The 141,374-nt window shown below is 43.4% G+C and overlaps 12 protein-coding genes and 1 non-coding gene across 13 annotated transcripts in view; all 13 read left to right on the top strand.

Annotated features, from left to right (window-relative positions):
- Window positions 1-83, top strand: part of LOC130490299 (vomeronasal type-2 receptor 26-like) — a 6,297-nt gene extending 6,214 nt beyond the window's left edge. The window contains exon 6 of the mRNA XM_056864126.1: window positions 1-83. This exon is cut by the window's left edge and continues 819 nt beyond it. Coding sequence (XP_056720104.1) covers window positions 1-83 — 83 coding nt within the window.
- Window positions 84-2,765: 2,682 nt separating this feature from the next.
- Window positions 2,766-2,874, top strand: LOC130491006 (U6 spliceosomal RNA). The gene has a single exon (XR_008933845.1). It is a non-coding gene; the product is annotated as a U6 spliceosomal RNA (small nuclear RNA).
- Window positions 2,875-10,246: 7,372 nt separating this feature from the next.
- On the top strand, window positions 10,247-17,241 carry LOC130490298 (vomeronasal type-2 receptor 26-like). The gene is made up of 5 exons (XM_056864125.1): window positions 10,247-10,591; window positions 12,037-12,921; window positions 13,740-13,949; window positions 14,777-14,903; window positions 16,340-17,241. Exons 1-5 carry the CDS (start codon window positions 10,247-10,249, stop codon window positions 17,239-17,241), a joined length of 2,469 nt encoding a protein of 822 aa, XP_056720103.1.
- A 3,661-nt stretch (window positions 17,242-20,902) lies between these two features.
- Window positions 20,903-36,790, top strand: LOC130490297 (vomeronasal type-2 receptor 26-like). The gene is made up of 7 exons (XM_056864124.1): window positions 20,903-21,049; window positions 21,728-21,891; window positions 29,539-29,830; window positions 31,440-31,862; window positions 33,779-33,988; window positions 34,770-34,896; window positions 35,889-36,790. Exons 1-7 carry the CDS (start codon window positions 20,903-20,905, stop codon window positions 36,788-36,790), a joined length of 2,265 nt encoding a protein of 754 aa, XP_056720102.1.
- Window positions 36,791-39,609: 2,819 nt separating this feature from the next.
- On the top strand, window positions 39,610-48,532 carry LOC130490296 (vomeronasal type-2 receptor 26-like). Its single transcript, XM_056864123.1, has 6 exons — window positions 39,610-39,818; window positions 41,163-41,454; window positions 43,168-43,413; window positions 45,514-45,723; window positions 46,505-46,631; window positions 47,631-48,532. The coding sequence occupies exons 1-6, from the start codon at window positions 39,610-39,612 to the stop codon at window positions 48,530-48,532; spliced, it is 1,986 nt and encodes a 661-aa protein (XP_056720101.1).
- A 3,148-nt stretch (window positions 48,533-51,680) lies between these two features.
- LOC130490295 (vomeronasal type-2 receptor 26-like) lies at window positions 51,681-64,862 on the top strand. Its single transcript, XM_056864122.1, has 6 exons — window positions 51,681-51,742; window positions 52,852-53,143; window positions 54,754-54,999; window positions 57,093-57,302; window positions 58,084-58,225; window positions 63,961-64,862. Exons 1-6 carry the CDS (start codon window positions 51,681-51,683, stop codon window positions 64,860-64,862), a joined length of 1,854 nt encoding a protein of 617 aa, XP_056720100.1.
- A 4,905-nt stretch (window positions 64,863-69,767) lies between these two features.
- On the top strand, window positions 69,768-77,067 carry LOC130490294 (vomeronasal type-2 receptor 26-like). The gene is made up of 5 exons (XM_056864120.1): window positions 69,768-70,112; window positions 71,803-72,048; window positions 74,149-74,358; window positions 75,141-75,276; window positions 76,178-77,067. Exons 1-5 carry the CDS (start codon window positions 69,768-69,770, stop codon window positions 77,065-77,067), a joined length of 1,827 nt encoding a protein of 608 aa, XP_056720098.1.
- A 2,837-nt stretch (window positions 77,068-79,904) lies between these two features.
- Window positions 79,905-85,140, top strand: LOC130490293 (vomeronasal type-2 receptor 26-like). The gene is made up of 4 exons (XM_056864119.1): window positions 79,905-80,045; window positions 81,479-81,706; window positions 82,465-82,591; window positions 84,239-85,140. The coding sequence occupies exons 1-4, from the start codon at window positions 79,905-79,907 to the stop codon at window positions 85,138-85,140; spliced, it is 1,398 nt and encodes a 465-aa protein (XP_056720097.1).
- A 3,112-nt stretch (window positions 85,141-88,252) lies between these two features.
- LOC130490292 (vomeronasal type-2 receptor 26-like) lies at window positions 88,253-97,474 on the top strand. Its single transcript, XM_056864118.1, has 6 exons — window positions 88,253-88,320; window positions 89,438-89,729; window positions 92,653-92,811; window positions 94,238-94,447; window positions 95,211-95,337; window positions 96,573-97,474. The coding sequence occupies exons 1-6, from the start codon at window positions 88,253-88,255 to the stop codon at window positions 97,472-97,474; spliced, it is 1,758 nt and encodes a 585-aa protein (XP_056720096.1).
- Window positions 97,475-103,545: 6,071 nt separating this feature from the next.
- Window positions 103,546-110,827, top strand: LOC130490291 (vomeronasal type-2 receptor 26-like). Its single transcript, XM_056864117.1, has 4 exons — window positions 103,546-103,890; window positions 107,910-108,137; window positions 108,900-109,026; window positions 109,926-110,827. The coding sequence occupies exons 1-4, from the start codon at window positions 103,546-103,548 to the stop codon at window positions 110,825-110,827; spliced, it is 1,602 nt and encodes a 533-aa protein (XP_056720095.1).
- A 3,475-nt stretch (window positions 110,828-114,302) lies between these two features.
- On the top strand, window positions 114,303-123,265 carry LOC130490290 (vomeronasal type-2 receptor 26-like). Its single transcript, XM_056864116.1, has 6 exons — window positions 114,303-114,511; window positions 115,692-115,983; window positions 117,937-118,359; window positions 120,235-120,462; window positions 121,247-121,373; window positions 122,364-123,265. Exons 1-6 carry the CDS (start codon window positions 114,303-114,305, stop codon window positions 123,263-123,265), a joined length of 2,181 nt encoding a protein of 726 aa, XP_056720094.1.
- Window positions 123,266-123,419: 154 nt separating this feature from the next.
- On the top strand, window positions 123,420-135,599 carry LOC130490289 (vomeronasal type-2 receptor 26-like). Its single transcript, XM_056864115.1, has 7 exons — window positions 123,420-123,450; window positions 124,184-124,304; window positions 127,485-127,776; window positions 129,469-129,891; window positions 131,791-132,018; window positions 132,769-132,904; window positions 134,698-135,599. The coding sequence occupies exons 1-7, from the start codon at window positions 123,420-123,422 to the stop codon at window positions 135,597-135,599; spliced, it is 2,133 nt and encodes a 710-aa protein (XP_056720093.1).
- A 4,293-nt stretch (window positions 135,600-139,892) lies between these two features.
- Window positions 139,893-141,374, top strand: part of LOC130490288 (vomeronasal type-2 receptor 26-like) — a 12,351-nt gene continuing 10,869 nt past the window's right edge. The window contains exon 1 of the mRNA XM_056864114.1: window positions 139,893-140,237. Within this exon, the coding sequence (XP_056720092.1) occupies window positions 139,893-140,237 (345 nt within the window). The remainder of the gene's footprint in view (window positions 140,238-141,374) is intronic.

Here is a 141,374-nt window from a genome sequence, read left to right as displayed (position 1 = left end):
GTATCTTTTCCCCCAAATGTTATATTATTTTGTTGAGGCCAGAAATGAATAGTAGAGACCAGCTGATATGGAGAAAGCGCTGAAAACAACCTTAACAATTGAAGAGGCTTTTTTTGACTGAAGAGAAGGGGAAGAGAGCTCTACTCTGACTACCCTGAAAGGCTGTGCTGGGGATCATTGGGCTACCACTGAGAAAACTCAAGTGGAATAACGGTTGTAATGTAAACTGGTTGGGAAACCCAATTTAGGGTTCAGCCGATGGGGTCCAAATGACTAACCAGAATAAATAGTAGAAACCAGCTCTTTCCTATCTATTATTGATCATGAACAAGGGAAGTACATGTTCTCTAGAGAGTCCAAGATACTTACACCATTCTGTGCTTGAACCAAACATGTATAGACACTTTTACAGCAACAAGTACGTTTCCATTTAACCAATATGATTTATACAGTTAGTAGTCAGTAATTATCTCCATTTTCCTGGCTAACAGCCCATTCCTGAGCTGACGGTGTATGGAGACGGCGGGGAAGAGGCACAGCAGCGCCTCTTCCTAAACCATTTTCCATATACTGGAAAACAGCTTTTTTGTTTTGTTTTGTTTTAACAGGGCCTTTAGCCCCATTGAAAACAAAAGCAGGTGCAGCAACAATGTTCTCGCCACCACCGGCCAGGGCCAAAGAGGGATAGGAAGCTGCCTAACCAGCGGCTCCTTCCCCCAGCCAGCCCCTGGAATGCAACACGACTGCAAAACAACACAACCTTGTAAGCAACACCTTTGCAACTGTGCAAAGCAACACCTGACACCTGGGAGTTTGCAAACCATGGAAAGGGACAGAGGCAGCTAGCTATGCATAATGAGCAGGAGGGGTGGAAGTTCCCCTTTTGCATGGGACTCCAAATGCATTCTTTAAGTCACCATTTGAAAACCAGTTTTGAGCAAGCATCCAAATAGACCTAACCGCTCTTATAAATGAGGGAAAACCTGAAGACACACAACTGAACCCCCCCCTCAAACCAGGGAGAGAGAGACTCGAGGGGGAACACACCCCCAGGCAGAACCGGCAAAAGCCCCCTTTGGCTTCCCCCCCACCCACAGAAACTGCTCCCTTCCCACACACACACAGACTCTGCTTCCCCCCCACACACACACACAGGAGAAAAATTATAGATTAAAGCCCCCAAAGGGGTCTTACTGTGGCTGTCTTCTGTTCCATCAGGAGGGGCTGGGGAGGACTTGTAATCCAAGACGATTCCAATTAGGCACGGAACGTTTTGCTCTGGAGATGCATACAGGATCAGCTGATCCATTCATCTCAATAGGGGAAAGGGGAAAGCCCATATCTCGGGACCCCCTGACCCAATGTTTACAAAACTTGGGTGGTCTCTTAAGAAGGCTTGTCTGAAGCTCCGCTCAAAATTTGGGATCTGCACCCCCAATAATGCGCCCCCTGCAGCCATGGAAAGGGAAAAGGGGGGAGCCAATATTTCTGACCCACTGAACCTATCTTTGCAAAACTTGGGTGGTATCTTAAGAAGGATTGTCTGAAGCTATGCTGAAAGTTTGGGGGCTCTTTCTCCAACAAAGCGCCCCCTGCAGCCACGTAAATGGAAAAGGGGGGAAGGGAAAAGGGGTGGAGCCCATATCTCGAGACCCCCTGACCCAATGTTTACAAAACTTGGGGGGTATCTTAAGAAGGCTCATCTGAAGCTCCACTGAAAGTTTGGGGTTTGTACCCCCAAAAATGTGCCCCCTTCAGCCATGGAAAGAAAAAAGGGGGGAGCCCATATCTCGGGACCCCCTGACCCAATGTTTACAAAACTTGGGTGGTTTCTTAAGAAGGCTTGTCTGAATCTCTGCTGAAAGTTTGGGGTCTGTAATCCAAAAAATACGCCCCCTGCAGCCACAGAAAGGAGCGAATGTGCACAAGCACCCACACACACACACACACAAGGATTTCCCTCTCTCTCTCTCTCCCCGGCTGGGCCGCACATCAGCTGATTCCTCCAGTACTCAATCCTGACTGATTGGCCAGAAGAAGACCCAGCTTGGCCACCGATTGGCCGGGGAAGGAGAATGCTGCTTACTGATGGTTATGCTGCTTACTGACGCCCTGAATTGGCCGGATTTATTCGTGAACTCCCGAACTTGCTGAATTCGGCTCCCCGGTTGCCCTCCATTTTTGAGTTCGGTTCGTCCCGAACTAAAAACCACCGAATCAGGGGAAATTCGGCTGTTTTTCAGTTCGGGCCAAACCGAATCAACAGCCCTAAAGGGGAGCCATTTTGCTGCTACATTTGTGATTCATGACCGGAAGGGAAGATTTCAGACAAAGACGGTAGAAAATGCTCTGTTTCATGTTATTCCAGTTGAATATCCCCATATGTTTTTTAGACTGATCGCCTGAAGGGAGGGCATTTAAACCTCTCCACTTTTGGAAACATGAAAAAATGTCTCGGTACTGAACATTCCTTGCACTACTCCATTTATTTCCAATGATTTGCGTAATACTTTTTAGAAATAATGAGAACTTTCCTTTCCTTTTATCCCTTAGAAGCTCCTTGATCAATTGATCTTGAGCAGCATATATCTAGTGTTGGAGGGATATAAGGACTGAAACAAATCTTGCCACTGACAATGTAGCCTTGGGGTCCCTACCGCTTAGTAAAAAAGGCATTATGTCAGTCACAGAGGCATTGGATTTGTATATTAAAAGGGGGAAAATATAGTGCGATCGAAGTTCCTCGTAAAAGCGGCATTCCAAAAGGGCATGGCTTCGGCAGCACATATACTAAAATTGGAACGATACAGAGAAGATTAGCATGGCCCCTGCGCAAGGATGACACGCAAATAATGAGAACTCAGTTCCAAAGAAAACAAAACTCCCGGGCAGCAGAAGGGCATAGTTCTGTTTTAAAGAAAGAGACAACCTGGTATGAAATTGAGAAGTATCACCATGAAAGCCCAAACTCCCAGCAAGGTCCTTTCACCACAACAGGATTAACACTCTCATATCAATATATGTCTAGAGGCTGAAAGTCAATGCTGAGACAGGTTAACAAAACTGTTTTAATGAAGGGTTGCAAATGACAGCAAGTAGGCCGATAAACATACAAAGTATCACATAACTGTCATTATACTTCTTATATGTGTGTTTTATTATCTACTTAAACACTATGGACCATGATGGTTTCCCAGGTTGTAAGCCATTTCAAGGGTTTCTTCATCAGCCCATTAAACAGTTGCTACACTGATTCACAAATAATTAACAACTAACAAATATTTACACAGTGTTAAATATCATAGTGTGACTAATAAAGAAACCTACCAGTTTCTACAAGACACTGGTGGTTACAGCACTTTGTATTCCTAGCGATTTATTGAGAGTCTGAAAATGTTATAAAAAACATCGCTTTAAAGGGGTTTTTTGATATCCCTGCTAATACATGGTTAGAAGACGTCTTCACAGCTAAAGGTGCCAAACAAAGTGTGAACACTATTTTTTATAACGTTTTCAAACTCTTAATACATCGCTGGGAATACAAAGTGCGGTAACCCCCACTATCTAGTAGTCTTTCCTAATATAAAATTCTTTTACAGTCTCTTCAGTGTTAGTGAAAGGAAACACATCTTAACTCTATATAATTACATACAGGTGAATCCGCTACAGAAGAATGTCAGATCTTAAAGACACCTAGTATAGAACAGATCTTAAAGGGAACCTACTATACAAAACATTCGCATACAGATTGATTGTACACAGCATAAGGATTTTTTGTTATTTCATCAAGGGTTGACAATACAAGGTTAGGTACTATCTCATAAAATTGTTCTCATATGATGGAAGTGAATAAATAGGTTCTCTTCTCTTTTCAGACATGGATTCTTGCATGACTTGCTCTGAAGGTTATTATCCAAACCTGGCACAAGATCAATGCATTTCCAAGATTCCAAATTTTCTTTCCTTTTCCAGACCCTTGAGCATGATTTTAGCCTTTTTGGCTCTCTCCTTTTCTCTGATCACAACCCTGGTGCTCGCAATCTTTGTCAAGTACAAAGACACTCCCATTGTTAAAGCCAACAACCGGAGCCTCACCTACTGTCAACTCATCTTTCTCCTTCTCTGCTTCCTCTGCTCCTTGCTCTTCATTGGAAGGACTAACAAGGTGACCTGCCTCTTCTGACAAACGACTTTTGGTATCATCTTCTCAGTTGCTGTTTCTTCTGTCTTAGCCAAAACTGTCACAGTCGTGGTGGCATTTATGGCCTCTAAGCCAGGAAACATTTTTCGAAAGTGGGTGGGGAAACAATTGGCATGGTATATTGTTATCTTTTGCTTCTTTGTTCAAATTGGCATTTGTGCTCTTTGGTTGGCATCTTCTCCTCCCTTCCCACATGTGGACATGAACTCACTCAATAGAGAAATGATCGTGCAATGCAATGAAGGGTCAGCCACCATGTTTTACTGTGTCTTGGGCTACATGGGCTTACTGGCCTCAGTCTGCTTCATTGTGGCTTTCCTGGCCAGAAGGTTGCCCGACAGATTCAATGAAGCCAAGTTCATCACATTCAGCATGTTGGTCTTCTGCATGGGCTGTCCTTCGTCCCTACTTACCTGAGCACTCAAGGAAAAGACACGGTGGCCGTGGAGATCTTCTCCATCTTGGCCTCCAGTGCTGGGTTGCTGGGCTGCATCTTTTTCCCCAAATGCTGTATCATTATCCTGAGGCCTGAACTGAACAGAAGAGAGCAGCTGATAAGGAAAATGCATTGATCTTTTCAATCTTCTATTTACTTCTTTTGCAGCTGTATCTTTATCTCAATCGCATGTGGCTATTTTGTTTTCTGTACTGAATGAAACCCATAAACCTTTCCCTGATATTCCTCTGTAACAGGCATATCACGCACATTTACACAGTCTCTATGGGGCTGTATTCCTAAGTGGGGAGGTAGGAAGAATTCTACATTTGAATGTTTCATTCTTGTAAATCTCTAATGTAAAATGCTGTCTCAGGAGTTTCTATGTGAGATCGAGACTGAAAGCCTTATTGAGGACTAGGGTGCAAGGTACCCCTCTGCAACCAGATCGGAGTGGGGAGAATGTAACTGCAGCAAACTGTGGCCCAAGCTTCTGTTGTGGGTGATACCATTTTCACCATAGAGTTTTGCCCAAATACCAGCACCTATAAGTGTGTCCTTTAACAAATGTTGTACTCTGATTTTTCTCCCAATGAGGAACTAAAGCACTCTGCATTAGGCATCTCTCTACCATTTTATACCCATAACAACCCTGTGAAGAAATGTGGCTGAAAGGATGTGACTGGCCCAAGGTCAGCCAGTATACTGCCATTGGAATGTGGGGATTCAACCATAACTCTCCCTGATCCTTACTGGACATGTCAGCCTCTACCCACACAGGCTTTGAAAGGTCACGAAAGTGATTTGACTCCTTGTGCTTTGTCACAGAGGAGATATTTCCCACCCTCCTTGTCAGTTCTGACTGCCCTTCTCATGAGTAAAACTTTGCTTTCTTTGGGAAACACCATAGGTGTCTTTGGGAGATAAGCTTGTCTGAAAATGGAAGATTGGTACTGCAAGTCCCACAATCCTGAAGTGGATCACCTTTTTTGAAACCCACAGGTTTTTTTTCTTCTGATGCATCAATCCTGCCACCGGTAAACATGGCCGATTGCTTTCAACGGTGGGAAAGTTTGCCCGGCTTCTCCATAGAGAAGCATAGCAAAGTTCGCAATAGAGAATCACTATTTCTTCTCTATGGAGGAGGATGGTGGTGACCCCTTCCAAACCCCATAAAACTGGACCCCTGGACCCAATCTTCACCAAACATAGTGGCTCTACCTCAAAAAATGCCCCCCCAGGAGCTTCAAAAGCCCCAATGCCCTTTTTTTTTTTTTTTTTTAGGAAACCCGAAAATAAGCCTAATTCCCATATTTACCGGTATGGGAATTTGGCTTTTTTCAGGTTTCCTGAAAAAAAAATTGGGCCCAATAAACCCGAACCCAAAATTTACCAAAAAAAAATTGTGTGCTCAAGCCTATCTAAATGGCTTGCCGTTGAAAGAGCTGAAGGACCATTGATCCTATTCTGTACATCTCATGTATTAATTTTTTCCTCACCATTCAGATCCTTCTGTTCTCCACACCCCTGCATAGATAAGTGAGGCAGGTTGTGCCCAGAAACAGGGCTTTCCAATTTGACTTCTTGCCTGCAGAATGACTTTCCCATTAAGGTTCATCTGACACCTAAGCAACTATAATTTAGGTGCAAGGCCAAAACTGTTCTCTTTGCCAAGTGGTTAATTGCCTGGTGGATCTTCCAACATTTTGATCATTTGCCCCTAAACTGAGAGAACACACAGTTTAACTTGGGGTTTTAATGCTGGATTTTTAAGTTGGGTTTCCTGGAACTTTTAAAGATTCTATGCTGTTTGTGGCTTTATCATGCTTCACTTTGTAAAACACGTTGATCAGGGTCTCTGGACAAGTGGTGCAGAAATGTTCCAGATACATAAATAAATAAATTCATCTAAGGAGAAGTTGTTTGCAGTTCTTGCTTTGTGACTTCCATTCAGAGATTCCCAATATTTTTTATGGCATCATGGGTGGGCGGGGTGGTTATTCTGAGCTCACCATTCCAGCTGCTGGCTCACTACAAAGAAGCCGAGATCATAAAAAATATTTTTGCTTCACTAGTTCTGAAAGTAATTACCCTAGAAAAATATCAACAGTCTGCCAAAGGCGATAATTCCCACTTTAATTATCAGAATCACTGTCATTTCTTTGCCTAGTCTCAGTTCCAATAGCTTTCTAGAAGGAAACAGAAAACAAACCAGAAATAATATCTTAAATTTCTGCTTATAAAATCCGCCGCTGAGCCATTCACAGCTAAAATGAGGGACTAGACAAAGGCAATTTTCATATCAGTACTCAATATCTCTCGAATTTCATGCAAAGAAGTAGGTTGAGACATGAAAGAAAAGGTCCCTACGTCTTCCACTGTGGAAAAGAGTGTTGGAACGCTCAGGTGCCTTCTGAGCCACCTTCTTGAAACCAGGCAGAAACGAAGGATGATGCTGTAGAGGAGACCCAGGACAGTACGTGTGGAGAGAGAGGTGTTCTTGGATTTCACTTGGCAGAGTCTGAGATGTTGCTGCTGATACAGATGCTGCTTCTGCTCGTGGTGTATGAAGTACATAGTATGAAGTGCACCGGGAACATTTCTCCTCAGATTCCACATCAGTGGTATCAGCCAGGTGAACTCCTAATCGGTGGAATTGTATCACATATCGGTTGTAACTCCCAAGAAGTTCTGTTTGAGTGGCACCCTTCCCAGGATGATACATGTTTTCCAGTGTAAGGAATTCATAGCTCCACTAATGTAGAGTTGATGATGATGTCTGATTTTATTTTAGCAACTAAGTATATGTCCAAAACTGAATAGGCATTTTTAATAATGGATAGACAGTAAGTATAGTGACTACCAAAATGAAATACTCATGTTCCAAGACACAAAGTTTTTGCATATACCAGTGACATGACCTGTTGCTTCATGAAATATTTAGGAGCAGAATGTACTGCTTCAGTTATCATAACTATATATAAAGCTTTTTGAGCAAGGTGAGATCTACAAAGGGGATGCCAAGACTTCAAAATAAAGTAACCAAGAGAGAACTCATATCTGAAAAATATAGAAACCTTTGAGAAAATGTCAGTCTGATGAAGATGGGAAAAAATTGGTATTTCATAAGAGGCTTGTAATGTTTATTAGCGCAGAATGAACTAAGCGTAGCACCAGTGGGCACATATTTCTTCCCTCCCTTTCAAAAACTCTTCTACCTTAGAAAATGGGCGTAATTGTCAGGGCAGTAGCCATTCCAGCGCCCTGGAGTGTCGGGGTCCAAGGCAGGAGCCAGAGCAGGGCACCGCTCCACAGAGGTGAACCAATGTTTTCAGGAGACCCCTGGAATCCATCTTTGTGTATGTGCTGAGCCTTGGAGTTAGTAGCCGTGTTGGGTCAATGTACATTTTCCCAGGCTCAAGATATGCATAACTGTAAATAGGGGACTACCTCAGTGTCCCCTGCATCAGTGCCCCTAGCAGACACCTGGAAATCATTGAGGACTTTTAATCTCATCACTAGGGATAATCAGGCACACTAGCCCATCAATATAGCCATCAGGCATTTAGAAAAATTAGAGCAAATATCTCTTGTCTGATTCACACCCATCTTGGGAAACTCTCCTAGATATTTCCCCTCTTGAATATCTTCACAGCAATAATCTTGAATATCTTTGTCAGCTATCATCAGTCAAACAAACAAAGATCCTCTTGTTTTCTAACAATCATTAAACTTATCCTCTTCTTTTGTGTCACTTCAGAGGAGCAATCAAAGGGCGAAAACGCACGGTCGCTTTTGCCTCCTTTATTCCCTGTTTCAGCCAGGATTCAGCGTTTCTCCGATCATGCGTTCGATCCTGGCTGAGTCCTGGCTGAAACAGGGAATAAAGGAGGCTAAAGGGATCATGCGTTTCCGCCCAAAGTCACTTTGTAATCAAAGTCTCCCTGGTAAAGCATTCTTTTGCCAGTTACCTCATGCCACCCCAGGGCTCATTTTTACTAGAAATATTGGCCCTTTCACCATTCACTGGATCCAACCACATACCCCTTACTTGTGTGTAAGGTCTCTTCGCTTTACTTCGAAGAAATGCTGGTCCGTTTCTCTCCCCTCTTTGCCCTGCTTCCACCAGACATCACCCCTCAGGATAGGAAAATATTTCCAAAAGTACCCTCACTCTATTCGCACCCTTCCACCCCCTATTTCCTCCAGTTCTTGTGTGAATTGTGCATGAATAAGTCATTTAGCGTGTGTGTAAGATTCTTCTTCTTATTTTTAAAATTATAAAAACACTATATTTTGAACACTTGTCTCTTTATTAGGTGTTTTTCTTAAGGGACGTATCCACATTAATGCTGGTTAAAAGATCCCTAAAGTTGCCCCAGCCTCTAGCAAAGTGTAGTCTTTATGCTAACTAACCCAACTAAAATGGAGCCAGTGTGGTGTAGCCGTTACTAATGGTAGACTCTAATCTAGAGAACTGAGTTTGATTCCGCACTCCTCCACATGAGCAGCAGTCTCTAATATGGTGAACAGGGTTGTTTTCCCCACTCCTTCATATGAAGCCTGCTGGGTGACCTTTGGCTTGTCACAGTTCTCTCTGAACTCTCTCAGCCCCACCTGCCTCACATGGTGGTTGTGGGGAGAGGAAGGGAAGGTGATATGAAGCTGGTTTGAGTCCCCTTAATAAAATAGAGAAAATTGGGGTATAAAAACCAACTCTTCTTCTCTAATTAGGGTAACATATGAGGGGATATGTTAGATTAGAAATAGATTAGAAGGACAATTCAAATCGTTTGGACGAAACAGAATTAGAATATGTATGCAACAGTAAAACTCAGAATCACTGAATGAAATTGCTTGGCAGTACATGTAAAACAGAGGGAAGGTAGCATGATAAAGCCTTATCTCACCAGATCTTGGAAGCTAACATGAGTCTGTACTTAGAAGGGAGACCACCAAAGGAGATTTTGTGGAGGAGGACAATGGAAAACCTCATCTGTGTCTCACTTGCCTTGAAAGCCTCTTGCTGGGGTCACCATAAGTTGGCTGCAACCAGACGACACTTTACAAAAATATGTGTAGAATGGAATAGCCATTCTCCTCAGTTCTAAGAAACTATGCAGGGTCATTACTTAGAAGGAATACCACCAAGGAAGACTCTGCAGAGAAAGGCAATGGACAACCACCTCTGCTTCTCACTTGCCTTTCAAGACCCTTGCTGGGCAGACAAAAATTGGCGGCGACTTGACAGCAGTTTACACACGTATACTGGACAAACATAAGTAATTCCTCACAGAACACATGGGACTTGCTGACACACACTCTGTTGAAGGATGTTGAAGGATGCTGGATTATGTGTCTTCAAGGGGGTCAAAAGAAATGTGTAAATCTATTCAGGGGCAGTTCTATTGCTAACTAAGAGGAACCTCCAGTATCCACTTGAATGGTAGTCATTGGTGGACAGTGGGAATGGCTGATGGCTCAATGTCCAGCTTGTGGGTTTCCCAGTAGCACTGTGCTCTAGGAAATAAAAAGTGTCCCAGATGAGCCATTTCTCAGATTTAGTTGGGCCCTTATTGTGATCTTAGATTTATCTTTGACCAGTACAGATGCCGTACATTGAAGAGTTCTCTTCTCATACAGTAACTGATTTTGGTTCCAGCCTGATAACAAAGTTCTACCAGCACATCCTCGCCTTGGTGTTTGCCATCCATGAGATCAACAGGAACCCCAATATCTTGCCCAATGTCACTCTTGGGTTCCACATCCATGACTCCTACATATATCTGAAATGGACTTACAGGACCACCATGGACCTCCTCTTCACATCACTTGAACTTGTCCCAAACTTCAAGTGTGGCACCCAGAAAAAAATGATGGGTGTCATTGGGGGATATAGTTCTGAAACCTCAACAGACATGGCAACTCTCTTAAGTCGTTACAAGATCCCACAGGTAGGATCAGAGAACTGCAATTATTTGGAGTTTTACAAATCTCACATGCAGTTTAATCCCCCATCCTGATCTAGGGCCAAGGGTTCCAAAGAGTAAGAACTATGAGCAAAAAATACAGGGAGAGGTGAAATATGTAACATTGAATTTGGGTGTGATATGCATCTTGAAATGAGAGTTGTCAGGAAGGATTTCAAAGGATTTGTGTTGAATATTCCTTTTGAATATGTGGAGATGATTTGGGGGGCAGGAACGTGGTATAATACTTGATTCTGTTCAATGCATGGGTGTTGATTTGATTGTTGGCCAATTCCATCCATCTACTGGATAATCCATTCTAAGTACTATAAACAGTTCTTCTATTACAGTAGCTACTCAAAATGGAAGCAAAGAAGGGTTGCAGGGGAAAGTAAAAGAAGCAGATTCAGACAAGTCTTTTGAGATCTTCCCCTGTACTTAGCATATGCTCCAATTCTTAAAGTATAAATTTTAAGCATGCTTCTCTTGAATCCAAACTGTTTAATTCCAGAATCGTGCCCATAAGAAAGAGCACTGCTGGATTTTACATAGAATATAACACTGATTAAATGGTGTGTTGAAAGCAAGGTTCTGTTTTACTCATAGGAATTAGTCAAAAATAATTGTCAGATTAGCATAGAAGGTTACTGGTGAACAAGCAGTAAGACATGGCTCAGTAGGACAGCAACTGCTTGTTATAGAGAAGGTCCCAGGTTCAATCCCCAACATCTCCAGTTAAACTGATCAGGCAGTACTTAATGGGAGAGACCTCTGTGGAAACACTGGAGAGCCATTGCCAGTCAGGGTAGACAATACTGACCTTCCAATGAAGGGAATGCAAATTCTTGCTGAACAGCTTTACCTGATACACACTTAGGCAATCTGATTGTATTTTCTAAAACAATTAACAAAAAATAATCAATATCTACCCAAACTCCAGTACCATAAGGTATCATTTGGTTCACTTTTCCAAAAAAGGCTGCCAGATAATACATTCCTTTTGCTGTGTGAAAAATGTGTGTGTGTGTGTGTGTGTGTGTATAATCTTTTGAGAAATAAATTGAAATTGGGCATGATTGAGATTTAAAATTGTTATCTTTTATGTATTTTTTATACTTGTTTTATTCACACTATAAGCCGCCTTGAGTTCTGCAAGGTGAAAAAATGGCTAATATTTTAAATAAATAAAACAAAAATGTAAAACACTGCCACAGATCCAGACAAGTTAACTAGCTGCAACAGGAAATATGCAGGAAAAAAAAGATGTGCAACAGTCGGGAAAACTGAGTCGTCTTTTATGCAATTTATGTAACTGATATAATAGGATCGAGCTCTGAGGTAACATTTAACGACCTTCTGAAACAAGAAGGTGATAAATGAAGGATTCCTATTCTCCCTCTGTAACATGATTTTTTTTTTTTTGTTATTAGTTTTCATTTGGCTCATTTGAATCAGCAGTGGATAACCAAACCAGTCTCCCTCTCTTTTACCGCACGGTCCCCCAGGAAGCCCTTCAGTATGAGGGAATTGTCCAGCTACTTTTGCATTTCAGCTGGAAATGGGTTGGGCTCTACACTATGGATAATGAAGTAGGAGACCGTTTTTTGCAAGCATTTGAGCCGATGCTTTCCAGGAAAGGAATCTGTGTGGCCTTCAGAGAAAAAGCCGTAATACAAATCATGTCTGATGACATAAATTTTATATTAAAATATTTATTCAGTAGTAATACAGATTTCTTGGACAGCAAAGCCAATGCAATTGTTCTCCATGGAGAAAGTGTAACCCTTGTCTGGCTGGCAACCATTTTCGCTGTTCCCACAATTTTAATGAATGTAACAGGTTCTGATTACGTGGTGAGAACCTCTACAGGAAAGGTGTGGATTACAACAGCCCAGATTGACTTTGCATTCAGTATTACACAAAAGATATCTAATATACAAATATTTCATGGTGCTCTTTCCTTCACAATTCATTCAAAGGACATCCCAGGATTCCATAGATTTCTCCAACTTATAAAACCTTCCTGGGCAAAGGGGGATAGTTTTATCAAGGAATTCTGGGAACAAGTCTTTCAATGTGCATTACCAGATGACATTAATCCAATGAATTCGGAAGAGACATGCACTGGAGGGGAGAGACTGGAGACTGTCCCTGCACCTTTTTTTGAAATGAGCATGACTGGCCATAGCTACAGTATCTATAATGCTGTTTATGCCATTGCACATGCTCTACACAACTTGGCATCTGCCAGAACCAACCACAGAGCCATGGAGGATGTGGGCAGCCTGGCTTCTCTGAATGTGCCACCTTGGAAGGTATTTGCTCTTCACTGACAAAAAAAAATCCCCTGCCATGCTGAGGGTTGCAAAGAGGTAGGGCCGTTGAAAAAGTGTCACTGACGATTCGAGATCACCTCTGTGTTAAAACTCGGAAGTGACATCAACCCTCTGTCCCCAGCATGATGCTCTCAGAATTCCCCAAATTTCCATGGTAAAAGCCATAGAAATTATGGGAACTCCTATAGAATCATGGAGTGTTTCCCTCTGACTAATCAGAGCACAGATCTAGAGATGGAGTTGAAAAGTGAGAAATTACATCTCACCGCCTGGTAAGCTCTGACCCTCTGTCCCTTTCTGACCAGCCCCTGCAGACTTTGCTTCTTTTCATGCTTCCTTTGGCTTCCTGCAGCTCTGTAGGAAAGGTGGGAGCATGCATATTGTCCTTCTAATGGATACGTTCATTTGTGTATATATGACGATGAATGCTGCTGGCCAACAAAATGCACTCAGGATGCAACAAAACCAAAATGGATTTTTTTTGGGAAGCTCCCTCGGCAGCATTCATTCCAGAAACACCATGAATCAAACTTGATTCCTTTGTCTTGTTACTGGCCATGGAAGCTTATTCTTTCTTTTTTCTTTCTTTCTTTTTTTAAGCCATGGAAGATATTCTCATGAGCAACCAAAATAGTAGCATTCATTAAAAAAAAAAAACCTTCTGTTCTCGACGAAATTAATCTAAAAATCAGTTTGAAACTGAAAAGAATTGGTGTGAGTACATTCAAATCCATGGAATTGACTCCCGGGTCTTTAATACACTTTCTCTTTTGACTAAGCTCCACATACTTCTTCAGAGAATTGTTTTCAACAACAGTGCCGGAGATGAAGTGACCTTTAATGAACATGGAGAATTGAAAGGTGGATTTGATATTACCAATTTGGTCACTTTTCCAAATAAGTCCTATGTAAGAGTCCAGATCGGGAGTCTGGATCCTCAGGTTCCACTTAGTAAAAGATTTACCTTCAACGAGGACAGAATTAAGTGGAACAGGAACTTTGCACAGGTGAGAAAACCTCTCCATTGTCTCTCAAAAATATACAAAACTCTGTCATTTAATGAAATGAGTAGACAGAAGATTTAAGGAAGACAGAAAACAGACTCAACAATTTTTCAGTCCCTAAATGTTGCTGATTGAGACATGGGCTGCCCATTCCTGACCTTTTGGTGGCTGGGAACTAAGGCATGGCTGAGGCGTAGCTGAGGCACCTCCAAAGCCGGTTCCCAGCTGCCGATAGGCTTTAAAAAATCCTTTTGGAGGCTTTTTCTTTTGAAAATGGGGCATTTTGCCCCATTGAGAACAGCAAGGTTATGCCTGCAAAAAAGCCGAAAGAAAACAGGAAGCTGCCTATCGGCAGCTCCGCCCCCCAGCATGCCATAGGAACACCCCCCACACCAGGATGCCAGCATGGGGCTTTGTGCTGGAGGAACACCGGTGGAAGGCCCAGTCGCCGTCCACGGGTGGCAATGCCGCGGCAGCCCTGGGAGACCAGCGTACAGGTCTCCCCACCACCGTTGGGGCCACTCTGCGAGGAGTAAGTGGCCCAACCGCCGATGCAGGGCCCCCCAATGTTGGTGCAGCCCCTTCTTGGCCTCTAAAGGACTTTCATCCCAGAGATTCAGGAATGGTCTGTGAATTACACCATCATTGGGCTCAACATGCGTGAAACATTTCAACCTCCGTTGGTTCCATAGTGGTCTGGATGACGCAAATTTTCCCTTGATATCCAAGATGTTACTCTTCCCTTTACCTTGACAACTTTTACAGCTATTGTGAAGCAAAATACTCCCAAAATCTTCTCTGTTCTACATTCTCGTTTTCTTCAATGACAGCTTCCTCCCTTATCTTTGTGTAATGACAACTGCAAGCCTGGTTACAGCAAGAAAAAGAAGGAAGGGGAGCCATTCTGCTGCTATGATTGTGATGCATGTCCGGAAGGAAAGATTTCAGACAAAGAGGGTAGGAAATGCTCTGATTCATATTCCTCCTTGCGTTGCTCCATTTATTTCCAGAGACTTTTGTAATACATTTTAGAAATAATGGGAACTCGGTTCTTAAGAAAACACAACTCCCTGGCCGCAGATAGGCATAGTTCTGTTTCAAGGAAAGAGACAACCTGGTACGAAATTGTGAAGTATCACCATGAACTCCCAAACTCCCAGAAAGGTCCTTCCACCACAATAGGATTCACACTCTCATATCAATATATGTTTATAGGCTGATAGTCAATGCTAGGGCCGGTTAACAAAACTGTTTTCATCAATGGTAGCAAATGACAGCAAGTAGGCCAAACATACAAGGTGTCTAATAACTGTCACTATACTTCATATATGTGTGTTTTATTATCTCCTTAAATACTATGGACCATGATAGTTACCCAGTTTGTAAGCCATTTCGAGGGTGTCTTTATCAGCTCACTAAACAGTTGCTAGAAAGATTCATAAATAATTAAAAACTAACAGATATTTACACACTGTTAAAAATAATGTATGTGTTAAGTGCCGTCAAGTTGCATGTGACTAATAAAGAAACGTACCAGTTTCTAGGAGACACCATCTAGTAGTTTTCCCAAGTATAAAATTAATACAGTCCCTTCAGTGTTAGTGAAAGGAAACACATCATAACTTGATATAATTACATACAGGTGAACCAGCTATAGAAGTCTGTAAGACCTTAAAGACACCTACTTACAGTAGACACCTCTAACAGAACAGATCTTAAAGAGAACCCACTATACAAGTCATTTGAATTTCAGGTTGGTTGTACCCAGCATGGTGATTATTTATTATTTAATCAAGGGTTGATGATACAAGGTTAGGTACTATCTCATAGGGCTGTTGAAAAAAAAATTCGGTAAAGTTCAGCTTCAGCAAAATTTTGCCTTTTTAAATTCAGGCCGTGCCGAAGTCCAAACTCCCCCGCTTCGGATACCCAAAATTCGGTGGAAGATCTGGAGTTTGGGGAAAAATTCATCCGGGTCTTTGAAGTGCTGGGCGCCGCCTGTGCTGGGCACCTCCCCTGAAGGCACGTGGGGGGGGCTTGGAATAGATCTGCGCCTCCTGCCCGAGATCTAGTTAAAGACACCCCAAAGCTCCTTGAAGGCACGTGGAGGGGGGGAGGGGGGAAACAGATCTGCGCCTTCCAACTGTAAGGCGCAGATCTGTTTAAAGGGCCCGAATTTGCCGAATTTATTCAGGAACACCCCGAACTCGCTGAATTTGGCTCCCCGTTTTCTCCCCTTTTTGAGTTCGGTTCAATCCAAACCAAAAAAACGCTGAATCAGGGGAAATTCGGCTGTTTTACAGTTTGGGCCGAACCAAATCGACAACCCTACTATCTCATCAAACTGTTTTTATATGATGAATCTGTCTAAATAGGTTCTCTTCTCCTTTCAGACGTGGATTCTTGCATGACTTGCTCTGAAGGTCATTATCCAAATGTGAGACAAGTTCAATGCATTCCCAAGATTCCAAACTTCCTTTCCTTTGCAGAACCCTTGAGCATGATTTTAGCCTTTTTGGCTCTCTCCTTCTCTCTGATCACAGCCCTGGTGCTTGCAAACTTTGTCAAGTACAAGGACACTCCCATCGTTAAAGCCAACAACCGGAGCCTTACCTACTGTCTACTCATCTCTCTCCTTCTCTGCTTCCTCTGCTCCTTGCTCTTCATTGGAAAGCCGAATAAGGTGACCTGCCTCCTCCGACAAACGACGTTTGGCATCATCTTCTCAGTTGCCGTTTCTTCTGTCTTGGCCAAAACTGTCACGGTTGTGATGGCATTTATGGCCTCTAAGCCAGGAAACATTTTTCAAAAGTGGGTGGGGAAACAATTGGCATGGTATATTGTTATCTTTTGCTTCTTTGTTCAAATTGGCATTTGTGCTCTTTGGTTGGCATCTTCTCCTCCCTTCCCAGATGTGGACATGCATTCACTGCGTAGAGAAATCATAGTGCAATGCAATGAAGGGTCAGCCACCATGTTTTACTGTGTCTTGGGCTACATGGGCTTCCTGGCCTCAGTCAGTTTCATGGTGGCTTTCCTGGCCAGAAAGTTGCCTGACAGTTTCAACGAAGCCAAGTTCATCACCTTCAGCATGTTGGTCTTCTGCAGTGTTTGGCTGTCCTTTGTCCCCACCTACCTGAGCACTCAAGGAAGAGACATGGTGGCCGTGGAGATCTTCTCTATCTTGGCCTCAGGTGCTGGGTTGCTGGGCTGCATCTTTTTCCCCAAATGCTATATCATTATCCTGAGGCCTGAACTGAACAGAAGAGAGCAGCTGATAAGGAAAAAGCATTAAAGATTTCAATCTTCTATCCACTTCTTCTGCATCTGTACCTTTATCTCAATCGCATGTGGCTATTTTGTTTTCTGCACTGAATGAAACCCATAAACCTTTCCCTGATGTTCTTCTGTAACAGGCATATCAGGCACATTTACACAGTCTCTATGGGGCTGTATTCCTAACTGGGGAGGTAGAACGAATTCTACATTTGAATGTTTCATTGTTGTAAACCTCTAATGTAAAATGCTGGCTCAGGATTTGCTGTGTGAGATCGAGACTGAGAGCCTTATTGAAGAGTAGGGTGCCATGTACCCCCCTGCAACCAGTGTGGAATGGGGAAAATTTATCTGCAGCAGTGAGGCCTAGGCCTCTGTCGTGAGTGATACAATTTCACCATAGAGTTTTGCCCAAATACCAGATAGAATCGTAGAGTTGAAAGGGACCACCAGAGTGACCTAGTCCAACCCCCTGCAAAATCCAGGACATTCATAACTACCTACCCTCTACACCCCCAAGCACCCCTACTCCATGCCCAGAAGATGGCCAAGGTGCAGTCCCTCTCATCATCTGCTTAACGTTATAGAGTCACCATTGTTGACAGTTGGCCATCTAACCTCTTCTTAAAAACCTCCAGGGAAGGAGAGCTTACCACCTCCCAAGAAAGCCTGTTCCACTGAGGAACCACTCTAACTGTTAGAAAATTCTTTCTAACGTCTAGATTGAAATTATTTTGATTTAATTTCAACCCATTTTTTATGGTCTGACCTTCTGGGGCAACAGAAAAAAAACTCTGCACCCTCCTCTATGTTACAGGCCTTCAAGTACTTGAAGATGGTTATCATATCCCCTCTCAGTCTTCTTCTCTTCAGGCTAAACATAATCAGCTCCTTCAATCTTTCCTCCTAGGATTTGGTCTCCAGACCCCTCACCATCTTTGTTGCCCTCCTCTGGACATTTTCCAGCTTGTCTACATCTTTCTTAATTTGGGGTGACCAAAACTGAACACAGTACTCTAGGTGAGGTTTCATCGTCCCTGTGGTTGCTGGTGACATGATGATGGCACTTCTGCTGCTCTCTGGAAGTGGCACTGCTGCATTTCCTGCAACAGAGGCTTAGGACATGGTTTGCTTCTGGTAATTCCCTTAGGATCCCAGATGCCTGCAAATGGCGGCAATCTCCCGCCGATTCCTGCATCTCCCCACCGACCTTCAGCTGGTAGCCAGGAGGAAGCAAACTCATACACTGTTCTACTCTCTGCCATTTTATACTCCTAACAAGCCTCTGAAGAAGTGTGGCTGAGAGAGTGCACCAGCCCAAGGTGAGCGAGCACCCTGCCATTGGAGAGTGGGGATTGAACCCTGGCTCTCCCTGATCCCAATCGGACATTCCAGTCACTACACCACACAGTCTCTGAAAGGTCAGGAAAGTGGTTCGACTCCATCTGCTTTGTAGCAGAGGAGGTATTTCCCACCCTCCCTGTCAGCTCTGACTGCCCTTCTCAGGAGTAAAAGTTTGCTTTCTTTGGGGAAAAAAACAGATGTCTTTGGGGGAGAATCTTGTCTCAAAATGGAAGAATGGCACTGAAAGTCCCACAATCATCCTGTAACGGATCAGCTATTTTGAAACCCATAGCTTTGTTTTCTGATGTGTCAGTCCTGCCACAGGTAACCATGACTTCCAACACTAAAACAGAAGGGGATGGGAGCATTACTTGGGCCACCATGTTCCCATCCCTTTCTTGTTGGGTGTTCCCTTTGAGGCTCACCTTCCCTTGGAGACTCGCCTGACACCTACGCAACTGTCATTTAGGTGCAAGGCCAAAACTATTCACTTTCTCCGAGTGGGTAATACCCAGGTTGATCTTCCAACATTTTGATCATTGGCCCCTAACCTGAGGGAACACATGGTTTAACCTGGGGTTTTATTGCTGGATTTTAAGGCTCATTTTCTTGGAACTTGTAATGATTCTATGCTGTTTATGGCTTTATCCTGCTTCACTTTGTAAACCACTTTGAACGGGTTCTCTGGACAAGTGGGTAGAAATGTTCCAGATAGATAAATAAATTCCTCCACGGAGAATTTGTTTGCAGTTCTTGCATTGTCAATTCCATTCAGAGATTCCCAATTTTTTTATTGCATCATGGGTGGGCGGGGAAGTCCTAGTCATGCTCAGCTGCCCATTCCAGCTGCTGCCTCACTATACAGAAGCTGGGATGAGATCAGAAACAAAGATTTTTGCTTCACTAGTTCTGCAAATTATTATCCCAGAGCAATATTAGCCGTCTTCCAGAGGAGGGAAACCGTTTCTTGCAAGCATTGGGGCTGAAGCTTCCCAGCAATAGAATCTGTGTGGCCTTCACAGAAAAAGCTACAGGACAGACCAATTGGGATGATGTGCATTTTATGTTTAAATATCTTGACAGTAATATTACTGATTTCCTGGACAGCGCAGCCAATGCAATTATTGTACATGGAGAAACAGCAATACTTCTCTGGCTGGTGATCATTATCTGTATTCCCACAATGTTTATGAATGTAACAGGTTCTGATTATGTGGTGAGAATTAGGGCTGTCAATTCGGTTCGTCCGAACCAAAAAAACAGCTGAATTTTCCGCAATTCGGGGGTTTTCAGTTCGGATGGAACCGAACTGGGAAAAAAAAACGGGAAAACGACGCCCCAAATTCAGCAAATTCGGGGGGATCGCTGAATAAATTCAGCAGGTTCGGTGTTTCCGAACCTGCCTTTTCCTGCCTTTAAAGACCCCCCCCCCGCGCGAGCCTTCATGGGGCTTCCCTGAAGGCCTGAGGGGGCTCTTTAAACAGATCTGCGCCTCCCAGCTGGAAGGCGCAGATCTGTTTAAAGCGCCCCCTGCGCACCTTCAGGGAAGCCCCGTGAAGGCATGCAGGGGGGGAAACAGATCTGTGCCTCCCAGCTGGGGCTTCCCTGAAGGCGCGTGGGGGGCTCTTTAAACAGATCTGCGCCTCCCAGCTGGGAGGCGCAGATCTGTTTAAAGAGCCCCCTCGCACCTTCACGGGGCTTCCCAGCTGGGAGGTGCAGATCTGTTCCCCCCCCCCCCGCATGCCTTCACGGGGCTTCCCTGAAGGTGCGCAGGGGGCGCTTTAAACAGATCTGCGCCTTCCAGCTGGGAGGCGCAGATCTGTTTAAAGAGCCCCCCGCACACCTTCATGGAAGCCCCGTGAAGGCCCGTGAGGGGGGCGAATTTTTCCCCAAACTCAGGATCTTGTGCTGAATTTCGTGGATCCGAAGCTGGGGAGTTCAGACTTCGGCACGTCCTGAATTTAAAAGGGCCAAATTTTGCTGAAGCCGAACTTTACCGAATTTTTTTTTCAACAGCCCTAGTGAACATTTCTACAGGAAAGGTGTGGATTACAACAGCCCAGATTGACTTTGCATTCAGTCTTGTACAAAGGCTATTCGATATACAAATATTCCATGGTGCTCTTTCCTTCTCAATTCATTCAAAGAACATCCTCGGATTCCATACTTTTCTCCAACATATAAAACCATCCTGGGCAAAGGGGGATGGTTTTATCAAGACATTCTGGGAACAAATCTTTACATGTTCATTACCAGATTTCAGTAATCCAACAAATTCGAATGAGACATGCACTGGAGAGGAGAAACTGGAGACTGTCCCGGCACCTGTTTTCGAAATGAGCATGACTGGCCATAGCTACAGTACCTATAATGCTGTCTATGCCATTGCACGTGCTCTACACATCTTGGCATCTGCCAGAACCAACCACAGAGCCATGGAGGATGGGGGCAGCCTGGCTTCTCTGAATGTGCCACCTTGGAAGGTATTTACTCTTCACTAACAAAAAAAAATCCCTTGTCATGCTGAGGGTTGCAAAGAGGTGGAGCCGTTGAAAAAGTGTCACTGACGATTCGAGATCACCTCTGTGTGAAAACAAGGAAATGACATCAACTCCCTATCCCCATCATGATGCTGCAAGAATCCCCCAAAATTCCATGGTAAAAGCCATGGAAATTATGGGAACTCCTATAGAATCATGGAATATTTGCCTCTGATTAACCAGAGCACAAATCTAGAGATGGAGTTGAAAAGTGAGAAATTACATCTCACCTCCTGGTAAGTGCTGACCTTCTGTCCCTTTCTGACCAGCCCCTGCAGACTTCTAATGGATTGGCTCTTTTGCTTTTATATGGCGATGAATGCTGCTGGCCAACAAAATGCACTCTGGATGCAGCAAAATGAAAATGGTTTTTTTTTTAAACTCCCTCAGCAGCATTCATTCCAGAAATTCCCTGAATCATACTTCATTCCTTTGTCTTGTAACTGGCCATGCAAGCTTATTCTCATGAGCAACCAAAATGCTCGCATTCATTAAAAAAAATCTTCCGTCCTTAATGAAAGTAATCTAAAAATCAGTTTGAAACTGAAAAGTATTGCTGAGTGCTCTCCAGTCCATGCAACTGACCCCAGGCTCCTTTATGCTCTTTCTCTTTCTACTAAGCTCCACACACTTCTTCGGAGAATTGCTTTCAACAACAGTGCCGGAGATGAAGTGACCTTTAATGAACATGGAGAATTGGAAGGTGGATTTGATATTACCAATTTGGTCGTTTTTTTAAATAAGTCCTATGTCAGAGACAAGATCGGGAGTCTGGATCCTCAGGCGTAAGTGGCCCAGCCGCTGTTGCAGGGGGCCCCAATGCTAGTGCAGCCCCTTCTTGGCTTCCAAACACTTTCCCCCTCTAGAGGTTCAGGAATGGGCTGTGAATCACACCATCACTGGGCTCAACAAGCGTGCCACGTTTCAACCTCCGTTGGTTCCACAGTGTTTTGGATAATGCACATGCTCCCTTGATATCCAAGATGTTACTCTTCCCATTACCTTAACTTTTACAGCTATTGTGAAGCAAAATACTCCTAAAATCTTCTCAGTTCTACATTCTCATTTTCTCCAACGACAGTTGCCTCCCTTATCTGTGTGTAATGACAACTGCAAGCCTGGTTACATCAAGAGAAAGAAGGAAGGGCAGCCATTCTGCTGCTATGATTGTGAAGCTTGTCCAGAGGGGAAATTTTCAGACAAAGCCAGTAGGAAATGCTCTGATTCTATTACTCTTGTTGAAGATCCCCATATGTTTTTCAGACATGTGAAGGGAGGGCTATGACGCACCCCTCTTTCAACATCTTCAATATCCCACTCACTCAGCCCGGCCGTATTTGCTGAGGGGAAAAGTGTTGGCCTGAGTATATTTGTGAGGAGATTATTTTCCTTCTCCTCCAGTCCCACACCCGTATTTACCTCAGTGAGAAATAGGAGACAAGAGGCTTTTCAACTTAAACAGACAAAGCAGGGAAGTTTATTGAACAGAACTCACAGAGATTGGTTTTGAAGAAAAAGGCAGAATTTGGAGGGAAAACTCAAAGTCAGGTTTATATATGTAAGATTACTTCAGAGATAGCTTAGATGTTTTCTTCACTCAAGTTCCTTTTGTTCCTAGTTTCAAGCTTAGTTCTATCCCTCAGAATTATTATTCAGACTTTCAGACTCTCAGTCTCTGTCATTCAGCTTCAGACTCTCATCTCTGTCCCCAGCCTAGCTCTCTCTGACTACCCCACCTCAGTGGCTGTAATCCTCCACACCTTCCTGCTACCGGAATAGCTCTACCTCAGAGACTAATTCCCCTTGTGACTTGAGAATAGGGCTGTTGATTCGGTTCGTCCAAACCGAAAAACAGCTGAATTTTCCCTGATTCTGGGGTTTTCAGTTTGGATGGAACCGAATTTTAAAAAGACGGGAAAATGACAAGCCGAATTCGGCGAGTTCGGGGCAATCATTGAATAAATTCAGCAAATTCAGGGGCTCCGAATCAGCAGCCTAACCGTCAGTTTGTAAGCAACTAGCAGCATTCTCCCGTGGCCAATCGGTGGCCAAGCTGGGATTTCTTCTGGCCAATCATTTGCACTTGAGTGCGTGAACCCAGCTGCTGCATGGCCCAGGGAGAGAAAGAGAGAGCATCTGTTTGTGTGTGAGAGAGATCACAGTGGGGGTGTGTGTGTGCGTGTGCACATTCACAGCTTTCCATGGTTCCAGGGGGGGCATTTTGGAGGTAGACGTCCCAAACTTTCAGGGTAGCTTGAGGGGACCTTCTTGCAAGAACCCCCAAGTTTTGTTAAGATTGGATCAGAGGGTCCCGAGTTATGGGGCCTGGAAGGGGTCGCCCCCCCAAAATCGCCCACAGGAATAAAGGCATTAAAAACACATTTGCACCTTTCCACGGCTCTGGGGTGAGCATGTTTGGAGTTAGAGGTCCCAAAATCTCATTGTATTTTGAGGAGACCCTTCTTGCAAGAACCCCCAAGTTTTGTGAAGATTGGGTCCCCAAAGTTATGGGGCCCAGAAGGGGTCCCCCCATCTGTCCATTGGAATAAAGCCATTAAAAGGGATGTACTAAAACGAATGACAAGTCAGCCCATTGGAAGCAATGGGAGAGGCTACCCATCCCATTGAAGATAATGGGAGAGGGGAATGTCGGTTGACTTGCATTGACTCCACTGAAATATATTACAGGGGATGTACTAAAATGAATGACAGGCTAGCCCATTCGAAACAACAGGAGTGGTTACCCAGTTTGTAAGCCATTTCAAGGGTGTCTATATCAGCCCACTAAACTGTTGCAACAAAGATTCATAAATAATTAACAACTAACAGATATTTACACACTGTTAAGTCATAGTGTGGCTAATAAAGAAATCTAGCTGTTTTTAGGATACACTATCTAGTAGTCTTCAAAGGATAACATTATTTTACAGTCTTTTCAGTGTTCCTGAAAGGAAACACGTCTAAATGCTGTATAATTATATACAGGTGAACCAGCTGTAGAAGAATGTCAGATTAAAGACACCTACTATAGAATAGATCTTAAAGGGAACCTACTATACATAACATCTGGCTTTCAGGTTGATTGTACACAGCATAGTGATTTTTTGCTATTTCATCAAGGGTTGACCATACAAGGTTAGGTACTATCTCAGCAAATTGTTTTTATATGATTAATGTGTCTAAAAACGTTATCTTCTCCTTTCAGGCATGGAATCTTGCATGACTTGCTATGAAGGTCATTATCCAAACCTGGGATAAGATCAATGCATTCCCAAGAGTCCAAATTTCCTTGCCTTTTCCGAACCCTTGAGCATGATTTTAGCCTTTTTGGCTTTCTTCTTTTCCCTCATCACAGCCCTGGTGCTCGCCATCTTTGTCAAGTACAAGGACACTCCCATCATTAAAGCCAACAACAGGAGCCTCACCTACTGCCTACTCATCTCTCTCCTTCTCTGCTTCCTCTGCTCCTTGCTCTTCCTCGGAAGGTCCACAAGGTGACCTGCCTCCTCCGACATACGACTTTTGGCATCATCTTCTCAGTTCTCTTGGCCAAAACTGTTATGGTCGTGGTGGCATTTATGGCATCTAAGCCAGGAAATGTTTTTCAAAAGTGGGTGGGAAAACAGGTGGCATATTATATTGTAATCTTTTGCTTCTTTGTTCAAATTGGCATTTGTGCTGTTTGGTTGGGATCTTCTCCTCCATTTCCAGATGTGGACATGCATTCACTGTGCAGAGAAATCATAGTGCAATGCAATGAAGGGTCAGCTACCATGTTTTACTGTGTCTTGGGTTACATGGGATTTCTGGCCACCGTCTGCTTTATTGTGGCTTTCCTGGCCAGAATGTTGCCTGACAGTTTCAGCGAAGCCAAGTTCATTACCTTCAGCATGTTGGTCTTCTGCAGTGTTTGGCTGTCCTTCGTCCCGACCTACCTGAGCACTCAAGGAAAAGCCACAGTGGTCATGGAGATCTTCTCCATCTTAGCTTCCAGTGCTGGCTTACTCGGCTGCATCTTTTTCCCCAAATGCTATGTCATCATCCCAAGGCCTGAGTTGAACAGAAGAGAGCAGCTGATCAGGAAAAACCATTAAACCCTTCATTCATCTATTCACTGGTTCTGCAGCTCTATCTTTACCCAAAACTATCTATTTTTTATCTGTGCCTGTTTTGTTTTTATCTATTTATTTATCTGTGGCTATTTTGTTTTCTGCATAGAATGAAACTCAGAAACTTTCCCCTGAGATTCTTCTGTAATAGGCATCTTACACCCTATTCCTGAAAGGAGGGCCGGAACCTCTTAGTAGGCGGCGTTACCCTGCCGCCACCATAAGTGCGTGTAAAACCGTGATTACACACACTTACGATGGCAGCGAGGCCAGTCCCGCCGGTGGCTGAGCGTTGTGGGAACACACCTCGCCCCTCTGCCTGTGCGGCCCCTCCATGGCGCAGCCCACGGCGTAGAGAGGCCGCGCAGGGGAAGGGGGCGTTCCGGAGGTGAACTAGGGGGAGGAGCCATAGGTTAGGCAGCTTCCTATCCCGGTTTGGATGGTGGTGCCGGGAATGACGGTGCTTTACTTGCTTTTCAGCAAGCGCAGACTCGTTGTTTTCAATGGGGCTTTTTCCTGAGAAACTGCTTTTTTTGTTTTACGTCATGTGCTAATCGGCTTAGGAGGAGGCACCACTGCGACAGAGGTCTAGGCCGCTTTTTGCTGCTGGTAATTCTCTAAGAATCCCAAATGCCCACTAATAGTGAGCAATCACCTGCCAATCCTTGCCGCTCCCCACCAAAATTCAGCTGGTCAACGGGCGGAGGCAGACTGATAGAAAGGGGGGGTCAATCCACATCGCTACCTGATGAGGTCACTTTTGGACTGATGCAGAAGCACCCACATCACAGCAAGGGATGATCTAGCTCTCACTGCCAAAATGTATGAAAACCATAGACCAAGACCCTTTCTGTCCCACAACCAGGCCTGCAATCAGATTGGACGGCATGCTAACAAATCACCTCCTTCAGGAATATGTAAATATAACCATTTCACACATGTTCAGAAAGGACCCACTCACCACCTTGTTCTTCAATTTGTTTCTGGAGGTTAAGCTTTTTACCAAACAAATCCTCCAAAAGAGATCCCAGCCAAGTCCTGGGCGTGATGTCCACATTTCCCCTGCTGGCCAATTCTGAAACTTCCTGCACTTGCAATATGCAATGATACTTTGAATACTGAATGAACAGTTTTGCCTCATGCCAAAAAATCTGCAGCAACAGAACAACGGGTGATCGTTTCACAAATGTTATACACTGAGTTGTCTTCCTACGGGGCCCAAAAGAACCAGACACTGTTCTACTCTCTGCCATTTCATACTCATAAAAACCCTGTGAAGTAAGTGTGGCTGAGAGGGTGGGACCAGCGTAAGGTCAAACAGCATCCTGCAGGTGGAGAATGGGGATTCAACCCTGGCTCTCCCTGATCCTAGTCAGACATTCCAGCCACTACTTCACACAGGCTCTGAAAGGTCAGGAAAGTGGAGAAAGATCCTCCCTGGCTGCCTGTCTATTTCCTCGCAAAACTCAAAGTGCAAAATCTTATTTTCGGGCCCTCAATGGCTTGCAGTTGGAGGACACAAAGGACCACTTCCTCCCATACTGTACATCCCATCTATTAATGTTTCCCTCTCGGTTCAGATCCTCCTGCTCTCCGCACCCCTGCTTAAATCAGTGAGGCAGGTGGTGCTCAGAAACAAGGCTTGTCAATTTGGCATCTTACCTGTAGAATGCCCTTCCCTTTGAGGCTCGCCTGACACCGAGGTGCAAGGCCAAACTTACTCTCTTTTCCCAAGTGGTTAAAAGCCGGGTTGCTCGTCAAACATTTTGATCGTTTGCCCCTAACCTGAGAGAACACATGGTTTAACTTGAGGGTTTATTGCTGGATTTTTAGGCTGGGTTTCTTGGAACTTTTAATGATTCTATGCTGTTTATGGCTTTATCATGCTTCACTTTGTCAAACACTTTGAATTGGTTGTCTGGACAAGTGGTACAGAAATGTTCCAGACTATGGGGAGGGGGATGTGGCCCAGTGGTAGAGCATTTGCTTGGCATGCAGAAGATCCCAGGTTCGATCCCTGGCATCTCCAGTTAAAGGGTCTAGGGAGGGAGGTGATTTGAAAGACCTCTGCCTGAGACCCTGGAGAGCTACTGCAGGTCTGAGTACACAATACTGACTTCGATGGATCAAGGGCCTGACTCGGTTGAAGGCAGCTTCATGTGTTCATGTGATAAATAAATTCATCCAAGAAGAAGTTGACCATAGTTCTTGCTTTTTCACTTCCATTCAGAGACGCCCAGTTTTTTTTATTGCATCATGGGTGGGTGGGGGCCCCTGCTAGTCATTCTGAGCTCCCCACTCCAACTGCTGCCTCACTATAGAGAAGCTGGGATGAAATTAGAAAAAAATATTTTTGCTTCACTAGTTCTGAAAATTATTATCCCAGAACAATATTAGCTGTTTTCCAGAGGAGATAACCACCACTATAATTATCAAAATCACTGCAATTTCTAGGCCCAGTCTCAGTTCCATTAGCTTTCGAGAAGGAAATAGAAAACAAATCAGAAATAAAATCTGCTTATAAAACCCTCTGCTGAACCACTCTAAGCTAAAATGAGAGACTGCAGAGAGGTAATTTTTGTACCAGTACACAATATCTCTCGAATTTGATACAAAGAAGTAGGTTGAGACAAGAAAGAAACGTTTCCTACGTCCACTGTTGAAAAGAATGTTGGCACAATCAGGCGCCATCTTCACCTTTTGAAACCCAGCGGAAACTAAGGATGATGCTGTAGAGGAGTCCCAGGACAGTATATGTGGAGAGAGAGACGTTCTTGGATTTCACTTGGCAGAGTCTGAGATGTTGCTGCTGATACAGATGCTGCTTCCTCATGTGGTGTATGAAGTACATAGCATGAAGTGGACGGGGAACATTTCCCCTCAGATTCCATATCAGTGGCATCAGCCAGGTGAACTCCTAATTGGTGGAATTGTATCTCATATTGCTTGTACTTCCCAAGAAGTTCTATTTCATTGGCACCCTTCCCAGGATGATAATTGTTTTCCACTGTAAGGAAGTCATGGCTCCTCTTATGTAGAGTTGATGATAATGTCTGATTTTATTTTAGCAACTAAGTATACTCGCAAAACTGAATAGGCATTTTTAATAATAATGAGGCAGCATGAAGTGCCAAATGAATGCTTTACTTCCAAGAAATGCTGATCCCTTTTCCTCCCTCCTTCACCCTGCTTCCACCAGACATCACCCCTCTGGATAGGTAAATATTGCCCAAAGTACCCTCATTCTATTTGCACCCCTCCTCCCTTTATTTCCTCCAGTTCTTGTGTGAATTGTACATGAATAAGTCATTTAGCACTTATGTGATTCTTCTTATCTTTAAAATGATAAAAGCACAATATTTTGAACACCTGTCTCTTTATTAGTTATTTTCCCTAAGCCACTTATCCACATAAATGCTAGTTAAAAGATCCCTAAAGTTGATCCAGCCTCTTGCAAAGCCTAGTCTTAATGCTAATTCACCCAACTAAAATGGAACCAGTGTGGCGTAGGAGTTAAAAATGGTAGACTCAAAATCTAGAGAACCGAGTTTGATTCCGCATTCCTCCACATGAGCAGTGGTCTCTAATATGGTGAACAGGGTTGTTTTCACCATTCCTACACATGAATCCTGTTGGGTGATCTCGGGCTTGTCACAGTTCTCTTGTAACACTTTCAGCCCCACCTGCCTCACAAGGTGTTTGCTGTGGGGAGAGGAAGAGAAAGCAATATGAAGCTGGTTTTAGTCTCCTTTATAACAAAGAGGTAATTGGGGTATAAAAACCAACTCTTCTTCACTTATTGGGGTAACATATGAGGACGTATGTTAAAGAGATTAGAAAAAGATTAGAAGAAGATTACAAATAGTTTGCACAAAACAGATTTAGAATATGTATGCAACAGTAAAAATCAGAATCACTGAATGAAATTGCTTGGCAGTATGCTGGAGAAACAAAGTAATTCATCACAGAAAACATTGGACTTGCTGACACACACTCTTTTGAAGGATGCTGGATTATGTGTCTTCAAGGGGTCAAAACAAATATGTGGATCTATTCAGGGGCAGTTGTGTTTCTAACTAAGAGGAACCTACAGTATCCACTTGAATGCCAGTCATTGGTGGGCAGTGGGGATGTCTGATTGTTCAATGTCCAGCTTGTGGGTTTCCCAGTAGCATTGTGTTGGGGCAAATGAAAAGTGTCCCAGATGAGCCATTTCTCAGATTTAGTTGGGCCCTTGTTGTGTTCTTAGATCCATCAGTGACCAATACAGATGCCGTATGTTGAAGAGTTCTCTTCTTAAACAATAACTGATTTTGGTTGCAGCTTGATAACAAAGTTCTACCAGCACATCCTTGCTTTGGTGTTTGCCATCCATGAGGTCAACAAGAACCCCAATATCTTGCCAAATGTCACCCTTGGGTTTCACATTCATGACTCCTATGTATATCTGAAATGGACTTACAGGACCATCCTGGACCTACTCTTCACATCACTTGAACTTGTCCCAAACTACAAGTGTGGCACCCAGAAAAAAATGATCGGTGTCATTGGGGGATATACTTCTGAAATCTCAACAGATATAGCAACTCTCTTAAGTCTTTACAAGATCCCACAGGTATGAGCAGAGAACTGCGATGATTTGGACTTCCACAAATCTCACATGCAGTTTAAGACCCCTTCCTCATCTAGGGCCAATGGTTTCAACGAGTAAGCAAAAAATAGGGGGAGAGGTGAAATATGTTACTTTGCATTTGGGTGTGATATGCATCTTGAAATGGGAATTGTCAGGAAGAATTTCAAAGGATGTGTGTGGAATATTCCATTTGAATATGTTGAGATGATTTTTTTTGGGGGGGAGGATGTTATAATACTTGATTCTGTTCAATGCATGGATGTTGGTTTTATTATTGGCCAATTGCATCAGTCTACTGGATAATCCTTTCTAAGTACTATGAACAGTTCTATTACGGTAGCTACTCAAAATGGAAGCAAAGAAGGATTGCAGGGGAAAGGAAATGTGAAAGATTCACACACATCTGGCGACATTTGTCTGTGGGTTTTGGCATCTCAGATTATGAAGAACATTCTTAGAAGGCAACATTTTTGTTTCTACTCAGAATCCTTGTTTGAACACCAAAGCTAGAGATATCTGGTTCTTCTGGGATACTGCTAAAGAACTAAAATCAGCTTCATGACTCCATTTTCCACATCCTGGTGGGTTCTGAATAGTGTGACAGAAAGTCATGATCAAAAGAGGGAAAATACAAATCAAGTTTTCCCCCTGTATTGACCATATGCTGCGATTTTTAAAAATATAAATTTCGAACATGCTCTTCTTGAACCCATTCTGTTAAATGCCAGAATCATGCCCATGAGAAAGAGCACTGCTGGATTTTACATAGAATATAACACTGATTAAATGGCACATTGAAACCAAGGTTTCTTTTCACTCTGCTTGGAATGCAGAAGTTCGCAGGTTCATTCCACAGCATCTCCAGTTACTGATCAGGCATTACTTAATGGGAAAGACCTCTGCCGGAGACCCTGGAGAGCCATTGCCCGTCAGAGTAGACAATACTGACCTTCTTTCAATGAAGGGATTGCAAATTCTTGCTGAACAGCTATACCTGATACACACTTAGGCAATCTGATTATATGTCCCCAAAAAATTAACAAAAAGGAATCAATATTGTGTGAAATATCTTCTACCCAAACTCCAGTACTGTAAAGAATCATTGTTTCATTTTTCCCCAAAAGGGTTTAATGGCTGCCGGATAATTCGTACCTCCTGCTGTGAGAAAGAAAGAAAAAGATAAACCATTTAGATATGAGTATATCTTTTGAGAAATAAATGAAAATTGGGCATTATTGAGAATTAAATTTTGATCTTTTATGTATTTTTTAATAATATTTGTTTTATTCACACTATAAGCTGCCTTGAGTTCTGCAAGGTGAACAAATGGCTAATAAATATTTTAAATAAATAAAATAAAAATTTAAATCACTGCCATGGATCCAGACATGTTAACTAGCTGCAACAGGAAACATGCAGGAAAAAGAAAATGTGCAACAGTCTGGAAAACAGAGTAGTCTTTTATGCAGATTATGTAACCGATATAATAGGATTAAGATCTGAGGTAACATTTAAAAACCTTCTGAAACAAGAAGGTGATAAATGAAGGATTCCTATTCTCCCTCTGTAACATGATTTTTTTTCTTATTAGTTTTCATTTGGCTCATTTGAATCAGCAGTGGATAACCCAACCAGTCTCCCTCCCTTTTACCGCACGGCCCCCCAGGAAGCCCTTCAGTACGAGGGAATTGTCCAGCTATTTCTGCATTTCGGCTGGAAATGGGTTGGGCTCTTCACTATGGATAATGAAGTAGGAGACCATTTTTTGCAAGCAGTTGAGCTGATGCTTTCAAGGAAAGGAATCTGTGTGGCCTTCATAGAAAAAGCCATAATACAGGTCATATGGGATGACATAAATTTTATATTAAAATATTTCGACAGTAGTAAAACAGATTTCTTGGATAGCAAAGCCAATGCAATTGTTCTACATGGAGAAAGTATAACCCTTGCCTGGCTGACAACCATTATCTCTATTCCGACATTTTTAATGAATGTGACAGGTTCTGATTATGTGGTGAGAACCTCTACAGGAAAGGTGTGGATTACAACAGCCCAGATTGACTTTGCATTCACTATTGTACAAAAGATATCAAATATACAAATATTTCATGGTGCTCTTTCCTTCACAATACATTCCAAGGATATCCTAGGATTCCATACGTTTCTCCAACAAATAAAACCTTCCTGGGCTAAGGGGGATGGTTTTATCAAGCAATTCTGGGAACAAGTCTTTCAATGTGCATTACTAGATTCCATTAATACAACAAATTTGGAAGACACATGCACAGGAGAGGAGAGATTGGAGACTGTCCCGGCACCTTTTTTTGAAATGACCATGAGTGGCCATAGCTACAGTATCTATAATGCTGTCTACGCCATTGCACATGCTCTACACATCTTGGCGTCTGCTAGAACCAACTATAGAGGCATGGTTAGCCTGGCTTCTCTGAATGTGCCGCCTTGGAAGGTACTTGCTCTTCACTGACAAAAGAAAATCCCCTATCATGCTGAGGGTTGCAAAGAGGTGGGGCCATTGAAAAATTGTTACTGACAATTCGAGATCACCTCTGTGTGAAAACCCGGAAGTGACATCAACCCCCTGTCCCCAGCATGATGCTGTCAGAATTCCCCAAAATTCCATGGTAAAAGCCATGGAAATTATGGGAACTCCTATAGAGCCATGGAGTATTTCCCTCTGACTAACCAGAGCACAAATCTACAGATGGAGTAGAAAAGTGACAAATTACATCTCACCACCTGGTAAGCTCTGACCCTTTGTCATTTTCTGACCAGCCCCTGCAGAATTTGCTGCTCTTCATGCTTCCTTTGGCTTCCTGCAGCTCTGTAGGGTAGGTGGGGGCATGCCTATTGTCCTTGTCATGCAGGGGTGGGGAACCATTGTTCCACCAAGGGCCATTTGGAGGTTTATAACATCATTCATGGGCCATACAAAATTATCAACTTAAAAATTAGCCAACCCAGACCCAAGCAGGCAGTTACCCCAGATGACTCCCCTCCCTCGTGGAAAGCAGGGAGGCAACCAACCGGTGGCACGCTTGCCCACCAGGTGGCACAGGATGGTCTTGTGCACCAGACGGGCATAGCTGTCCAGCCACACACCACTCCTGCTCCGCACGGTCAGGGCAGGATTCCACAGCCGGCTCCTGCTACCTCCGCCTGCAGGGATGAAATGAGGACACACTGGCTAAGAACTCCCCCCACCCCGTGCATTCTGGCCCTACCCCCTTTAGCACCTCCATTGTCACCACTTCCACACCCAGGCCTCTGGAAGTACAGAGGGAATACGTTTCTCCATGGCCCAGGTGGGAAAGGGTTAACACAGTTTTTTGGGCTGTCATAGAAGCTTCATACCTGACGACTCTTCCTTTCTTTTTCTGAGCAAAACAAACTAAAATCTGACTTGAATGGAGGCTATTCCTGTCCACAGAAGGGGGCGGATCACCAGTCTTAGATCCTTCTGAGCTAGAGATCTACCAGGACACACAAAGTGCCAGATCAAATGTTTTCACGGGCCTTAAAAGGCCCCTGGGCCTGGAAGTTCCCTAACCCTGTTCTAATGGATAGGCTCATTTGCGTATATATAGCGATATGAATGCTGCTGGCCAAACAAATGCACTCTGGATGCAGCAAAACCAAAACGAATTTTTCTGGAAGCTCCTTCAGCAGTTTTTATTCCAGAAACACCCCGAATCAAACTTCATTCCTTTGTCCTGTAACTGGCCATGGAAGCTTATTCTCATGAGCAACCCAAATACTTGAATTCATAGAAAACCTTCCGTCTTTGATGAAAGTAATCTAAAAATCTGTTTGAAACTAAAAAGTATTGGTGAGGTCATTCCAATCCATGAAAATCACTCCAGGTTCCCTAATACAATTTATCTTTCTACTAAGCTCCACGCACTTCTTCAGAGAATTGCATTCAACAACAGTGCCGGAGATGAAGTGACCTTTAATGAACATGGAGAATTGAAAGGTGGATTTGATATTACCAATATGGTCACTTTTCCAAATGAGTTCTATGTCAGAGTCAAGATCGGGAGGCTGGATCCTCAGGTTCCACTTAGTGAAAGAGTTACCATCGACGAGGACAGAATTCAGTGGAACAGACACCTCACAGAGGTGAGAAAAAATCTCCACTGTGTCTCAAAATATACAAAACTTTAATGAAATGAGTAGACAGACGCTTTAAGGAAGATAGCAAACAGACTCAACCACTTTTTTAGGCAATGAATTTTGCGGATTAAGACACGGGCTGCCCATTCGAGACCTTTCCATGGCCTGGGACTGAGGCGTGGCTGAGGCGCTGCCGCGGCGCCTCCAAATCTGGTACCTGGGCTTTTGGAGGCTTTTTCTTTTTAAAATGGGGCATTTTGCTCCATTGAGAACAGCAAGGCTAACCCTGCAAAAAAGCCGAAAGGGGACAGGAAGCTTCCAATCTGCGGCACCGCCCCCCAGCACGTCTTAGCAACACCTCCCAGGATGTCAGATCAAGGCTTTGTGCTGGTGGAACACCGGTGGAAGGCCCATGCACCGTCCATGGGTGCCACTGCCCTGGCAGCAGTGGGAGACCAGCGTATGGCCTCCCCACCACCATTGGGGCCACTCTGCAAGGCGTAAGTAGCCCAGCAGCTGGTGCAGGGGGCCCCAATGCCGGTTCAGCCCTTCGTGGCCACCAAAGGACTTTCATCCTAGAGATTCAGGAACCAGTGTGAATGACACCATCACTGGGCACACAACATTTCAATCTTTGTTGATTCAGTAGTGGTTTGGATAACATGTATTCTCCCTTGATATACAGGATGTTACTGTTCCCATCACCTTGACAACATTTACAGCTATTGTGAAGCAAAATACTCCCAAAATCTTCTCAGTTCTCCATTCTCATTTTCTTCAATGACAGCTGCCTCCCTTATCTGTGTGTAATGACAACTGCAAGCCTGGTTTCAGCAAGAAAAAGAAGGAAGGGGAGCCATTCTGCTGCTACGATTGTGATCCATGTCCAGAAGGGAAAATGTCAGACAAAGAGGGTAGGAAATATGTATGTTTAGTGACAGATTAGTTATTCATATGACTGCTGTTGAAGATCCCAATATGTTTTTTGGACTGATTGCCTGAAGGGAGGGCATTTAAACATCTGCGCTTTGGGGACACATGAAAAGGCTCCTTGGTATTGAATGTGCCTTGCGTTGCTGCATTTATTTCCAGAGATTTGCGTTATACTTTGTAGAAATAATGGAACTCGATTCTAAAGAAAACACATCTCCCGGGCAGAAGAAGGGCATAGTTCTGTTTTAATGAAAGAGAGAACCGGGTACGAGATTGAGAAGTATCACCATGAACAGCAAAATCCCCAGAAAGGTCTGTTCACCACAATGGGATTAACACTCTCATATCAATATATGTCTATAGCCTGAAAATCAATGCTAGGATAGGTTAACAAAACTGTTTTAATCAAGGGTTGCAAATGACAGCACGTAGGCCAATAAACATACAAGGTCACTAAACTTCAATAACTGTCACTAAACTTCATACATTTGTGTTTTATTATCTACTTAAAATTCTATGAACTATGACAGTTACCGAGGTTGGAAGCCATTTCGAGGGTGTCTTCATCAGCCCACTAAACAGTTGCTATGAAGATTCATAAATAATTGACAACTAACACATATTTACACACTGTTAAAAATCATAGTGTGACTAATAAAGAAACCTAACAGTTTCTAGGAGACACTATCTAGTAGTCTTCCCAGGTATAACATTATTTTACAGTCTCTTCAGTGTTCCTGAAAAGAAACACATCCTAACTGTATCCGATTACATAAAGGTGAACCAGCTATAGAAGAATGTCAGATTAAAGACACCAACTATGGAACAGATCTTAAAGGGAACCAACTATACAAAATATTTGCATTTCAGGTTGATTGTACACAGCATAGTGATTTTTTGTTATTTCATCAAGGGTTGACCAAATTGTATTTATATGATGAATGTGTCTAAATAGGTTCCCTTCTCCTTTCAGACATGGATTCTTGCAGGAGTTGCTCTGAAGGTCATTATCCAAACCTGGGACAAGTCCAATGTATTCCCAAGATTCCAAATTTCCTTTCCTTTGCAGAACCCTTGAGCATAATTTTAGCCTTTTTGGCTCTCTTCTTTTCTCTGATCACAGCCCTGGTGCTCGCAATCTTTGTCAAATACAAGGACACCCCCATAGTTAAAGCCAACAACCAGAGCCTCACCTACTGTCTACTCATCTCTCTCCTTCTCTGCTTCCTCTGCTCCTTGCTCTTCATTGGATGGCCCAACCGGCTGACCTGCCTCCTCCGACAAACGACTTTTGGCATCATCTTCTCAGTTGCTGTTTCTTCTGTCTTGGCGAAAACGGTTACAGTCGTGGTGGCATTTATGGCCTCTAAGCCAGGAAATGTTTTTCGAAAGTGGGTGGGGAAACAATTGGCATGGTCTATTGTTATCTTTTGCTTCTTTGTTCAAGTTGGCATTTGTGCTGTTTGGCTAGGATCTTCTGCTCCATTTCCAGAAGTGGACATGCATTCACTGCATAGAGAAATCATAGTGCAATGCAATGAAGGGTCAGCCACCATGTTTTACTGTGTCTTGGGCTACATGGGATTTCTGGCCACCGTCTGCTTTATTGTGGCATTCCTGGCCAGAAGGTTGCCTGACAGTTTCAATGAAGCCAAGTTCATCACCTTCAGCATGTTGGTCTTCTGCAGTGTTTGGCTGTCCTTTCTCCCCACCTACCTGAGCACTCAAGGAAGAGACACGGTGGCCGTGGAGATCTTCTCCATTTTAGCTTCCAGTGCTGGCTTACTAGGCTGCATCTTTTTTCCCAAATGCTATGTCATCATTCTGAGGCCTGAGTTGAACAAAAGAGAGCAGCTGATCAGGAAAAATCATTAAACCCTTCATTCATTTGTTCTGCAGCTGTTATCTTTATCTGAATCTATTTATTTTTTTTATCTGTGGCTATTTTGTTTTTATCTATTTATTTATCTATTTATCCGTGGTTATTTAGTTTTATGCATAGAATGAAACCCAGAAACTTTCCCCTGAAATTCTTCTGTAATAGACATCTAAGACACATTTAGAGAATCTCTATGGGCCTTTATTCTTCGGTGGGGAGGTGGAAAAAATTCGACATTTGAATGTTTCATTCCTGTAAACCTCAAATCAAAAATGCTGGCTCAGGATTTTTTGGGTGAGAGAGTGAGAGAGAGTACTGAGAGGCCTAATCAAAGACCATCAACCTTATTTCTGGCATCCCTGTTATTGCACAAGCTTATTGAAGACTCAGGGTGTCAGATATGCCCCTGCAACCAGAGCGGGGAGGGAAGAATATGCTTGGAGCAAACTGAGGCCTAAGCCTCTGTTCTTGGTGACACCATTGTTACCAGAGGTTTTTTTCCCAGATACCAGGTCGTCCATGAGGTTGCTGGTGACATGAGGATGTCACTTCCCCTGTAGTCTGGAAATGGCACTTCTGTATTGCCTGCGACAGAGGTCTAGGCCGCTGTTTGCTGCTGGTAATTCCCTAAGGATCCCAAATGCCCGCCAATGACGAGCAATCACCTGCCAATTCTTGCCGCTTCCCACCGAAATTCAGCTGGTCGACAGGCAGAGGCAAACCGATAGAAAAGGGGGCCAAACCAAATCCCCTCCTGATAAGGTCATTTTTGGCCTGAGGCAGAAGCACCCACTACGCAGCAGGGGGATGATCTAGCTGTTACAGCCAAACTGTATGAAAAGGATAGACCAAGATCCTTTCTGTCCCACAACCAGGCCTGCAATCAGATTGGAAGAAATGCTAACAAATCACCTCCTTCTGGAACATGTAAATATAACCATTACACACATGCTCAGAAAGGACCCACTCGCCACCTTGTTCTTCAGTTTCTTTCTGGAGGTTAAGCTTTTTACCAAACAAATCCCCTAAAAGAGATCCCAGCCATGTCCTGGGGGTGATGTGCAAATTTCCCCTGCTGGCCAGTCCTGAAGCTTCCTGCGCTTGCAATATGCAATGCTACTTTGAATACTGAATGAGCAGTTTTGCCTCATGACACAAAATCTGCAGCAACAGAACAACGGGTGATCGTTTCACAAACGTGATACTCTGACTTTTCTTCCTACGGGGCCCAAAAGAACCAGACACTGTTCTACTCTCTGCCATTCATACTCATAACAACCCTGTGAAGTAAGTGTGGCTGAGAGGGTGGGACCAGCGTAAGGTCAAACAGCATCCTGCAGGTGGAGAATGGGGATTCAACCCTGGCTCTCCCTGATCCTAGTAAGAGATTTCAGCCACTACATCACACAGGCTCTGAAAGGTCAGGAAAGTGGAGAAAGACCCTCCATGGCTGCCTGTCTATTTCCTCGCAAAACTCAAAGAGCAAAATCTTATTTTCAGGCCCCAAATGGCTTGCAGTTGGAGAACACAAAGGACCACTTCCTCCCATACTGTACATCCCATCTATTAATGTTTCCCTCTCGGTTCAGATCCTCCTGCTCTCCGCACCCCTGCTTAAATCAGTGAGGCAGGTGGTGCTCAGAAACACGGCTTGTCAATTTGGCATCTTACCTGTAGAATGCCCTTCCCTTTGAGGCTCGCCTGACACCGAGGTGCAAGGCCAAACATATTCTCTTTTCCCAAGTGGTTAAAAGCAGGGTTGCTCGTCAAACATTTTGATTGTTTGCCCCTAACCTGAGAGAACACAGGGTTTAACTTGAGGGTTTATTGCTGGATTTTTAGGCTGGGTTTCTTGGAACTTTTAATGATTCTATGCTGTTTATGGCTTTATCATGCTTCACTTTGTCAAACACTTTGAATTGGGTCTCTGGATAAGTGGTGCAGAAATGTTCCAGCCTATAGGGAGGGGGCTGTGGCTCAGTGGTAGAGCATTTGCTTGGCATGCAGAAGATCCCAGGTTCGATCCCTGGCATCTCCAGTTAAAGGGTCTAGGGAGGGAGGTGATTTGAAAGACCTCTGCCTGAGACCCTGGAGAGCTACTGCTGGTCTGAGTACACAATACAGACTTCAATGGACCAAGGGTCTGATTCAGTTGAAGGCAGCTTCATGTGTTCATGTGATAAATAAATTCATCCAAGGAGAAATGATCCTTAGTTCTTGCTTTGTCACTTTCATTCAGAGATTCCCAGTTTTTTTATTGCATCATGGGTGGGCGGGGGCCCTGCTAGTCATTCTGAGCTCCCCAATCCAACTGCTGCCTCACTGTAAAGAAGCTGGGATGAAATAAAAAAAAAAATTTGCTTCACTAGTTCTGCAAACTATTATCCCAGAACAATATTAGCAGTCTTCCAGACGAGATGACCGCCACTATAATTATCAAAATCACTGTCATTTCCTTACCCAGTCTCAGTTCCAATAGCTTTCTAGAAGAAAACAGAAAACAAACCAGAAATAAAATCTAAGTTCTGCTTATAAAGCCCTCTGCTGAACCACTCTCAGCTAAAATGAGGGACTACAGAGAGGCAATTTTTGTATCAGTACACAATATCTCTCGAATTTGATACAAAGAAGCAGGTTGAGATATGAAAGAAAAAGTCCCTACATCCACTATTGAAAAGAATATTGACACAATCAGGCGCCATCTGAGCCTCCTTCTTGAAACCAGGCAGAAACTAAGGATGATGCTGTAGAGGAGACCCTGGACAGTACATGTGGAGAGAGAGGTGTTCTTGGATTTCACTTGGCAGAGTCTGAGATGTTGCTGCTGATACAGATGGTGCTTCTGCTCGTGGTGTATGAAGTACATAGCATGAAGTGCACGGGGAACATTTCCCCTCAGATTCCACAACAGTGGTATCAGCCAGGTGAAATCCTAATTGGTGGAATTGTATCTCATATTGCTTGTACTTCCCAAGAACTTCTATTTGAGTGGCACCCTTCCCAGGATGATACATGTTTTCCTGTGTAAGGACTTCATGGCTCCACTAATATAGAGTTGATGATGATGTCTGACTTTATTTTAGCAATTCTGTAGACTTACAAAAACTGAATAGGCATTTTTAATAGTAATGAGGCAGGATGAGGTGCCAAAGGAACATTTTACCAGGGACAAAGAAACTTTGATTGCTCTTCTGAAGGAACAGGTTTTTACTATAAATATTGGCCCTTTCACCATTCATTGGATCCAACCCCAAGCCCTTCCTTATGTAAGGTCTCCTCGCTTTACTTCCAAGAAATGCTGATCCCTTTTCCTCCCTTCTTCACCCTGCTTCTACCAGACATCACCCCTCAGGATAGGTAAATATTGCCCAAAGTACCCTAACTCTATTTGCACCCCTCCACCCTTTATTTCCTCCAGTTCTTGTGTGAATTGAGCATTAATAAGTCATTTAGCGCATGTGTGATTCTTCTTCTTATCTTTAAAATTATAAAAATACTATATTTTGAACCCCTGTCTCTTTTTTAGTTGTTTTCCCTAAGCCGCTTATCCAGATAAATGCTGGTTAAATGATCCCTAAAGTTGCCCCATCCTCTTGCAAAACCTAATCTTCATGCTAACTAACCCAACTAAAATGGAGTCAGTGTGGTGTAGCGGTTAATACATGAATCCTTTGGGTGACCTTGGGCTTGTCACAGTTCTCTCAGAACTCTCTCAGCCCCACCTGTCTCACAAGGTGTTTGTTGTTGGTAGAGGAAAGGAAGGCGATATGAAGCTGGTTTGAGTCTCCTTAATCAAATAGAGGTAACTGTGGTATAAAAACCAACTTTTCTTCTCTAATTAGGATAAAATATGAGGGCATATGTTAAACAAATTAGAAATAGATTAGAAGGAGAATACAAACAGTTTGGACAAAATAGATTCAGAATATGTATGCAACAGTAAAACTCAGAATCACTGAATGAAATTACTTGGCAGTATGCTGGAGAAACATAAGAAAGTAATTCCTCACAGAAAACATGGGACTTGCTGACACACACTCTGTTGAAGGATGCTGGATTCTGTGACTTCAAGGGGTGCAAAACAAATTTGTGGATCTATTCAGGGGCATTTGTGTTGCTAACTAAGAGGAACCTACAGTATCCACTTGAATGCCAGTCATTGGTGGGCAGTGGGAATGTCTGATGGTTCATTGTCCAGCTTGTGGGTTTCCCAGTAGCATTGTGCTGTGGGAAATGAAAAGTGTTCCAGATGAGCCATTTCTCAGATTTAGTTGGGGCCCTATTGTGTTCTCAGATCCATCTGTGACCAATACAGATGCCGTATGTTGAAGAATTCTCTTTTTAAAGGATAACTGATTTTGGTTGCAGCTTGATAACAAAGTTCTACCAGCACATCCTCACTTTGGTGTTTGCCATCCATGAGATCAACAAGAACCCCAATATCTTGCCCAATGTCACTCTTGGGTTCCACATCCATGACTCCTATATATATCTGAAATGGACCTACAGGACCACCCTGGACCTACTCTTCACATCACAAGAACTTGTCCCAAACTACAAGTGTGGCACCCAGAAAAAAATGATCGGTGTCATTGGGGGATATAGTTCTGAAACCTCAACAGACATGGCAACTCTCTTAAGTCGTTACAAGATCCCACAGGTATGATCAGAGAACTCTGATTATTTGGACTTCCACAAATCTCACATGCAATTGAAGACCCCTTTTCGATCTAGGCCCAAGGGTTTAAAAGAGTAAGCAAAAAATAGAGGGAGAGGTGAAATATGTTACTTTGCATTTGGGTGTGATATGCATCTTGAAGTGAGAGTTGTCAGGAAGGATTTCACAGGATGGATGTGGAATATTCCACTTGAATATGTTGAGATGATTTTTTTTTGGGGGGGGGAGGATGTTGCAATACTTGATTCTCTTCAATGCATGGTTTGATTATTGGCCAATTCCATCCATCTGCTGGATAATCCTTTCTAAGTACTGTGAACAGTTACTTTTTATTATTACGGTATTAAGCTTATTACGGTAGCTACTCAAAATGGAAGCAAAGAAGGATTGCAGGGAAAAGGAAATGTGGAGGATTCAAACACATCTGGCGACATTTGTCTGTGGGTTTTGGCATCTCAGATTATGAAGAACATTCTTACAAGGCAACATTTTTGTTTCTACTCAGAATCCTCTTTTGAACACCAAAACTAGAGGTATCTGGTTCTTCTGGGATACGACTAAAAAACTAAAATCAGCTTCATGACTCCAGTTTCCACATCCAGGCGGGATCTGAATAGTGTCAGGGAAAGTCATGATCAAAAGGAGGGACAATACAAATCAATATTTTCCCCTGTATTGACCATATGCTCCAATTTAAAAAAATATAAATTTCAAACATGGTCTTCTTGAATCCAATCTGTTTAATGCCAGAATCGTGCCCATGAGCAAGAGCACTGCTGGATTTTACATAGAATATAACACTGATTAAATGGCATCTTGAAACCAAGGTTCTGTTTCACTCACAAGAATTAGTCAAAAATAATTGTCAGATTAGCATAGAAAGTTACTGGTGAACAAGCAGTAAGACATGGCTCAGTAGGACAGCAACTGCTTGTTATAGAGAAGGTCCCAGGTTCAATCCCCAACATCTCCAGTTAAACTGATCAGGCAGTACTTAATGGGAGAGACCTCTGCGGAAACCCTGGAGAGCCACTGCCAGTCAGAGTAGAAAATACTGACCTTCTTCCAATGAAGGGATTACAAATTCTTGCTGAACAGCTATACCTGATACACACTTAGGCAATATGATTATATGCCCCAAAAAATTGACAAAAAGGAATCAATATTGTGTGAAATATCTTCGACCCAAACTACAGTACCATAAAGTATCATTGGTTCATTTTTCCCCAAAAAGGTTTTAATGGCTTCCGGATAATTCGTACCTCTTGCTGTGTGAAAGAAAAAAAAAGACAAACCATTTAGATATGGGGATATCTTTTGAGAAATACATTGAAATTGGGCATGACTGACATTTAAATTTTGATCTTTTATGTATTTTTTATAATATTTGTTTTATCCACACTATAAGCCACCTTCAGTTCTTTAAGGTGAGAAAATGGCTAATAAATATTTTTAAAAAATAAAACAAAAATGTAAAACACTGCCATGGATCCAGACATGTTCACTAGCTGCAGCTGGAAACATGCAGGAAAAAGAAGATGTGCAACAGTCTGGAAAACAGTCTTTTATGCAGTTTATGTTTCCAATATTATAGGACCAAGAACTGAGGTAACATTTAAAGAGCTTCTGAAACAAGAAGGTGATAAATGAAGTATTCCTATTCTCCCTCTGTAACATGATTTTTTTTCTTATTAGTTTTCTTTTGGCTCATTTGAATCAGCAGTGGATAACCCAACCAGTCTCCCTCCCTTTTACCGCACGGCCTCCCAAGAAGCCCTTCAGTACGAGGGAATTGTCCAGCTATTTCTGCATTTCGGCTGGAAATGGGTTGGGCTCTTCACTATGGATAATGAAGTAGGAGACCGTTTTTTGCAAGCATTTGCGTTGATGCTTTCCAGGAAAGGAATCTGTGTGGCCTTCATAGAAAAAGCCATAATACAGGTCAGGTGGGATAACATAAATTTTATATTAAAATATTTCGACAGTAGTACTACAGATTTCTTGGATAGCAAAGCCAATGCAATTGTTCTCCATGGAGAAAGTGCAACCCTTGCCTGGCTGGCAACCATTATGTCTATTCCCACAATTTTAATGAATGTGACAGGTTCTGATTATGTGGTGAGAACCTCTACAGGAAAGGTGTGGATTACAACAGCCCAGATTGACTTTGCATTCACTATTGTACAAAAGTTATCAAATATACAAATATTTCATGGTGCTCTTTCCTTCACAATACATTCCAAGGATATCCTAGGATTCCATAAGTTTCTCCAACAAATAAAACCTTCCTGGGCAAAGGGGGATGGTTTTATCAAGACATTCTGGGAACAAGTCTTTCAATGTGCATTACTAGATTCCATTAATAGAACAAATTTGGAAGACACATGCACGGGAGAGGAGAGATTGGAGACTGTCCCGGCACCTTTTTTTGAAATGACCATGAGTGGCCATAGCTACAGTATCTATAATGCTGTCTATGTCATTGCACATGCTCTACACATCTTGGCGTCTGCCAGAACCAACCATAGAGGCATGGAGGAAGGGGTTAGCCTGGCTTCTCTGAATGTGCCGCCTTGGAAGGTACTTGCTCTTCATTGACAAAAGAAAATCCCCTATCATGCTGAGGGTTGCAAAGAGATGGGGCCGTTGAAAAAGTGTTACTGACAATTCGAGATCACCTCTGTGTGAAAACCCGGAAGTGACATCAACCCCCTGTCCCCAGCATGATGCTGTCAGAATCCCCCAAAATTCCATGGTAAAACCATGGAAATTATGGGAACTCCTTTGGGGTCAGGGAGTATTTCCCTCTGACTAAGTAGAGCACAAATCTAGAGATGGAGTTGAAAAGTGAGAAATTACATCTCAACACCTGGTAAGCTCTGACCCTCTGTCATTTTCTGACCAGCTCCTGCAGACTTTGCTTCTCTTCATGCTTCCTTTGGCTTCCTGCAGCTCTGTAGGGTAGGTGGGGGCATGCCTATTGCCCTTGTAATGCAGGGGTGGGGAACCATTGTTCCACCAAGGGCCATTTGGAGGTTTATAACATCATTCATGGGCCATACAAAATTATCAACTTAGAAATTAGCCAACCCAGCCCCAAGCAGGCAGCTACCCCAGATGACTCCCCTCCCTTGTGGAAAGCAGGTAGGCAACCAACCGGTGGCATGCTTGTCCACCTGGTGGCACAGGATGGTCTTTTGCACCAGATGGGCATAGCCGTCCAGCCATACGCCACTCCTGCTCCGCACGGTCAGGGCAGGATTCCACAGCCGGCTCCTGCTACCTCCGCCTGCAGGGATGAAATGAGGACACACTGGCTAAGAACTCCCCCCACCCCGTGCATTCTGGCCCTGCCCCCTTTAACACCTCCATTGTCGCCACTTCCACACCCAGGCCTCTGGAAGTACAGAGGGAATACGTTTCTCCATGGCCCGGGTGGGAAAGGGTTAACACAGTTTCTTGGGCAGTCATAGAAGCTTCATACCTGATGACTCTTCCTTTCTTTTTCTGAGCAAAACAAAATCACATCTGCCTTGAATAGAGGCTGTTCCTGTCCACAGGAGGGGCGGATCACCAGTCTTAGATCCTTCTGAGCTAGAGATCTGCCAGGACACACAAAGTGCCAGTTCAAATGATTTCATGGGCCTTAAAAGACCCCTAGGCCTGGAAGTTCCCCAACCCTGTTCTAATGGATAGGCTCATTTGCGTATATATAGCGATATGAATGCTGCTGGCCAAAAAAATGCACTCTGGATGCAGCTAAACCAAAACGGATTTTTCTGGAAGCTCCTTCAACAGTATTCATTCCAGAAACACCCCGAATCAAACTTCATTCCTTTGTCCTGTAACTGGCCATGGAAGCTTATTCTCATGAGCAACCAAAATACTTGAATCCATAGAAAACCTTCCATCTTTGATGAAAGTAATCTAAAAATCTGTTTGAAACTAAAAAGTATTGGTGAGGTCATTCCAATCCATGAAAATCACTCCAGGTTCCCTGATACATTTTATCTTTCTACTAAGCTCCACGCACTTCTTCAGAGAATTGCATTCAACAACAGTGCCGGAGATGAAGTGACCTTTAATGAACATGGAGAATTGAAAGGTGGATTTGATATTACCAATATGGTCACTTTTCCAAATGAGTCCTATGTCAGAGTCAAGATCGGGAGGCTGGATCCTCAGGTTCCACTTAGTAAAAGAGTTACCATCGACGAGGACAGAATTCAGTGGAACAGACACCTCACACAGGTGAGAAAAAATCTCCACTGTCTCTCAAAATATACAAAACTTTAATGAAATGAGTAGACAGACGCTTTAAGGAAGATAGCAAACAGACTCAACAACCTTTTTAGTCCACGAATTTTCTGATTGAGACACGGGCTGCCCATTCCTGAGCTTTCCATGGCCGGGGACTGAGGCGTGGCTGAGGCGCTGCTGCGGCACCTCCAAATCTGGTTCCTGGCATTTTGGAGGCTTTTCTTTTTTAAATGGTGCATTTTGCTCCATTGAGAACAGCAAGGCTAACCCTGCAAAAAAGCCGAAAGGGGACAGGAAGCTGCCTATCGGCGGCACCGCCCCCCAGCACGTCTTAGCAACACCCCCAGGATACCAGCGCAGGGCTTTGTGCTGGTGGAACACCGGCGGAAGGCCCATCCACCGTCCATGGGTGGCGCTGCCCTGGCAGCAGTGGGAGACCAGTGTATGGGCCTCCCCACCACCACTGGGGCCACTCTGCAAGGCATAAGTTGCCAGCCGCTGGTGCAGGGGCCCCCAATGCCGGTTCAGCCCCTTCCTGGCCACCAAAGGACTTTTCTCCTAGAGATTCAAGAAGGGGCTGTGAATGCCACCCTCACTGGGCACGCAACATTTCAATCTCTGTTGATTCAGTAGTCTTCTTGGTAACGTGTACTCTCCCTTGATATCAGAGATATTACTCTTCCCATTAACTTGACAACTTTTTACAGCTATTGCGAGCCAAAATACTCCCCAAATCTTCTCAGTTCTACCTTCTCTTTTTCTTCAATGACAGCTGCCTCCCTTATCTGTGTGTAATGAAAACTGTAAGCCTGGTTTCAGCAAGAAAAAGAAGGAAGGGGAACCGTTCTGCTGCTACGATTGTGATCCGTGTCCAGAAGGGAAAATATCAGACGAAGAAGGTAGGAAATGCTCTTATTCATATGACTCCCGTTGAAGATCCCAATATGTTTTTTGGACTGATTGCCTGAAGGGAGGGCATTTAAACATCTGCGCTTTGGGGACACATGAAAAGGCTCCTCGGTATTGAACATGCCTTGCGTTGCTGCATTTATTTCCAGAGATTTGTGTTATACTTTTTAGAAATAATGGGACCTTGATTCTAAAGAAAAGACATCTCCCGGGCAGAAGAAGGGCATAGTTCTGTTTTAATGAAAGAGATAACCGGGTATGAGATTGAGAAGTATCACCATGAACACCGAAATACCCAGAAAGGTCCTTTCACCACAATGGGATTAACACTCTCATATCAATATATGTCTATAGCCTGAAAGTCAATGCTAGGATAGGTTAACAAAACTGTTTTAATCAAGGGTTGCAAATGACAGCACGTAGGCCAATAAACATACAAGGTCACTAAACTTCAATAACTGTCACTAAACTTCATACATTTGTTTTTTATTATCTACTTAAAATTCTATGAACCATGACAGTTACCCAGGTTGGAAGCCATTTCGAGGGTGTCTTCATCAGCCCACTAAACAGTTGCTACAAAGATTCATAAATAATTGACAACTAACACATATTTACACACTGTAAAAATCATGGTGTGACTAATAAAGAAACCTACCAGTTTCTAGGAGAAACTATCTAGTAGTCTTCCCAGGTATAACATTATTTTACAGTCTCTTCAGTGTTCCTGAAAAGAAACACATCCTAACTGTATCTGATTACATAAAGGTGAACCAGCTATAGAAGAATGTCCGATTAAAGACACCTACTATGGAACAGATCTTAAAGGGAACCAACTATACAAAACGTTTGCATTTCAGGTTGATTGTACACAGCATAGTGATTTTTTTGTTATTTCATCAAGGGTTGACCATAAAAGGTTAGGTACTATCTCATAAAATTGTTTTTATATGATGAATGTGTCTAAATAGGTTCTCTTCTCCTTTCAGACACAGATTCCTGCATGACTTGCTCTGATGGTCATTATCCAAACTTGGGACAAGTCCAATGTATTCCCAAGATTCCAAATTTCCTTTCCTTTGCAGAACCCTTGAGCATAATTTTAACCTTTTTGGCTCTCTCCTTTTCCCTGATCACAGCCCTGGTGCTCGCAATCTTTGTCAAATACAAGGACACCCCCATAGTTAAAGCCAACAACCGGAGCCTCACCTACTGTCTACTCATCTCTCTCCTTCTCTGCTTCCTCTGCTCCTTGCTGTTCCTTGGAAGGCCTAATGAGGTGACCTGCCTCCTCCGACAAACGACTTTTGGCATCATCTTCTCAGTCGCTGTTTCTACTGTCTTGGCGAAAACGGTTACAGTCGTGGTGGCATTTATGGCCTCTAAGCCAGGAAACGTTTTTCGAAAGTGGGTGGGGAAGCAATTGGCATGGTCTATTGTTATCTTTTGCTTCTTTGTTCAAGTTGGCATTTGTGCTGTTTGGCTAGGATCTTCTGCTCCATTTCCAGAAGTGGACATGCATTCACTGCATAGAGAAATCATAGTGCAATGCAATGAAGGGTCAGCCACCATGTTTTACTGTGTCTTGGGCTACATGGGATTTCTGGCCACCGTCTGCTTCATTGTAGCATTCCTGGCCAGAAAGTTGCCTGACAGTTTCAATGAAGCCAAGTTCATCACCTTCAGCATGTTGGTCTTCTGCAGTGTTTGGCTGTCCTTTCTCCCCACCTACCTGAGCACTCAAGGAAGAGACACTGTGGCCGTGGAGATCTTCTCCATCTTAGCTTCCAGTGCTGGCTTACTAGGCTGCATCTTTTTTCCCAAATGCTATGTCATCCTTCTGAGGCCTGAGTTGAACAAAAGAGAGCAGCTGATCAGGAAAAATCATTAAACCCTTCATTCATTTGTTCTGCAGCTGTTATCTTTATCTGAATCTATTTAGTTTTTATCTGTGGCTATTTTGTTTTTATCTATTTATTTATCTATTTATCCGTGGGTATTTAATTTTATGCATAGAATGAAACCCAGAAACATTTCCAAGAAATTATTCTGTAATAGGCATCTAAGACACATTTAGAGAATTCTTCGGTAGGGAGGTGGAAAAAATTCGACATTTGAATGTTTCATTCCTGTAAATCTCAAATCAAAAATGCTGGCTCAGGATTTTTTGGGTGAGAGAGTGAGAGTGAGAGAGAGTACTGAGAGGCCTAATCAAAGACCATCAACCTTATTTCTGGCATCCCTGTTATTGCACAGGCTTATTGAAGATTTGGGGTGTCAGATATGCCCCTGCAACCGCAGTGGGGTGGGAAGAATATGCTTGGAGCAAACTGAGGCCTAAGCCTCTGTTCTTGGTGATACCATTGTTACCAGAGTTTTTTTCCCAGATACCAGATCGTCCATGAGGTTGCTGGTGACATGAGGATGTCACTTCCCCTGTAGTCTGGAAATGGCACTTCTGTATTGCCTGAGACAGAGGTCTAGGCCGCTGTTTGCTGCTGGTAATTCCCTAAGGATCCCAAATGCCCGCCAATGACGAGCAATCACCTGCCAATTCTTGCCGCTCCCCACCGAAATTCAGCTGGTCGACAGGCAGAGGCAAACCGATAGAAAGGGGGGCCAGACCACATCCCCTCCTGATGAGGTTATTTTTGGCCTGAGGCAGAAGCACCCACTACGCAGCAGGGGGATGATCTAGCTGTCACAGCCAAACTGTATGAAAACCATAGACCAAGACCCTTTCTGTCCCACAACCAGGCCTGCAATCAGATTGGAAGGCATGCTAACAAATCACCTCCTTCAGGAACATGTAAATATAACCATTTCACACATGCTCAGAAAGGACCCACTGGCCACCTTGTTCTTCAATTTGTTTCTGGAGGTTAAGCTTTTTACCAAACAAATCCTCCAAAAGAGATCCCAGCCAGGACCTGGGGATGATGTGCAAATTTCCCCTGCTGGCCAATCCTGCGCTTGCGATATGCAGTGCTACTTTGAATGCTGAATGAGCAGTTTTTCCTCATAGCAAAAAATCGGCAGCAACAGAACAACGGGTGATCGTTTCACAAACATTATACTCTGAGTTGTCTTCCTACGGGGCCCAAAAGAACCAGACACTGTTCCACTCTCTGCCAGTCCATACTCATAATAACCCTGTGAAGTAAGTGTGGCTGAGAGGGTGGGACCAGCGTAAGGTCAAGCAGCATCCTGCAGGTGGAGAATGGGGATTCAACCCTGGCTCTCCCTGATCCTAGTCAGACATTCCAGCCACTACATCACACAGGCTCTGAAAGGTCAGGAAAGTGGAGAAAGATCCTCCCTGGCTGCCTGTCTATTTCCTCGCAAAACTCAAAGTGCAAAATCTTATTTTCGGGCCCTCAATGGCTTGCAGTTGGAGGACACAAAGGACCACTTCCTCCCATACTGTACATCCCATCTATTAATGTTTCCCTCTCGGTTCAGATCCTCCTGCTCTCCGCACCCCTGCTTAAATCAGTGAGGCAGGTGGTGCTCAGAAACACGGCTTGTCAATTTGGCATCTTACCTGTAGAATGCCCTTCCCTTTGAGGCTCGCCTGACACTGAGGTGCAAGGCCAAACTTATTCTCTTTTCCCAAGTGGTTAAAAGCCGGGTTGCTAGTCAAACATTTTGATCGTTTGCCCCTAACCTGAGAGAACACAGGGTTTAACTTGAGGATTTATTGCTGGATTTTTAGGCTGGTTTTCTTGGAACTTTCTATGCTGTTTATGGCTTTATCATGCTTCACTTTGTCAAACACTTTGAATTGGTTCTCTGGACAAGTGGTGCAGAAATGTTCCAGCCTATGGGGAGGGGGCTGTGGCTCAGTGGTAGAGCATTTGCTTGGCATGTAGAAGATCCCAGGTTCGATCCCTGGCATCTCCAGTTAAAGGGTGTAGGGAGGGAGGTGATTTGAAAGACCTCTGCCTGAGATCCTGGAGAGCTGCTGCTGGTCTGAGTACACAATACTGACTTCGATGGACCAAGGGTCTGACTCGGTTGAAGGCAGCTTCATGTGTTCATGTGATAAATAAATTCATCCAAGAAGTTGACCATAGTTCTTGCTTTTTCACTTCCATTCAGAGACGCCCAGTTTTTTTTATTGCATCATGGGTGGGTGGGGGCCCTGCTAGTCATTCTGAGCTCCCCACTCCAACTGCTGCCTCACTATAGAGAAGCTGGGATGAAATTAGAAAAAAAAATTTTTGCTTCACTAGTGCTGCAAATGATTATCCCAGAATAATATTAGCTGTCTTCCAGAGGAGATAACCACCACTATAATTATCAAAATCACTGCAATTTCTTTGCCCAGTCTCAGTTCCAATAGCTTTCAAGAAGGAAACAGAAAACAAATCAGAAATAAAATCTTTAAGTTCTGCTTATAAAATCCTCTTCTGAACCACTCTCAGCTAAAATGAGAGACTGCAGAGAGGCAATTTTTGTTCCAGTACACAATAACTCTCGAATTTGATACAAAGGAGTAGGTTGAGACACGAAAGAAACGTTTCCTACGTCCACTGTTGAAAAGAATGTTGGCACAATCAGGCGCCATCTGAGCCACCTTCTTGAAACCAGGCAGAAACTAAGGATGATGCTGTAGAGGAGACCCAGGACAGTATATGTGGAGAGAGAGGTGTTCTTGGATTTCACTTGGCAGAGTCTGAGATGTTGCTGCTGATACAGATGCTGCTTCCGCACGTGGTGTATGAAGTACATAGCATGAAGTGCACGGGCAACATTTCCCCTCAGATTCCACATCAGTGGCATCAGCCAGGTGAACTCCTAATTGGTGGAATTGCATCTCATATTGTCTGTACTTCCCAAGAAGTTCTATTTCATTGGCACCCTTCCCAGGATGATAATTGTTTTCCACTGTAAGGAAGTCATGGCTCCACTTGTGTAGAGTTGATGATAATGTCTGATTTTATTTTAGCAACTAAGTATACTCGCAAAACTGAATAGGCATTTTTAATAATAATGAGGCAGCATGAAGTGCCAAATGAATGCTTTACTTCCAAGAAATGCTGATCCCTTTTCCTCCCTCCTTCACCCTGCTTCCACCAGACATCACCCCTCTGGATAGGTAAATATTGCCCAAAGTACCCTCACTCTATTTGCACCCCTCCACCCTTTATTTCCTCCAGTTCTTGTGTGAATTGTACATGAATAAGTCATTTAGCGCTTATGTGATTCTTCTTCTTATCTTTAAAATGATAAAAACACAATATTTTGAACACCTGTCTCTTTATTAGTTGTTTTCCCTAAGCCACTTATCCACATAAATGGTGGTTAAAAGATCCCTAAAGTTGACCCAGCCTCTTGCAAAGCCTAGTTTTCATGATAATTCACCCAACTAAAATGGAACCAGTGTGGTGTAGCAGTTAAAAATGGTAGACTCTAATCTAGAGAACCGAGTTTGATTCCGCATTCCTCCACATGAGCAGCGGTCTCTAATATGGTGAACAGGGTTGTTTTCACCATTCCTACACATGAATCCTGTTGGGCGACCTTGGGCTTGTCACAGTTCTCTTGTGACACTTTCAGCCCCACCTGCCTCACAAGGTGTTTGCAGTGGGGAGAGGAAGGGAAAGCGATATGAAGCTGGTTTTAGTCTCCTTAATAACATAGAGGTAATTGGGGTATAAAAACCAACTCTTCTTCACTTATTGGGGTAACATATGAGGGCGTATGTTAAAGAGATTAGAAAAAGATTAGAAGAAGATTACAAATAGTTTGCACAAAACAGATTTAGAATATGTATGCAACAGTAAAAATCAGAATCACTGAATGAAATTGCTTGGCAGTATGCTGGAGAAACATAAAGTAATTCATCACAGAAAACATTGGACTTGCTGACACACACTCTTTTGAAGGATGCTGGATTATGTGTCTTCAAGGGGTCAAAACAAATATGTGGATCTATTCAGGGGCAGTTGTGTTTCTAACTAAGAGGAACCTACAGTATCCACTTGAATGCCAGTCATTGGTGGGCAGTGGGAATGTCTGATGGTTCAATGTCCAGCTTGTGGGTTTCCCAGTAGCATTGTGTTGGGGCAAATGAAAAGTGTCCCAGATGAGCCATTTCTCAGATTTAGTTGGGCCCTTGTTGTGTTCTTAGATCCATCAGTGACCAATACAGATGCCGTATGTTGAAGAGTTCTCTTCTTAAACAATAACTGATTTTGGTTGCAGCTTGATAACAAAGTTCTACCAGCACATCCTTGCTTTGGTGTTTGCCATCCATGAGGTCAACAAGAACCCCAATATCTTGCCAAATGTCACCCTTGGGTTTCACATTCATGACTCCTATGTATATCTGAAATGGACTTACAGGACCATCCTGGACCTACTCTTCACATCACTTGAACTTGTCCCAAACTACAAGTGTGGCACCCAGAAAAAAATGATCGGTGTCATTGGGGGATATACTTCTGAAATCTCAACAGATATAGCAACTCTCTTAAGTCTTTACAAGATCCCACAGGTATGAGCAGAGAACTGCGATGATTTGGACTTCCACAAATCTCACATGCAGTTTAAGACCCCTTCCTCATCTAGGGCCAATGGTTTCAACGAGTAAGCAAAAAATAGGGGGAGAGGTGAAATATGTTACTTTGCATTTGGGTGTGATATGCATCTTGAAATGGGAATTGCCAGGAAGGATTTCAAAGGATGTGTGTGGAATATTCCATTTGAATATGTTGAGATGATTTTTTTTTGGGGGGGAGGATGTTATAATACTTGATTCTGTTCGATGCATGGGTGTTGGTTTGATTATTGGCCAATTCCATCTATCTACTGGATAATCCTTTCTAAGTACTATGAACAATTCTATTACGGTAGCTACTCAAAATGGAAGCAAAGAAGGATTGCAGGGGAAAGGAAATGTGAAAGATTCATGCACATCTGGAGACATTTGTCTGTGGGTTTTGGCATCTCAGATTATGAAGAACATTCTTAGAAGGCAACATTTTTGTTTCTACTCAGAATCCTTGTTTGAACACCAAAGCTAGAGGTATCTGGTTCTTCTGGGATACTGCTAAAGAACTAAAATCAGCTTCATGACTCCATTTTCCACATCCTGGTGGGTTCTGAATAGTGTGACGGAAAGTCATGATCAAAAGGAGGGAAAATACAAATCAAGTTTTTCCCTTTATTGACCATATGCTCCTATTTTAAAAAAATATAAATTTCGAACATGCTCTTCTTGAACCCATTCTGTTTAATGGCAGAATCATGCCCATGAGAAAGAGCACTGCTGGATTTTACATAGAATATAACACTGATTAAATGGCACATTGAAACCAAGGTTTCTTTTCACTCTGCTTGGAATGCAGAAGTTTGCAGGTTCATTCCACAGCATCTCCAGTTACTGATCAGGCATTACTTAATGGGAAAGACCTCTGCCGGAGACCCTGGAGAGCCATTGCCCGTCAGAGTAGACAATAGTGACCTTCTTTCAATGAAGGGATTGCAAATTCTTGCTGAACAGCTATACCTGATACACACTTAGGCAATCTGATTATATGTCCCCAAAAAATTAACAAAAAGGAATCAATATTGTGTGAAATATCTTCTACCCAAACTCCAGTACTGTAAAGAATCATTGTTTCATTTTTCCCCAAAAGGGTTTAATGGCTGCCGGATAATTCGTACCTCCTGCTGTGAGAAAGAAAGAAAAAGATAAACCATTTAGATATGAGTATATCTTTTGAGAAATAAATGAAAATTGGGCATTATTGAGAATTAAATTTTGATCTTTTATGTATTTTTAATAATATTTGTTTTATTCACACTATAAGCTGCCTTGAGTTCTGCAAGGTGAACAAATGGCTAATAAATATTTTAAATAAATAAAATAAAAATTTAAATCACTGCCATGGATCCAGACATTTTCATTAGCTGCAACAGGAAACATGCAGGAAAAAGAAAATGTGCAACAGTCTGGAAAACAGAGTAGTCTTTTATGCAGATTATGTAACCGATATAATAGGATTAAGATCTGAGGTAACATTTAAAAACCTTCTGAAACAAGAAGGTGATAAATGAAGGATTCCTATTCTCCCTCTGTAACATGATTTTTTTTCTTATTAGTTTTCATTTGGCTCATTTGAATCAGCAGTGGATAACCCAACCAGTCTCCCTCCCTTTTACCGCACGGCCCCCCAGGAAGCCCTTCAGTACGAGGGAATTGTCCAGCTATTTCTGCATTTCGGCTGGAAATGGGTTGGGCTCTTCACTATGGATAATGAAGTAGGAGACCATTTTTTGCAAGCAGTTGAGCTGATGCTTTCAAGGAAAGAAATCTGTGTGGCCTTCAGAGAAAAAGCCATAATACAGGTCAGGTGGGATAACATAAATTTTATATTAAAATATTTCGACAGTAGTAAAACAGATTTCTTGGATAGCAAAGCCAATGCAATTGTTCTACATGGAGAAAGTATAACCCTTGCCTGGCTGACAACCATTATCTCTATTCCCACAATTTTAATGAATGTGACAGGTTCTGATTATGTGGTGAGAACCTCTACAGGAAAGGTGTGGATTACAACAGCCCAGATTGACTTTGCATTCACTATTGTACAAAAGATATCAAATATACAAATATTTCATGGTGCTCTTTCCTTCACAATACATTCCAAGGATATCCTAGGATTCCATACGTTTCTCCAACAAATAAAACCTTCCTGGGCTAAGGGGGATGGTTTTATCAAGCAATTCTGGGAACAAGTCTTTCAATGTGCATTACTAGATTCCATTAATACAACAAATTTGGAAGACACATGCACAGGAGAGGAGAGATTGGAGACTGTCCCGGCACCTTTTTTTGAAATGACCATGAGTGGCCATAGCTACAGTATCTATAATGCTGTCTACGCCATTGCACATGCTCTACACATCTTGGCGTCTGCCAGAACCAACTATAGAGGCATAGTTAGCCTGGCTTCTCTGAATGTGCCGCCTTGGAAGGTACTTGCTCTTCACTGACAAAAGAAAATCCCCTATCATGCTGAGGGTTGCAAAGAGATGGGGCCATTGAAAAATTGTTACTGACAATTCGAGATCACCTCTGTGTGAAAACCCGGAAGTGACATCAACTCCCTGTCCCCAGCATGATGCTGTCAGAATTCCCCAAAATTCCATGGTAAAAGCCATGGAAATTATGGGAACTCCTATAGAGCCATGGAGTATTTCCCTCTGACTAACCAGAGCACAAATCTACAGATGGAGTTGAAAAGTGAGAAATTACATCTCATCACCTGGTAAGCTCTGACCCTCTGTCATTTTCTGACCAGCCCCTGCAGAATTTGCTGCTCTTCATGCTTCCTTTGGCTTCCTGCAGCTCTGTAGGGTAGGTGGGGGCATGCCTATTGTCCTTGTCATGCAGGGGTGGGGAACCATTGTTCCACCAAGGGCCATTTGGAGGTTTATAACATCATTCATGGGCCATACAAAATTATCAACTTAAAAATTAGCCAACCCAGACCCAAGCAGGCAGTTACCCCAGATGACTCCCCTCCCTCGTGGAAAGCAGGGAGGCAACCAACCGGTGGCATGCTTGTCCACCAGGTGGCACAGGATGGTCTTGTGCACCAGACGGGCATAGCTGTCCAGCCACACACCACTCCTGCTCTTCACGGTCAGGGCAGGATTCCACAGCCGGCTCCTGATACCTCCGCCTGCAGGGATGAAATGAGGACACACTGGCTAAGAACTCCCCCCACCCCGTGCATTCTGGCCCTGCCCCCTTTAACACCTCCATTGTCGCCACTTCCACACCCAGGCCTCTGGAAGTACAGAGGGAATAAGTTTCTCCATGGCCCAGGTGGGAAAGGGTTAACACAGTTTCTTGGGCAGTCATAGAAGCTTCATACCTGACGACTCTTCCTTTCTTTTTCTGAGCAAAACAAACTAAAATCTGACTTGAATGGAGGCTATTCCTGTCCACAGAAGGGGGCGGATCACCAGTCTTAGATCCTTCTGAGATAGAGATCTGCCAGGACACACAAAGTGCCAGATCAAATGTTTTCACGGGCCTTAAAAGGCCCCTGGGCCTGGAAGTTCCCTAACCCTGTTCTAATGGATAGGCTCATTTGCATATATATAGCGATATGAATGCTGCTGGCCAAAAAAATGCACTCTGGATGCAGCAAAACCAAAACAAATTTTTCTGGAAGCTCCTTCAGCAGTTTTTATTCCAGAAACACCCCGAATCAAACTTCATTCCTTTGTCCTGTAACTGGCCATGGAAGCTTATTCTCATGAGCAACCAAAATACTTGAATTCATAGAAAACCTTCCGTCTTTGATGAAAGTAATCTAAAAATCTGTTTGAAACTAAAAAGTATTGGTGAGGTCATTCCAATCCATGAAAATCACTCCAGGTTCCCTAATACAATTTATCTTTCTACTAAGCTCCACGCACTTCTTCAGAGAATTGCATTCAACAACAGTGTCGGAGATGAAGTGACCTTTAATGAACATGGAGAATTGAAAGGTGGATTTGATATTACCAATATGGTCACTTTTCCAAATGAGTCCTATGTCAGAGTCAAGATCGGGAGGCTGGATCCTCAGGTTCCACTTAGTGAAAGAGTTACCATCGACGAGGACAGAATTCAGTGGAACAGACACCTCACAGAGGTGAGAAAAAATCTCCACTGTGTCTCAAAATATACAAAACTTTAATGAAATGAGTAGACAGACGCTTTAAGGAAGATAGCAAACAGACTCAACCACTTTTTTAGGCAATGAATTTTGCGGATTAAGACACGGGCTGCCCATTCGAGACCTTTCCATGGCCTGGGACTGAGGCGTGGCTGAGGCGCTGCCGCGGCGCCTCCAAATCTGGTACCTGGGCTTTTGGAGGCTTTTTCTTTTTAAAATGGGGCATTTTGCTCCATTGAGAACAGCAAGGCTAACCCTGCAAAAAAGCCGAAAGGGGACAGGAAGCTTCCAATCTGCGGCACCGCCCCCCAGCACGTCTTAGCAACACCTCCCAGGATGTCAGATCAAGGCTTTGTGCTGGTGGAACACCGGTGGAAGGCCCATGCACCGTCCATGGGAGACACTGCCCTGGCAGCAGTGGGAGACCAGCGTATGGCCTCCCCACCACCATTGGGGCCACTCTGCAAGGCGTAAGTAGCCCAGCAGCTGGTGCAGGGGGCCCCAATGCCGGTTCAGCCCTTCGTGGCCACCAAAGGACTTTCATCCTAGAGATTCAGGAACCAGTGTGAATGACACCATCACTGGGCACACAACATTTCAATCTCTGTTGATTCAGTAGTGGTTTGGATAACATGTATTCTCCCTTGATATACAGGATGTTACTGTTCCCATCACCTTGACAACATTTACAGCTATTGTGAAGCAAAATACTCCCAAACTCTTCTCAGTTCTCCATTCTCATTTTCTTCAATGACAGCTGCCTCCCTTATCTGTGTGTAATGACAACTGCAAGCCTGGTTTCAGCAAGAAAAAGAAGGAAGGGGAGCCATTCTGCTGCTACGATTGTGATCCATGTCCAGAAGGGAAAATGTCAGACAAAGAGGGTAGGAAATATGTATGTTTAGTGACAGATTAGTTATTCATATGACTGCTGTTGAAGATCCCAATATGTTTTTTGGACTGATTGCCTGAAGGGAGGGCATTTAAACATCTGCGCTTTGGGGACACATGAAAAGGCTCCTTGGTATTGAATGTGCCTTGCGTTGCTGCATTTATTTCCAGAGATTTGCGTTATACTTTGTAGAAATAATGGAACTCGTTTCTAAAGAAAACACATCTCCCGGGCAGAAGAAGGGCATAGTTCTGTTTTAATGAAAGAGAGAACCGGGTACGAGATTGAGAAGTATCACCATGAACAGCAAAATCCCCAGAAAGGTCTTTTCACCACAATGGGATTAACACTCTCATATCAATATATGTCTATAGCCTGAAAATCAATGCTAGGATTGTTGGAACATGAGACTGCACATGGCAAGCAGATGTAAAAGATCTATGTGACAGCCAGGTGATTGGTGGTGTCACATGACAGCTCAATGACTGAGCAGAAAAACTGGCTTGTACTGGACTGAGCTAGATAGTCCTGGAGACAAGGCAGCCAACAGGTGATTGGCTGAGAGACTATGCCAGATATGTATATAGGTGTGTTATATATGTATTGGGTTGTGGGTTGTGGAGAGTTGATGACCAAGCGGAGCATTCTGTCACTGTGAATAAAAGAGCACTTTTGTACTACGTGCTGAGTCTTCTGTGCTTACTCGCCTATAGAGCTGCAACGCTTTCTAACACACGCCAACAGGGTTATGGGCCCAGAACAGCTCAACTGCGCTACATCCTGGAGGTTCTGAGCAGAGGTACTATCTGTGGAACAAGGGCTGTAGTGAGCAGAAGGCGAGTGGATGTCTGAGGTTGAGTCAGACGGAGCAGAGGAGGTGCCCAGCAGGTCTGTCAGCAGCAGTGCGTCTGAGGCGGAGGAGGAGAGCGACACGGAGCAGGAGCAGCAGGGAGCGGGAGAAATTATGGCTCAAGCTGCAATGTCCTTGCTTGTGGAGAAGCTCACTTCTACCAACTACAATGTGTGGGCGTTACGAATGCAACACTACCTTAAAAGAGAGGCACTGTGGATTTATGTCTCCAACCCACCGGATCCTGAGACGCCGCAGGACGTGGTGAAAGATGAGAAGGCACTGGCAAGCATAGTGCTGAGCGTGGCTGACGACCAGCTTGTCCATGTGACGGGAGCTTTGAAAGCGAAAGCAGCCTGGAACTCATTATCTCAGGTCTACGTCCAAAAAACAGCTGGCTCTTTGATAGCCATAACGAGGCGTTTGTACAGAACTTTTCTTTTGCCGTCAGTTCCTGTGAGAAACCATATAAATGAACTGACTGAATGTTTCCAAATGCTGGAGCAGAGGGGGAAGACTCTACCGGAGGATGATAAAGTTTATATACTCCTGAGCTCTCTGTCTGAGCAGTATAACATGCTAATTACAGCTCTGGAGTCGGTTGAAATTGATAAACTAACTTTACAGTATGTTATTGGAAGAATTTTGGAACATGAAAAGAGATTGCTTGCAAGAAATCCTGAGAAGCCTGCCAAGCCGGAGGGAAACCTGCCAAGCCAGGAGACGCGGAGGTTTGCCGGCGGAGAAAGGAATGCGGAGCAGAGAAAGCCGGGTGATTTACAGCAGCACGTGGCTCTGAGGGTCAGACGTTGCTACATCTGCAAGGCTACAAATCACTTAAAGCGTGACTGCCCAGAAGCAAGGAAGAAAAGCCGAAGGGACCAGTCGTCACGTGAGTTTGTGAGCGGTCAGAAGGCATCATTGGTGCTGACTGAGCACAGTGACACAGCCGGTGTCTGGATTTTAGACTCTGGTGCGTCACAGACCATTTGCCGGCATCAGGAACTTTTAAAAGACACACGGGACTCAAGTTTGCCGCACGTAAGCCTCGCTGATGGAAGGAATTCTGAGGTGACACGTGAGGGGAGTGTGTGGTTCCCAGCTTTGAACTATACATTTAAAAAGGTGCTATGTGTCCCTGAACTAGAGAACAATTTGCTAAGTGTAAGTGCCCTTGACAGGGCTGGATATACTGTAACATTTACAGACAAGGCTTGTAAGATATCCAAAGGTGGGAAAGTGCTTCTTACAGGGAAAATGTGTAATAATGTGTATGTGGTAGAAAATAGGCATGTGGAGGCAAAGATGATAACTAATAAGAGCCCCCATGACAATTGCATACATCTGCTACATAGAAGGTTGGCTCATGCAAATTATGAGACCATAAAGAAAACGCTAGCCTTACTGGGGAAGGAAAAAGTTAAAGAGTGTGGGAACTACCTGGATTGTGAGGTATGCAAAAGTTCCAAATCTAAGGCTTACCCAGTGGCTAAGCATAGTGAGAGACTCTCAGACACTGCATTAAAGGTAGTGCATGCAGATGTAATAGGCCCCTACAGGGAGAGTCACTCAGGTAACCATTACGCGTTGATTCTGGTGGATGATTGCACCAGATTCTCCTGGGTGTATCCTTTGAAAAGGAAGTCACAGGTGTTTGAAACATTTAAGTATTGGGCCAAAAGAGTGCAGAAACAACTTAAATGTACCTTGGATTCTCTCCAAACAGATTTTGGGGGAGAATTCATGTCAAATGAGTTTAAGAAATGGTTACAGGTGCAAGGTGTGAGGCACAGAGTTGCCAACGTGGCGGTGCCAGCAGAAAATGGTGTTGCTGAGCGACATGGGGGAATGCTACAAACAAAAATGTATTCCATGTTGCAGGATGCAGGGTTGCCAATGACATACTGGGCAGAAGCAATAAAGGCCGCCTCCTATGTTTCCAACAGGATCTGGACCAGGTCCATACAAGACATACCTTATAGGGTTTTGTACCAGAGGGATCCTAGCTTAGGTTACCTCAGAGTGTTTGGTACAAAAGCCTGGGTTGATGTGCCAATATCCAAGAGAAGGAAAGGAGGAGCGAGAGCTAAAAAACTAACCTTCCTTGGGTATCAGTCTGGCATGAAATCATACAGGTTTGCTGATGAACATAATTCTCTCAGCTACAGCAGAGCTGCGAATTTTTGTGAGGGTAATAACTGGGCCAGAATTCATGGACAGGAGGAGCCAAAAGAAATTGGGCTACCATTGACAGATCTCTCACAGGATGCAGATGGGGTGAAGCAGGAGGGGTCTCCTCAAAGGGCTTCATCGCCAAGGGCTGAAGAGGGGAGACAGATTCCTAGGGTGTCAAGCAGGAGCACTAAAGGAATTCCCCCGGAGAGGTATGGTTTTGAGACCACTGATGTAAATCATGTACAAGTCAAAGAACCAAAGAGCTTTCAGGAGGTAATGGCTTTGGAAAGCAGGGAAAAAGAGGCCTGGCTAGAAGCCATGCAAACTGAGTTTGATTCCCTGAAAGAGAATAAGGTATTCTCTGTAACAAAACTGCCAGCTCAAAGAAAAGCCATAGGGTGCAGATGGCTTTACAAAGTCAAACAGTGTCCAGAAGGGAAGATACTCCGTAAGGCCAGGCTTGTGGCTAAGGGTTATTCCCAAGTTGAAGGACAAGACTTTGATGAATTATTTGCTCCCACTGTGAAGGCTGATACTATAAGAGCTGCATTGTGTAAAGCTGTCAGAGATAACATGTTAGTGCACCATTTTGACTTCACCACAGCATATCTGAATGCAACAATAAGTGAAGAAATATATATGGAGCAGATCCCTGGGTTTGAATGCAAGGGTAAACAAGGAGTATTAAAATTGCATAAGGCTCTGTATGGATTAAAGCAGAGTGCACGTGCATGATCCCAATGCATTAGTGAAGCATTGGCAAATCTTGGGTTTAAGCAAGGTGTTGCTGATCCTTGTATGTTTACCAAATGTGTAAAGGGCTCTGACTGTGTTGTATTTTTATATGTTGATGATCTTTGTTTGTTGTGTCATACAAAAGAACAACTAAACTGGTTTAAGGAGGCAACTGGAAAACTGTTTAAAATGAAGCATCTTGGTGACATTCAAAATTATCTGGGGGTAGAAATTACCAGGAACCCAGAAGGATATTTTGAATTGTGCCAGGAGAAAAAGATTGAACAGCTCCTAGAAAAATTTAAAATGACAGAGGCAAAAAGCACTGAGACTCCCATGACAACAGGGTATGTGAAAGAGGTGGATGATAAGGTATTCCATGATAAAAATCAATACCAATCGTTGGTGGGTTCATTGTTATATCTGTCATGTTGGACAAGACCAGACATTTGTATGGCAGTACATTTGCTTTGCCAGAAATGTGCATGTCCATACATGAAAGACTGGAATGCAGCAAAAAGGGTGCTGCGATACTTAAAAGGCTCAGCTTCAGCCAGGTTGTGTTTAAAGGCTGATGCAGAGGAAACAATCACAGTGTATAGTGACTCCAGTTGGGGGGAAAGAGAAGAAGGAAAGTCTACCACTGGGTACGTGTTATTTCTACATGGGGCACTGGTTATGTGGAAGTCTTTAAAACAGACTCATGTAGCTACCAGCACATGTGAGGCAGAATATTCTGCATTAAGCGACAGTGAGATTCAGCTGGAATGGCTGTGTCAACTGGCTAAAGACCTAAATCTTGAATGTGAAATGCCTGTAAGTGTTTACTGTGATAATACTGCAGCACAACAATTGGCTGGATATCAAGGTATTAGAACAAGAAGTAAACACATCACAATAAGATACCAGAATGTCAGGGAAGCGGTAAACAATGGTTTAATGGTTCTGAAACATTGTGCTTCAAATGTAAATATTGCTGACGTTTTCACCAAATGTTTGTCTACTGAAAAGTTTGAACTATTTAGAAGCAAATTGGGGCTTGCAATGTCAGTCTAGGAGGAGTGTTGGAACATGAGACTGCACATGGCAAGCAGATGTAAAAGATCTATGTGACAGCCAGGTGATTGGTGGTGTCACATGACAGCTCAATGACTGAGCAGAAAAACTGGCTTGTACTGGACTGAGCTAGATAGTCCTGGAGACAAGGCAGCCAACAGGTGATTGGCTGAGAGACTATGCCAGATATGTATATAGGTGTGTTATATATGTATTGGGTTGTGGGTTGTGGAGAGTTGATGACCAAGCGGAGCATTCTGTCACTGTGAATAAAAGAGCACTTTTGTACTACGTGCTGAGTCTTCTGTGCTTACTCGCCTATAGAGCTGCAACGCTTTCTAACACAAAACTGTTTTAATCAAGGGTTGCAAATGACAGCACGTAGGCCAATAAACATACAAGGTCACTAAACTTCAATAACTGTCACTAAACTTCATACATTTGTGTTTTATTATCTACTTAAAATTCTATGAACTATGACAGTTACCGAGGTTGGAAGCCATTTCGAGGGTGTCTTCATCAGCCCACTAAACAGTTGCTATGAAGATTCATAAATAATTGACAACTAACACATATTTACATACTGTTAAAAATCATAGTGTGACTAATAAAGAAACCTACCAGTTTCTAGGAGACACTATCTAGTAGTCTTCCCAGGTATAACATTATTTTACAGTCTCTTCAGTGTTCCTGAAAAGAAACACATCCTAACTGTATCCGATTACATAAAGGTGAACCAGCTATAGAAGAATGTCAGATTAAAGACACCAACTATGGAACAGATCTTAAAGGGAACCAACTATACAAAATATTTGCATTTCAGGTTGATTGTACACAGCATAGTGATTTTTTGTTATTTCATCAAGGGTTGACCAAATTGTATTTATATGATGAATGTGTCTAAATAGGTTCCCTTCTCCTTTCAGACATGGATTCTTGCAGGAGTTGCTCTGAAGGTCATTATCCAAACCTGGGACAAGTCCAATGTATTCCCAAGATTCCAAATTTCCTTTCCTTTGCAGAACCCTTGAGCATAATTTTAGCCTTTTTGGCTCTCTTCTTTTCTCTGATCACAGCCCTGGTGCTCGCAATCTTTGTCAAATACAAGGACACCCCCATAGTTAAAGCCAACAACCAGAGCCTCACCTACTGTCTACTCATCTCTCTCCTTCTCTGCTTCCTCTGCTCCTTGCTCTTCATTGGATGGCCCAACCGGCTGACCTGCCTCCTCCGACAAACGACTTTTGGCATCATCTTCTCAGTTGCTGTTTCTTCTGTCTTGGCGAAAACGGTTACAGTCGTGGTGGCATTTATGGCCTCTAAGCCAGGAAATGTTTTTCGAAAGTGGGTGGGGAAACAATTGGCATGGTCTATTGTTATCTTTTGCTTCTTTGTTCAAGTTGGCATTTGTGCTGTTTGGCTAGGATCTTCTGCTCCATTTCCAGAAGTGGACATGCATTCACTGCATAGAGAAATCATAGTGCAATGCAATGAAGGGTCAGCCACCATGTTTTACTGTGTCTTGGGCTACATGGGATTTCTGGCCACCGTCTGCTTTATTGTGGCATTCCTGGCCAGAAGGTTGCCTGACAGTTTCAATGAAGCCAAGTTCATCACCTTCAGCATGTTGGTCTTCTGCAGTGTTTGGCTGTCCTTTCTCCCCACCTACCTGAGCACTCAAGGAAGAGACACGGTGGCCGTGGAGATCTTCTCCATTTTAGCTTCCAGTGCTGGCTTACTAGGCTGCATCTTTTTTCCCAAATGCTATGTCATCATTCTGAGGCCTGAGTTGAACAAAAGAGAGCAGCTGATCAGGAAAAATCATTAAACCCTTCATTCATTTGTTCTGCAGCTGTTATCTTTATCTGAATCTATTTATTTTTTTATCTGTGGCTATTTTGTTTTTATCTATTTATTTATCTATTTATCCGTGGTTATTTAGTTTTATGCATAGAATGAAACCCAGAAACTTTTCCTGAAATTCTTCTGTAATAGACATCTAAGACACATTTAGAGAATCTCTATGGGCCTTTATTCTTCGGTGGGGAGGTGGAAAAAATTCGACATTTGAATGTTTCATTCCTGTAAACCTCAAATCAAAAATGCTGGCTCAGGATTTTTTGGGTGAGAGAGTGAGAGAGAGTACTGAGAGGCCTAATCAAAGACCATCAACCTTATTTCTGGCATCCCTGTTATTGCACAAGCTTATTGAAGATTTGGGGTGTCAGATATGCCCCTGCAACCGCAGTGGGGTGGGAAGAATATGCTTGGAGCAAACTGAGGCCTAAGCCTCTGTTCTTGGTGACACCATTGTTACCAGAGTTTTTTTCCCCAGATACCAGGTCGTCCATGAGGTTGCTGGTGACATGAGGATGTCACTTCCCCTGTAGTCTGGAAATGGCACTTCTGTATTGCCTGCGACAGAGGTCTAGGCCGCTGTTTGCTGCTGGTAATTCCCTAAGGATCCCAAATGCCCGCCAATGACGAGCAATCACCTGCCAATTCTTGCCGCTTCCCACCGAAATTCAGCTGGTCGACAGGCAGAGGCAAACCGATAGAAAGGGGGGCCAGACCACATCCCCTCCTGATGAGGTCATTTTTGGCCTGAGGCAGAAGCACCCACTACGCAGCAGGGGGATGATCTAGCTGTCACAGCCAAACTGTATGAAAAGGATAGATCAAGATCCTTTCTGTCCCACAACCAAGCCTGCAATCAGATTGGAAGAAATGCTAACAAATCACCTCCTTCTGGAACATGTAAATATAACCATTACACACATGCTCAGAAAGGACCCACTCGCCACCTTGTTCTTCAATTTGTTTCTGGAGGTTAAGCTTTTTACCAAACAAATCCCCCAAAAGAGATCTCAGCCAGGACCTGGGGGTGATGTGCAAATTTCCCCTGCTGGCCAATCCTGCGCTTGCGATATGCAGTGCTACTTTGAATGCTGAATGAGCAGTTTTTCCTCATGGCAAAAAATCGGCAGCAACAGAACAACGGGTGATCGTTTCACAAACGTTATACTCTGAGTTTTCTTCCTAGGGGGCCCAAAAGAACCAGACACTGTTCCACTCTCTGCCATTCCATACTCATAACAACCCTGTGAAGTAAGTGTGGCTGAGAGGGTGTGACCAGCGCAAGGTCAAACAGCATCCTGCAGGTGGAGAATGGGGATTCAACCCTGGCTCTCCCTGATCCTAGTAAGAGATTTCAGCCACTACATCACACAGGCTCTGAAAGGTCAGGAAAGTGGAGAAAGACCCTCCATGGCTGCCTGTCTATTTCCTCGCAAAACTCAAAGAGCAAAATCTTATTTTCAGGCCCCAAATGGCTTGGAGTTGGAGAACACAAAGGACCACTTCCTCCCATACTGTACATCCCATCTATTAATGTTTCCCTCTCGGTTCAGATCCTCCTGCTCTCCGCACCCCTGCTTAAATCAGTGAGGCAGGTGGTGCTCAGAAACACGGCTTGTCAATTTGGCATCTTACCTGTAGAATGCCCTTCCCTTTGAGGCTCGCCTGACACCGAGGTGCAAGGCCAAACATATTCTCTTTTCCCAATTGTTTAAAAGCAGGGTTGCTCGTCAAACATTTTGATCGTTTGCCCCTAACCTGAGAGAACACAGGGTTTAACTTGAGGGTTTATTGCTGGATTTTTAGGCTGGGTTTCTTGGAACTTTTAATGATTTTATGCTGTTTATGGCTTTATCATGCTTCACTTTGTCAAACACTTTGAATTGGTTCTCTGGACAAGTGGTGCAGAAATGTTCCAGCCTATGGGGAGGGGGCTGTGGCTCAGTGGTAGAGCATTTGCTTGGCATGCAGAAGATCCCAGGTTCGATCCCTGGCATCTCCAATTAAAGGGTCTAGGGAGGGTGGTGATTTGAAAGACCTCTGCCTGAGACCCTGGAGAGCTACTGCTGGTCTGAGTACACAATACAGACTTCGATGGACCAAGGGTCTGATTCAGTTGAAGGCAGCTTCATGTGTTCATGTGATAAATAAATTCATCCAAGGAGAAATGATCCTTAGTTCTTGCTTTGTCACTTTCATTTAGAGATTCCCAGTTTTTTTATTGCATCATGGGTGGGCGGGGGGCCCTGCTAGTCATTCTGAGCTCCCCAATCCAACTGCTGCCTCACTGTAGGGAAGCTGGGATGAAATTAGAAAAAAAATATTTTTGCTTCACTAGTTCTGCAAACTATTATCCCAGAACAATATTAGCAGTCTTCCAGACGAGATGACCGCCACTATAATTATCAAAATCACTGTCATTTCCTTACCCAGTCTCAGTTCCAATAGCTGTCTAGAAGAAAACAGAAAACAAACCAGAAATAAAATCTTTAAGTTCTGCTTATAAAGCCCTCCGCTGAACCACTCTCAGCTAAAATGAGGGACTACAGAGAGGCAATTTTTGTATCAGTAAACAATATCTCTCGAATTTGATACAAAGAAGCAGGTTGAGATATGAAAGAAAAAGTCCCTACATCCACTATTGAAAAGAATATTGACTCAATCAGGCGCCATCTGAGCCACCTTCTTGAAACCAGGCAGAAACTAAGGATGATGCTGTAGAGGAGACCCTGGACAGTACATGTGGAGAGAGAGGTGTTCTTGGATTTCACTTGGCAGAGTCTGAGATGTTGCTGCTGATACAGATGGTGCTTCTGCTCGTGGTGTATGAAGTACATAGTATGAAGTGCACGGGGAACATTTCGCCTCAGATTCCACAACAGTGGTATCAGCCAGGTGAAATCCTAATTGGTGGAATTGTATCTCATATTGGTTGTAACTCCCAAGAACTTCTGTTTGAGTGGCACCCTTCCCAGGATGATACATGTTTTCCTGTGTAAGGACTTCATGGCTCCACTAATATAGAGTTGATGATGATGTCTGATTTTATTTTAGCAATTCTGTAGACTTACAAAAACTGAATAGGCATTTTTAATAGTAATGAGGCAGGATGAGGTGCCAAAGGAACATTTTACCAGGGACAAAGAAACTTTGATTGCTCTTCTGAAGAAACAGGTTTTTACTATAAATATTGGCCCTTTCACCATTCATTGGATCCAACCCCAAGCCCTTCCTTATGTGTAAGTTCTCCTCGCTTTACTTCCAAGAAATGCTGATCCCTTTTCCTCCCTTCTTCACCCTGCTTCTACCAGACATCACCCCTCAGGATAGGTAAATATTGCCCAAAGTACCCTAACTCTATTTGCACCCCTCCACCCTTTATTTCATCCAGTTCTTGTGTGAATTGAGCATTAATAAATCATTTAGCGCATGTGTGATTCTTCTTCTTATCTTTAAAATTATAAAAATACTATATTTTGAACCCCTGTCTCTTTTTTAGTTGTTTTCCCTAAGCCGCTTATCCAGATAAATGGTGGTTTATCATATTGTCTGTACTTCCCAAGAAGTTCTATTTCATTGGCACCCTTCCCAGGATGATAATTGTTTTCCACTGTAAGGAAGTCATGGCTCCTCTTGTGTAGAGTTGATGATAATGTCTGATTTTATTTTAGCAACTAAATATACTCGCAAAACTGAATAGGCATTTTTAATAATAATGAGGCAGCATGAAGTGCCAAATGAATGCTTTACTTCCAAGAAATGCTGATCCCTTTTCCTCCCTCCTTCACCCTGCTTCCACCAGACATCACCCCTCTGGATAGGTAAATATTGCCCAAAGTACCCTCACTCTATTTGCACCCCTCCACCCTTTATTTCCTCCAGTTCTTGTGTGAATTGTACATGAATAAGTCATTTAGCGCTTATGTGATTCTTCTTCTTATCTTTAAAATGATAAAAACACAATATTTTGAACACCTGTCTCTTTATTAGTTGTTTTCCCTAAGCCATCCACATAAATGGTGGTTAAAAGATCTTTAAAGTTGACCCAGCCTCTTGCAAAGCCTAGTTTTCATGATAATTCACCCAACTAAAATGGAACCAGTGTGGTGTAGCAGTTAAAAATGGTAGACTCTAATCTAGAGAACCGAGTTTGATTCCGCATTCCTCCACATGAGCAGCGGTCTCTAATATGGTGAACAGGGTTGTTTTCACCATTCCTACACATGAATCCTGTTGGGCGACCTTGGGCTTGTCACAGTTCTCTTGTGACACTTTCAGCCCCACCTGCCTCACAAGGTGTTTGCAGTGGGGAGAGGAAGGGAAAGCGATATGAAGCTGGTTTTAGTCTCCTTAATAACATAGAGGTAATTGGGGTATAAAAACCATCTCTTCTTCACTTATTGGGGTAACATATGAGGGCGTATGTTAAACAGATTAGAAAAAGATTCGAAGGAGAATACAAATAGTTTGCACAAAACAGATTTAGAATATGTATGCAACAGTAAAACTCAGAATCACTGAATGAAATTGCTTGGCAGTATGCTGGAGAAACATAAGAAACTAATTTCTCACAGAAAACATTGGACTTGCTGACACACACTCTGTTGAAGGATGCTGGATTATGTGTCTTCAAGGGGGTCAAAACAAATTTGAGGATCTATTCAGGGGCAGTTGTGTTGCTAACTAAGAGGAACCTACAGTATCCACTTGAATGCCAGTCATTGGTGGGCAGTGGGAATGTCTGATGGTTCAATGTCCAGCTTGTGGGTTTCCTAGTAGCATTGTGTTGGGGCAAATGAAAAGTGTCCCAGATGAGCCATTTCTCAGATTTAGTTGGGCCCTTTTGTGTTCTTTTATCCATCAGTGACCAATACAGATGCCGTATGTTGAAGAGTTCTCTTCTCAAACAATAACTGATTTTGGTTGCAGCTTGATAACAAAGTTCTACCAGCACATCCTCGCTTTGGTGTTTGCCATCCATGAGGTCAACAAGAACCCCAATATCTTACCCAATGTAACCCTTGGGTTTCACATTCATGACTCCTATGTATATCTGAAATGGACTTTCAGGACCACCCTGGACCTACTCTTCACATCACTTGAACTTGTCCCAAACTACAAGTGTGGCACCCAGAAAAAAATGATCGGTGTCATTGGGGGATATAGTTCTGAAATTTCAACAGATATAGCAACTCTCTTAAGTCGTTACAAGATCCCACAGGTATGAGCAGAGAACTGCGATGATTTGGACTTCCACAAATCTCACATGCAGTTTAAGACCCCTTCCTCATCTAGGGCCAATGGTTTCAACGAGTAAGCAAAAAATAGGGGGAGAGGTGAAATATGTTACTTTGCATTTGAGTGTGATATGCATCTTGAAATGGGAATTGTCAGGAAGGATTTCAAAGGATGTGTGTGGAATATTCCATTTGAATATGTTGAGATGATTTTTTTTGGGGGGGAGGATGTTATAATACTTGATTCTGTTCAATGCATGGATGTTGGTTTTATTATTGGCCAATTGCATCAGTCTACTGGATAATCCTTTCTAAGTACTATGAACAGTTCTATTACGGTAGCTACTCAAAATGGAAGCAAAGAAGGATTGCAGGGGAAAGGAAATGTGAAAGATTCACACACATCTGGCGACATTTGTCTGTGGGTTTTGGCATCTCAGATTATGAAGAACATTCTTAGAAGGCAACATTTTTGTTTCTACTCAGAATCCTTGTTTGAACACCAAAGCTAGAGGTATCTGGTTCTTCTGGGATACTGCTAAATCAGCTTCATGACTCCAGTTTCCACATCCGGGTGGGTTCTGAATAGTGTGACGGAAAGTCATGATCAAAAGGAGGGAAAATACAAATCAATATTTTCCCCTGTATTGACCATATGCTGCGATTTTTAAAAAATATAAATTTCGAACATGCTCTTCTTGAACCCATTCTGTTAAATGCCAGAATCGTGCCCATGAGAAAGAGCACTGCTGGATTTTACATAGAATATAACAGTGATTAAATGGCACATTGAAACCAAGGTTTTTTTCACTCTTAGGAATTAGTGAAAAATAATTGCCAGATTAGTATAGAAGGTTACTGGTGAGCAAGTAGCCAGCCGTGGCTCAGTGGGACAAAAACTGCTTGGTATGCAGAAGGTCGCAGGTTCATTCCACAGCATCTCCAGTTAAAACTGATCAGGCAGTACTTAATGGGAAAGACCTCTGCCGGAGACCCTGGAGAGCCATTGCCCGTCAGAGTAGACAATACTGACCTTCTTCCAATGAAGGGATTGCAAATTCTTGCTGAACAGCTATACCTGATACACACTTAGGCAATATGATTATATGCCCCAAAAAATTGACAAAAAGGAATCAATATTGTGTGAAATATCTTCGACCCAAACTCCAGTACCATAAAGTATCATTGGTTCATTTTTCCCCAAAAAGGTTTTAATGGCTTCCGGATAATTCGTACCTCTTGCTGTGGGAAAGAAAAAAAAAGACAAACCATTTAGATATGGGGATATCTTTTGAGAAATACATTGAAATTGGGCATGACTGACATTTAAATTTTGATCTTTTATGTATTTTTTATAATATTTGTTTTATCCACACTATAAGCCACCTTCAGTTCTTTAAGGTGAGAAAATGGCTAATACATATTTTTAAAAAATAAAACAAAAATGTAAAACACTGCCATGGATCCAGACATGTTCACTAGCTGCAGCAGGAAACATGCAGGAAAAAGAAGATGTGCAACAGTCTGGAAAACAGAGTAGTCTTTTATGCAGTTTATGTTTCCAATATTATAGGACCAAGAACTGAGGTAACATTTAAAGAGCTTCTGAAACAAGAAGGTGATAAATGAAGTATTCCTTTTCTCCCTCAGTAACATGATTTTTTTTCTTATTAGTTTTCTTTTGGCTCATTTGAATCAGCAGTGGATAACCCAACCAGTCTCCCTCACTTTTACCGCACGGCCTCCCAGGAAGCCCTTCAGTACGAGGGAATTGTCCAGCTATTTCTGCATTTCGGCTGGAAATGGGTTGGGCTCTTCACTATGGATAATGAAGTAGGAGACCGTTTTTTGCAAGCATTTGCGTTGATGCTTTCCAGGAAAGGAATCTGTGTGGCCTTCATAGAAAAAGCCATAATACAGGTCAGGTGGGATAACATAAATTTTATATTAAAATATTTCGACAGTAGTAATACAGATTTCTTGGATAGCAAAGCCAATGCAATTGTTCTACATGGAGAAAGTGCAACCCTTGCCTGGCTGGCAACCATTATCTCTATTCCCACAATTTTAACGAATGTGACAGGTTCTGATTATGTGGTGAGAACCTCTACAGGAAAGGTGTGGATTACAACAGCCCAGATTGACTTTGCATTCACTATTGTACAAAAGATATCAAATATACAAATATTTCATGGCGCTCTTTCCTTCACAATACATTCCAAGGATATCCTAGGATTCCATACGTTTCTCCAACAAATAAAACCTTCCTGGGCAAAGGGGGATGGTTTTATCAAGACATTCTGGGAACAAGTCTTTCAATGTGCATTACTAGATTCCATTAATAGAACAAATTTGGAAGACACATGCACGGGAGAGGAGAGATTGGAGACTGTCCCGGCACCTTTTTTTGAAATGACCATGAGTGGCCATAGCTACAGTATCTATAATGCTGTCTATGTCATTGCACATGCTCTACACATCTTGGCGTCTGCCAGACCCAACCATAGAGGCATGGAGGAAGGGGTTAGCCTGGCTTCTCTGAATGTGCCGCCTTGGAAGGTACTTGCTCTTCACTGACAAAAGAAAATCCCCTATCATGCTGAGGGTTGCAAAGAGATGGGGCCGTTGAAAAAGTGTTACTGACAATTCGAGATCACCTCTGTGTGAAAACCCGGAAGTGACATCAACCCCCTGTCCCCAGCATGATGCTGTCAGAATCCCCCAAAATTCCATGGTAAAACCATGGAAATTATGGGAACTCCTATAGAGTCAGGGAGTATTTCCCTCTGACTAAGTAGAGCACAAATCTAGAGATGGAGTTGAAAAGTGAGAAATTAAATCTCACCACCTGGTAAGCTCTGACCCTCTGTCATTTTCTGACCAGCTCCTGCAGACTTTGCTTCTCTTCATGCTTCCTTTGGCTTCCTGCAGCTCTGTAGGGTAGGTGGGGGCATGCCTATTGCCCTTGTAATGCAGGGGTGGGGAACCATTGTTCCACCAAGGGCCATTTGGAGGTTTATAACATCATTCATGGGCCATACAAAATTATCAACTTAGAAATTAGCCAACCCAGCCCCAAGCAGGCAGCTACCCCACATGACTCCCCTCCCTTGTGGAAAGCAGGTAGGCAACCAACCGGTGGCACGCTTGTCCACCTGGTGGCACAGGATGGTCTTTTGCACCAGATGGGCATAGCCGTCCAGCCATACGCCACTCCTGCTCCGCACGGTCAGGGCAGGATTCCACAGCCGGCTCCTGCTACCTCCGCCTGCAGGGATGAAATGAGGACACACTGGCTAAGAACTCCCCCCACCCCGTGCATTCTGGCCCTGCCCCCTTTAACACCTCCATTGTCGCCACTTCCACACCCAGGCCTCTGGAAGTACAGAGGGAATACGTTTCTCCATGGCCCGGGTGGGAAAGGGTTAACACAGTTTCTTGGGCAGTCATAGAAGCTTCATACCTGATGACTCTTCCTTTCTTTTTCTGAGCAAAACAAAATCACATCTGCCTTGAATAGAGGCTGTTCCTGTCCACAGGAGGGGCGGATCACCAGTCTTAGATCCTTCTGAGCTAGAGATCTGCCAGGACACACAAAGTGCCAGTTCAAATGATTTCATGGGCCTTAAAAGGCCCCTGGGCCTGGAAGTTCCCTAACCCTGTTCTAATGGATAGGCTCATTTGCGTATATATAGCGATATGAATGCTGCTGGCCAAAAAAATGCACTCTGGATGCAGCTAAACCAAAACGGATTTTTCTGGAAGCTCCTTCAACAGTATTCATTCCAGAAACACCCTGAATCAAACTTCATTCCTTTGTCCTGTAACTGGCCATGGAAGCTTATTCTCATGAGCACCCAAAATACTTGAATCCATAGAAAACCTTCCATCTTTGATGAAAGTAATCTAAAAATCTGTTTGAAACTAAAAAGTATTGGTGAGGTCATTCCAATCCATGAAAATCACTCCAGGTTCCCTGATACATTTTATCTTTCTACTAAGCTCCACGCACTTCTTCAGAGAATTGCATTCAACAACAGTGCCGGAGATGAAGTGACCTTTAATGAACATGGAGAATTGAAAGGTGGATTTGATATTACCAATATGGTCACTTTTCCAAATGAGTCCTATGTCAGAGTCAAGATCGGGAGGCTGGATCCTCAGGTTCCACTTAGTAAAAGAATTACCATCGACGAGGACAGAATTCAGTGGAACAGACACCTCACAGAGGTGAGAAAAAATCTCCACTGTCTCTCAAAATGTACAAAACTTTAATGAAATGAGTACACAGACACTTTAAGGAAGATAGCAAACAGACTCAACAACCTTTTTAGTCCACGAATTTTCTGATTGAGACACGGGCTGCCCATTCCTGAGCTTTCCATGGCCGGGGACTGAGGTGTGGCTGAGGCGCTGCTGCGGCACCTCCAAATCTGGTTCCTGGCATTTTGGAGGCTTTTCTTTTTTAAATGGTGCATTTTGCTCCATTGAGAACAGCAAGGCTAACCCTGCAAAAAAGCCGAAAGGGGACAGGAAGCTGCCTATCGGCGGCACCGCCCCCCAGCACGTCTTAGCAACACCCCCAGGATACCAGCGCAGGGCTTTGTGCTGGTGGAACACCGGCGGAAGGCCCATCCACCATCCATGGGTGGCGCTGCCCCGGCAGCAGTGGGAGACCAGTGTATGGGCCTCCCCACCACCACTGGGGCCACTCTGCAAGGCATAAGTGGCCAGCCGCTGGTGCAGGGCCCCCCAATGCCGGTTCAGCCCCTTCCTGGCCACGAAAGGACTTTCCTCCTAGAGATTCAAGAAGGGGCTGTGAATGCCACCCTCACTGAGCACGCAACATTTCAATCTCAGTTTGATTCAGTAGTCTTCTTGGTAACGTGTATTCTCCCTTGATATCAGAGATATTACTCTTCCCATTAACTTGACAACTTTTTACAGCTATTGCGAGCCAAAATACTCCCCAAATCTTCTCAGTTCTACCTTCTCTTTTTCTTCAATGACAGCTGCCTCCCTTATCTGTGTGTAATGACAACTGTAAGCCTGGTTTCAGCAAGAAAAAGAAGGAAGGGGAACCGTTCTGCTGCTACGATTGTGATCCGTGTCCAGAAGGGAAAATATCAGACGAAGAAGGTAGGAAATGCTCTTATTCATATGACTCCCGTTGAAGATCCCAATATGTTTTTTGGACTGATTGCCTGAAGGGAGGGCATTTAAACATCTGCGCTATGGGGACACATGAAAAGGCTCCTCGGTATTGAACATGCCTTGCGTTGCTGCATTTATTTCCAGAGATTTGTGTTATACTTTTTAGAAATAATGGGACCTTGATTCTAAAGAAAAGACATCTCCCGGGCAGAAGAAGGGCATAGTTCTGTTTTAATGAAAGAGATAACCGGGTATGAGATTGAGAAGTATCACCATGAACACCGAAATACCCAGAAAGGTCCTTTCACCACAATGGGATTAACACTCTCATATCAATATATGTCTATAGCCTGAAAGTCAATGCTAGGATAGGTTAACAAAACTGTTTTAATCAAGGGTTGCAAATGACAGCACGTAGGCCAATAAACATATAAGGTCACTAAACTTCAATAACTGTCACTAAACTTCATACATTTGTGTTTTATTGTCTACTTAAAATTCTATGAACCATGACAGTTACCCAGGTTGTAAGCCATTTCGAGGGTGTCTTCATCAGCCCACTAAACAGTTGCTACAAAGATTCATAAATAATTGACAACTAACACATATTTACACACTGTAAAAATCATGGTGTGACTAATAAAGAAACCTACCAGTTTCTAGGAGAAACTATCTAGTAGTCTTCCCAGGTATAATGTCCGATTAAAGACACCTACTATGGAACAGATCTTAAAGGGAACCAACTATACAAAACGTTTGCATTTCAGGTTGATTGTACACAGCATAGTGATTTTTTGTTATTTCATCAAGGGTTGACCATAAAAGGTTAGGTACTATCTCATAAAATTGTTTTTATATGATGAATGTGTCTAAATAGGTTCTCTTCTCCTTTCAGACACAGATTCCTGCATGACTTGCTCTGATGGTCATTATCCAAACTTGGGACAAGTCCAATGTATTCCCAAGATTCCAAATTTTCTTTCCTTTGCAGAACCCTTGAGCATAATTTTAACCTTTTTGGCTCTCTCCTTTTCCCTGATCACAGCCCTGGTGCTCGCAATCTTTGTCAAATACAAGGACACCCCCATAGTTAAAGCCAACAACCGGAGCCTCACCTACTGTCTACTCATCTCTCTCCTTCTCTGCTTCCTCTGCTCCTTGCTGTTCCTTGGAAGGCCTAACGAGGTGACCTGCCTCCTCCGACAAACGACTTTTGGCATCATCTTCTCAGTCGCTGTTTCTACTGTCTTGGCGAAAACGGTTACAGTCGTGGTGGCATTTATGGCCTCTAAGCCAGGAAACGTTTTTCGAAAGTGGGTGGGGAAGCAATTGGCATGGTCTATTGTTATCTTTTGCTTCTTTGTTCAAGTTGGCATTTGTGCTGTTTGGCTAGGATCTTCTGCTCCATTTCCAGAAGTGGACATGCATTCACTGCATAGAGAAATCAATGAAGGGTCAGCCACCATGTTTTACTGTGTCTTGGGCTACATGGGATTTCTGGCCACCGTCTGCTTCATTGTGGCATTCCTGGCCAGAAAGTTGCCTGACAGTTTCAATGAAGCCAAGTTCATCACCTTCAGCATGTTGGTCTTCTGCAGTGTTTGGCTGTCCTTTCTCCCCACCTACCTGAGCACTCAAGGAAGAGACACGGTGGCCGTGGAGATCTTCTCCATCTTAGCTTCCAGTGCTGGCTTACTAGGCTGCATCTTTTTCCCCAAATGCTATGTCATCCTTCTGAGGCCTGAGTTGAACAAAAGAGAGCAGCTGATCAGGAAAAATCATTAAACCCTTCATTCATTTGTTCTGCAGCTGTTATCTTTATCTGAATCTATTTATTTTTTATCTGTGGCTATTTTGTTTTTATCTATTTATTTATCTATTTATCCGTGGTTATTTAGTTTTATGCATAGAATGAAACCCAGAAACATTTCCAAGAAATTCTTCTGTAATAGGCATCTAAGACACATTTAGAGAATTCTTCGGTAGGGAGGTGGAAAAAATTCGACATTTGAATGTTTCATTCCTGTAAATCTCAAATCAAAAATGCTGGCTCAGGATTTTTTGGGTGAGAGAGTGAGAGTGAGAGAGAGTACTGAGAGGCCTAATCAAAGACCATCAACCTTATTTCTGGCATCCCTGTTATTGCACAGGCTTATTGAAGATTTGGGGTGTCAGATATGCCCCTGCAACCGCAGTGGGGTAGGAAGAATATGCTTGGACCAAACTGAGGCCTAAGCCTCTGTTCTTGGTGATACCATTGTTACCAGAGTTTTTTTCCCAGATACCAGATCGTCCATGAGGTTGCTGGTGACATGAGGATGTCACTTCCCCTGTAGTCTGGAAATGGCACTTCTGTATTGCCCGCGACAGAGGTCTAGGCCGCTGTTTGCTGCTGGTAATTCCCTAAGGATCCCAAATGCCCACCAATGACGAGCAATCACCTGCCAATTCTTGCCGCTCCCCACCGAAATTCAGCTGGTCGAAAGGTAGAGGCAAACCGATAGAAAGGGGGGCCAGACCACATCCCCTCCTGATGAGGTCATTTTTGGCCTGAGGCAGAAGCACCCACTACGCAGCAGGGGGATGATCTAGCTGTCACAGCCAAACTGTATGAAAACCATAGACCAAGACCCTTTCTGTCCCACAACCAGGCCTGCAATCAGACTGGAAGACATGCTAACAAATCACCTCCTTCAGGAACATGTAAATATAACCATTTCACACATGCTCAGAAAGGACCCACTCGCCACCTTGTTCTTCAATTTGTTTCTGGAGGTTAAGCTTTTTACCAAACAAATCCCCCAAAAGAGATCTCCGCCAGGACCTGGGGGTGATGTGCAAATTTCCCCTGCTGGCCAATCCTGCGCTTGCGATATGCAGTGCTACTTTGAATGCTGAATGAGCAGTTTTTCCTCATAGCAAAAAATTGGCAGCAACAGAACAACGGGTGATGGTTTCACAAACGTTATACTCTGAGTTGTGTTCCTACGGGGCCCAAAAAAACCAGACACTGTTCCACTCTCTGCCAGTCAATACTCATAATAACCCTGTGAAGTAAGTGTGGCTGAGAGGGTGGGACCAGCGTAAGGTCAAACAGCACCCTCAGGTGGAGAATGGGGATTCAACCCTGGCTCTCCCTGATCCTAGTCAGAGATTCCAGCCACTACATCACACAGGCTCTGAAAGGTCAGGAAAGTGGAGAAAGACCCTCCCTGGCTGCCTGTCTATTTCCTCGCAAAACTCAAAGGGCAAAATCTTATTTTCGGGCCCTCAATGGCTTGCAGTTGGAGAACACAAAGGACCACTTCCTCCCATACTGTACATCCCTTCTATTAATGTTTCCCTCTCGGTTCAGATCCTCCTGCTCTCCGCACCCCTGCTTAAATCAGTGAGGCAGGTGGTGCTCAGAAACACGGCTTGTCAATTTGGCATCTTACCTGTAGAATGCCCTTCCCTTTGAGGCTCGCCTGACACCGAGGTGCAAGGCCAAACTTATTCTCTTTTCCCAAGTGTTTAAAAGCAGGGTTGCTCGTCAAACATTTTGATCGTTTGCCCCTAACCTGAGAGAACACAGGGTTTAACTTGAAGGTTTATTGCTGGATTTTTAGGCTGGGTTTCTTGGAACTTTTAATGATTCTATGCTGTTTATGGCTTTATCATGCTTCACTTTGTCAAACACTTTGAATTGGTTCTCTGGACAAGTGGTGCAGAAATGTTCCAGCCTATGGGGAGGGGCTGTGGCTCAGTGGTAGAGCATTTGCTTGGCATGCAGAAGATCCCAGGTTCGATCCCTGGCATCTCCAGTTAAAGGGTCTAGGGAGGGAGGTGATTTGAAAGACCTATTCTCCCTCTTTAACATGATTTTTTTTTCTTATTAGTTTTCATTTGGCTCATTTGAATCAGCAGCGGATAACTCAGCCAGTCTCCCTCCCTTTTACCGCACGGCCCCCCAGGAAGCCCTTCAGTATGAGGGAATTGTCCAGCTATTTCTGCATTTCGGCTGGAAATGGGTTGGGCTCTACACTATGGATAATGAAGGAGGAGACCGTTTTTTGCAATCATTTGAGCCAATGCTTTCCAGGAAAGGAATCTGTGTGGCCTTCAGAGAAAAAGCCATAATACAGTTTGTGTTCGATGACATACAATTTATATTAAAATATTTAGACAGCAGTAAAATAGATTTCTTGGATAGCAAAGCCAATGTGATTGTTCTTCATGGAGAAAGTGTAACCCTTGCCTGGCTGGCAACCATAATCTATATGCCCACAATTTTAATGAATGTAACAGGTTCTGATTACGTGATGAGAACCTCTACAGGAAAGGTGTGGATTACAACAGCCCAGATTGACTTTGCATTCACTATTTTGCCAAAGATATATAATATACAAATATTTCATGGTGCTCTTTCCTTCACAATACATTCCAAGGATATCCTAGGATTCCATACGTTTCTCCAACTTATAAAACCTTCCTGGGCAAAGGGGGATGGTTTTATCAAGCAATTTTGGGAACAAGTCTTTCACTGTGTATTAGTAGATTCCATTAATCCAACAAATTTGGAGGACACATGCACGGGACAGGAGAGATTGGAGACTGTCCCGGCACCTTTTTTTGAAATGAGCATGAGTGGCCATAGCTACAGTATCTATAATGCTGTCTATGCTATTGCACATGCTCTACACATCTTGGCGTCCGACAGAACCAACCACAGAGCCATGGAGGAAGGGGTCAGCCTGGCTTCTCTGAATGTGCCACCTTGGAAGGTATTTGCTCTTCACTGACAAAAAAAAAATCCCCTATCAAGCTGAGGGTTGCAAAGAGGCGGGGCCGTTGAAAAACTGTCATTGACAATTTGAGATCACCTCTGTGTGAAAAAACGGAAGTGACATCAACTCCCTGTCCCCAGCATGATGCTGTCAAAATTCCCCAAAATTCCATGGTAAAAGTCATGGAAATTATGGGAACGTCTATAAAGTCAGGGAGTATTTCCCTCTGACTAACCAGAGCACAAATCTAGAGATGGAGCTGAAAATTGAGAAATTATATCTCACCACCTGGTAAGCTCTGACCCTCTGTCCCTTTCTGACCAGCCCCTGCAGACTTTGCTTCTCTTCATGCTTCGTTTGGCTTCCTGCAGTTCTGTAGGGTAGGTGGGAGCATTCCTATTGTCCTTGTAATGCAGGGGTGGGGAAGCACTTTTCCACCAAGCGCCATTTGGATGTTTATAACATCATTCAAGGGCCATACAAAATTATCAACTTAAAAATTAGCCAACCCAGACCCAAGCAGGCAGCCAACCCAGATGAACCCCCTCCCTCATGGAAAGCAGGGAGGCATCCAACCGGTGGCACACTCGCCCACCTGGTGGCACAGGATGGTCTTTTGCACCAGATGGGCATAGCTGTCCAGCCACATGCCACTCCTGCTCCGCAAGGTCGGGGTAGGATTCTACAGGCGGCTCAAGCTACCTCTGCCTGCAGGGATGAAATGAGGACACACTAGCTAAGAACTCCCCCCCCCCGTGCATTGTGGCCCTGCCCTCTTTAACACCTCCATTGTCACCACTTCCACACCCAGCCCTCTTGTAGTACAGAGGGAATATGTTTCTCCATGGCCCGGGTGGAAAAGTGTTAACACAGTTTCTTGGGCAGTCACAGAAGCTTCATACCTGATGACTCTTCCTTTCTTTTTCTGAGCAAAACAAAATCACATCTGACTTGAATAGAGGCTATTCCTGTCCACGAGAGGGGGCAGATCACCAGTCTTAGATCCTTTTGAGCTAGAGATCTGCCAGGACCCACAAAGTGCCAGATTTTACGAGCCTTAAACGGCTCCTGGGCCTGACATTCCCCACCCCTGTTTTAATGGATAGGCACATTTGCATAAAGATAGTGATGAATGCTGCTGGCCAACAAAATTAACTCTGTATGCAGCAAAACCAAAACGGAATTTCTGGAAGCTGCTTCAGTAGAATTTATTCCAGAAACACCCTGAATCAAACTTCATTCCTTTGTCCTGTAATTGGCCATGGAAGCTTATTCTCATGAGCAACCAAAATACTTGAATTCATAGAAAACCTTCCGTCCTTGATGAAAGTAATCTAAAAATCTGTTTGAAACTGAAAAGTATTGGTGAGGTCATGGCAATCCATGTAATTCACTCCAGGCTCCTTAATACACTTTCTTTTTCTACTAAGCTCCACGTACTTCTTCGAAGAATTGCTTTCAACAACAGTGCGGGAGACGAAGTGACCTTTAACGAACATGGAGAATTGAATGGTGGATTTGATATTACCAATATGGTCACTTTTCCAAATGAGTCCTATGTCAGAGTCAAGATCGGGAGGCTGGATCCTCAGGTTCCACTTAGTAAAAGAGTTACCATCGACGAGGACAGAATTCAGTGGAACAGACACCTCGCACAGGTGAGAAAAAATCTCCCCTGTCTCTCAAAAATATACAAAACTTTAATGAATGGAGTAGACAGACACTTTAGGTAAGATAGCAAACTCACTCAATAACTTTTTTAGGCCACAAATTTTGCTGATTGAGACACGTGCTACCCTTTCTTAACCTTGCTGTGGCCGGGGACTGAGGCATGGCTGAGGTGCTGCGGCACCTCCAAATCTGGTTCTTTTTTAATTGGGCCATTTTGCTGCGTTGAAAACAACAAGGCTACCCCTGCAAAAAAGCCAAAAGGGGACAGGAAGCTGCCTACTGGCGGCTCAGCCCCCCAGCATGCCTTAGCAACACCCCCCAGGATGTCAGTGCGGGGCTTTGTGCTGGTGGAACACCGGTGGAGGGCCCATCCACCATCCATGGGTGGTGCTGCGCCGGCAGCAGTAAGAGACCAGCGTATGGGCCTCCCCATCGCCATTGGGGCCACTCTGCAAGGCATAAGTGGTCCAGCCGCTGGTCTAGGGGGCCCCAAAGCCGGTTCAGCCCCTTCTTGGCCACCAAATAATTTCATCCTAGAGATTCAGGAACGGGTGTGAATGACACCATCACTGGGCACGCAACATTTTAATCTCCGTTGATTCAGTAGTGGTCTGGATATCATGTATTCTCCCTTGAAATACAGGATGTTATTCTTCCCATCACCTTGACAACTTTTACAGCTATTGTGAAGCAAAATACTCCCAAAATCTTCTCAGTTCTCCATTCTCATTTTCTTCAATGACAGCTGCCTCCCTTATCTGTGTGTAATGACAACTGCAAGCCTGGTTTCAGCAAGAAAAGGAAGGAAGGGGAGCCGTTCTGCTGCTACGATTGTGATCCGTGTCCAGAAGGGAAAATATCAGACAAAGAGGGTAGGAAATGCTCTGATTCATATGACTCCTGTTGAAGATCCCAATATGTTTTTTGGACTAATTGCCTGAAGGTAGGGCATTTAAACATCTGTGTTAGGGGGAAACATGAAAAGGCTTCTCGGTATTGAACATTCCTTGCGTTGCTGCATTTATTTCCAGAAATTTGCGATATACATTTTAGAAATAATGGGAACTCGATTCTAAAGAAAACACATCTCCCGGGCATCAGGAGGGCATAGTTCTGTTTCAAGGAAAGAGACAACCCGGTACGAGATTGAGAAGTATCACCATGAAACCAAATCTCCCAGAAAGGTCCTTTCACCACAATAGGATTCACACTCTCATATAAAAATATGTCTATAGGCTGAAAGTCAATGCTAGGACCAGTCAACAAAACTGTTTTAATCAAGGGTTGCAAATGACAGCACATAGGCCAATAAACATACAAGGTATCTAATAACTGTCACTAAACTTATATATATAATCTACTTAAATACTATGGACCATGAGGGTTACCCAGGTTGGAAGACATTTCAAGGGTGTCTTCATCAGCCCACTGAACAGTTGCTACAAAGATTCATAAATTATTGACTACTAACACATATTTACACACTGTTAAAAATCTTATTGTGACTAATAGAGAGACCTTCAGTTTCTAGGAGACACTCTCTAGTAGTCTTCCCAAGTTTAACATTCCTTTACAGTCTCTTCAGTGTTCCTGAAAGGAAAAACATCCTAACGCTAGGGCTGTTGAAAAAAACAATCGGTAAAATTCGGATTCGGCAAAATTCGGCCCGTTTTTATTCAGGAAATGCCGAAGTTTGAACTCCCCCGCTTCGGGTCTGTGCAATCCAGCATGAGATTCGAGTTCGGGAAAAATTCGGCCGAATAAAGCCATTAAAAACACAATTGTGCCTTTCCGCCGCTCCGGGGAGGCATTTTTTGGGGTAGAGGTCCCAAACCTTCAGCGTAGTTTGAGGGGACCCTTCTTGCAAGAACCCCCAAGTTTTATGATTGGGTCGGGGGGCTGAGATATGGGCCCCAAAAGGGGTCCCCCCTTTGCAATTATCAGAGCTTGCCTCCCACGCCCAAAGCTCCCAGCCCTAACAAACAGCTGAGCTGCCCGGAGCAAATTGCAAACCCCCATTGTCAGAGATACACATTAAGGGTGGGGAAGAAGACCCAGCTTGGCCACCGATTGGCCGGGGTAGAATGCTGCTTGCTAACTGCTGCGCGGAACCCCGAATTTGCTGAATTTATTCGCCGTACACCCCAAACTCACTGAATTCGGCTCCCCGTTTTCCCGCCTTTTTTGAATTCGGTTCCATCCGAACTAAAAACTGCCGAATCAGGGGAAATTTGGCTGTTTTTCGGTTCGGGATTAACCGAATCGACAGCCCTACCTAACGCTATATAATTACATAAAGGTGAACCAGTTAAAGAAGAATGTCAGATTAAAGACACCGACTATAGAACAGATCTTAAAGGGAACCAACTATATATAACATCTGCCTTTCAGGTTGAATGTACACAACATAATGATTTTTTGTTATTTCATCAAGGGTTGACCATATAAGGTTAGGTACTATCTCATCAAATTGTATTTATATGATGAATGTGTCTAAATAGGTTCCCTTCTCCTTTCAGACATGGATTCTTGCAGGAGTTGCTCTGAAGGTCATTATCCAAATCTGAGACAAGTCCAATGCATTCCCAAGATTCCAAATTACCTTTCCTTTTCCGAACCCTTGAGCATGATTTTAGCCTTTTTGGCTCTCTCCTTTTCTCTGATCACAGCCCTGGTGCTCGCAATCTTTGTCAAGTACAAGGAAACCCCAATCGTTAAAGCCAACAACCGGAGCCTCACCTACTGTCTCCTCATCTCTCTCCTTCTCTGCTTTCTCTGCTCCTTGCTCTTCATTGGAAGGCCCAACTGGCTGACCTGCCTCGTCCGACAAACGACTTTTGGCATCATCTTTTCAGTTGCTGTTTCTTCTGTCTTGGCAAAAACTGTCACGGTCGTGGTGGCATTTATGGCCTCTAAGCCAGGCATCATTTTCCGAAAGTGGGTGGGAAAACAATTGGCATGGTCTATTGTTATCTTTTGCTTCTTTGTTCAAGTTGGCATTTGTGCTGTTTGGCTGGGATCTTCTCCTCCATTTCCAGATGTGGACATGAACTCACTCGATAGAGAAATGATCGTGCATTGCAATGAAGGGTCAGCTACCATGTTTTACTGTGTCTTGGGCTACATGGGCTTCCTGGCCTCAGTCAGTTTCATGGTGGCTTTCCTGGCCAGAAAGTTGCCCGACAGTTTCAACGAAGCCAAGTTCATCACCTTCAGCATGTTGGTCTTCTGCAGTGTTTGGCTGTCCTTCGTCCCCACCTACCTGAGCACTCAAGGAAAAGCCACAGTGGCCGTGGAGATCTTCTCCATGTTCGCTTCCAGTGCTGGCTTACTAGGCTGCATATTTTCCCCCAAATGCTATGTCATCATTCTGAGGCCTGAGTTGAACAGAAGGGAGCAGCTGATCAGGAAAAACCATTAAACCCTTCATTCATCTATTCAATTGTTCTGCAGCTGTATCTTTATCTGAATCTATTTATTTTGTATCTGTGGCTATTTTGTTTTCTTCTATTTCTTTACCTGAGGCTATTTTGTTTTCTGCATAGAATGAAACCCAGAAACTTTCCCCTGAAATTCTTCTGTAATAGGCATCTAAGACTCATTTAGAGAGTTTCTATTGATATGCCTGTATTATTGTATTAATTCCCAATGACAATAACACAGCAGGAGATTGAGAGTTCAAAGCAGTCTGTTTGTTAGGCCCAATATACACACTGGGTGAGAATTGCCCCAAATGCGCAAGACAATTCACACACCAGAACTAAGGATTGCAACAACGTTTATAACTTCTGGTCAGGGGTGTTACAATTACGTAATATAGTGCATAGAGACACAAAGACCCAATAATGGATACATTTGGAGCAGCATATCGTATCAGTGTGGTTTTGAGGCGTGGATTTAGGTGGCTACATGATCTGTAATGGAGAAACAAAACTTAACATTCTCATCTGACACCCCTAAATTCTCATCTGACACCCCTAATTCTCATCTGACACCCCCTTGGGCCTCATTAGGGCGGCTAGCTGAACCAGGCCTGCAAGGATGATCTCACTGGCACCTGATTCATAATGGCTGCTAGTTTACGCTAACTCAGTGATCACACAGGAGTGAAGAGGAACCAAAGAATAATACTTGATCCCTTATACATGGGGTATTGCCATTATATATGTGTACAGAATATGGTATTGTGCTAGATGCTAACCCTTATGCCCCGGGCTTAGCATCTTTATAAGTGTGAGTATGTGGACTGAGTATAAAAGCATACATTTCCAATAATAATGTAGATTATAGGCATAACACTATGGGCCTTTATTCCTTGGTGGGGAGGTTGAAAGAAATATACATTTGAATGTTTCATTCCTGTAAATCTCAAATCAAAAATGCTGGCTCAGGATTTTTTGGGTGAGAGAGAGAGAGAGAGAGAGAGAGAGAGAGAGAGAGAGAGAGAGAGAGTACTTAGAGGCCTAATCAAAGACCATCAACCTTATTTCTGGCATCTCTGTTATTGCACAGGCTTATTGAAGACTCGGGTTGTCTGATACGCCCCTGCAACCGCAGCTGGGAGGGAAGAATGTGCTTGCAGCAAACTGAGGCCTAAGCCTCTGTTGTTGGCGATACCATTGTTACCATAGTGTTTTGCCCAGATACCAGATCGTCCATGTGGTTGATGGTGACATGAGGATGCCTCTTCCCCGGAAGTCTTTTAATGGCAGTGCCGCATTGCGTGTGACAGAGGTCTAGGCCGCTGTTTGCTGCTGGTAATTCCCAAAGGATCCCAAATGCCCGCTAATGGCGAGCAATCACCTGCCAATCCTTGCCGCCCCCCAACAAAATTCAGCTGGTCGACGGGCGGAGGCAGACTGATTGAAAGGGGGGGGGGTCAATCCACATCCCTACCTGATGAGGTCACTTTTGGACTGATGCAGAAGCACTGCCAAAATGTATGAAAACCATAGACCAAGACCTTTTCTGTCCGGCAACCAGGCCTGCAATCAGATTGGGACACATGCTAACAAAGCACCTCCTTCAGGAATATGTAAATATAACCATTTCTCACATGCTCAGAAAGGACCCACTCGCCACCTTGTTCTTCAATTTCCTTGTGGAGGTTAAGCTTTTAACCAAACAAATCCCCCAAAGAGATCCCAGCCAAGTCCTGGAGGTGATGTGCAAATTTCCCCTACTGGCCAATCCTGAAGCTTCCCGCGCTTGCGATATGCAATGCTACTTTGAATGCTGAATGAGCAGTTCTGCCTCACGGCAAGAAATCTGCAGCAACAGAATGGGTGATCGTGTCACAAACGTTATACTCTGAGTTGTCTTCCAATGGGGACCAAAAGAACCAGACCAAGGTCAAAACAGCATCCCTTCCTTTTGAGGCTTGCCTGACACCTACGCAACTATCATTTAGGTGCAAGGCCAAACCTATTCTCTTTGCCCAAGAGGTTAATAGCTGGGCTGATCTTCCAACGTTTTGATCTTTTGCCCCTAACCTGAGATAACACAGGGTTTAACTTGGGGGTTTATTACTGGATTTTAAGGCTGTGTTTCTTGGAACTTTTAATGATTCTGTGCTGTTTATGACTTTATCATGCTTCACTTTGTAAAACACTTTGAATAGGTTCTCTGTTAAAAGTGGTGCAGAAATTATCCAGATTACAGGGAGGGGTCTGTGGCTTGGTGGTAGAGCATCTGCTTGGCATGCAGAAGATCCCAGATTCAATTCCTGGCATCTCCAGTTAAAGGGACTAGCCAGGTAGGTGTTGTGAAAGACCTCTGCCTGAGACCCTGTAGAGCCACTTCTGGTCTGAGTACACAATACTGACTTTGATGGACCAGGGATCTGATTCAATTGAAGGCAGCTTCATGTGTTCATGTAATAAATAAATAAATAAATTCAACCAAGGAGAAGTTGTCCGCAGTTTTTGCTTTGTCACTTCCATTCATAGATGCCCGGTGTTTTTTTTTTTTATTGTATCACGGGTGGGTGGGGGCCCTGCTAGCCATTCTGAGCATTCCATTCCAGCTGTTCCCTCAGTATAGAGAAGCTGGGATGAAATTAGAAAAATATATTTTTGCTTCACTAGTTCTGCAAATTATTATCCCAGAACAATATTAGCAGTCTTCCAGAGGAGATGACTGCCACTATAATTATCAGAATCACTGTCATTTCTTTGCCCAGTCTCAGTTCCAATAGCTTTCAAGAAGGAAACAGAAAACAAACCAGAAACAATATCTTAAAGTTCTGCTTATAAAACCCTCTGCTGAGCCATTCACAGCTAAAATGAGGGACTAGAGAGAGGCAATTTTCGTATCAGTACTAAATACCTCTTGAATTTCATGTGAAGAAGCACGTTGAGACACGAAAAAAAAGGTCCCCACGTCCACTGTGGAAAAGAGTGTTGAAAAACTCAGGTGCCTTCTGAGCCACCTTCTTGAAACCAGGCGGAAACTAAGGATGATGCTATAGAGGAGACCCAGGATAGTACATGTGGAGAGAGAGGTGTTCTTGGATTTCACTTGGCAGAGATGAGATGTTGCTGCTGATACAGATGCTGCTTCCGCTCGTGATGTATGAAGTACATAGCATGAAGTGCACGGGGTACCTTTCCCCTCAGATTCCACATCAGTGGTATCAGCCAGGTGAAATCCTAATTGGTGGAATTGTATCTCATATTGGTTGTAACTCCCAAGAACCTCTATTTGAGTGGCACCCTTCCCAGGATGATACATGTTTTCCTGTGTAAGGACTTCATGGCTCCTCTAATATAGAGTTGATGATGATGTCTGATTTTATTTTAGCAATTCTGTAGACTTGCAAAAACTGAATAGACATTTTTAATAATAATGATATGCCATAAGGTGCCAAAGCAACACTTTACAAGGGACAAAGAAACTTTGATTGCTCCTCTGAAGTGACGCAAAAGAAAGGAACAGGTCAGCTGCAACCTGCTGGCACTTTACACACATATATGCAGGATGGAGCGAAGGCAGCATGGTATAGCCATTCTTCTCAGTTCTCAGAAACTATGCAGGGTCAGGCTACATTTTAGTTGGGTTAGTTAGCATGAAGACTAGGTTTTGCAAGAGGCTGGGGAAACTTTATTTATTTTTTAACCAGCATTTATGTGCATAACTGGCTTAGGAAAAAAACTTAATAAAGAGACAAGTGTTCAAAATATAATGTTTATATAATTTTTTAAATAAGAAGAACTTAAAAGGGAGATCACCTCTGCAGGGAAAGGAAATGGACAACCACTTCTGCTTCTCACTTGCCTTCAAAGACCTTTGCTGGGGGCGCCATAAATTGGCTGAGACTTGACAGCAGATTACACACATATGCTGGAAAAACATTCCTCACCAAACACATGGGACTTGCTGACACAGACTCTGTTGAAGAATGCTGGATAATGTGTCTTCAAGGGGGTCAAAACAAATTAGCTGATCTATTCAGGGGCTGTTCTATTCCTAACTGAGAGGAACCTACTGTATCCACTTGAATGCCAGTCATTGGTGGGTAGTGGGAATGTCTGATGGTTCAATATCCAGCTTGTGGGTTTCCCAGTAGCATTGTGTTGGGGGAAATGAAAAGTGTCCCAGATGAGCCATTTCTCAGATTTAGTTGGGCCCTTATTGTGTTCTTAGATCAATCTGTGACCAATACAGATGCCATACGTTGAAAAGTTCTCTTCTCAACAAATAACTTATTTTGGTTGCAGCCTGATAACAAAGTTCTACCAGCACATCCTCGCCTTTGTGTTTGCCATCCATGAGATCAACAAGAACCCCAATATCTTGCCCAATGTCACACTTGGGTTCCACATCCATGACTCCTACATATATCTGAAATGGACTTACAGGACCACCCTGGACCTCCTCTTCACATCACTTGAACTTGTCCCAAACTACAAGTGTGGCACCCAGAAAAAAATGATCGGTGTCATTGGGGGATATAGTTCTGAAACCTCAACAGACATGGCAACTCTCTTAAGTTGCTACAAGATCCCACAGGTATAATCAGAGAACTGCGATTATTTGGAGTTTCACAAATCTCACATGCAGTTTAAGCCCCCTTCCCGATCTCGGGCCAAGGTTTTCAAAGAGTAAGAACTATGAGCAAAACAATAGGAAGAGAGGGGAATTATGTAACTTTGCATTTGGGTGTGATATGCATCTTGAAATGAGAGTTGTTGGGAAGGATGAATATTCCATTTGAAAATGGATGAATATTCCATTTGAAAATGTTGAGATGCTTTGGGGGGGGGAGGGTGTTAAATGTTTGATTCTGTTCAATGCATGGGTGTTGATTTGATTGTTGGCCAATTCCATCCATCTACTGGATAATCCATTCTGAGTACTATGAACTGTGCTTCTATTACGGTAGCTACTCAAAATAGAAACAAAGAAGGATTGCAGGGGAAAGGAAATGTGGCAGTTTCACTCACAACTGGCAACATTTGTCTGTGGGTTATGGCTTCTCAGATTATGAACAACATTCCTACAAGGCAACATTTCTGTTTCTACTCTGAATCCTCTTTTGGACACCAAAGCTAGAGGTGTCTGGTTCTTCTGGAATAATGCTAAGGAATGGAAATCAGATTTATGACTCCAGTTTCCACATCCAGGTGGGGTTTGAATGGGCTGAGGGAGTCATGAATAAAAGGAGGGAAAATACAACCTGAGATTTCCCCCTGTATTGACCATATGCTCCGATTTTTTAAAATATTAATTTTAACCATGCTCCTCTTGAATCCAATCTGTTTAATGCCAGAACCATACCCATAAGAAAGAGTACTGTTTTTGAAAGTAGAAAGCTCTCCTTGGTGCAACCTACCTTGTCTGGACAGCCTAACAAGGGGGTGGGAAGATGAAATTGAACTCCCAGTCAGTAGCTAGCCCTGAGAGAAGAATGTTCTTTGGCCAATCACAAAAACTGGATTCTCTATTCAAACCTTTCTATGTTTTGGCCAAAGGCTATACTACTTGGACTCTCTCTACTGGCTGTTGCTCACTGAGAGAGTTTGTTCTGGTGCAAAAACCTTAGCTTTTGCTCCTGCTGGCCTCATCCTGAGCTGACCTGGTGGGTTACAGCCTGCTGCTTCCATTGGATTGTTACTTGCCAGCTACCTGGAGGAGAAGAGAAGACATCTAACAGTCTGAGACCCTATCATTTTATTTCACATGCGGCTTTGTTTTCTAAATTTGGCTGCATGCAAGAAAGCAAGCAAGGGGAGGGGTTTCTGGGACTGAATTCACATTGGTTTCAACACTTTGTAGTTGTTATTGCTCATAACTGCTTAAATTCTTGTTTAATTCCTTTTTGATTAAACACTTTAAAAGTGTTAAAGGTTGGTTTGGTTCCTGTTTAAGTGTTGCCTGTTTGGTTTGTTTCTCTCTGTGTGTAGGAGCCATTTTACTTGGCTGCTGGTGGGTTTGTGTATCCTTATTGTGTGCCTAGTTGTTGTTGGGTTTGGCACTGTGCATCGGATTGGCTTGGTTGGCACCCTGTCTGGGCTGGCAGCAGTACCCCCAGACCTCCAGCTACTGGCATCATGTGGCTGGACATGGGTTTTGTGGGGTGTGTGCCGCCAGAGTGTGCCTGGGTGCTGCTGTGTCCAGTCTCCGCTGTGTGCATAGTGTAGGTTTTGTAAGGGATAGCACAAGCCCCACCCCCTTGGATTTACTTCTGGTGTCTTGTGTTTCGGGGGTTTTGTAAGGAATCTCAGCTGGCATAGACTTCTCCGTGTGGTTTGTTGTGCTGCTAGGTTATTGTGCTTCTAGGTAGCTAGATTGTAGTACTAGGTTGTCTGGTGGTTGTGTAGGGCTTGGCGGGCTTGCTTGCATTAGTTGTTAGGAAAGGAGAAAATGGGCTGGGGAAATTTCCCACCCATGTTAGCCTATGGGTTTTTTGTTTTGTTTTTGAAGCTGCTATGGGGAGGTTGCTAGAGGTCCCAAATTTTCAGGGTAGCTGGAAGGGACTCTCTTTGCAGGAACCCCCAGGTTTGGTAAAGATTGGGTCAGGGGTTCTGAAATTCTGGGGTCTGGAAGAGGTAGCCCCCTTCCTCCATTGAAATCAATTGCAAACACTTCACATTGGTCCCTATATAGAGGAAGGGAGGCAACCTCTTCCAGTCCCCATAACTTTGGAACCCCTCACCAAATCTTCACCAAACTTGGGGGTTCTTGCAAGGAGTAAAACTTCCAGCTACTCTGAAAATTTGGGATTTCTACCTGTAAAAATGCTCCCTGAGAAGCTGTGAAAACTGCAAAAAGGCCCCATAGGGTTTTAAAAGCTGAAATTTTGAGCAAACCCGAACGTAAAGCCAAATTCCTATCTTTACCGGGATATGAAATTCAGCATTTGGGTTTTCCCAGAAAAAAAATGGCCAAGAAACCCAAATCCGAATTTTCCGAGATTTGTATTTTTTTAACATCCCAACATTTGGTTCACTTTTCCCAAAAAAGGTTTTAATGGCTGCCGGATAATTCAGTCCCCCTGCTGTGTGAAAAAAAGTGATAAACCATTTAGATATGGTGATATCTTCTGAGAAATAAATAGAAATTGAGCATGATTGAGATTTAACATTGTAGACTTTTTTGTATTTTTTATAATACTTGTTTTATTCACACTATAAGCCGCTTGGCATTTTGCAAGGTGAAAAAATGGCTAATAAATATTTTAAATAAATAAAACAAAAATGTAAAAAACAGCCATGGTTCCAAACAAGTTTACTAGCTGCAACAGGAAATATGCAGAAAAAGAAAACGTGCAACATTCTGGAAAAAAAAGATTGGTCTTTTATGTAATTTACGTTGCTGATATAAAAGGATCATGATCTGAGGTAACATTTAAAGACCTTCTGAAACAAGAAGGTGGTAAATAAAGTATTCCTATAATCCCTCTGTTACATGTTTTTTTTTTTTTTCTTATTAGTTTTCATTTGGCTCATTTGAATCAGCAGTGGATAACCCAACCAGTCTCCCTCACTTTTACCGCACAGTCCCACAGGAAGCCCTTCAGTACGAGGGAATTGTCCAGCTATTTCTGCATTTCGGCTGGAAATGGGTTGGGCTCTTCACTATGGATAATGAAGTAGGAGACCGTTTTTTGCAAGCATTTGAGCCGATGCTTTCCAGGAAAGGAATCTGTGTGGCCTTCATAGAAAAAGCCATAATACAGATCATATGGGATGACATAAATTTTCTATTAAAATATTTTCTGAGTAGTAAAACAGATTTCTTGGATAGCAAAGCCAATGCAATTGTTCTACATGGAGAAAGTGCAACCCTTGCCTGGCTGGCAACCATTATGTCTATTCCCACAATTTTAATGAATGTGACAGGTTCTGATTATGTGGTGAGAACCTCTACAGGAAAGGTGTGGATTACAACAGCCCAGATTGACTTTGCATTCACTATTGTACAAAAGATATCAAATATACAAATATTTCATGGTGCTCTTTCCTTCACAATACATTCCAAGGATATCCTAGGATTCCATACGTTTCTCCAACAAATAAAACCTTCCTGGGCAAAGGGGGATGGTTTTATCAAGCAATTCTGGGAACAAGTCTTTCAATGTGCATTACTAGATTCCATTAATACAACAAATTTGGAAGACACATGCACGGGAGAGGAGAGATTGGAGACTGTCCCGGCACCTTTTTTTGAAATGACCATGAGTGGCCATAGCTACAGTATCTATAATGCTGTCTATGCCATTGCACATGCTCTACACAACTTGGCATCTGCCAGAACCAACTATAGAGGCATGGAGGATGGGGTTAGCCTGGCTTCTCTGAATGTGCCGCCTTGGAAGGTATTTTCTCTTCATTGACAAAAGAAAATCCCCTATCATGCTGAGGGTTGCAAAGAGATGGGGCCGTTGAAAAAGTGTTACTGACAATTCGAGATCACCTCTGTGTGAAAACCCGGAAGTGACATCAGCTCCCTGTCCCCAGCATGATGCTGTCAAAATTCCCCAAAATTCCATGGTAAAACCATGGAAATTATGGGAACTCCTATAGAGTCAGGGAGTATTTCCCTCTGACTAACCAGAGGACAAATCTAGAGATGGAGTTGAAAAGTGAGAAATTACATCTCACCACCTGGTAAGCTCTGACCCTCTGTCATTTTCTGACCATCCCCTGCAGACTTTGCTGCTCTTCATGCTTCCTTTGGCTTCCTGCAGCTCTGTAGGGTAGGTGGGGGCAAGCCTATTGTCCTTGTAATGCAGGGGTGGGGAACCATTGTTCCACCAAGGGCCATTTGGAGGTTTATAACATCATTCACACCCCGAATCAAACTTCATTCCTTTGTCCTGTAACTGGCCATGGAAGCTTATTCTCATGAGCAACCAAAATACTTGAATTCATAGAAAACCTTCCGTCTTTGATGAAAGTAATCTAAAAATCTGTTTGAAACTAAAAAGTATTGGTGAGGTCATTCCAATCCATGAAAATCACTCCAGGTTCCCTAATACATTTTATCTTTCTACTAAGCTCCACGCACTTCTTCAGAGAATTGCATTCAACAACAGTGCCGGAGATGAAGTGACCTTTAATGAACATGGAGAATTGAAAGGTGGATTTGATATTACCAATATGGTCACTTTTCCAAATGAGTCCTATGTCAGAGTCAAGATGGGGAGGCTGGATCCTCAGGTTCCACTTAGTAAAAGAGTTACCATCGACGAGGACAGAATTCAGTGGAACAGACACCTCACACAGGTGAGAAAAAATCTCCACTGTCTCTCAAAATATACAAAACTTTAATGAAATGAGTAGACAGACGCTTTAAGGAAGATAGCAAACAGACTCAACCAGTTTTTTAGTCCACGAATTTTGCTGATTGAGACACGGGCTGCCCATTCCTGACCTTTCCATGGCCGGGGACTGAGGTGTGGCTGAGGCGGTGCTGCGGCGCCTCCAAATCTGGTACCTGGACTTTTGGAGGCTTTTTCTTTTTTAAATGTTGCATTTTGCTCCATTGAGAACAACAAGGCTAACCCTGCAAAAAAGCCGAAAGGGGACAAGAAGCTGCCTATCGGCGACTCTGCCCCCTAGCATGTCATAGCAACACCCCCAGGATGCCAGCGCAGGGCTTTGTGTTGGTGGAACACAGGCGGAAGGTCCATCCACCGTCCATGGGTGGGAGACCAGTGTATGGGCCTCCCCACCACCATTGGGGCCACTCTGCAAGGCATAAGTGGCCCAGCCGCTGGTGCAGAGCCCCCCAATGCTGGTTCAGCCCCTTCCTGGCCACCAAAGGACTTTCATCCTAGAGATTCAAGAAGAGGCTGTGAATGACACCATCACTGGGCACGCAACATTTCAATCTCTGTTGATTCAGTAGTCTTCTTGGTAACGTGTATTCTCCCTTGATATCAGAGATATTACTCTTCCCATCAACTTGACAACTTTTACAGCTATTGTGAGCCAAAATACTCCCAAAATCTTCTCAGTTCTACCTTCTCTTTTTCTTCAATGACAGCTGCCTCCCTTATCTGTATGTAATGACAACTGCAAGCCTGGTTTCAGCAAGAAAAAGAAGGAAGGGGAGCCATTCTGCTGCTACGATTGTGATCCGTGTCCAGAAGGGAAAATATCAGACAAAGAAGGTAGGAAATGCTCTTATTCATATGACTCCTGTTGAAGATCCCAATATGTTTTTGGGACTGAGTGATTGCCTGAAGGGAGGGCATTTAAACATCTGCACTATGGGGACACATGAAAAGCCTCCTCGGTATTGAACATTCCTTGCGTTGCTGCATTTATTTCCAGAGATTTGTGTTATACTTTTTAGAAATAATGGGAACTCGATTCTAAAGAAAACACATCTCCCAGGCAGCAGAAAGGCATAGTTCTGTTTTAATGAAAGAGATAACCGGGTATGAGATTGAGAAGTATCACCATGAACACCGAAATACCCAGAAAGGTCCTTTCACCACAATGGGATTAACACTCTCATATCAATATATGTCTATAGCCTGAAAGTCAATGTCAGGATAGGTTAACAAAACTGTTTTAATCAAGGGTTGCAAATGACAGCAAGTAGGCCAATAAACATACAAGGTCACTAAACTTCAATAACTGTCACTAAACTTCATACATTTGTGTTTTATTATCTACTTAAAATTCTATGAACCATGACAGTTACCCAGGTTGAAAGCCATTTCGAGGGTGTCTTCATCAGCCCACTAAACAGTTGCTACAAAGATTCATAAATAATTGACAATTAACACATATTTACACACTGTAAAAATCAAGGGGTGACTAATAAAGAAAACTACCAGTTTCTAGGAGACACTATGTAAACATTTACAGTTAGGATGTGTTTCTTTTCAGGAACACTGAAGAGACTGCAAAATAATGTTATACCTGGGAAGACTAATGGATAAAGGTGAACCAGCTATAGAAGAATGTCAGATTAAAGACACCTACTATGGAATAGATCTTAAAGGGAACCAACTATACAAAACATTTGCATTTCAGGTTGATTGTACACAGCATAGTGATTTTTTGTTATTTCATCAAGGGTTGACCATACAAGGTTAGGTGTGTGTGTGTAAAGTGCCGTCAAGTCGCAGCCGACTTATGGCGACCCCTTTTGGGGGTTTTCATGGCGAGAGACTAACAGAGGTGGTTTGCCAGTGCCTTCCTCTGCACAGCAACCCTGGTATTCCTTGGTGGTCTCCCATCCAAATACTAACCAGGGCCAACCCTGCTTAGCTTCTGAGATCTGACGAGATCAGGCTAGCCTGAGCCATCCAGGTCAGGGCACAAGGTTAAGTACTATCTCATAAAAAAAAATTATATGATGAATGTGTCTAAATAGGTTCTCTTCTCCTTTCAGACATGGATTCCTGCATGACTTGCTCTGACAGTCATTATCCAAACCTGGGACAAGTCCAATGTATTCCCAAGATTCCAAATTTCCTTTCCTTTGCAGAACCCTTGAGCATAATTTTAGCCTTTTTGGCTCTCTCCTTTTCTCTGATCACAGCCCTGGTGCTCGCAATCTTTGTCAAGTACAAGGACACCCCCATCGTTAAAGCCAACAACCGGAGCCTCACCTATTGTCTACTCATCTCTCTCTTCCTCTGCTTCCTCTGCTCCTTGCTCTTCATTGGAAGGCCCAACAAGGTGACCTGCCTCCTCCGACAAACGACGTTTGGCATAATCTTCTCAGTCGCTGTTTCTTCTGTCCTGGCAAAAACTGTCACGGTCGTGGTGGCATTTATGGCGTCTAAACCAGGAAACGTTTTTCGAAAGTGGGTGGGGAAACAATTGGCATGGTCTATTGTTATCTTTTGCTTCTTTGTTCAAATTGGCATTTGTGCTGTTTGGCTAGGATCTTCTGCTCCATTTCCAGATGTGGACATGCATTCACTGCATAGAGAAATCATAGTGCAATGCAATGAAGGGTCAGCCACCATATTTTACTGTGTCTTGGCCTTCATGGGAATTCTGGCCTCCGTCAGCTTTATTGTGGCTTTCCTGGCTAGAAAGTTGCCTGACAGTTTCAACGAAGCCAAGTTCATCACCTTCAGCATGTTGGTCTTCTGCAGTGTTTGGCTGTCCTTCGTTCCCACCTACCTGAGCACTCAAGGAAAAGCCACAGTGGCCGTGGAGATCTTCTCCATCTTCGCTTCCAGTGCTGGCTTACTAGGCTGCATCTTTTTCCCCAAATGCTATGTCATCATTCTGAGGCCTGAGTTGAACAGAAGGGAGCAATTGATCAGGAAAAACCATTGAACCCTTCATTCATCTATTCACTTGTTCTGCAGCTGTATCTTTATCTGAATCTATATGTTTTTTATCTGTGGCTATTTTGTTTTTATCTATTTATTTATCTGTGGCTATTTTGTTTTCTGCATAGAATGAAACCCAGAAACCTTCCCCTGAAATTCTTCTGTAATAGGCATCTAAGACTCATTTGGAGAGTTTCTATGGGCCTTTATTCCTTGGTGGGGAGGTAGAAAAAATTCTACATTTGAATGTTTCATTCCTGTAAATCTCAAATAAAAAATGCTCAAATAAAAAATGCTGGCTCAGGATTTTTTGGGTGAGAGAAAGAGAGAGAGAGGAGAGAGAGAGAGAGAGAGAGAGAGAGAGAGAGAGAGAGAGAGAGAGAGAGAGAGAGAGAGAGAGAGAGAGTACTTAGAGGCCTAATCAAAGACCATCAACCTTATTTCTGGCATCCCTGTTACTGCACTGGCTTATTGACAACTCAGGTTGTCTGATACGCCCCTGCAACCGCAGCGGGGTGGGAAAAATGTGCTTGCAGCAAACTGAGGCCTAAGCCTCTGTCCTTGGTGATACCATTGTTAGCATTGTGTTTTGCCCAGATACCAGATCGTCCATGTGGTTGCTGGTGACATGAGGATGTCACTTCCCCTGTAGTATGGAAATGGAACTGCCGCATTGCCTGCGACAGAGTTCTAAACCGCTGTTTGCTGCTGGTAATTCCCAAAGGATCCCAAATACCAGCTAATGGCTAGCAATCACCTGCCAATAGGGCTGTCAAAAAAAAAATTCGGTACAGTTCGGATTCGGCCGAATTTGGCCCCTGTGGGTTCGGTATGTGCCGAAGTCTGAACTCCCCCACTTCGGATCCGTTCAATTCGGTGGGAATTCAAAGTTCGAAAACAAGTTCGGCCGAATAAAGCCATTAAAAACACAACCGCGCCTTTCCACGGCTCTGGGGGGGCATTTTTGGGCTTAGAAGTCCAAAACTTTTGGCAGAGCTTCAAAGGACGTTTATTGAAAGACTCCCCAAGTTTTGTAAAGATTGGGTCAGGGGGGGCTGAGATATGGGCCCTGAAAGGGGTCCCCCCACCCTTAATGTGCATCTCTCAGCAGAGCTTGCCGCCCACGCACAAAGCTCCCAGCCCGACAACAGCGGATAAATTAGCAAAACAACTGCAAACACAACCTTGTTAAACAACACCTTTGCAACACACAACTGAAACCTCCCCCCTCAAACCAGGGAGCGAGAGACTCGAGGGGGAACACACACCCCAGGCAGAACCGATGAAAGCCCCCTTTGGCTCCCCCCCCACCCACAGAAACTGCTCCCTCCCCACACACACACAGACTCTGCTTTCCCCCCACACACACACACATACACAGGAGAAAAATTATAGATTAAAGCCCCCAAAGGGGTCTTACTGTGGCTGTCTTCTGTTCCATCAGGACTGGCTGTAATCCAAGATGATTCCAATTAGGCACGGAACGTTATGCTCTGGAGAGTAGATGCACACAGGATCGGATCGGCTGCACCATTCATCCCAATAGGGGAAAGGGGAAAGCCCATATCTCGGGACCCCCTGACCCAATGTTCACAAAACTTGGGGGGTACTTTAAGAAGCTTCATCTGAAGTTCCAGTGAAAGTTTTGTGTCTGCACCCCCAAAAATGCACCCCCTGCAGCCATGGAAAGAGAAAAAGGGGGGAGGGGATATTTCTGCCCCCACTGAACCCATCTTTACAAAACTTGGGTAGTATCTTAAGAATAATTCACTGAAGCTATGCTAAAGGTTTGGGGGCTATATCCCCAAAAAATCCCCCCCTGCAGCCACATAAATGGAAAAGGGGGGGAGGGAAAAGGGGGAGAGCCCATATCTCGAGACCCCCTGACCCAATGTTTACAAAACTTGGGGGGTGTCTTAAGAACACGGGTCTGAAACTCCGCTCAAAGTTTGGGATGTGTACCCCCAAAAATGCGCCCCCTGCAGCCATGGAAAGAAAAAGGGGGGAGCCCATATCTCGGGACCCCCTGACCCAATGTTTACAAAACTTGGGGGGTACCTTAAGAAGCTTCATATGAAGTTCCAGTGAAAGTTTTGTGTCTGCACCCCAAAAAATGCTCCCCCTGCAGCCACAGAAAGGAGCGAATGTGCACAAGCACCCCCCCCACACACACACGAGGATTTCGCTCCCTCTCTCTCTCTCCCTGGCCGGGGCGCACATCAGCTGATTCCTCCAGTACTCAATCCTGACTGATTGGCCAGAAGAAGACCCAGCTTGCCCACCGATTGGCCGGGGGAGGAGAATGCTGCTTACTGACGGTTATGCTGCTTACTGACGGCCGAATTGGCCGGATTTATTCGCGAACTCCCAAACTCGCTGAATTCGGGCCCCCCGGTTGCTCGCCAGTTTTGAGTTCGGATCCGTCCGAACAGAAAAGCACCGAATCAGGGGAAATTCGGTTGATTTTCAGTTCGGACCGAACCGAATTGACAGCCCTACCTGCCAATTATTTCAGCATGTCGACAGGCAGAGGCCAACCGATAGAAAGGGGGGCCAATCCACATCGCCTCTTGATGAGGTCACTTTTGGCCTGACACAGAAGCACCCACTACGCAGCAGGGGGATGATCTAGCTCTCACTGTCAAACTGTATGAAAACCAGATTGGAAGACATGCTAACAAATCACCTCCTTCAGGAATATGTAAATATAACCATTTCACACATGCTCAGAAAGGACCCCCTCGCCACCTTGTTCTTCAGTTTCTTTCTGGAGGTTAAGCTTTTTTCCAAACAAATCCCCCAAAAGAGATCCCAGCCATGTCCTGGGGGTGATGTGCAAATTTCCCCTGCTGGCCAGTCCTGAAGCTTCCTGCACTTGCGATATGCAATGCTACTTTGAATGCTGAATGAGCAGTTTTGCCTCATGACACAAAATCTGCAGCAACAGAACAACGGGTGATCGTTTCACAAACGTTATACTCTGAGTTTTCTTCCTACGGGGCCCAAAAGAACCAGACACTGTTCTACTCTCTGCCAGTCCATACTCATAACAACCCTGTGAAGTAAGTGTGGCTGAGAGGGTGGGACCAGTGCAAGGTCAAACAGCATCCTGCAGGTGGAGAATGGGGATTCAACCCTGGCTCTCCCTGATCCTAGTCAGAGATTCCAGCCACTACATCACACAGGCTCTGAAAGGTCAGGAAAGTGGAAAAAGACCCTCCCTGGCTGCCTGTCTATTTCCTCGCAAAACTCAAAGAGCAAAATCTTATTTTCAGGCCCCAAATGGCTTGCAGTTGGAGGACACAAAGGACCACTTCCTCCCACACTGTACATCCCATCTATTAATGTTTCCCTCTCGGTTCAGATCCTCCTGCTCTCCGCACCCCTGCTTAAATCAGTGAGGCAGGTGGTGCTCAGAAACAAGGCTTGTCAGTTTGGCATCTTACCTGTAGAATGCCCTTCCCTTTGAGGCTCGCCTGACACCGAGGTGCAAGGCCAAACTTATTCTCTTTTCCCAAGTGGTTAAAAGCCGGATTGATCTTCAAACATTTTGATCGTTTGCCCCTAACCTGAGAGAACACAGGGTTTAACTTGGGGGTTTATTGCTGGATTTTTAGGCTGGGTTTCTTGGAACTTTTAATGATTCTATGCTGTTTATGGCTTTATCATGCTTCACTTTGTAAAACACTTTGAATAGGTTCTCTGGACAAGTGGTGCAGAAATGTTCCAGACTATGGGGAGGGGGCTGTGGCTCAATGGTAGAGCATTTGCTTGGCATGCAGAAGATCCCAGGTTCGATCCCTGGCATCTCCAGTTAAAGGGTCTAGGGAGGGAGGTGATTTGAAAGACCTCTGCCTGAGATCCTGGAGAGCTGCTGCTGGTCTGAGTACACAATATTGACTTCGATGGACTAAGGGTCTGATTCGGCTGAAGGCAGCTTCATGTGTTCATGTGATAAATAAATTCATCCAAGAAAAAGTTCACCATAGTTCTTGCTTTGTCACTTCCATTCAGAGATGCCCAGTTTTTTTTATTGCATCATGGGTGGGCGGGGGCCCATGCTAGTCTTTCTGAGCTCCCCATTACAACTGCTGCCTCACTATAGAGAAGCTGGGATGAAATTAGAAAAAAATATTTTTGCTTCACTAGTTTTGCAAATTGTTATACCAGAACAATATTAACTGTCTTCCAGAGGAGATAACCACCACTATAATTATCAAAATCACTGCAATTTCTTTTCCCAGTCTCAGTTCCAGTAGCTTTCGAGAAGAAAACAGAAAACAAACCAGAAATAAAATCTTTAAGTTCTGCTTATAAAACCCTCTGCTGAACCACTCTCAGCTAAAATGAGGGACTACAGAGAGGCATTTTTTGTATCAGTACACAATATCTCTCGAATTTGATACAAAGAAGTAGGTTGAGACACGAAAGAAAAGTTTCCTACGTCCACTGTTGAAAAGAATGTGGGCACAATCAGGTGCCATCTGAGCCACCTTCTTGAAACCAGGCGGAAACTAAGGATGATGCTGTAGAGGAGACCCAGGACAGTATATGTGGAGAGAGAGGCGTTCTTGGATTTCACTTGGCAAAGTCTGAGATGTTGCTGCTGATACAGATGCTGCTTCCGCACGTGGTGTATGAAGTACATAGCATGAAGTGCACGGGGAACATTTCCCCTCAGATTCCACATCAGTGGCATCAGCCAGGTGAACTCCTAATTGGTGGAATTGTATCTCATATTGGCTGTACTTCCGAAGAAGTTCTATTTCATTGGCACCCTTCCCAGGATGATAATTGTTTTCCATTGTAAGGAAGTCATGGCTCCTTCTATGTAGAGTTGATGATAATGTCTGATTTTATTTTAGCAACTAAGTATACTCGCAAAATTGAATAGGCATTTTTAATAATAATGAGGCATGATGAGGTGCCAAAGGAATGCTTTACTTCCAAGAAATGCTGATCCTTTTCCCTCCCTCCTTCACCCTGCTTCCACCAGACATCACCCCTCTGGATAGGTAAATATTGGCAAAAGTACCCTCACTCTATTTGCACCCCTCCACCCTTTATTTCCTCCAGTTCTTGTGTGAATTGTACATGAATAAGTCATTTAGCGCTTATGTGATTCTTCTTCTTATCTTTAAAATGATAAAAACACAATATTTTGAACACCTGTCTCTTTATTAGTTGTTTTCCCTAAGCCACTGATCCACATAAATGCTGGTTAAAAGATCCCTAAAGTTGACCCAGCCTCTTGCAAAGCCTAGTTTCCATGATAATTCACCCAACTAAAATGGAACCAGTGTGGTGTAGCAGTTAAAAATGCTAGACGCTAATCTAGAGACCCGAGTTTGATTCCGCATTCCTCCACATGAGCAGCGGTCTCTAATCTGGTGAACAGGGTTTTTTCCCCCACTCCTACACATGAATCCTGTTGTGTGACCTTGGGCTTGTCACGGTACTCTCGGGACTCTCTCAGCCCCACCTGTCTCACAAGGTGTTTGTTGTGGGGAGAGGAAAGGAAGGCGTTATGAAGCTGGTTTGAGTCTCCTTAATCAAATAGAAGTAATTGGGTTATAAAAACCAACTCTTCTTCTCAAATTAGGGTAACATATGAAGGCATATGGTAAACAGATTAGAAATAGATTAGAAGGAGAATACAAATAGTTTGCACAAAACAGATTTAGAATATGTACGCAACAGTAAAACTCAGAATCACTGAATGAAATTGCTTGGCAGTATGCTGGAGAAACATAAGAAAGTAATTCCTCACAGAAAACATGGGACTTGCTGACACACACTCTGTTGAAGGATGCTGGATTATGTGTCTTCAAGGGGGTCAAAACAAATTTGTGGATCTATTCAGGGGCAGTTGTGTTGCTAACTAAGAGGAACCTACAGTATCCACTTGAATTCCAGTCATTGGTGGGTAGTGGGAATGTCTGATGGTTCAATGTCCAGCTTGTTGGTTTCCCAGTAGCATTGTGTTGGGGGAAATGAAAAGTGTCCCAGATGAGCCATTTCTCAGATTTAGTTGGGCCCTTATTGTGTTCTCAGATCCATCAGTGACCAATACAGATGCCGTATGTTGAAGAGTTCTCTTCTCAAACAATAACTGATTTTGGTTGCAGCTTGATAACAAAGTTCTACCAGCACATCCTCGCTTTGGTGTTTGCGATCCATGAGGTCAACAAGAATCCCAATATCCTGCCAAATGTCACCCTTGGGTTTCACATTCATGACTCCTATATATATCTGAAATGGACTTACAGGACCACCCTGGACCTACTCTTCACATCACTTGAACTTGTCCCAAACTACAAGTGTGGCACCCAGAAAAAAATGATCGGTGTCATTGGGGGATATACTTCTGAAATCTCAACAGATATAGCAACTCTCTTAAGTCGTTACAAGATCCCACAGGTATGAGCAGAGAACTGCGTTTATTTGGACTTCCACAAATCTCACATGCAGTTTAAGACCCCTTCCTCATCTAGTGACAATGGTTTCAACGAGTAAGCAAAAAATAGGGGGAGAGGTGAAATATGTTACTTTGCATTTGAGTGTGATATGCATCTTGAAATGAGAGATGTCAGGAAGGATTTCAAAGGATGTGTGTGGCATATTCCATTTGAATATGTTGAGATGATTTTTTTTGGTAGGGAGGATGTTACAATACTTGATTCTGTTCAATGCATGGGTGTTGGTTTGATTATTGGTCAATTCCGTCAATCTACTGGATAATCCTTTCTAAGTACTATGAACAGTTCTATTACGGTAGCTACTCAAAATGGAAGCAAAGAAGGATTGAAGGGGAAAGGAAATGTGGAAGATTCACACAGATCTGGCGACATTTGTCTGTGGGTTTTGGCATCTCAGATTATGAAGAACATTCTTAGAAGGCAACATTTTTGTTTCTACACAGAATCCTCGTTTGAACACCAAAGCTAGAGGTATCTGGTTCTTCTGGGATATTGCTAAAGAACAAAAATCAGCTTCATGACTCCAGTTTCCACATCCGGGTGGGATCTGAATGGTGGGACGGAAAGTCATGATCAAAAGGAGGGAAAATACAAATCAAGTTTTCCCCTGTATTGACCATATGCTCCAATTTTTAAAAAATATAAATTTCGAACATGCTCTTCTTGAACCCCATCTGTTTAATCCCAGAATTGTGCCCATGAGAAAGAGCACTGCAGGATTTTACATAGAATATAACAGTGATTAAATGGCACATTGAAACCAAATTTTTTTTTTCACTCTTAGGAATTAGTCAAAAATAATTGCCAGATTAGTATAGAAGGTTACTGGTGTACAAGTAGCCAGCCGTGGCTCAGTGGGACAACAACTGCTTGGAATGCACAAGGTCACAGGTTCATTCCAAAGCATCTCCAGTTACTGATCAAGCAGTACTTAATGGGAAAGACCTCTGCCGGAGACCCTGGAGAGCCATTGCCAGTCAGAGTAGACAATACTGACCTTCTTTCAATGAAGGGATTGCAAATTCTTGCTGAACAGCTATACCTGATACACACTTAGGCAATCTGAATTTATGTCCCCAAAAAATTAACAAAAAGGAATCAATATTGTGTGAAATATCTTCTACCAAAACTCCAGTATCATAAAGTATCATTGTTTCATTTTCCCCAAAAAGTGTTTAATGGCTGCCGGATAATTCGTACCTCCTGCTTTGTGAAAGAAAGAAAAAGATAAACCATTTAGATATGGGGTTATCTTTTGAGAAATAAATGAACATTGGGCATGACTGAGATTTAAATTTTGATCTTTTATGTATTTTTTATAATATTTGTTTTATTCACACTATAAGCCGCCTTGAGTTCTGCAAGGTGAAGAAATGGCTAATAAATATTTTAAATAAATAATATAAAAATTTAAATCACTGCCATGGATCCAGACATGTTCACTAGCTGCAACAGGAAACATGCAGGAAAAAGATGTGCAACAGTCTGGAAAACAGAGTAGTCTTTTATGCAGTTTATGTAACCGATATAATAGGATTAAGATCTGAGGTAACATTTAAAGACCTTCTGAAACAAGAAGGTGATAAATGAAGGATTCCTATTCTCCCTCTGTAATATGATTTTTTTTTCTTATTAGTTTTCATTTGGCTCATTTGAATCAGCAGCAGATAACTCAACCAGTCTCCCTCACTTTTACCGCACAGCCCCCCAGGAAGCCCTACAGTATGAGGGAATTGTCCAGCTATTTCTGCATTTCAGCTGGAAATGGGTTGGGCTCTTCACTATGGATAATGAAGTAGGAGACCGTTTTTTGCAAGCAGTTGAGCCGATGCTTTCCAGGAAAGGAATCTGTGTGGCCTTCAGAGAAAAAGCCATAATACAGGTTGTGTGGGATGACATACAATTTATTTTAAAATATTTAGACAGCAGTAAAACAGATTTCTTGGATAGCAAAGCCAATGCAATTGTTCTCCATGGAGAAAGTGTAACCCTTGCCTGGCTGGCAACCATTATCTCTATGCCCACATTTTTAATGAATGTAACAGGTTCTGATTATGTGGTGAGAACCTCTACAGGAAAGGTGTGGATTACAACAGCCCAGATTGACTTTGCATTCACTATTGCACAAAAGATATCAAATATACAAATATTTCATGGTGCTCTTTCCTTCACAATACATTCCGAGGATATCCTAGGATTCCATACGTTTCTCCAACAAATAAAACCTTCCTGGGTAAAGGAGGATGGTTTTATCAAGCAATTCTGGGAACAAGTCTTTCACTGTGTATTAGTAGATTCCATTAATCCAACCAATTTGGAGGACACATGCACTGGAGAGGAGAGATTGGAGACTGTCCCAGCACCTTTTTTTGAAATAACCATGAGTGGCCATAGCTACAGTATCTATAATGCTGTCTATGCTATTGCACATGCTCTACACATCTTGGCGTCCGCCAGAACCAACCACAGAGGCATGGAGGATGGGGTCAGCCTGGCTTCTCTGAATGTGCCACCTTGGAAGGTATTTGCTCTTCACTGACCAAAAAAACAAAACAAATCCCCTATCATGCTGAGGGTTGCAAAGAGGTGGGGCCGTTGAAAAAGTGTCACTGACAATTCGAGATCACCTCTGTGTGAAAAAACGGAAGTGACATCAGCTCCCTGTCCCCAGCATGATGCGGTCAGAATTCCCCAAAATTCCATGGTAAAAGCCATGGAAACTATGGGAACTCCTATAGAGTCAGGGAGTATTTCCGTCTTACTAACCAGAGCACAAATCTAGAGATGGAGTTGAAAAGTGAGAAATTACATCTCACCACCTGGTAAGCTCTGACCCTCTGTCCCTTTCTGACCATCCCCTGCAAACTTTGCTTCTCTTCATGCTTCCTTTGGCTTCCTGCAGCTCTGTAGGGTAGGTGGGAGCATTCCTATTGTCCTTGTAATGCAGGGGTGGGGAACCATTTTTCCACCAAGGGACATTTGGAGGTTTATAACATCATTCATGGGCCATACAAAATTATCAACTTAAAAATTTGCCAACCCGGACCCAGGCCGGCAGCTACCCCAGATTACCCCCCTCCCTCGTGGAAAGCAGGGAGGCAACCAACCAGGTGGCACAATCGCCCACCTGGTGTCACAGGATGGTCTTTAGCATCAGCTGGGCATAGCCGTCCAGCCACATGCCACTCCTGCTCCACACAGTCGAGGCCAGATTCCACAGCCGGCTCCTGCTACCTCCGCCTGCAGGGATGAAATGAGGACACACTAGCTAAGAACTCCCCCCCCCCGTGCATTCTGGCCCTGCCTCCTTTAGCACCTCCATTGTCACCACTTCCACCCCCAGCCCTCTTGTAGTACAGAGGGAATACGTTTCTCCATGGCCCGGGTGGGAAAGGGTTAACACAGTTTATTGGGCAGTCATAGAAGCGTCATACCTCACGACACTTCTTTATTTTTCTCAGCAAAATGAACTCACATCTGCCTTGAATAGAGGCTATTCCTGCCCACGAGAGGGGGTGGATCACCAATCTTAGATCCTTTTGAGCTAGCGATCTGCCAGGACACACAAAGTGCCGGATCAAATGATTTTACGAGCCTTAAATGGCCCCTGGACCCACCCCTGTTCTTATGGATGGGCACATTTGCATATAGATAGCGATGAATGCTGCTGGCCAACAAAATTAACTCTGGATGCAGCAAAACCAAAACGGAATTTCTGGAAGCTCCTTCAGCAGTATGCATTCCAGAAACACCCTGAATCAAACTTCATTCCTTTGTCCTGTAATTGGCCATGGAAACCTATTCTCATCAGCAACCAAAATACTTGAATTCATAGAAAACCTTCAGTCCTTGATGAAAGTAATCTAAAAATCTGTTTGAAACAAAAGTATTGGTGAGGAGGTCATGGCAATCCATGTAATTCACTCCAGGCTTCTTAATACACTTTCTCTTTCTACTAAGCTCCATGCACTTCTTCGGAGAATTGCTTTCAACAACAGTGCCGGAGACGAAGTGACCTTTAACGAACATGGAGAATTGAATGGTGGATTTGATATTACCAATATGGTCACTTTTCCAAATGAGTCCTATGTCAGAGTCAAGATGGGGAGGCTGGATCCTCAGGTTCCACTTAGTAAAAGAGTTACCATCGACGAGGACAGAATTCAGTGGAACAGACACCTCGCACAGGTGAGAAAAAATCTCCACTGTCTGTCAAAAATATACAAAACTTTAATGAATTGAGTAGACAGAAGCTTTAAGTAAGATAGCAAACACACTCAACCACTTTTTTAGTCCAAGAAGTTTGCTGATTGAGACACGGGCTGCCCATTTTTGACCTTTCCATGGCCAGGGACTGAGGCGTGGCTGAGGTGCTGCTGCGGCACCTCCAAATCTGGTTCTTTTTAAAATGGGCCATTTTGCTCCGTTGAGAACAACAAGGCTACCCCTGCAAAAAAGCCGAAAAGGGACAGGAAGCTGCCTATTGGCGGCTCAGCCCCCCAGTACGCCTTAGCAACACCCCCCAGGATGTCAGTGTGGGGCTTTGTGCTGGTGGAACACTGGCGGAGGTCCCATCCACCATCCATGGGTGGCGCTGCCCCGGCAGCAGTGGGAGACCAGCGTATGGGCCTCCCCACCGCCATTGGGGCCACTCTGCAAGGCGTAAGTGGTCCAGCTGCTGGTCTAGGGGCCCCCAATGCCGGTTCAGCCCCTTCTTGGCCACCAAAGAACTTTCATCCTAGAGATTCAGGAACGGGTGTGAATGACACCATCACTGGGCACGCAACGTTTTAATCTCCGTTGATTCAGTAGTGGTCTGGATAACATGTATTCTCCCTTGAAATACAGTATGTTATTCTTCCCATCACCTTAACAACTTTTACAGCTATTGTGAACCAAAATACTCCCAAAATATTCTCAGTTCTCCATTTTCATTTTCCTCAATGACAGCTGCCTCCCTTATCTGTGTGTAATGACAACTGCAAACCTGGTTTCAGCAAGAAAAAAAAGGAAGGGGAGCCTTTCTGCTGCTACGATTGTGATCCCTGTCCAGAAGGGAAAATATCAGACAAAGAGGGTAGGAAATGCTCTGATTCATATGACTCCTGTTGAAGATCCCAATATGTTTTTGGGACTGATTGCCTGACGGGAGGGCATTTAAACATCTGTGCTATGGGGAAACATGAAAAGTCTTTTCGGTATTAAAAATTCCTTGTGTTGGTGCATTTATTTCCAGAAATTTGCGGTATACATTTTAGAAATAATGGGAACTCGATTCTAAAGAAAACACATCTGCCGGGAATCAGTAGGGCACAGTTCTGTTTCAAGGAAAGAGACAACCCGGTACGAGATTGAGAAGTATCACCATGAGCACCCAAACTCCCAGAAAGGTCCTTTCACCACAATAGGATTTACACTCTCATATAAAAAATATGTCTATAGGCTGAAAGTCAATGCTAGGACCAGTCAACAAAACTGTTTTTATCAAGGTTAAATACTATGGACCATGAGGGTTACCCAGGTTGGAAGACAATTCAAGGGTGTCTTCATCAGCCCACTGAACAGTTGCTACAAAGATTCATAAATTATTGACAACTAACAGATATTTACACACTGTTAAAAATCTTATTGTGACTAATAAGGAAACCTACCAGTTTCTAGGAGACACTCTCTAGTAGTCTTCCCAAGTTTAACATTCCTTTACAGTCTCTTCAGTGTTCCTGAAAGGAAAAACATCCTAACGCTATATAATTACAAAAAGGTGAACCAGCTATAGAGGAATGTCAGATTAAAGACACCGACTATAGAACAGATCTTAATGGGAACCAACCATACATAACATCTGCCTTTCAGGTTGAATGTAAACAACATAATGATTTTTTGTTATTTCATCAAGGGTTGACCATACAAGGTACTATTTCATCAAACTGTATTTATATGATGAATGTGTCTAAATAGGTTCTCTTCTCCTTTCAGACATGGATTCTTGCATGACTTGCTCTGAAGGTCATTATCCAAACCTGAGACAAGTCCAATGCATTCCCAAGATTCCAAATTTCCTTTCCTTTTCCGAACCCTTGAGCATGATTTTGGCCTTTTTGGCTCTCTCCTTTTCTCTGATCACAGCCCTGGTGCTCGCAATCTTTGTCAAGTACAAGGAAACCCCAATCGTTAAAGCCAACAACAGGAGCCTCACCTACTGTCTACTCATCTCTCTCCTTCTCTGCTTCCTCTGCTCCTTGCTCTTCATTGGAAGGCCCAACAAGGTGACCTGCCTCCTCCGACAAACGACTTTTGGCATCATCTTCTCAGTCGCTGTTTCTTCTGTCCTGGCAAAAACTGTCACGGTCGTGGTGGCATTTATGGCGTCTAAACCAGGAAGCATTTTCCGAAGGTGGGTGGGGAAACAATTGGCATGGTCTATTGTTATCTTTTGCTTCTTTGTTCAAGTTGGCATTTGTGCTGTTTGGCTGGGATCTTCTCCTCCATTTCCAGATGTGGACATGAATTCACTCAATAGAGAAATGATCGTGCAATGCAATGAAGGGTCAGCTACCATGTTTTACTGTGTCTTGGGCTACATGGGATTTCTGGCCACCGTCTGCTTTATTGTGGCTTTCCTAGCCAGAAAGTTGCCTGACAGTTTCAATGAAGCCAAGTTCATCACCTTCAGCATGTTGGTCTTCTGCAGTGTTTGGCTGTCCTTCGTCCCCACCTACCTGAGCACTCAAGGAAGAGACACGGTGGCCGTGGAGATCTTCTCCATCTTCGCTTCCAGTGCTGGCTTACTAGGCTGTATCTTTTTCCCCAAATGCTATGTCATCATTCTGAGGCCCGAGTGGAACAGAAGAGAGCAGCTGATCAGGAAAAAACATTAAACCCTTCATTCATCTATTCACTTGTTCTGCAGCTGTATCTTTATCTGAATCTATTTATTTTTTATCTGTGGCTATTTTGTTTTCTTCTATTTCTTTACCTGTGGCTATTTTGTTTTCTGCATAGAATGAAACCCAGAAACTTTCCCCTGAAATTCTTCTGTAATAGGCATCTAAGACTCATTTAGAAAGTTTCTATTGATATGCCTGTATTATTTTATTAATTCCCAATGACAATAACACAGTAGGAGGTTGAGAGTTCAAAGCAGTCTGTTTATTAGGCCCAATATACACACCGGATGGGAATTGCCCCAAATGCGCAGGACAATTCACACACCAGAACAAAGGATTGCAACGTTTATAACTTCTGGTCAGGGGTGTTACAATTATGTAATATAGTGCGTAGAGATACAAAGACCCAATAATGGATACATTTGGAGTAGCATATCGTATCAGTGTGGTTTTGAGGCCTGGATTTAGGTGGCTACATGATCTGTAATGGAGAAACAACACTTAACATTCTCATCTGACACCCCTAAATCACTGCCTTGGGCCTCATTAGGGCGGCTAGCTGAACCAGGCCTGCAAGGATGATCTCACTGGCACCTGATTCATAATGGCTGCTAGTTTACGCTAACTCAGTGATCACACAGGAGTGAAGAGGAACCAAAGAATAATACTTGACCCCCTATTCATGGGGTATTGTCATTATATATGTGTGCAGAATATGGTATTGTGCTAGATGCTAACCCTTATGCCCCGGGCTTAGCATCTTTATAAGTGTGAGCATGCGGACTGAGCATGCGGACTTATAAAAGCATACATTTCCAAAAATAATGAAGATTATAGGCATAACACTATGGGCCTTTATTCCTTGGTGGGGAGGTTGAAAAAAATATACATTTGAATGTTTCATTCCAGTAAATCGCAAATCAAAAATGCTGGCTCAGGATTTTTTGGGTGAGAGAAAGAGAAAGAGAAAGAGAAAGAGAAAGAGAGAGAGAGAGAGAGAGAGAGAGAGAGAGAGAGAGAGAGAGAGAGAGAGAGAGAGTACTTAGAGGCCTAATCAAAGACCATCAACCTTATTTCTGGCATCCCTGTTATTGCACAGGCTTATTGAAGACTCGGGGTGTCTGATACACCCCTGCAACCGGAGCGGGGTGGGAAGAATGTGCTTGCAGCAAAGTGAGGCCTAAGCCTCTGTTCTTGGCGATACCATTGTTAGCATAGTGTTTTGCCCAGATACCAGATCGTCCATGTAGTTGCTGGTGACATGAGGATGTCTCTTCCCCGGATGTTTGGAAATGCCACTGCTGCATTGCGTGTGACAGTGGTCTAGGCCGCTGTTGGCTGCTGGTAATTCCCAAAGGATCCCAAATGCCCGCTAATGGCCGCTCCCCACCGAAATTCAGCTGGTCGACAGGCAGAGGCAAACTGATAGAAAGGGGAGCCAAACCACATCCCCTCCTGATGAGGCCACTTTTGCCCTGAGGCAGAAGCACCCACATCGCAGCAGGGGGATGATCTAGCTCTCACTGCCAAACTGTATGAAAACCATAGACCAAGACCCTTTCTGTCCCACAACCAGGCCTGCAATCAGATTGGGACACATGCTAACAAAGCACCTCCTCCAGGAATATGTAAATATAACCATTTCACACATGCTCAGAAAGGACCCACTCAGCACCTTGTTCTTCAATTTCTTTCTGGAGGTTAGGCTTTTCACCAAACAAATCCCCCCCCCCAAATCCCAGCCATGTCCTGGGGGTGATGTTCAAATTTCCCCTGCTGGCCAGTCCTGAAGCTTCCCGCGCTTGCGATATGCAATGCTACCTTGAATAATGAATGAGCAGTTCTGCCTCATGGCAAAAAATCTGCAGCACAGAACGAGTGATCGTTTCACCAACGTTATACTCCGCGTTGTCTTCCAGTGGGGACCAAAAGAACCAGACCAAGGTCAAAACAGCATCCTGCCATTGGAGAATGGGGATTCAACCCTGGCTCTCCCTGATCCTAGTCAGAGATTCCAGCCACTACATCACACAGGCTCTGAAAGGTCGGGAAAGTGGAGAAAAATCCTCCCTGGCTGCCTGTCTATTTCCTCGCAAAACTCAAAGTGCAAAATCTTATTTTCAGGCCCTAAATGGCTTATAGTTGGAGGACACAAAGGTCTACTTCCTTCCATACTGTACATCCCATCTATTAATGTTTCCCTCATTGTTCAGATCCTCCTGCTCTCCCTGCTTAGATCAGTGAGGCTGGTGGTGCTCGGAATCATGGCTTGTCAATTTGGCATCTCACCCCCAAAGAATGCCCTTCCTTTTGAGTCTTGCCTGACACCTACGCAACTATCATTTTGGTGCAAGGCCAAACCTATTCTCTTTGCCCAAGAGGTTAATAGCCGGGTTGATCTTCCAACATTTTGATCGTTTACCCCTAACCTGAGAGAAAACACGGTTTAACTTGGGGGTTTGTTGCTGGATTTTAAGGCTGGGTTTCTTGGAACTTTTAATGATTCTGTGCTGTTTATGGCTTTATCATTCTTAACTTTGTAAAACCTTTTGAATAGGTTCTCTGTTAAAAGTGGTGAAGAAATTATCCAGATTTCAGGGAGGGGGTTGTGGCTCAGTGGCAGAGCATCTGCTTGGCATGCAGAAGATCCCAGATTCAATCCCCGGCATCTCCAGTTAAAGGGACTAGGCAGGTACTGTAGGTGTTGTGAAAGACCTCTGCCTGAGACCCTGGAGAGCCGCTGCTGGTCTGAGTACACAATACTGACTTCGATGGACCAGGGATCTGATTCAACTGAAGGCAGCTTCATGTGTTCATGTGGTCATGTGATAAATAAATAAATTCAGCAAAGGAGAAGTTGTCCGCAGTTTTTGCTTTGTCACTTCCATTCAGAGATGCTCGGGTTTTTTATTGCATCATGGTTGGGTGGGGGCCCTGCTAGTCATTCTGAACTCCCCATTCCAGCTCCTCCTAGTGAAGCTGGGATGAAATTAGAAAAAAATATTTTTGCTTCACTAGTTCTGCAAGTTATTATCCCAGAACAAAATTAGCAGTCTTCCAGAGGAAATGACCACCACCATAATTATCAAAATCACTGTAATTTCTTTGCTTGGTCTCAGTTCATATAGCTTTCTAGAAGGAAACAGAAAACAAACCAGAAATAAAATCTTTAAATTCTGCTTATAAAACCCTCTGCTGAGCCATTCACAGCTAAAATGAGGGACTAGAGAGAGGCAATTTTCGTATCAGTACTAAATATCTCTCGAATTTCATGCAAAGAAACAGGTTGAGACACGAAAGAAAAGGTCCCTACGTCCACTGTTGAAAAGAGTGTTGGAACACTTGGATGCCTTCTGAGCCACCTTCTTGAAACCAGGCGGAAACTAAGGATGATGCTGTAGAGGAGACCTAGGATAGTACGTGTGGAGAGAGAGGTGTTCTTGGATTTCACTTGGCAGAGTCTGAGATGTTGCTGCTGATACAGATGCTGCTTCCGCACGTGGTGTATGAAGTACATAGCATGAAGTGCACGGGGAACCTTTCCCCTCAGATTCCACATCAGTGGTATCAGCCAGGTGAAATCCTAATTGGTGGAATTGTAACTCATATTGGCTGTTCTTCCCGAGAAGTTCTATTTGAGTGGCACCCTTCCCAGGATGATGCATGTTTGCCAGTGTAAGGACTTCATGGCTTCTCTAATATAGAGTTGATGATGATGTCTGATTTTATTTTAGCAATTCTGTAGACTTGCAAAAACTGAATAGATATTTTTAATAATAATGATGTGCCATAAGGTACCAAAGGAACGCTTTACCAGGGACAAAGAAACTTTGATTGCTCCTCTGAAGTGACACAAAAGAAAGGAATAGGTCGGCTGCAACCTGATGGCACTTTACACACATATATGCAGGATGGAGCGAAGGCAGCATGGTATAGCCATTCTCCTCAGTTCTTAGAAACTATGCAGGGTCAGGCTACATTTTAGTTGGGTTGGTTAGCATGAAGACTTGGTTCTGCAAGAGGCTGGGGAAACTTTAGAGATTTTTTAACCAGCATTTATGTGCATAAGTGGCTTAGAAAAAAAAACTTAATAAAGAGACAAGTGTTCAAAATATAGTGTTTATATAATTTTTTTAATAAGAAGAACTTATAAGGTAGACCACCTAGGAAGACTCTGCAGAGAAAGGAAATGGACAACCACTTCTGCTTCTCACTTGCCTTCAAAGACCTTTGCTGGGGCCGCCATAAATTGGCTGCGACTTGACAGCAGATTACACACATATGCTGGAAATACATAAGAAAGTAATTCCTCACCAAACACATGGGACTTGCTGACACAGACTCTGTTGAAGAATGCTGGATAATGTGTCTTCAATGGGGTCAAAAGAAATCCTCTGATCTATTCAGGAGCAGTTCCACTGCTAACTGAGAGGAACCTCCAGTATCCACTTGAATGCCAGTCATTGGTGGGTAGTGGGAATGTCTTTTTTTTAAAATACATTTTTTATTATTTTTAGGGAATACAGAAAGGAAAGAAGGGGAAGGGAAAAGGTTTGCATCTGTTTGCAATAAATGGCATTGTCCCGATCATTGATATACACACATAGATTATGCTTAGTACCTAGATTATGTTATACTTATTGTAGCTATTACCGGTGATTCAAAATGTTAATTTCTATTCTATTTTTACTCAATAAAAAGTAGCATTGAGTTGGGGGAGATGAAAAGTATCCCAGATGAGCCATTTCTCAGATTTAGTTGGGCCCTTATTGTGTTCTTAGATCCATCAGTGACCAATACAGATGCTGTACGTTGAAAAGTTCTCTTCTCAAACAATAACTGATTTTGGTTGCAGCCTGATAACAAAGTTCTACCAGCACATCCTCGCCTTGGTGTTTGCCATCCATGAGATCAATCAGAACCCCAATATCTTGCCCAATGTCACTCTTGGGTTCCACATCCATGACTCCTACATATATCTGAAATGGACTTACAGGACCACCCTAGACCTACTCTTCACATCACGTGAACTTGTCCCAAACTACAAGTGTGGCACCCCAAAAAAAATGATCGGTGTCATTGGGGGATACAGTTCTGAAACCTCAACAGACATGGCAACTCTTTTAAGTCGCTACAAGATCCCACAGGTAAGAACAGAGAACTCTGATTATTTGGACTTCCACAAATCTCACGTGCAATTGAAGACCCCTTTTCGATCTAGGCCCAAGGGTTTTGCTCCTGCTAGCCTCATCCTGAGCTGACCTGATGGGTTACAGCCTGCTTCTTCCATTGGATTGTTACTTGCCTGCTACCTGGAGGAGAAGACATCTAGCAGTTTGAGACCCTATCATTTTATTTCACATGCGGCTTTGTTGTCTAAATTTGGCTGCATGCAAGCAAAGGGAGGGGTTTCTGGGACTGAATTCACATTGGTTTCAACATTTTGTAGATGTTATTGCTCATAACTGCTTAAATTCTTGTTTAATTCCTTTTTGATTTGTCTTTAAAAGTGGTAAAGGTTGGTTTGGTTCCTGTTTAAGTGTTTCCCATTTGGTTTCTTTCTCTGTGTGTGTGGGAGCCATTTTACTTGGCTGCTGGTGGGTTTGTGTATCCTTATTGTGTGCCTGGTTGTTGTCGGGTTTGGCACTGTGCATCGTATTGGCTTGGTTGGCACCACGTCTGGGCTGGCAGCAGTTCCCCCAGACCTCCAGCTACTGGCATCATGTGGCTGGACATGGGTTTTGTGTGTGTGTGGGGGGGTGCCTCCAGAGCGTGCCTGGGTGCTGCTGTATCCAGCCTCCGCTGTGTGCATAGTGTAGGTTTTGTAAGGGATAGCAAAAGCCCCTTTGGATTTTCTTCAGGTGCCTTGTGTTTTGGGTTTTTTGTAAAGAATCTCAGCTGGCATAGACTTCTCCGTGTGGTTTTTTGTGCTGCTAGGTTGTTGTGCTTCTAGGTAGCTAGGTTGTGCTACTAGGTGGTCTGGTGGTTGTGTAGGGCTTGGTGGGCTTGCTTGCATTAGTTGTTAAGAAAGGAGAAAATGGGCTGGGGAAATTTCCCACCCATGTTAGCCTGTGGGTTTTTTGTTTTGTTTTTGAAGCTGCTATGGGGGGTTGCTATTTGAGGTCCCAAATTTTCAGGTTTGCTAGAAGGGACACTCCTTGCAGGAACCCTCAGGTTTGGTGAAGATTGGCTCAGGGGTTCTGAAGTTCTGGGGTCTGGAAGAGGTAGCCCCCTTCCTCCATTTAAATCAAATGCAAACACTTCGCTTTGTTCCCTACAGAGTAAGGGAGGCAACCTCTTCCAGACCCCATAACTTTGGAACCCCGCACCCAGTCTTCATCAAACTTGGGGGTTCTTGCAAGGAAAGTAGCTTCATGCTACCCTGAAAATCAGGGACATCTAACTGCAAAAATGCTCCCTGAGGAGCTGTGAAAACCCCCAAAAGGCCCCATAGGGTTTTAAAAGCTGGAATTTTGAGCAAACCCGAATGTAAAGCCAAATTCCTATCTTTACTGGTAAAGGAAATTCAGAATTCGGGTTTCCCCAGAAAAAAAATGGCCAAGAAACCCAAATCCGAATTTTCCCAGATTTTCTTTTTTTAACACCCCAACATTTGGTTCACTTTTTCCAAAAAAGGTTTTAATGGCTGCCGGATAATTCAGTCCCCCTGCTGTGTGAAAAAAAAGGGATAAACCATTTAGATATGGTGATATCTTCTGAGAAATAAAGAGAAATTGAGCATGATTGAGATTTAAAATTTTGGCTTCTGATGTATTTTTATAATACTTGTTTTATTCACACTATAAGCCGCTTTGAGTTCTGCAAGGTGAAAAAATGGCTAATAAATATTTTAAATAAATAAAACAAAAATGTAAAAAACAGCCACGATTCCACACAAGTTTACTAGCTGCAACAGGAAATATGCAGAAAAAAGAAGACGTGCAACAGATTGGGAAAAAGATTGGTCTTTTATGCAATTTACGTTGCCGATATAATAGGATCATGATCTGAGAGAACATTTAAAGACCTTCTGAAACAAGAAGGTGATAAATGAAGGATTCCTATTCTCCTTCTGTTACATGATTTTTTTTTCTTATTAGTTTTCATTTGGCTCATTTGAATCAGCAATGGATAACCCAACCAGCCTCCCTCCCTTTTACCGCACGGTCCCCCAGGAAGCCCTTCAGTACGAGGGAATTGTCCAGTTACTTCTGCATTTTGACTGGAAATGGGTTGGGCTCTTCACTATGGATAATGAAGGAGGAGACCGTTTTTTGCAAGGATTTGAGCCGATGCTTTCCAGCAAAAGAATCTGTGTGGCCTTCATAGAAAAAGCCACACTAAAGATCGCTTGGGATGACATAAATTTTCTATTAAAATATTGTCTCAGTAGTAATACAGATTTCTTGGATAGCAAAGCCAATGCAATTGTTCTCCATGGAGAAAGTGTAACCCTTGCCTGGCTGGCAACCATTATCTCTCTTCCCACAATTTTTAAGACTGTAACAGGTGCTGATTATGTGGTGAGAACTTCTACAGGAAAGGTGTGGATTACAACAGCCCAGATTGACTTTGCATTCTCTATTGTACAAAAGATATTTACTATACAAATATTCCATGGTGCTCTTTCCTTCACAATTCATTCAAAGGACATCCTAGGATTCCATACATTTCTCCAACAAATAACACCTTCCCGGACAGAGGGGGATGGTTTTATCAAGCAATTCTGGGAACAAATCTTTACATGTTCATTTCCAGATTCCAGTAATCCAACAAATTCAGATGAGACATGCACTGGAGAGGAGAGATTGGAGACTGTCCCAAAAACCTTTTTTGAAATGACCATGATTGGCCATAGCTACAGTATCTATAATGCTATCTATGCCATTGCACATGCTCTACACATCTTGGTGTCTGCCAGAACCAACCACAGAGCCATGGAGCATGCGGGCAGCCTAGCTTCTCTGAATGTACCACCTTGGAAGGTATTTGCTCTTCACTGACAAAAAAAAATCCCCTATCATGCTGAGGGTTGCAAAGAGGTGGGGACATTGAAAAAGTGTTACTGACAATTCGAGATCACCTCTGTGTGAAAACCCGGAAGTGACATCAACTCCCTGTCCCCAGCATGATGCTGTCAGAATTCCCCAAATTTCCAGGGTAAAAGCCATGGAAATTATAGGAACTCCTATAAAATCATGGAGTATTTCCCTCTGACTAACCAGAGTACAAATCTAGAGATGGAGATGAAAAGTGAGAAATCACAACTCACCACCTGGTAATTACTGATCCTCTGTCCCTCTCTGACCAGCCCCTGCAGACTTTGCTTCTCTTCATGCTTCCGTTGGCTTCCTGAAGCTCTGTAGGGAAGGTGGGGGCATGGTATTGTCCTTCTAATGCAGGGGTGGGGAACCTTTTTTCCACCAAGGGCCATTTGGATATTTATAATATCATTCACGAGTCATACAAAGTTATCAAAATAAAAATTAGCCAACCAAACCTCAAGAAGGCAGCTGCCCCAGATGACCCCCCCCCCCATGTGGCAAGCAGGCAGGCATCCAGCTGCGCATTGACGTCCAGTTGCAGGCTGGAGTTGCTCCTGCTCTATACAGTTGGGGCCGGACTCTACAACCGGCTCCTGGTACCTCCTCCTGCCGGAATGAAATGAAGGCACACTGGATAAGAACTCCCCCCCACACACGCATTCCACCCCTGTCCTCTTTAACCCTCCTTTGCCACTAATTCTGTCCCCAGCCCTTTTATAGTACAGAGGGAATATGTTTCTCCATGGCCCCGGTTGGAAAGGGTTAACACAATTTCTTGGGTGGTCCTAGCAGCTCCATAGCTAACAACCCTTCTGCAAGGGGGGGGAAGGTTCTTTTTCTCGGCAAAACAAACTCACATCTGCCTTGAATACAGGCTATTCCTATCCGAGGGAGTGCACGGATCACCAGTCTTAGATCCTTCTGAGCTGGAGATCTGCCAGGACCCTCAAAGGGCCAGACCAAATCATTTTGTGGGCCTGAAACGGCACCCTGGCCTGACGTTCCCCACTCCTGTTCTAATGGATAGGCTCATTTGCGTATATATAGTGATGAAAGCTAATGGGTAATAAAATGCACTCTGGAAGCAGCAAAACCAAAATGGATCTTTTTTTAAAGCTCCCTCAGCAGCATTCATTCCAGAAACACTCTGAATCAAACTTCATTCATTTGTCTTGTAACTGGCCATGGAAGCTTATTCGCATGAGCAACCAAAATACTTGCATTCATAAAAAACCTTCCATCCTTGATGAAAGTAATCTAAAAATCTGTTTGAAGCTGAAAAGTACTGGTGAGTACATTCCAACCCATGGAATTGACTCCCAGCTCCTTAACGGTCTTTCTGTTTCTACTAAGATCCACACAATTCTTCAGAGAATTGCTTTCAACAACAGTGCTGGAGACGAAGTGACCTTTAACGAACGTGGAGAATTGAAAGGTGGATTTGATATTACCAATTTGGTCACTTTTCCAAATGAGTCATATGTCAGAGTCCAGATCGGAAGACTGGATCCTCAGGTCCCACTTGGGAAAAGAGTTACAATCGACGAGGACAGAATTAAGTGGAACAGACACCTCAAACAGGTGAGAAAATATCTCCACTGTCTCTCAAAAATATATAAAATTCTTTGCCATTTAATGAAATGAGTAGACAGAGGCTTTAAGGAAGATAGCAAATGGACTCAACAACTTTTTTGGTCCACAAATTTTGCTGATTGAGACAAGGGCTGCCCATTCCTGACTTTTTGGTGGCTGGGGACAGCATGACTGGGGCACCACGGCAATGCCTCCAAAGCTGGTTCCTGGCCGCTGAAAGGCTTTACAAAGCCTTTGGGAGGCTTTTCCTTTTTTAAATGGGGCATCTTGCACCATTGAGAACGGCAAGGCTACAGCTGCAAAAAAGCCGAAAGGGGACAGGAAGCTGCCTATCAGCAGCTCTGCCCCCAGCAAGTCTTAGCAACACCTTCCAGGATGCCAGCGCTGGGTTTGAAGGCCCAGACACCGTATATGGGCAGCGCTGCCATAGCACCACTGAGAAACCAGTGTAAGGGGCCTCCTCACTGAAGTTGGGGCCACTCTGCAAGGCGTAAGTGGACCAGCCGCCGGTGCAGGGGCCCCCAATGCCGATTAAGCTCCTTCTTGGCCTCCAAAGGACTTTAATCCTTGAGATTCAGGAATGGGCTATGAATCACACCATCACTGGGCTCAACAAGCGTGCAACACTTCAAACTACGTGATCTGGATAACGCACATTCTTCCTTGATATCCAAGATGTTACTCTTCCCATCACCTTGACGTTACAGCTATTGTGAACCAAAATACTTCCAAAATCTTCTCAGTTCTACCTTCTTGTTTTCTTCAATGACAGCTGCCTCCCTTATCTGTGTGTAATGACAACTGCAAGCCTGGTTTCAGCAAGAAAAAGAAGGAAGGAGAGCCATTCTGCTGCTATGATTGTGATCCATGTCCAGAAGGGAAAATGTCAGACAAAGAGGGTAGGAAATGCTCTGATTCATATGACTCCTGTTGAAGTTCGCCATGTTTTTTGGACTGATTGCCTGAAGGGAGGGCATTTAAACATCTGCACTATGGGGAAACATGAAAAAGCTTCTTGGTATTGAACATTGCTTGTGTTGCTGCATTTATTTCCAGAGATTTGCATAATACTTTTTAGAAATAATGGGAACTCGATTCTAAAGAAAACACATCTCCCGGGATGCAGAAGGGCATAGTTCTGTTTTAAGGAAAGAGACAACCTGGTACGAAATTGAGAAGTATCACCATGAACTCCAAAAACCCCTGAAAGGTCCTTTCACCACAATAGGATTCACACTCTCATATCAATATATGTCTATAGGCTGAAAGTCAATGCTAGAACCAGTTATCAAAACTGTTTTAATCAGGGGTTGCAAATGACAGCACATAGGCCAATAAACATACAAGGCATCTCATAACTGTCACTATACTTCATATATATGTGTTTTATTATCTATTTAATACTATGGACCATGACGGTTACCCAGGTGGGAAGACATTTTGAGGGTGTCTTCATCAGCCCACAAAACAGCTGCTACAAACATTCATAAATAATTAACAACTGACACATATTTACACACTGTTAAAAATCATTGTGTGACTAATAAAGAAACCTACCAGTTTATAGGAGGCACTATCTAATAGTCTTCCCATGTATAACATTATTTTACAGTCTTTTCAGTGTTCCTGAAAAGAAACAAACTCCTAACTCTATATAATTACATAAAGGTGAACCAGCTATAGAAGAATGTCAGACTAAAGACACCTGCTATAGAAAAGATCTTAAAGGGAACCAACTATACAAAACATTTGCATTCCAGGTTGATTGTACACAGCATAGTGATTTTTTTGTTATTTCATCAAGGGTTGACCATACAAGGTTAGGTACTATATCATAAAATTGTCTTCATATGATGAATGTGTCTAAATAGGTTCTCTTCTCCTTTCAGACATGGATTCTTGCATGACTTGCTCTGATGGTCATTATCCTAACATGGGACAAGATCAATGCATTCCCAAGATTCCAAATTTCCTTTCCTTTTCCGAACCCTTGAGCATGATTTTAGCCTTTTTGGCTCTCTTCTTCTCTCTGATCACAGCCCTGGTGTTCGCCATCTTTGTCAAGCACAAGGACACTCCCATCGTTAAAGCCAACAACCGGAGCCTCACCTACTGTCTCCTCATCTCTCTCCTTCTCTGCTTCCTCTGCTCCTTGCTCTTTCTTGGAAGGCCCAACAGGGTGACCTGCCTCCTCCGACAAACGACTTTTGGCATCATCTTCTCAGTCGCTGTTTCTTCTGTCTTGGCGAAAACGGTTACAGTCGTGGTGGCATTTATGGCCTCTCAACCAGGAAACATTTTCCGAAAGTGGGTGGGTAAACAATTGGCATGGTCTATTGTTATCTTTTGCTTCTTTGTTCAAATTGGCATTTGTGCTGTTTGGCTAGGATCTTCTGCTCCATTTCCAGATGTGGACATGCATTCACTGCATAGAGAAATCATCGTGCAATGCAATGAAGGGTCAGCCACCATGTTTTACTGTGTCTTGGGCTACATGGGATTTCTGGCCACCGTCTGCTTTATTGTGGCTTTCCTCGCCAGAAAGTTGCCTGACAGTTTCAATGAAGCCAAGTTCATCACCTTCAGCATGTTGGTCTTCTGCAGTGTTTGGCTGTCCTTTTTCCCCACCTACCTGAGCACTCAAGGAAGAGACACGGTGGCCGTGGAGATCTTCTCCATCTTAGCTTCCAGTGCTGGCTTACTAGGCTGCATCTTTTCCCCAAAATGCTATGTCATCATTCTGAGGCCTGAGTTGAACAGAAGAGAGCAGCTGATCAGGAAAAACCATTAAACCCTTCATTCATCTATTCACTTGTTCTGCAGCTGTATCTTTATCTGAATCTATTTATTTTTTATCTGTGGCTATTTTGTTTTCTTCTATTTCAAAGACAATCAACCTTATTTCTTGGATCCCTGTTATTGCACAGGCTTATTGAAGACTAGGGATGTCTGATACGCCCCTGCAACCGGAACGAGGTGGGAAGAATGTGCTTGCAGCAAACTGAGGCCTAAGCCTCTGTTCTTGGTGATACCATTGTTAGCATTGTGTTTTGCCCAGATACCAGATCGTCCATGTGGTTGCTGGTGACATGAGGATGTCACTTCCCCGGACGTCTGGAAATGGCACTGCCGCATTGCCTGTGACAAGGTCTAGGCCGCTGTTTGCTGCTGGTAATTCCCAAAGGATCCCAAATGCCGGCTAATGGCGAGCAATTACCTGCCAATGCTTGCCGTTCCCCACCAAAATTCAGCTGGTCGACAGGCAGAGGCAAACCGAAAGAAAGGGGGGCCAATCCACATCCCCACCTGATGAGGTCACTTTTGGCCTGAGGTAGAAGCACCCACATTGCAGCAGGGGGATGATCTAGCTCTCACTGCCAAACTGTATGAAAACCAGAGACCAAGACCGTTTCTGTCCCGCAACCAGGCCTGCAATCAGATTGGAACACATGCTAACAAATCACCTCCTTCAGGAATATGTAAATATAACCATTTCACACATGCTCAGAAAGGACCCACTCAGCACCTTGTTCTTCAATTTGTTTCTGGAGGTTAAGCTTTTAACCAAACAAATCCCCCAAAAGAGATCCCAGCCAGGACCTGGGGGGGATGTGCAAATTTCCCCTGCTGGCCAATCCTGCGCTTGCGATATGCAATGCTACTTTGAATACTGAATGAGCAGTTTTGCCTCATGACACAAAATCTGCAGCAACAGAACAACGGGTGATCGTTTCACAAACGTTATACTCTGAGTTTTCTTCCTACGGGGCCCAAAAGAACCAGACACTGTTCTACTCTCTGCCAGTCCATACTCATAACAACCCTGTGAAGTAAGTGTGGCTGAGAGGGTGGGACCAGCGCAAGGTCAAACAGCATCCTGCAGGTGGAGAATGGGGATTCAACCCTGGCTCTCCCTGAACCTAGTCAGACATTCCAGCCACTACTTCACACAGGCTCTGAAAGGTCAGGAAAGTGGAGAAAGATCCTCCCTGGCTGCTTGTCTATTTCCTTGCAAAACTCAAAGAGCAAAATCTTATTTTCGGGCCCTCAATGGCTTGCAGTTGGAGGACACAAAGGACCACTTCCTCCCATACTGTACATCCCATCTATTAATGTTTCCCTCTCGGTTCAGATCCTCCTGCTCTCCACACCCCTGCTTCAATCAGTGAGGCAGGTGGTGCTCAGAAACAAGGCTTGTCAGTTTGGCATCTTACCTGTAGAATGCCCTTCCCTTTGAGGCTCGCCTGACACGGAGGTGCACGGCCAAACTTATTCTCTTTGCCCAAGTGGTTAAAAGCCGGGTTGATCTTCAAACATTTTTATCGTTTGCCCCTAAACTGAAAGAACACGTGGTTTAACTTGGGGGTTTATTGCTGGATTTTAAGGCTGGGTTTCTTAGAACTTTTAATGATTCTATGCTGTTTATGGCTTTATCATGATTCACTTTGTAAAACATTTTGAATAGGTTCTCTGTTAAAAGTGGTGAAGAAATTATCCAGATTACAGGGAGGGGGGCATGGCTCAGTGGTAGAACATCTGCTTGGCATGCAGAAGATCCCAGATTTGATCCCCGGCATCTCCAGTTAAAGGGACTGGGCAGGTAGGTGTTCTGAAAGACCTCTGCCTGAGACCCTGGAGAGCCGCTGCTGGTCTGAGTACACAATACTGACTTCGATGGACCAGGGATCTGATTCAATTGAAGGCAGCTTCATGTGTTCATGTGATAAATAAATAAATTCAGCCAAGTTGTCCGCAGTTTTTGCTTTGTCACTTCCATTCAGAGATGCTCGGATTTTTATTGCATCATGGGTGGGGGGGGGCTGCTAGTCTTTCTGAGCTCCCCATTCCAGCTGCTCCCTCACTATAGAGAAGCTGGGATGAAATCAGAAAAAAATATTTTTGCTTCACTAGTTCTGCAAGTTATTATCCCAGAACAAAATTAGCAGTCTTCCAGAGGAGATGACCACCACCATAATTATCAAAATCACTGTAATTTCTTTGCCTGGTCTCAGTTCATATAGCTTTCTTGAAGGAAACAGAAAACAAACCAGAAATAATATCTTAAAGTTCTGCTTATAAAACCCTCTGCTGAGCCATTCACAGCTAAAATGAGGGACTAGAGAGAGGCAATTTTCATATCAGTACTAAATATCTCTCGAATTTCATGCAAAGAAACAGGTTGAGACACAAAAGAAAAGATCCCTACGTCCACTGTTGAAAAGAGTGTTGGAACACTCGGGTGCCTTCTGAGCCAACTTCCTGAAACCAGGCAGAAACTAAGGATGATGCTGTAGAGGGGACCCAGGACAGTATATGTGGAGAGAGAGGTGTTCTTGGATTTCACTTGGCAGAGTCTGAGATGTTGCTGCTGATACAGATGCTGCTTCCGCACGTGGTGTATGAAGTACATAGCATGAAGTGCACAGGGAACATTTCCCCTCAGATTCCATATCAGTGGCATCAGCCAGGTGAAATCCTAATTGGTGGAATTGTATCTCATATTGGTTGTAACTCCCAGGAACCTCTATTTGAGTGGCACCCTTCCCAGGATGATAAATGTTTTCCTGTGTAAGGACTTCATGGCTCCTCTAATATAGAGTTGATGATGATGTCTGATTTTATTTTAGCAATTCTGTAGACTTGCAAAAACTGAATAGGCATTTTTAATAATAATGAGGCAGGAGGAGGTGCCAAAGGAATGCTTTACCAGGGACAAAGAAATTTGGTTGCTCTTCTGAAGGAACAGGTTTTTACTATAACTATTGGCCCTTTCACCATTCATTGGATCAAACCACAAGCTCTTCCTTGTGTGTAAGGTCTCCTCGCTTTACTTCCAAGAAATGCTGATCCCTTTTCCTCCCTTCTTCACCCTGCTTCCACCAGACATCACCCCTCTGGATAGGTAAATATTGCCCAAAGTACCCTCACTCTATTTGCACCCATCCACCCTTTCTTTCCTCAAGTTCTTGTGTGAATTCAGCATTAATAAGTCATTTAGCGCATGTTTGATTCTTCTTCTTATTTTTAAAATTATAAAAATGCTATATTTTGAGCACCTGTCTCTTTATTAGTTGTTTTCCCTAAGCCACTTATCCAGATAAATGCTGGTTAAAAGATCCCTAAAGTTGCCCCAGCCTCTTGAAAAGCCTAGTCTTCATGCTAACTAACCCAACTAAAATGGAGCCAGTGTAGTGTAACAGTTAATAATGTTAGACTAAAATCTAGAGAACCGAGTTTGATTCCGCATTTCTCCACATGAGCAGCGGTCTCTAATCTGGTGAGCAGGGTTTTTTTCACCACTCTTACACATGAATCCTGTTGGGTGACCTTGGGCTAGTCACAGTTCTCTCAGAACTCTCTCAGCCCCACCTGCCTCACAAGGTGTTTGTTGTGGGAAGAGGAAAGGAAGGCGATATGAAGCTGGTTTGCGTCTCCTTAATAAAATAGAGATAATTGGGTATAAAACCAACTCTTCTACTCTAATTAGGGTAACATATGAGGGCATATGTTAAACAGATTAGAAATAGATTAGAAGGAGAATACAAATAGTTTGCACAAAACAGATTTAAAATATGTATGCAACAGTAAAACTCAGAATCACTGGATGAAATTGCTTGGCAGTATGCTGGAGAAACATAAGAAAGTAATTCCTCACAGAAAACATTGGACTTGCTGACACACACTCTGTTGAAGGATGCTGGGTTATGTGTCTTCAAGGGGGTCAAAAGAAATGTGTGGATCTATTCAGGGGCAGTTGTATTGCTAACTAAGAGGAACCTACAGTATCCACTTGAATGACAGTCATTGGTGGGCAGTGGGAATGTCTGATGGTTCAATGTCCAGCTTGTGGGTTTCCCAGTAGCATTGTGCTGTGGGAAATGAAAAGTCCAGATGAGCCATTTCTCACATTTAGTTGGGCCCTTATTGTGTTCTTAGATCCATGTGTGACCAAGACAAATGCCATACGTTGAAGAGTTCTCTTCTCAAACAATAACTGATTTTGGTTGCAGCCTGATAACAAAGTTCTACCAGCACATCCTCGCCTTGGTGTTTGCCATCCATGAGATCAACAAGAACCCCAATATCTTGCCCAATGTCACCCTTGGGTTTCACATTCATGACTCCTCTATATATCTGAAATGGACTTACAGGACCACCCTAGACCTTCTCTTCACATCACTTGAAATTGTCCCAAACTACAAGTGTGGCACCCCAAAAAAAATGATCGGTGTCATTGGGGGATACAGTTCTGAAACCTCAACAGACATGGCAACTCTCATAAGTCGTTACAAGATCCCACAGGTATGATAGGAGAACTGTGATTATTTGGACTTCCACAAATCTGACATGCAGTTTAAGACCCCTTTTCAATCTAGGCCCAAGGATTTCAAAGAGTAAGCAAAAAATAGTGGGAGAGGTGAAATATGTAACTTTGCATTTGACTGTGATATGCATCTTGAAATGAGAGTTGTCAGGAAGGATTTCACAGGATGTGTGACGAATATTCCATTTGAATATGTTGAGATGATTTTTTGTGGGGGGAGGATGTTATAATACTTGATTCTGTTCAATGCATGGGTGTTGATTTGATTATTGGCTAATTCCCTCTGTCTACTGGATAATCCTTTCTAAGTACTATGACCAGTTACTTTTTATTATTACGGTATTACGCTTATTACGGTAGCTACTCAAAATGGAAGCAAAGAAGGATTGCAGGGGAAAGGAAATGTGGAGGATTCACACACATCTGGCGACATTTGTCTGTGGGTTTTGGCATCTCAGATTATGAACAACATTCTTAGAAGGCAACATTTTTGTTTCTACTCAGAATCCATTTTTGAACACCAAAGCTAGAGGTATCTGGTTCTTCTGGGATACTGCTAAAGAACTAACATCAGCTTCATGACTCCAGTTTCCACATCCGGGTGGGGTCTGAATAGTGTGAGAGAAAATCATGATCAAAAGGCGGGAAAATACAAATCAAGATTTTCCCCTGTATTGACCATATGCTCTGATTTTTAAAAATATATAAATTTCGAACATGCTCTTCTTGACCCAAAGCTGTTTAATGCCAGAATCGTGCCCATGAGAAAGAGCACTGCTGGATTTTACATAGAATATTACACTGATTAAATAGCACGTTGAAACCAAGGTTCTGTTTCACTGTTAGGAATTAATCAAAAATAATTGCCAGATTAGTATAGAAGGTTACTGGTGATCAAATAGCCAGCCATGGCTCAGTTGGAAAACAACTGCTTGGTATGCAGAAGGTCGAAGGTTCAATCCCCAGCATCTCCAGTTACTGATCAGGCAGTACTTAATGGGAAAGACCTCTGCCGGAGAGCCATTGCCAGTCAGAGTAGACAAAACTGACCTTCTTCCAATGAAGGGATTGCAAATTCCTGCTGAACAGCTGTACCTGATACACACTTAGGCAATCTAATTATATGTCCCCCAAAAATTAACAAAAAGGAATCAATATCTACCAAAACTCCAGAACTGTAAAATATCATTTGGTTCACTTTTCCCAAAAAAGGTTTTAATGGCTGCCAGATAGTACATTCCTCCTGCTGTGTGGGGGGAAAAAGTGATAAACCATTTAGATATGGTGATATCTTTTGAGAAATGCTTGGACATGTTTGAGATTTAAAATTGTGGTCTTGTATGTATTTTTATAATACTTGTTTTATTCACACTATAAGCCTCCTTGAGTTCTGCAAGGTGCAAAAATGGCTAATAAATATTTTAAATAAATAAAATATAAATGTAAAATACTGCCATGGATCCAGACATGTTCACCAGCTGCAGCAGGAAACATGCAGGAAAAAGAAGATATGCAACAGTCTGGAAAACAGAGTAGTCTTTTATGCAGTTTATGTAACCGATATAATAGGATTAAGATCTGAGGTAACATTTAAAGACCTTTTGAAAAAAGAAGGTGATAAATGAAGTATTCCTATTCTCCCTCTGTAACATGATTTCTTTTCCTATTAGTTTTCATTTGGCTCATTTGAATCAGCAGTGGATAACCCAACCAGTCTCCCTCCCTTTTACCGCACAGCCCCCCAGGAAGCGCTTCAGTATGAAGGAATTGTCCAGTTATTTCTGCATTTCGGCTGGAAATGGGTTGGGCTCTTCACTATGGATAATGAAGTAGGAGACCGTTTTTTGCAAGCAGTTGAGCCGATGCTTTCCAGGAAAGGAATCTGTGTGGCCTTCAGAGAAAAAGCCATAGTACAGGTTGTGTGGGATGACGTACAATTTATATTAAAATATTTAGACAGCAGTAATACAGATTTCTTGGATAGCAAAGCCAATGCAATTGTTCTCCATGGAGAAAGTGTAACCCTTGCCTGGCTGGCAACCATTATCGCTATTCCGACATTTTTAATGAATGTAACAGGTTCTGATTATGTGGTGAGAACCTCTACAGGAAAGGTGTGGATTACAACAGCCCAGATTGACTTTGCATTCAGTATTATGCAAAAGATATATAATATACAAATATTTCATGGTGCTCTTTCCTTCACAATACATTCCAAAGATATCCTAGGATTCCATACGTTTCTCCAACAAATAAAACCTTCCTGGGCTAAGGGGGATGGTTTTATCAAGCAATTCTGGGAACAAGTCTTTCACTGTGCATTAGTAGATTCCATTAATGCAACAAATTTGGAGGACACATGCACTGGAGAGGAGAGATTGGAGACTGTCCCGGCACCTTTTTTTGAAATGACCATGAGTGGCCATAGCTACAGTATCTATAATGCTGTCTATGCTATTGCACATGCTCTACAAATCTTGGCGTCCACCAGAACCAACCACAGAGGCATGGAGGATGGGGTCAGCCTGGCTTCTCTGAATGTGCCACCTTGGAAGGTATTTGCTCTTCACTGACAAAAAAGAAATCCCCTATCATGCTGAGGGTTGCAAAGAGGTGGGGACATTGAAAAAGTGTCACTGACAATTCGAGATCACCTCTGTGTGAAAAAACAGAAGTGACATCAGCTTCCTGTCCCCAGCATAATGCTGTCAGAATTCCCCAAAATTCCATGGTAAAAGCCATGGAAATTATGGGAACCCCAATAGAGTCAGGGAGTATTTCCCTCTGACTAACCAGAGCACAAATCTAGAGATGGAGTTGAAAAGTGAGAAATTATATCTCACCACCTGGTAAGCTCTGACCCTCTCTCCCTTTCTGACCAGCCCCTGCCGACTTTGGCTCTCTTCATGCTTCCTTTGGCTTCCTGCAGCTCTGTAGCGTAGGTGGGAGCCTTCCTATTGTCCTTGTAATGCAGGGGTGGGGAACCATTTTTCCACCAAGGGCCATTTGGATGTTTATAATATCATTCACGGGCCATACAAAATTATCAACTTAAAAATTTGCCAATCCAGACCCAAGCAGGCAGCTACCCCAGATGACCCCCCTCCCTCGTGGAAAGCAGGGAGGCATCCAACCGGTGGCACACTCGCCCACCTGGTGGCACAGGATGGTCTTTTGCACCAGACGGGCATAGCCGTCCAGCCACACGCCACTCCTGCTCCACACGGTAGGGGCCAGATTCTACAGCCGGCTCAAGCTACCTCCACCTGCAGGGATGAAATGAGGACACACTAGCTAAGAACTCCCCCCCCCCCGTGCATTCTGGCCCTGCCCTCTTTAGCACCTCCATTGTCACCACTTTAACACCCAGCCCTCTTGTAGTACAGAGGGAATACGTTTCTCCATGGCCCAGGTGGGAAAGTGTTAACACAGTTTCTTGGGCAGTCATAGAAGCTTCATACCTCACGACTCTTCTTTTTCTCAGCAAAACAAACTCACATCTGCCTTGAATAGAGGCTATACCTGTCCACGAGAGAGGGCGGATCAACAGTCTTAGATCCTTTTGAGCTAGAGATCTACCAGGACCCACAAAGTGATGGATCAAATTATTTTACGAGCCTTAAACGGCCCCTGGGCCTGATGTTCCTCACCCCAGTTCTAATGGATAGGCATATTTGCATATAGATAGCAATGAATGCTACTGGCCAACAAAACAAACTCTGGATGCAGCAGAATTAAAACGGAATTTCTGGAAGCTCCTTCAGCAGAATTCATTCCAGAAACACCCTGAATCAAACTTCATTCCTTTGTTCTGTAATTGGCCGTGGATGCTTATTCTCATGAGCAACCAAAATACTTGAATTCATAGAAACCCTTCCGTCCTTGATGAAAGTAATCTAAAAATCTGTTTGAAACTAGAAAGTATTTGTGAGGTCTTTCCAATCCATGTAATTCACTCCAGGCTCCTTAATACACTTTCTCTTTCTACTAAGCTCCACGCACTTCTTCGGAGAATTGCTTTCAACAACAGTGCGGGAGACGAAGTGACCTTTAACGAACGAGGAGAATTGAAGGGTGGATTTGACATTACCAATATGGTCACTTTTCCAAATGAGTCCTATGTCAGAGTCAAGATCGGGAGGCTGGATCCTCAAGTTCCACTTAATAAAAGAGTTACCATTGACGAGGACAGAATTCAGTGGAACAGACACCTCGCACAGGTGAGAAAAAATCTCCACTGTCTCTCAAAAATATACAAAACTTTAATGAAATGAGTAGACAGAAGCTTTACGCAAGATAGCAAACACACTCAACCACTTTTTTAGTCCAAGAATTTTGCTGATTGAGACACGGGCTACCCATTCCTGACCTTTCCATGGCCAGGGACTGAGGTGTGGCTGAGGTGCTGCTGCGGCACCTCCAAATCTGGTTCTTTTTTAAATGGGCCATTTTGCTCCGTTGAGAACAACAAGGCTACCCCTGCAAAAAAGCCGAAAGGGGACAGGAAGCTGCCTATTGGCAGCTTCGCCCCCCAGCACGCCTTAGCAACACCCCCCAGGATGTCAGTATGGGGCTTTGTGCTGGTGGAACACCGGCGGAGGGCCCATCCACCATCCATGGGTGGCGCTGCCCCGGCAGCAGTGGGAGACCAGTGTATGGGCCTGCTCACTGCCATTGGGGCCACTCTGCAAGGCGTAAGTGGTCTAGGGGGCCCCAATGCCGGTTCAGCCCCTTCTTGGCCACCAAAGAACTTTCATCCTAGAGATTCAGGAATGGGTGTGAATGACACCATCACTGGGCACGCAACGTTTTAATCTCCGTTGATTCAGTAGTGGTCTGGATAACATGTATTCTCCCTTGAAATACAGGATGTTATTCTTCCCATCACCTTGACAACTTTTACAGCTATTGTGAGCCAAAATACTCCCAAAATCTTCTCAGTTCTCCATTCTCATTTTCTTCAATGACAGCTGCCTCCCTTATCTGTGTGTAATGACAACTGCAAGCCTGGTTTCAGCAAGAAAAAGAAGGAAGGGGAGCCGTTCTGCTGCTACGATTGTGATCCGTGTCCAGAAGGGAAAATATCAGACAAAGAGGGTAGGAAATGCTCTGATTCATATGACTCCTGTTGAAGATCCCAATATGTTTCTTAGACTGATTGCCTGAATGGAGGGCATTTAAACATCTGCGCTATGCGGAAACATGAAAAGGCTTCTCGGTATTGAGCATTCCTTGTGTTGCTGTATTTATTTCCAGAAATTTGCGATATACATTTTAGAAATTATGGGAACTCAATTCTAAAGAAAACACATCTGCTGGGCATCAGTAGGGCATAGTTCTGTTTCAAGTAAAGAAACAACCCGGTACGAGATTCAGAAGTATTAGCATGAACACCCAAACTCCCAGAAAGGTCCTTTCTCCACAATAGGACACACACTCTCATACAGTGAGGGAAAAAAAATATTTGAACCCTTGCTAAATTTTCCCTCTGACGAAGAAATGACCAGTCCATAATTTTAATGGTAGGTTTGTTGTAGCTGTGAGAGACAGAATAACAACAGGAAAACCCCCAGAAACCCAGAAGACAAAAGTCAGAGATTGGTGTGCATTATAATGAGGGAAATAAGTATTTGATCCCCTATCAACCAGCCAGATCCTAACCCTAACTCTAACCCTAACCCTCAACCTCCCTCGGTCTGGGGCTCCATGCAAGATCTCATCTCGTGGACTTGCAATGATTATGAGAACAGTGATGAAGCAGCCCAGAACTACACGGGGGGAACTTGTCAATGATCTTGCAGAGCCCGCAAGGCCCCCTTGCTCAAGACAGCACATGTACAGGCCCGTCTGCAGTTTGCCAATGCACATCTGAAGGACCCAAAGGAGAACTGGGTCATTCAGATGTGCATTGGCAAACTGCAGACAGGCCTCTACATGTGCTGTCTTGAGCAAGGGGACCTTGAGGGCTCTGCAAGATCTCAGTCCTTCACGGCGTAGTGTGGTACCAACTGTTTTCATGGTGACTATGGTCACAGCTGCCCTGAGATCATTGACAAGTTCCCCCCGTGTAGTTCTGGGCTGCTTCATCACCGTTCTCATGATGATTGCAACTCCACGAGATGAGATTTTGCATGGAGCCCCAGACCGAGGGAGGTTGAGGGTTAGGGTTAGGATCTGGCTGGTTGATGGGGGATCAAATACTTATTTCACTCATTATAATGCACATCAATCTCTTACTTTTGTCTTCTGAGTTTCTGGAGTTTTCCTGTTGTTATTATGTCGCTCACAGCTACAACAAACCTACCATTAAAATTATGGACTGGTCATTTCTTCGTCAGAGGGAAAATGGGCAAATTTAGCAGGGGATCAAATACTTTTTTCCCTCACTGTATGTGTTTTATTATCTACTTAAATACTATGGACCATAATGGTTGCCCAGGTTGGAAGCCATTTTGAGGGTGTCATTATCAGCCCACTAAACAGTTGCTACAAAGATTCATAAATAATTAACAACTAACACTTATTTACACACTGTTAAAAATCTTAGTGTGACTAATAAAGAAACCTACCAGTTTCTAGGAGACACTCTCTAGTAGTCTTCGAAAGTATAATATTCCTTTACAGTCTCTTCAGTGTTCCTAAAAGGAAACACATCCTAACGCTATATAATTACATGAAGGTGAAACAGCTATAGAAGAATGTCAGATTAAAGACACCGACTATAGAACAGATCTTAACAGGAACCAAGTATACATAACATCTGCCTTTCAGGTTGAATGTACACAGCATAGTGATTTTTTGTTATTTCATAAAGGGTTCACCATACAAGGATAGGTACTATCTCATAAAATTGTTTTTATATGATGAATGTGTCTAAATAGGTTCTCTTCTCCTTTCAGACATGGATTCTTGCATGACTTGCTCTGACGGTCATTATCCTAACCTGAGACAAGTCCAATGCATTCCCAAGATTCCAAATTTCCTTTCCTTTTCCGAAACCTTGAGCATGATTTTAGCCTTTTTGGCTCTCTTCTTCTCTCTGATCACAGCCCTGGTGCTCGCCATCTTTGTCAAGTACAAGGAAACCCCAATCGTTAAAGCCAACAACCGGAGCCTCACCTACTGTCTACTCATCTCTCTCCTTCTCTGCTTCCTCTGCTCCTTGCTCTTCATTGGAAGGCCCAACAAGGTGACCTGCCTCCTCCGACAAACGACTTTTGGCATCGTCTTCTCAGTCGCTGTTTCTTCTGTCCTGGCAAAAACTGTCACGGTCGTGGTGGCATTTATGGCTTCTAAGCCAGGAAACATTTTCCGAAGGTGGGTGGGGAAACAATTGGCATGGTCTATTGTTATCTTTTGCTTCTTTGTTCAACTTGGCATTTGTGCTCTTTGGCTGGGATCTTCTCCTCCATTTCCAGATGTAGACATGCATTCACTCAATAGAGAAATCATCGTGCAATGCAATGAAGGGTCAGCAACCATGTTTTACTGTGTCTTGGGCTACATGGGATTTCTGGCCACCGTCTGCTTTATTGTGGCTTTCCTGGCCAGAAAGTTGCCTGACAGTTTCAACGAAGCCAAGTTCATCACCTTCAGCATGTTGGTCTTCTGCAGTGTTTGGCTGTCCTTCGTCCCCACCTACCTGAGCACTCAAGGAAGAGACACGGTTGCTGTGGAGATCTTCTCCATCTTAGCTTCCAGTGCTGGCTTATTAGGCTGCATCTTTTCCCCCAAATGCTATGTCATCATTCTGAGGCCTGAGTTGAACAGAAGGGAGCAGTTAATCAGGAAAAACCATTAAACCCTTCATTCATTAATTCACCTGTTCTGCACCTGTATCTTTATCTGAATCTATTTGTTTTTTATCTGTGGCTATTTTGTTTTCTTCTATTTATTTATCTGTGGCAATTTTTTTTTTCTGCATAGAATGAAACCCAGAAACCTTCCCCTGAAATTCTTCTGTAATAGGCATCTAAGACTCATTTAGAGAGTTTCTATGGGCCTTTATTCCTTCGTGGGGAGGTTGAAAAATTTCTACATTTGAATGTTTCATTCCTGTAAATCTCAAATAAAAAATGCTGGCTCAGGATTTTTTGGGTGAGAGAGAGTGAGAGAGAGTACTTAGAAGCCTAATCAAAGACCATCAACCTTATTTCTGGTATCCCTGTTATTGCACAGGCTTATTGAAGACTTGGGTTATCGGATACGCCCCTGCAACCGCAGTCGGGTGGGAAGAATGTGCTTGCAGCAAACTGAGGCCTAAGATCTGTTCTTGGTGATACCATTGTTAGCATTGTGTTTTGCCCAGATACCAGATCGTCCATGTGGTTGCTGGTGACATGAGGATGTCACTTCCCCGGAAGTCTGGAAATGGCACTGCCGCATTGCCTGTGACAGAGGTCTAGGCCACTGTTTGCTGCTGGTAATTCCCTACGGATCCCAAATGCCCGCTAATGGCGAGGAATCACCTGCCAATTCTTGCCGCTCCCCTCTGAAATTCAGAAGGTCGACAGGCAGAGGCAAACCGATAGAAAGGGGGGCCAATCCACATCCCCTCCTGATGAGGTCACTTTTGGCCTGAGGCAGAAGCACCCACTACGCAGCAGGGGGATGATCTAGCTCTCACTGCCAAACTGTAAGAAAACCATAGACCAAGACCCTTTCTGTCCCACAACCAGGCCTGCAATCAGATGGGAAGACATGCTAACAAATCACCTCCTTCAGGAATATGTAAATATAACCATTTCACACATGCTCAGAAAGGACCCCCTCGCCACCTTGTTTTTCAATTTCTTTCTGGAGGTTAAGCTTTTTTCCAAAAAAATCCCCCAAAAGAGATCCCAGCCATGTCCTGGGGGTGATGTGCAAATTTCCCCTGCTGGCCAGTCCTGAAGCTTCCTGCGCTTGCAATATGCAATGCTACTTTGAATACTGAATGAGCAGTTTTGCCTCATGACACAAAATCGGCAGCAACAGAACAACGGGTGATCGTTTCACAAACGTTATACTCTGAGTTTTCTTCCTAGGGGGCCCAAAAGAACCAGACACTGTTCCACTCTCTGCCATTCCATACTCATAACAACCCTGTGAAGTAAGTGTGGCTGAGAGGGTGGGACCAGCGCAAGGTCAAACAGCATCCTGCAGGTGGAGAATGGAGATTCAACCCTGGCTCTCCCTGATCCTAGTCAGACATTCCAGCCACTACATCACACAGGCTCTGAAAGGTCAGGAAAGTGGAGAAAGAACCTCCCTGGCTTCCTGTCTATTTCCTCGCAAAACTCAAAGAGCAAAATCTTATTTTCGGGCCCTCAATGGCTTGCAGTTGGAGAACACAAAGGACCACTTCCTCCCATACTGTACATCCCATCTATTAATGTTTCCCTCTCGGTTCAGATCCTCCTGCTCTCCGCACCCCTGCTTAAATCAGTGAGGCAGGTGGTGCTCAGAAACATGGCTTGTCAATTTGGCATCATACCTGTAGAATGCACTTCCCTTTGAGGCTCGCCTGACACCGAGGTGCAAGGCCAAACATATTCTCTTTTCCCAAGTGGTTAAAAGCCGGGTTGATCTTTGAATATTTTGATCATTTGCCCCTAACCTGAGAGAACACATGGTTTAGCTTGGGGGTTTATTGCTGGATTTTTAGGCTGGTTTTCTTGGAACTTTTAATGATTCTGTGCTGTTTATGGCTTTATCTTGCCTCACTTTGTCAAACTTTGAATTGGTTCTCTGGATAAGTGGTGCAGAAATGTTCCAGACTATGGGGAGGGGGCTGTGGCTCAGTGGTAGAGCATTTGCTTGGCATGTAGAAGATCCCAGGTTCGATCCCTGGCATCTCCAGTTAAAGGGTCTATTTGAAAGATTTGAAAGACCTCTGCCTGAGACCCTGGAGAGCTACTGCAGGTCTGAGTACACAATATTGACTTCGATGGACCAAGGGTCTGACTCGGTTGAAGGCAGCTTCATGTGTTCATGTGATAAATAAATTCATCCAAGAAGAAGTTGACCATAGTTCTTGCTTTGTCACTTCCATTCAGAGATGCCCAGTTTTTTTATTGCATCATGGGTGGGCGGGGGGCCCTGCTAGTCATTCTGAGCTTCCCACTCCAACTGCTGCCTCACTATAGAGAAGCTGGGATGAAATTAGAAAAAAAAATTTTTGCTTCACTAGTTCTGCAAATTATTATCCCAGAACAATATTAGCTGTCTTCCGGAGGAGATAATCACCACAATAATTATCAAAATCACTGCAATTTCGTTGCCCAGTCTCAGTTCCAATAGCTTTCAAGAAGGAAACAGAAAACAAATCAGAAATAAAATCTTTAAGTTCTGCTTATAAAACCCTCTGCTGAACCACTCTCAGCTAAAATGAGAGACTGCAGAGAGGCAATTTTTGTACCAGTACACAATATCTCTCGAATTTGAGGCAAACAAGTAGGTTGAGACACGAAAGAAAAGTTTCCTACGTCCACTGTTGAAAAGAATGTTGGCACAATCAGGTGCCATCTGAGCCACCTTCTTGAAACCAGGCAGAAACTAAGGATGATGCTGTAGAGGAGACCCAGGACAGTATATGTGGAGAGAGAGGCGTTCTTGGATTTCACTTGGCAGAGTCTGAGATGTTGCTGCTGATACAGATGCTGCTTCCGCACGTGGTGTATGAAGTACATAGCATGAAGTGCACGGGGAACCTTTCCCCTCAGATTCCACATCAGTGGCATCAGCCAGGTGAACTCCTAATTGGTGGAATTGTATCTCATATTGTCTGTACTTCCCAAGAAGTTCTATTTCATTGGCACCCTTCCCAGGATGATAAATGTTTTCCACTGTAAGGAAGTCATGGCTCCTCTTATGTAGAGTTGATGATAATGTCTGATTTTATTTTAGCAACTAAGTATACTCGCAAAACTGAATAGGCATTTTTAGTAATAATGAGGCAGGATGAGGTGCCAAAGGAATGCTTTACTTCCAAGAAATGCTGATCCCTTTTCCTCCCTCCCTCACCCTGCTTCCACCAGACATCACCCCTCTGGATAGGTAAATATTGGCCAAAGTACTCTCACTCTATTTGCACCCCTCCACCCTTTATTTCCTCCAGTTCTTGTGTGAATTGTACATGAATAAGTCATTTAGCGCTTATGTGATTCTTCTTCTTATCTTTAAAATGATAAAAACACAATATTTTGAACATTGTCTCTTTATTAGTTGTTTTCCCTAAGCCACTTATCCACATAAATGCTGGTTAAAAGATCCCTAAAGTTGTCCCAGCCTCTTGCAAAGCCTAGTTTTCATGATAATTCACCCAACTAAAATGGAACCAGTGTGGTGTAGGAGTAAAAATGGTAGACTCTAATCTAGAGACCCGAGTTTGATTCCGCATCCCTCCAAATGAGCAGCGGTCTCTAATATGGTGAACAGGGTTGTTTTCACCATTCCTACACATGAATCCTGTTGGGTGACCTTGAACTTGTCACAGTTCTCTTGTAACACTTTCAGCCCCACCTGCCTCACAAGGTGTTTGCTGTGGGGAGAGGAAGGGAAAGCGATATGAAGCTGGTTTTAGTCTCCTTTATAACATAGAGGTAATTGGGGTATAAAAACCAACTCTTCTTCACTTATTGGGGTAACATATGAGGGTGTATGTTAAACAGATTAGAAAAAGATTAGAAGAAGATTACAAATACTTTGCACAAAACAGATTTAGAATATGTATGCAACAGTAAAACTCAGAATCACTGAATGAAATTGCTTGGCAGTATACTGGAGAAACATAAGAAAGTAATTCCTCACAGAAAACATGGGACTTGCTGACACACACTCTTTTGAAGGATGCTGGATTATGTGTCTTCAAGAGGGTCAAAACAAATTTGTGGATCTATTCAGGGGCAGTTGTGTTGCTAACTAAGAGGAACCTACAGAATCCACTTGAATATCAGTCATTGGTGGGCAGTGGGAATGTCTGATGGTTCAATTTCCGGCTTGTGGGTTTCCCAGTAGCATTGTGTTGGGGCAAATGAAAAGTGTCCCAGATGAGCCATTTCTCAGATTTAGTTGGGCCCTTTTGTGTTCTTAGATCCGTCAGTGACCAATACAGATGCCATATGTTGAAGAGTTCTCTTCTCAAACAATAACTGATTTTGGTTGCAGCTTGATAACAAAGTTCTACCAGCACATCCTCGCTTTGGTGTTTGCCATCCATGAGGTCAACAAGAACCCTAATATCTTGCCAAATGTCACCCTTGGGTTTCACATTCATGACTCCTATGTATATCTGAAATGGATTTACAGGACCACCCTGGACCTACTCTTCACATCACTTGAACTTGTCCCAAACTACAAGTGTGGCACCCAGAAAAAAATGATCAGTGTCATTGGGGGATATACTTCTGAAATCTCAACAGATATAGCAACTCTCTTAAGTCGTTACAAGATCCCACAGGTATGAGCAGAGAACTGCGATTATTTGGACTTCCACAAATCTCACATGCAGTTTAAGACCCCTTCCTCATCTAGTGCCAATGGTTTCAACGAGTAAGCAAAAATAGGGGGAGAGGTGAAATATGTTACTTTGCATTTGGGTTTGATATGCATCTTGAAATGAGAATTGTCAGGAAGCATTTCAAATGATGTGTGTGGAATAATCCATTTGAATATGTTGAGATGATTTTTTTTGGGGGGAGGATGTTATAATACTTTATTCTGTTCAATGCATGGGTGTTGGTTTGATTATTGGCCAATTGCATCAGTCTACTGGATAATCCTTTCTTTTTTTTTATAATTTTTTTTATTTTCTTAATAAACAAAAACAAAAAACAAAAAACAAAAAAAACAAAAAAAAACATGTATATATATAAAAAAAAACAAAAAATACATATTCATGACACAATTTCCGTTAATACAATATTCAAATCATTTTATAAACCATGTGCCCCGAATACAAAACCCATCCCCCCACCAGTGCCCTCCACCATTGAACTTCCGATGGAGTGTTATGGCATATAAAAAGAAAAAACTATTATTATATCATATTAAAAAACATCTTATACTATAATTCGTTAACTATACTTTTAAAATCCGTTTTTGCCACTTTATCCCAATATGCGGTCGCCTTAGCCCACGTACCTTTAAATTCTTCCATATCTTTATCATGTAAAAATGCTGTAATTTTGGCCATCCGCATATACATCCACAATTTTTCTCGCCATTCTTTAATTGAAGGTTTATTTGATTGCTTCCATTTTTTAGCAATTATAATTCTTGCTGCTGCAAAACTATATTGGCATATGACTCTATCACCTTTATCCAGATCTATTTTTGGTATTCCCAGTAAACAAAAGGCGGGATCTTTCTTGATTTTTAATTTAATCAAATCATTCGTTTCATTCAAAACTAATCTCCAAAACCTCCTTATTTTTTTACAAAACCACCAAACATGCATAAATGTACCTATTTCTGTACCGCATTTCCAACATATATTTTCTCCATCTTTCTTCATTTTGCTTAATAATACTGGAGTTATATGCCATCTATAAAACATTTTATATAAATTCTCTCTTATTTCATTTGAAATTGTAAA

Source organism: Euleptes europaea, chromosome 18 (genome assembly GCF_029931775.1).
Source record: "Euleptes europaea isolate rEulEur1 chromosome 18, rEulEur1.hap1, whole genome shotgun sequence".
Classification (NCBI taxonomy): Eukaryota; Metazoa; Chordata; class Lepidosauria; order Squamata; family Sphaerodactylidae; genus Euleptes; species Euleptes europaea.
Note: the sequence above shows the minus strand (reverse complement) of the source record. Positions and strands in the feature narration are given on the sequence as shown.

Coding starts and splice junctions, on each gene's coding strand:
- LOC130490298 (XM_056864125.1), top strand. CDS start 10,247: ATGCCGTACATTGAAGAGTTCTCTTCTCATACAGTAACTGATTTTGGT. Junction 12,922..13,739: donor TGAATGTGCCACCTTGGAAG/GTATTTGCTCTT, acceptor ATACTTCTTCAG/AGAATTGTTTTCAACAACAG. Junction 14,904..16,339: donor AAAGATTTCAGACAAAGAGG/GTAGGAAATGCT, acceptor TTCTCCTTTCAG/ACGTGGATTCTTGCATGACT.
- LOC130490297 (XM_056864124.1), top strand. CDS start 20,903: ATGAGCATGACTGGCCATAGCTACAGTACCTATAATGCTGTCTATGCC. Junction 31,863..33,778: donor TGACAGGTTCTGATTATGTG/GTGAGAACCTCT, acceptor GCACTTCTTCAG/AGAATTGCATTCAACAACAG. Junction 33,989..34,769: donor GGAACAGACACCTCACAGAG/GTGAGAAAAAAT, acceptor CTTCAATGACAG/CTGCCTCCCTTATCTGTGTG.
- LOC130490296 (XM_056864123.1), top strand. CDS start 39,610: ATGTTGCTGCTGATACAGATGGTGCTTCTGCTCGTGGTGTATGAAGTA. Junction 39,819..41,162: donor GATGATACATGTTTTCCTGT/GTAAGGACTTCA, acceptor TTTTGGTTGCAG/CTTGATAACAAAGTTCTACC. Junction 43,414..45,513: donor TAGAAAAAGCCATAATACAG/GTCAGGTGGGAT, acceptor GCACTTCTTCAG/AGAATTGCATTCAACAACAG.
- LOC130490295 (XM_056864122.1), top strand. CDS start 51,681: ATGCTGATCCCTTTTCCTCCCTCCTTCACCCTGCTTCCACCAGACATC. Junction 53,144..54,753: donor GTCTTTACAAGATCCCACAG/GTATGAGCAGAG, acceptor TTTTCTTATTAG/TTTTCATTTGGCTCATTTGA. Junction 57,303..58,083: donor GGAACAGACACCTCACAGAG/GTGAGAAAAAAT, acceptor CTTCAATGACAG/CTGCCTCCCTTATCTGTGTG.
- LOC130490294 (XM_056864120.1), top strand. CDS start 69,768: ATGCCGTATGTTGAAGAGTTCTCTTCTCAAACAATAACTGATTTTGGT. Junction 70,113..71,802: donor GTCGTTACAAGATCCCACAG/GTATGAGCAGAG, acceptor TTTTCTTATTAG/TTTTCTTTTGGCTCATTTGA. Junction 72,049..74,148: donor TAGAAAAAGCCATAATACAG/GTCAGGTGGGAT, acceptor GCACTTCTTCAG/AGAATTGCATTCAACAACAG.
- LOC130490293 (XM_056864119.1), top strand. CDS start 79,905: ATGAGTGGCCATAGCTACAGTATCTATAATGCTGTCTATGCTATTGCA. Junction 80,046..81,478: donor TGAATGTGCCACCTTGGAAG/GTATTTGCTCTT, acceptor TTTTCTACTAAG/CTCCACGTACTTCTTCGAAG. Junction 81,707..82,464: donor GGAACAGACACCTCGCACAG/GTGAGAAAAAAT, acceptor CTTCAATGACAG/CTGCCTCCCTTATCTGTGTG.
- LOC130490292 (XM_056864118.1), top strand. CDS start 88,253: ATGTTGCTGCTGATACAGATGCTGCTTCCGCTCGTGATGTATGAAGTA. Junction 89,730..92,652: donor GTTGCTACAAGATCCCACAG/GTATAATCAGAG, acceptor TTTTCTTATTAG/TTTTCATTTGGCTCATTTGA. Junction 94,448..95,210: donor GGAACAGACACCTCACACAG/GTGAGAAAAAAT, acceptor CTTCAATGACAG/CTGCCTCCCTTATCTGTATG.
- LOC130490291 (XM_056864117.1), top strand. CDS start 103,546: ATGCCGTATGTTGAAGAGTTCTCTTCTCAAACAATAACTGATTTTGGT. Junction 108,138..108,899: donor GGAACAGACACCTCGCACAG/GTGAGAAAAAAT, acceptor CCTCAATGACAG/CTGCCTCCCTTATCTGTGTG. Junction 109,027..109,925: donor GAAAATATCAGACAAAGAGG/GTAGGAAATGCT, acceptor TTCTCCTTTCAG/ACATGGATTCTTGCATGACT.
- LOC130490290 (XM_056864116.1), top strand. CDS start 114,303: ATGTTGCTGCTGATACAGATGCTGCTTCCGCACGTGGTGTATGAAGTA. Junction 118,360..120,234: donor TAACAGGTGCTGATTATGTG/GTGAGAACTTCT, acceptor GTTTCTACTAAG/ATCCACACAATTCTTCAGAG. Junction 121,374..122,363: donor GAAAATGTCAGACAAAGAGG/GTAGGAAATGCT, acceptor TTCTCCTTTCAG/ACATGGATTCTTGCATGACT.
- LOC130490289 (XM_056864115.1), top strand. CDS start 123,420: ATGTCTGATACGCCCCTGCAACCGGAACGAG. Junction 123,451..124,183: donor GCCCCTGCAACCGGAACGAG/GTGGGAAGAATG, acceptor CAAAATCTGCAG/CAACAGAACAACGGGTGATC. Junction 132,019..132,768: donor GGAACAGACACCTCGCACAG/GTGAGAAAAAAT, acceptor CTTCAATGACAG/CTGCCTCCCTTATCTGTGTG.